The following is a 144,179-nucleotide window of genomic DNA, read 5'->3' on the forward strand; positions in this document are numbered from 1 at the left end:
TTTTAGGGCAATGATCGACCCCAAATATCTTAAATAGACTCCTATGTTTATTTCTCTAGACTTTGTAGTCTAGAGAAATAGACTCCTATGTTTAAGCAAGGGTTGAATCCGACCCAAGTTAAACCCCTAGACTTTGTGGTCTAAGGCTTGAAAGTTAAATTAATAAATGACTTGTTTATGAAGATAAAGAACGCATGCTTTTCTATAATTTTTAAATTTCTTTATACCTTTTAAAATATGTATAGGCTCGCTTCTCATCAGATTTTATCTTCATTAATGAGGTGGCTGGCTGGCTGCTCCGACATGCAACAGAGCATCCGTGAAATGCCTTCTGCATGAACGCTAGCAAATCCCTAGTTATAGACTTTTGTTGGGTCATTAACAGATATCATATTTGCATCCCCTCTTTGCTTTGATGGATACACTCATCAATGAAAGACAGTTTAAAGGAGAGAAAGGGGAGTACTTATCAACAGTTAGGGGTGTAAATTTCATCTCCCCGTTATTCATGGGTAAATTGCTGTAGTGGCCGACCAAGAAGATCAATTAGATAGGGGCTTCATAATATGAGAAAATAAATCCTTGACTTCAGGAGACTCTCCCTCCTCAATTATTGTTGTGAGCCGATCGAAAGTATCAAGTGATGTTCTAAATTTACCTTTTTACCCCTCCAGCCTTATCTTTGAGGAGACAAGCTCATGCACCCATTCAAAGCCATCTTCTGTTCTTCGTACACCCTGAAACTTTACTCTTTTTGAAGGCATCTCTCTCTCTCATTGCATTTGTTAACCAGGACAATCGGGTATGTTGTATGAGTTCATATTTTTGTATTTCAGATTTGTATCTCACTTAATTATCCTTTTCATGTAATGAAGTGTTTGTGTGTTCTCACAATCATGACACTCCAATCTTCATTCTTTCAAGAATAATGGATTCTTATTGTATATTTGTCCTATTGTTCTAACCCAAGAACACCTGGGTGGTTTTTCCCATATATTGAGATTGAATTTAGTCTTTTTATCACCTATAGAAAACTAAGATAAATATTAAATTAGTGATTTTGTTTGGATTCATTTGAGGTAGATTATTGAAAATTATTTCTTTTAAATAGATGAATCTATGTGAAATATGAATACAGTAGAAGAGTTTAAACATGAATAAATCAAATATTTCGAGCAATCTGAATTTTGGATATTAGTAAATTGTAAAGAGGTTCATAGATGAAGGTAAGGCAGTCAAAAAAGACAAATGGATGTTACAGGTAGTGAATAATGAGTATGCAGGAACTGGGCGAAAGTTTCTAACATTAGCGTGGCCTTGGCCAAAGGTTAGCAATGGAGCTTGCCTTTCATGAAATCTGTTTGAAAATATTTTAAAAACAAATATAAAATAGGAGTTTTGCCTTTTGGAAATGAGTCTTTTTAAAAAGTGAGTTCACAAAAGGCTCATAGAGACTACACGTTTAATCCCACATTGTTGAGGAGTTTATAAAGCATCTCTTACTCCTAGCTCTGGCTTTATTTAAAGTGAGTTTTGCATGGTGGCCATAGGACGGTGCAATGCCCAGCAAAAGCAGTTGGTTGTAGGATACTAGAAGTGCACAGCGGCGCTTTTTGTGCATCCTCGCAAACCTCAATTAGGCACTTTAAATTTTTCCGAGTAGATCTGGGCCATTGATAATAATCAGAGTTGATCCTGATCGATTAAAGTAATCATACGATCATATATGGTGTTCGGATGTGATCGTTCATAGATGGCTGCAATATCGACCACAGGATCGTACCCAGATAAGTTTCATCGATCTTTGGTTTCCCAGATGAGTGTCATCGGTCACTAAATGGTTCTCATCGGGTAACTGTCTCCCAGATGACAGTCATTGGCCGGAACTCAAGCGGGTGGGATATGGACCACAAGATCACGATCATATGTTTACCAATGATTAGGACCAACCAGAACCACCATTGGAGATCAATAGCGATCAAATAGTCAAATAACGACTAGATCATGATTGAACGAGTTTTTGATATGGCCAAAGGTTGCTATCTGTAGTCAATGGACCATAGAGTTGCAGTCGGATACAATACTCTAACAATAGCATTGGAACCTACACTGATCAGGAGTCAATCTAAACTATAGTCCACCTTAAGAACGAGTGCCGACTGTTGCACCCTGGCCCCGATGAGGGAAGGAACCGCTGCGGAGAGGGAAGGAGACATGGGCGCGTCAATCTCTATCCACCTCCATGTGTGACCTTTGTTTCTTTTGTGTCGTTTTGGTATATGGCTCTATGTTTTCTTTTGTTTCGTTCTTTCCTGTTGGTTGATCCGAGGGAAAGAGACGGGCATTTCCCTTTTTGAGTATATGCTATTTTGCATGGGAAAGTATGTGGCCTTAATATAACAGACATACCTTCAAGAGGCGTGCTGGGTCCTGTGAGAATGGGAGGCATGTCTCTTTCTTTACAGAGTCGCCACCTAGGCAATAACGGGTTCTAGGTCCTGATATGACACTTTTTGAGCTGCGTTGAGATTCTTAGCAAGGGGCCGGAAGGGGTTAGCATCGGCTCCGCTCGACCGGTGATCGGTCTTTACTGGGAAAATGAGAGCAGGATTCCAATGGATCTTGAAGGAAAAATGGATGCTCAAAAAGGACTGAAATTCGCTCCTTTTATTCCTACAGACGGAGAAAATGAAGCAAGGAGTTGTTTCAAAGGGTGGTCAGCACGAGCCTCATCTTATAAGGATGGGTCCGGCAGGGCCCGGGCCCCCCTTTTCCTAGGTTCGGGCTCACCCATTGCTCTAGGTGGCTCGATTCTTAATTTGAGTGTCCATGCCCGTGAGATGGGGTGCTCCTTTTCCTTTCCTTCTCATCACAATCCCCAAATGTTGAATTAATGCGATATTTTGGGATTAACTTTTATTAGATGAAAAATCGGCTTCTGCTTCTACCAATTGTTTTCGAAGCCCAAAATTATGGGGAACCGTTCTTCCGAAGACCCCAACGTCATAGTGGTAATGAAGGTGAAGGCCTTCGTGGGGACTTGGAGTTCTGAGTGGAATTGATCAAAAGTGGCTGAACCTTACTGAGGACTTTTGTTATGAACCCTCACTGGGCTAGAAATCCTAGGATGCCAGTCCGATCTTATATTCGCTTTTCGATTAATGGTAGATCCAGAGCTGTTAGAAGGGTTTTCACCCCCCGGGCCTTATTAATGGTTTTTAATCATTTTTTTCGATTAATGGTTTTTAATCATTTTTTTAGGAAGCAAAAAAACTAGGGTTGGGTCGGGTTGAACCTTATTGGGTCAGAACACGGGTTGGTTCGTGTTCGGGTTGAGTATATGGCTTCTCATGTTGGGTTCGGGTTGGCCTCAACAAGATCCAACCTGACCCGAGTTGCACCCCTACACAAAGGGGTGAAACACAACTTTTGTTCTTGAAAGACTTCTGATATAGATTAGAAACAAAGGGGAAAACGAAAAACCAATGGAGCGTTTTGTTCGTTTAGTTTTACTCAAGATCTTGAAGTAGAGGATGAAAGTGATGACAGAAATTAAGCGAGTAGTGAGAGAGATGAGTTGCCCGAATTTTCTACTCTAGAGTTTGTGTTTGTAAAATCCCTACAAAAACCCCATCCGTTTTTATCACTTTTACAAATTGGTTTAAAATAATGTTTAGATTCAATGAACCTAAAGTGGAGAGATATGTTGGACGAATTCTCTATGTGAGTTGGACAAATTTTGTCCTACAAAATCTCCACTTTCTTTTAGTTTAAATAAAAAACAAATTCCTATCTAATCTCCATCTCTCTTTATCCCTCTAGCTTCCCTACTTTTTATCAATCTAGATTTTATCTAATTTTTAATTTGAATTTCAAAAATAAAACACAAAAGGTGATGGACGAATTTGAGTGGGGACCACTCCCCTAAATAATCCTCCAAAAACATTTTGCACTAATTAACATCATAGTTTCAAATTTATTAAAATCTCTTTTGCTTACTGTTGAATTTTCTAAAAGAAAAAAGGCGAAAAGCTATTTTTACTTTGCTTTAAAATTGGAGGGAAGATTCAGAATTTGAAGTCTCCCTATTGTTTTCAAAAGCAAGTGTCTTTTGCTTGTTTGGGACTTGAACCTAAAACCTTGGAGTGTGTGTGAGTGGTTCTCATCTAAAGGCTAAGACAAATAGTTCCACATTGCTCATGGGGAAGAAAACTCTCACCTATATAAGGTGGAGAGTTGGAGAAAGGCTTGTGCCTTCAAGGGGCATGGAATTCGTTGGGTGCCTAGCTTTTGTATGAACACAAGTTCATATTCAAAACACACTCGCGCGCACGCCGAGCCGAGCCTGGTCCGAAGTCCGGGTTTAAAATAAAAAGGATATTTTTATTGGAAAAGGTTTTGTTTTTAAAAACCCATACGTTTTGATGATGCCACCCACATTAAGCGTGCATAACTGTTTCAAGTCTCCAACGATCACAAAATACACTATCTCATAAAAAATTTATGACAAAAATAAACTTATTGTAATAGATTCTTATTGTATATTTGTCTATTGTTATAACCCAAGAACACCTGGGTGGTTTTTCCCATATATTGAGATTGAATTTAGTCTTTTTGTCACCTATATAAAACTAAGATAAAGTTTAAATTAGTGATTTTGTTTGGATTCATTTGAGGTAGATTATTGAAAATTATTTGTTTTAAATAGATGAATCTATGTGAAATATGAATACAGCAGAAGAGTTTAAACATGAATAAATCAAATGTTTCGAGCAATCTGAATTTTGGATATTAGTAAATTGTAAAGAGGTTCATAGATGAAGGTAAGGCTAAATCGTTAAGCTTTGGATTTATAATGAGTATGCAAGAACTGAGCGAAAGTTTCTAACATTAGCGTGGGCTTGGCCAAAGATTAGCAATGGAGCTTGCCATTCATGAAATCTGTTTGAAAGTATTTTAAAAACAAATATAAAATAGGAGTTTTGCCTTTTGGAAATGAGTCTTTTTAAAAAGTGAGTTTGCAAAAGGCTCATAGCGACTACACGTTTAATCCCACATTGTTGAGGAGTTTATAAAGCATCTCTTACTCCTAGCTCTGGCTTTATTTAAAGTGAGTTTTGCATGGTGGCCATGGGATGGTGCAATGCCCAGCAAAGGCAGTTGGTTGTAGGATGCTAGAAGTGCATAGTGGCGCTTTTTGTGCTTCGTCGCAAACCGCAATTAGGCGCTTTAATTTTTCCGAGTAGATCTGGGCCATTGATAATAATTAGAGTTGATCCTGATCGATTAAAATAATCATACGTTCATATACGGTGTTCGGATTTGATCATTCATAGATGGCTGCACTATGGACCACAGGATCGTACCCAGATAAGTTTCATCGTTCATTGGTTTCCCAGATGAGTGTCATCGGTCAATAAATGGGTCTCATCGGTTATCTGTCGCCCAGATGACAGTCATTGGCCGGAACTCAAGCGGGTGTGACATGGACCACAAGATCACGATCAGACGTTTACCAATGATTAGGATCAACCAGAACCACCATTGGAGATCGATAGCAATCCAATAATCAAATAATGACTAGATCATGATTGAACGTGTTTTTGATATGGCCAAAGGTTGCTATCTGTAGTCAATGGACCATAGAGTTGCAATCGGATACAATATTCTAACAATAACATTGGAACCTACACTGATCAGGAGTCAATCTAAACCGTAGTCCGCCTTAAGAACGAGTGCCGACTGTTGCACCCCGGCCCCGATGAGGGAAGGAGACGCGGGTGACCTTTGTTTCTTTTCATTCGTTTTGGACCTTTTGGTATATGGCTCTACATTTTCTATTGTTTCGTTCTTTCCTGTCGACTGACCCGAGGGAAAAGGACGGGCATTTCCCCTTCTGAGTATATGTTATTTTGCATGGGAAAGTATGTGGCCTTAATATAACAGACATGCCTTCAAGAGGCGTGCCGAGTCCCGTGAGAATGGGAGGCACCTCTCTTTCTTTAGAGAGTCGCCACCTACGAAATAATGGGTCCTAGGTCCCGATATGACTCTTTTTGAGCTGCGTCGAGATTCTGAGCAAGGGGTCGGAAGGGGTTAGCACCGGCTCCGCTCGACCGGTGATTGGTCTTTACTGGGAAAATGAGAGCAGGATTCCAATGGATCTTGAAGGAAAAATGGATGCTAAAAAAGGACTGAAATTCGCTCCTTTTATTCCTGCAGATGGAGAAAATGAAGCAAGGAGTTGTTTCAAAGGGTGGTTAGCACGGGCCTCATCTTATAAGGATGGGTCCGGCGGGGCCCAGGGCTCACTTTTCCTAGGATCAGGCTCGCCCTTTGAGTGCCCTTGCCAGTGAGATGAGGTGCTCCTTTTCCTTTCCTTCTCATTAGGGGTGTTCATTATTCCGTTATAACTGAATAACATAACTGAACCGAACCGAACCGAATTGGTTTGGTCGATTCGGTTCGGTTTCGGTTATTTTTTTTTGGAAATTCGGTTATCTCAAAAAAAAATTCAGTTAACCGAAATCATGATAAAAACCATTATTTTTTTTATTTTTTTTAAAGTGCTAGATGGGCACTCTGTAGGATGATAAAAACCGTCCATTTGATTGATCACAACTTAATTAGGTTGTGCTCAAAAAATCATTTCAATAGGATGATCCGAGCCCTCCGATCCAAACCAAGATTTCGCTTTTTCCCTCTTTTTCTCCCACTATTCGGTTATTCGGTTATAACACCGAATTCTTAATCGGTTCGGTTTTTGGAAATTTTGGTTCCGTTTCGGTTATCAAAATTTGATAACCAAAATTATTTCGGTTATCAAATATCGGTATATTCGGTTTTGTTATAACCGAACGAACACCCCTACTTCTCATCACATTCCCCAAACGTTGAATTGAAGCAATATTTTGGGATTAACTTTTATTAGATGAAAAATCAGCTTCTGCTTCTACCAGTTGTTTTCGAAGCCCAAAATTTTGGGGAACCATTCTTCCAAAGACTCCAACGCCATAACGGTAATGAGGGTGAAGGCCTTCATGGGAACTTGGAGTTCTGAGTGGAATTGATCAAAAGTAGCTGAACCTTACTAAGGACTTTTGGTATGAACCCTCACTGAGCTAGAAATCCTAGGATGCCAGTCCGATCTCACATTCCCTTTTCGATTAATTGTAGATCTAGAGCTATTGGAAGGGTTTTCACCCCATGGCAAGATCGCTATGAACAACGAAACATAAAATCACATAGATTATTTTTTTTTATCAATCTTGGCTGTTAACCTAGGTTCCTAGGGTCTACATTATCTAATGGTGTTTTAAATATATACATAGAGAAGAGATAATACCTTATTGCTTGATATGGTGTGATTGTATGCTTGATCTACTCCCCAAACGGCTACGATCGTTGTCAATGCCGGAGCCTCGCAAGTTGAACCGATGGATTCCTTTTGATCACGCAAAGGTATGGATGCAACTCGGGTTGAGTTCAACCCAAACCCGTCGGGATCAACCTGGACAAAAAAGTTGGGATGGGTTGGGTTGGGTTCGGGTTCAGGTTGAGGGCTCGGGCAACCCGACCCAAGTGAAACCTGACATTTTTAATCATTTTTTAGGAAGCAAAAAACTCAGGTTGGGTCGGGTTGAACCTTATCGGTTCGGGTTCGGGTCGAGGACATGGTTCCTCATGTCGGGTTCGGGTTGGCCTCAACAAGACCCAACCTAACCTGAGTTGCACCCCTACACAAAGGGGTGAAGAACAACCTTTGTTCTTGAAAGACTTCTGATATAGATCAGAAACAGAGGGGAAAACGAAAAACCAATGGAGCATTTTGGTGTTCTTTTAGTTTTACTCAAGATTTTGAAGTAGAGGATGAAAGAAATGAGACAAATTAAGCAAGTAGTGAGAGAGATGCGTTGCACGAATTTTCTAGGGAGTAATGATTAAAAATTCGTGCACTATATGTATATAGAGTCTAGAGTTTGTGTTTGTAAAATCCCTACAAAATCTCCATCCATTGTTATCACTTTTACAAATTAGTTTAAAAAAATGTCTAGATTCAATGAACCTAAAGTGGACAGATATGTTGGACGAATACTCCATGTGAGTTGGACGAATTTTGTCCTACAAAATCTCCACTTTGCTTTAGTTTAAATCAAAAACAAATTCCTATATAATCTCCATCTCTCTTTATCCCTCTAACTTCCCTACTTTTTATCAATCTAGATTTTATCCAACTTTTAATTTGAATTTCAAAAATAAAATACAAAAGGTGGTGGACAAATTTCAGTGGGGACCACTCCCCTAAATAATCTCCCAAAAATGTTTTGCACTAATTAACATCATATTTTCAAATTTAAATAAAATCTCTTTTGCTTACTATTGAATTTTCTAAAAGACAAAAGTCAAAAAGGTATTTTTACTTTGCTTTAAAATTGGAGGGAAGATTCAAAATTTGAAGTTTCCCTCTTGTTTTCAAACGCAAGTGTCTTTTGCTTGTTTGGGGACTTGAACCTAAAACCCTGGAGTGTGTGTGAGTGGTTCACATCTACAAGGCTAAGACAAATAATCCCACATTACTCATGGAGAAGAAGACTCTCAGTTATATAAGGTAAAGAGTTGGAGAAAGGCTTGGGCCTTCAAGAGGCATGTAATTCGTTGGGTGCCTAGCTTTTGTATGAACACAAGTTCATATTCAAAACACACACGCGCGCACGCCTAGCCGGGCCATAGTCCGAGTTCGGGTTCGAGTTTAAAATAAAAAGGATATTTTTATTGGAAAAATGTTTTGTTTTTTAAAACCCACACGTTTTGATGATGCCACCACCGACATTTAGTGTGCAAAACCGTTTCAAGTCTCCAACGGTCACAAATGTGATTATGGGGAGAGGAAACATTTTCTCCTTAATGGTGGCTCTTCCCAACGGTCACATTCGGATCTATAAAAGGGGAAGAGGCTGGCATTGTTGCATATGGTAGAGACACAACATATTTATAAAGAAAGTTTTTGTTCCCTTCATATTTGAGCACATTTCCGTTGGTGCTTCTAGGCGGACCAGTCAGCGAGTGCACATGGACTCGAGCCGTATTTGGCTGTTTTATCTGGGAGCGTCGATTCGCAGATCCCAGCTGCATCGGTAGGGGGATACAATTCTCAAGGAGAGTGACCAAGTGGCATGACTCAGCCTTCTCCTTTTCAATCTCGTTTACAGACGGGTTTTCTTCAAAAGAGATAAGTACCATTTATTTTTTATATCGTTTTTAGATTTTCCAAAAGAAAGTAATTTTTGCTTCGAGTAACAGTTTTTGGCTTCGAGTTGCATATTTGAATTCGACTAAGTCATAAATCAGATCCCATATTTTTTCCAACACTTACTTTATTTGAATTTTATATGCTAAAAGGAAGTGGACGAATTTTTATGGGTTGGTCGTGTAAGGTCCCCTAAAAATTCTCCCATTTAAGAATTTTCACAGTTCATTTATGTAAAATAAATAAAACTCTTTATTTATTACATCACATCAATACCTCCCATCCAATAGGATTTAAGCTCCATTTTAATAACTTGAATTTCCCTAACGACCCTTTAGTTAACACTTAACTAATTTGGTATTACTTTTATCTCCCATGGTGTCATACCAAAAGACCATGCATATTCTTTCCCCGGTATCCAATACAACGGATCCGATCCGTCCGTGCAATCTAGTAAATGTGGGACCCTGAACATATAAGGATGTGAACGGTCCATACGAGTTATCAGTAGGATTGCTGAAGGGATCCGATGCTCGGTCCTTCAAAACTCAAACTACAATCGCATTGGATCAGTGGCCTCCATCGTAATGTAACCCTGAAGATGACCGCCAGATCATTATACCCCTAACCACATCTAATGTGCAAGTCCTTTATCTAATCCACATCTACTGAGTTGGGTCCTACGGGGGTTGGATATCTACTACCCCCATGGCCCACTCACGATATACCTTCCAGTCAAGCAGTTTTGGGCCGCCTGCAAATGCATTTGCAAAACAATTTCATAAACATTCAAATATTTTTCAAAATAATTCGATAAACCATTTATCAAATTAGCCTGGCCGGGCTATTTTATACGCCTACTGCTCTGACCGAAACTGTAGATGTCATCCCCTACCATTTAGGGTGGAGAATTTCATGTTCGGTATCCCTATTGGACTCAAGGGTTTGTCCTAAGATCCAGTACTACTCGGATGCATTCCAAATAAGAACCACTGTAAGATAGACTAAAATCCTAAAACGGGCCCACAGACTAATATGACCCCGAAGGGCATGTAAAGGGACCTATCGAACAATCTTACTAACTCCTATCCATAGGCTATTTTAATATGATCCTATTCAGTGCATGATTCATTCAATCATCGCACGACACTATTCTTGCTTAGGGTTCACTACCCAAGTGACTAAGATAAGCCACCTCACGACATGTGCATGTAGGCAAGACTGGTGCTGGTTGTATATAGGAAAAGATGTCCAATCTCGATCCAAACCAGAAACTTTTATTGTATGGAATTCCTACGTTGAGTATGGAATTCCTACTTTGCTAACTAGGGACGAATATGTGCCAAAATATAAGCACATCAAATGAGGCGGAAGTCCGTGCTATTCATCAAGGAATCAAAATACTCCTCAATGTTGATTTAAACCATGTAATGATTGAAGGGGATTCTCTCAACGTAATAAGATGGCTAAGAGGTTCACATGTGGCTCCTTGGAGATTTGCTGCTTTCTTTGATGAGATTCAGGATAGATTGGGGTCACCATCGGTCTCTTTCCACCATGTTAGGCGATACGCTAATGGGGAGGCAGACAAACTAGCAAGGGAAGAAGTCTTCAGGGAGAGTTTAGAGTTGTTAGATTCCTTCCCCCGAAGTTCTGATTTTTTTGTTCCTTTTTTTCTCTATTTCTCTCTATTTCCCTTTCATTGTATTTGAGACCATCTTGGTCTCAATTTTAGTAATGAAATCATTTCACGATTCAAAAAAAGAGAGCACATCACACACATTTGAATATATAATACCCATTAAATGTCCTGATATTAAACTTTTATTGATACATAGAACATAAAATATACAAAGTGTACTGGCTTTTAGGGCACTACATCTAACAAGAGTTGTTTGAACAACAAAGGATATATGAGTCAAAGTGGAAAATGTATACCTGGAGGAAGCGAGTTGATTGAGTTGTACTCATCAGAGAATACAACAGTGCAAGAAGTCCTTGTCAGGACATGGATGGGGGCGCAAAACTTCCAATGTTGATTGCCTTGATCTCCTCAGGGTTTCTACTAAGGTTGGATGGGGTCAAAGTTGTGAGTGGTCGGGGGTTGGATTGTGGGTCTATAGCGAGGTTGCTTGTGACTGCAGGAGGGGCGGTGTAGGCGCTAATTTTTCTTTGTTTTAGATTTCCTAACTCTCTCAGTTTTTCTCTCTTCTAGATTTCCTAATTTTGTCCTCTCTATCTCTCTAGTCTCTCTAGGTTTTTTCCACTCCAAGTGGTCCTCTCTTTCCTCTCCTTTTCCCTAGGGGTATATCCTTATTAATAATCGAGTGGGAGGGGTAAAGTTCATCATTTCGGGGGTTTTCGGCAAAATATCCTGCTTTTCTGGCATGGGGGTTAACTTTTATAACAACGATGGTAAACTAATAGCTGCTGCGAGTCTATAAAAGTGAGATTCTGTCGGTGCCGCCCATTGTCAAACGGGTTCGGCTTAATGTCACTATCCATTGGGCAATGGCTGTAGGAACACTCTTAGTTGTTTCCCGAGGGATGAGCATGTGAATTGTGATTGGTCCTGGGAGAGGCATCCGACCGGCCAGTAGGTAGCCACTCGGACGGCTTGGGTTGATATGGTTTGGTGGTTTAGGGAGGTTTTCGAGAATTATTTTTTGACGTTCTATGGGATTAAGTTTCGAGGATGCTTTGGAAATCGAGGTGTATCTTCTTAGAAAGCTCTGGCTCATCATCAGAGTGCAAGAGTGCGTGTGATCGCGAATGCACAAAAGGATTTATCCACATGTGTCCCTCTTTTTCCGAGAATATGAAGCATGTGAAGGCCAAAGCTAGAATCACAGGATTTTGTGTGAGCGAACAGGCGCAATCGGTGTCCATGGCAGGTCATAGACTTGTCTCAACGCAAGTGACTCCTTGCTAAGTCGTTGACCAGAAATCCCTCATCAATGGTACACACTTAAAAGCTTGATCAAGAATGTTCAAGGAAGGGGTTGGTATAGACGCTTCGCACGACTCTTGAGGGGAATGTATGTCTCTCTACTAGGGGTATGGATAGGTTATTTAGAAGCTTCCTTTTGTCAGCCAGAGACGTCAATGTTGGGGATAATTTTCTACTATGAAGTGCCAAATATTGGGTACGGTGTTGTGTGATGTGATGTTGCATGCTAGTGGTATGTGAATCTACTAGGGATTGTGTTGTAGTGGATTGATAAGGGAGGTCCAACAACTCTTAGAAACTTCACTTCTTGCTTTTGGAGTTGGAAGGTTTCATATATCTGGTGGTTTCACAGAAAATTCGTAGCTCATTTCTGTAGGGAAGTGATCAGATACCTGATAATCTTAGGAAATTTTGCTGCTCGTCTCCATGTCAGTAGAGATTGGATTCCTGATGGCCTTGGAGACTTCGTTCCAAGTCCGGAAGGGATTGGATTGACTCGACTATTCCTTTACAAACTTCGCAGCTTGTTGTGTGGTAAAGTGGATCGGATACCTGATAGTCTTAGAGAATTCTCTGGCCATCTCTAAGTCAGGTCAAGATCAAATTCCTGATGATTTTGGAGACTTTGATACAAGTAAGGAAGAGATTCGATTTCCTGAGAGCCCGAGACTTCACTTTGGCTCATGAAGGGATTGCATTTCTGACAGTCCCATGGAGACTTCATTTTATGTTGTGAAGAGATTAGATACCTGACAGTCCCGAGACTTCATTCCAAGTGGAAAGAGATTGGATTCCTAATGGTCCTAGGGAATGCATTCCAGGTGAGGAAGAGATCAGATTTTAAGATGGTCTTGGAGACTGCGTTCCGGGTCGAAGAGATTGGATTTCCGGATATTCCTACAGACTTCACCTCGGGTTAGGAACAGATTGGATTCCTGGTGGTCCTGAAGATTTCATTTTAGATCAGGAAGAGATTGGATTACTCGACGTCCCTTCAAAAACTTCTCATTCGAGAGAGCAGATCGAATACCTGATAGTCGTAGAGACTTCACCGGTCACCTCTAAGTTAGGTAATGATTGGATTCCTGATGGTCTTGTAGACTTCATTCTAGGTCAGGAAGATATTGTATTCCTAATGTTCCTAGAGACTTGATTCCAAGTTAGGAAGATATTGGATAAGAGACTTCATTCCAAGTTAGGAAGATATTAGATAGCTCAACATCCTTTCAGAATCTTTGTAGCTCGTTTATTTAGGAGAGCGGATCGGATACCTGACGGTCCTAGAGACTTCGTTGCCCGCCTCTAAGTCGTGTAAAGATAAGATTCCTGATAGTCATGGAGACTTAGTTCCAGGTTAGGAAGAGATCAGGTTCCCTAATAGCCCTAAATAATTCACTCAGGCACAAGAAGAGATTTGATGGGATTGAGGAAATTGCTTTGGAAATTGGGCTAAAAAGGAGCCAAAATTGTTGAATTAGGTAGCTTTAAGGGATTGATATCAGGGGCGAGGTTGGTAAGGCTTGTTGGAGACGGATTGAAGTGAAGGGGTCTGCTGGGACAGGGTTAAGACCATTCCATTTGCTGGTAATGTCCAGTCGAACAGGCTGTATTCAGTCAGATGAACCCATTGAGTCTGCTCGCGTGATGCGAAGCAGCGCTTCCTTGGCGGTTTTCATGTGGGAGGCTCAAACAGGTACTGTGATGATGGGGGGATAGAAATGAGAAACGCATCGTTTCTCTTCCTCTATTTATTATTAATGTTATTATTATTTTCATTTCTTCTTCTTCTTCTCTTTTTCTTTGTTATCTGGTGAATGGTTTTCTCTTATTTTGTCGGCACCCGTGGAACTCTTTCCGTTCACATTTTTTGCCTTTTCTTCAATGGTGTCTCGGAGACCCTTTATCTCGCGCGGATAAGGGCAGGTGCCCCATGGGGGAAGCCTCCTCGAACAAAGAAGCGGCCTCTTCCGGGATCGAGGATTCCTTCTCGTCGAAAACCAAAGATTGGGAAATGATGGTGGCAATGCCAGTGGAGGATCCATCCACAAACTAGTACTGAGGGTCACACTCGACTCGTGTAGGGGCCCAACTGTCATCCTTGACATGCAAAAGGTGCTGTATGCGGTCTCCTTTCTCTCTTTTGGTTATTGTTCCTTGAAAGGGGGAGGAGATGGTTGATTGAGCTCTGTTGGCATTCGGGTGGGCGAGTGCCTTGTTTGCTCGAATGTAGACAAGAGATGATTTAGTAAGGATGAAAACATTGAGTGAGACTTAGGGGCCGTCTGGGCAAATGGTGGCCTTATCCGGGCGGATGCCTCGTGTATAGAAACTTGATGAGGAGAACGAGAGATCCAAGAGGTGTTCGAGAAGATGCCTCCTGTGACCAGAAACTTTGTAAATGGGGAGGCAAAGACAGGGGGTATCCAAGTAGACAGTGCTCGATTTGTGCGGATGCCCTTGACCAGACAGATACTAGTATGGGAAACAGAAGGTCCATGGGGTGCCGGGCAAACGCCTCCTGTGGAGCAAAAGTTTTGTGAATGGGGAAAGGACTTGTTCCCTTTTCTTTAGTCTTTTCTTATGTGTTAAGAGATCTTGCTTTGTAGGCTACAAAACTTCCTAAGTCCCGATGCTCCATCCATCAATTTAGTGCAGGAGTGGTGGAAGGTGTGGGACCCGATCCGGGAGGATGTCCTTTCCCGACCCATGCGAGGGATGTCTATAGAAGGTCCTTCCTTTGAAGGTCCAGAAGAGGCTTAAGGAGGACGGCTTTGGTCACTTCTTGAACATTTTTTCCAGAGCAATGGAAACGAACATGGTTGTAGCCCTAGCTAAGCGTTGGTGGGATGACACCAACACGATCAATTTTCCTTTCGAGGAGGTGGGACTAACTCCTTTTGCTTTCTTGTCTGTTAACTTACCAACTTCTCCAAAAGCTTAAGCTGTTGGAGAAAGGCGTTATTTATCTTTATACTTTAACACTCCCCCGCACGTGTGGTACACTTTGCAAAAACGTGGCATATGTGGTCCCACTTTGGGCCGACCATCGCATGTGGATTTTTGCTATCTGGGAGGTTTGACCTCGAGACCTTTGGCTCTGATACCATGTTAACTTACCAATTTCCAAAAGCTTAAGCTGTTGGAGAAAGACGTTATTATCTTTTATACTTTAACATTGTCCATCTAGGGTCTGAGGATAGGTGGAATTCCACTGACGCTTGATGATGACATCGGGCCTTTCGACATCCGGACCTTGGTGGCCCTATTGATGCTTCTTTTGCTTCGATCTCCACTGTCCTAGTGGATTGGTTGAGATACAAAGGTACAATGAGTTATACATAGGACCAAAAACACACAAGTGGCAGCAAGGCTTGAAGGACATCCCATAACCATCAACCGATCCAAGCAATTATAAGAACTGACTAATTCAAAATAGTCCTATACACAATTACTGAACTAAAATGAAATTGAACTTTCAGGATTGAGGGCTTTAAGTCTATAGTTAGGTAAGATGATTTTTAAACAGGCTTTAGAATTCATATGCTCAACTGGATCTAACTTTGACATCACGAATTGTGACTTGACGTATATATCCAAATTCTAACATTCTCAATTATGATTTCAGTTGTTGCTTTGTGTGCTCCAATGCATGAAGCCCAAGCTAGACATGAGAATTAATCACATTAGGCATGAGAACTATGACACAGTCACAATAATCAGCACAACTAAGATCCTTATGAACCTATCATTCATGTCTAAAACTTGACAACTACAGAAGGAGGGCAGTTCATATGTCTTGAGCCTAACATTATGGGTAATCATTCTCATATAACATAAGCCTTGCTTGTCACTTAGCTAACAACCAAAAGCAAAGCCGATCAGCACCATTTCCAGGCTAAACCAAGTGCTGGACATATGAATAGTCTTTAATTTCGAATTGCAGTTTCCAATAGCCTTAGGTCTGGACTGAATCTTTCAAGTTCCAATTCGTTCCATATTTCACACTACATGTGTGACTTTTCTCTCTCCCGACCCCTCACTTTCTATTAAATATATGCACCTACCCAGCTCCGCCCTTGCTAATAGGGGTGGTAGAGTCTACTTCATGCGCTACGTCAACATCTCCTGCCCTAATTGAGATGCGGGTAGACAATCGGCGAAAGCCCGATCCACCAATATCACGTGAGTGAAGAAGGGCAATGCCGCTTGTAAAGCTCTTTTGTTGAGTGCGCGATCATGACAACCTTCAAGCCAAGAATTCACTAGTGAAATATCAATTCCCTTAGGAAGTGTTGAAACCACAAAGATTACCTTCAACCAAGGACTTCCAATCAGTTGTATTATTAATTTGTTTTCTTTTGTTGAATAACATGTATTAGGGTAGTTTAGTCATTACATGTCGCTTAGAGGGTATTGTAGTCATTGTACACTGTTGCCCTATTTGGGGCCTATATATACATGTACATCGTATACATGAGGAGCTCCCTAGTGGAGACTCTCCATCCTCTTCACTCATCTTCTTCTTCCTCTCTTCTCTAACCCTAATCTCATTTCTAACATGGTATCAGAGCCAAAGGGCTAATCCTCAAGAAGGAAAGAAGAAGAGTCTATCTCCCTTCACACCATCATAATCTCTCTCTCCCTCTCGTTGTTTGAGCACAACAACTTTCTTTTTTTTGTTTTCGGAAAATCCCCCTAAAATCTCTCCCCATATGTGCAAGTCTTTTGTTTCCTTTTTTGTTTTAGAAAATCCCTACAATCTCTCTCAGATCTCTCTCCTCAAAAATCTCTTTCAAATCCCTATATTATCTCCCTTATCTCGTGTATGGTTTACTGAGAGAGAAATCTCGTGTATGGTTTGCGCAAAACCCATTTGGGTTTCCTTTTTGTATGCCACATAATCTCTCTCTCTCTCTCTCTCTCTCTCTCTCTCTCTCTCTCTCTCTCTCTCTCTCTCTCTCTCTCCTAATCCCTCAAATCTCTTCCCTCTTTGCCGTAAACCCATTTTGGGTTCTACTCCACCTCCTATTCCTTCACTATCCAACATCCGAAAGCCCAAATCTCTTTTCTTTTCTAAATCTATACCCTTGTTGGGTTCTTTCTATTTTCTTAATCTCTTTCTGTATATTTTCAATGGGCAATCCGGGTATGGCGGGCATAGGCGGTGTCCTTCGTGAGGCGAACATATGAATAATCATGTCTTTCTCGGGACCGGCTGGATTCTGTGACAAAAACGATGTAGAGGCAAGAGTCCTCCTATTCGGTCGCAAGTGGTATGCGTCGCATAATTTAGGACCCCTCATCATCAAAGGTGACTCTTCTAACGCGATCTCCTGGGCTTCGAACAAAGATCATGGTCCTTGGAGGCTTGCATATATCTTGGATGAAATTAGGGACCTTGTGCGGGTCATTCATCCCAAATTGATGCAATGAGGAGATCTGTGACTACTGCGGCCGATAAACTTGCAAAGGAAGGGATTCAATTGGAGGGCATCTTCATAGTAGTTGACAATTCACTGGTGGATGTCTAATATCCCGTCATTGTATCTCGCGGTTGTCCTTTTTTTGTACTTGGTTGTTGGCTTTATTGGGAACACCTTGTCCCTAATCACTTGTAATCGACTATCTTGGATTATGGAATAAAATTTTCAGTTTCTCAAAAAAAAAAAAGCACAGATACATCCATTACAGAGATGAAAATACTAGAAGAAATTGAGTAAGAAGCTCGGGATATACCCTACCTGTGAGCAACTACTTGCAATTATGAGATCGTGGACTGCTCTTTAGTTTGAGATACATCCATTACAGAGATGAAAATGCAAGAAGAAATTGAGTAAGAAGATCAAGGATTTACCCTAACTGTGAGCAACTACTTGCAATTATGAGATCTCCGACTGCTCTTTTAGTTTGTTCTTGGAAATTCTTCGCAAAGTACCTTCGACTCTTGCAAGGAGATGCAAGAAGCATAGAACTTCTAAAAATCCTTGCATAAAACAAGGTGTTGAAGATGAAGAAGAAAGAAATATTGCAAATCAAGCGTTATGCTCCTCCTCCATTCATACGAATTCCATCTACAAAAGAGGTTTACAAAAGCAAAATAATTTGTAGGGACACGATGTGGAAAGGCTGGCAAGAGGAATGCATGAACGGTTGATATCTGGTGCCAACTTTAGAAATTCAAACCAGAGGAATGAGTTTTCGGATTCTACTTGATGCCAAGCTTGCGACTAATCAAAAGTTGGGAGAAAGAAGTTAGTCATATGGTAATCATATCTGAAACAACCACTATAGATTAATAACTGCAGTGTTCAAGCCTGTGTAAACACGTATGTGCATGGATCCAAAGAATTTTGTGCATAAAGTTGGTCTTAAATTTCAAACTCCATTACATAGTCCGTAAATAGTCAATTAACATTGAGCTATTGCAAAGTGTTTGAAAACCAAAATATCTTGTTTTACCCAATGCTTATGTTTATGTTTTTGGGGTATGTGTGACGAAACCCATGAATTTATCTCTCTATTTCTTTTTTAATCATTTCTGTTTTTTATTTTCTTTTTGTGTTCCTTTTTTTTGAATGATTCTTTTTGTGTTCTTTCTTAGAGAAATGTAGAGAAATTTCAGTTGCAATGGGGTGGAAACATTAGGCGTTCTTCAATACGTTATTATATGGACATTCTGCATTAGTTCACCATCAACCGTTGTTTACTAAAAATAATAATTAAATTCCACATTTAAAATGGTTATAAGGTCATAATGAAAATAAATGGCTAGCGCTCGCCCAATCAGCTTGATTCTCACTCGCCCCTGTAATCGCACGATGTAATCCATAACTACTCGAAATTTGGAAATGTAAGAAGCCTCTTATAGCAAGTGGATCAAACATGAATGCAAGAAACATTTAAGCATTTCAAAAAAACATTTAAAGGATGCATTTTCATAAGAAGGATTTTTCACAAAATAGAAACATTGGAAATTACCATGTATCATCATGCAACAATGTACATCTCGCCCAATAGCCTATACCACAGTTAGTGCCACAGCCCCACTGACAGGTGTTGGTACCACTAGTACCCAATGATTAGTCTACGTGGTCATGACAAGTGTCACAACCCCACTGGCAAGTGTTGGTACCATACGTACCGGGTGCTATTCCCATTAATACACAAGCACTCAATTGACCGATCTACATGACCACACGCCAGTGCCACAGCCACACTGGCGGGTGCTGGGTACCCTGTTTAGTTCCAGTTTTACAGCCCCAACTGGTAGGTAGGAAAACCCCGAGTTACGTGGCTGACCTTAGGGCATGCATTACTCAATTCAATACACTGCAACCCAACTGGCTCAGTACTCTCTTGTGAGAAGAACTCATTTTACAATAGACATCAACACATGCATGGTGAAAATCAACTTACCACTAACCTAATAGTGTCACCACACTTGCATGGAGAATCTCATGATGCAATAAGAAACATTATATCATTCACGACCATGAACCCAAATGCTTGATCCACAATTTATGCATAAAACATAGTAGGGAACATCATTAGAAAACAATCAAACATATTTACATGTTGTCTAAGCATATTGTAAAACCACTAGCGCATGAGAGTTCCAAAATAGTTTTCCAATAGAATTAAAATTCTTAAAACATAAAAGGTTAACTACATTTAAAAAGAATTGTTATAGGATGACGAGTTACTTACAATCAAGGTTTTAAATTTCGGTTTCGATGCCGGTTTCAGACCCCACAAAAATCAAAATTTCGACCGAAATTTTGAAATTTCGCTCGAAATCCGGCGGCCAAATAAAAGTAATATTTTACTCGTTATCGAATCCCCTGGAATTTAGGTTGAAATTTTGGTAATTTGGGTCGAAATTTTGGGATAATTACAAATTAATTAAAAAGCAGAAAAAGATGGTCGAAATCCCTAAAATTTCGCACGAAATTTCGATCGAAATTTCAGATTTCGGTCAAAATTTAAAACCATGCTTACAATAGGTGATGATCAAAGTTAACCTCCTTGTTTAAATCTCTAAATCACCTCGAATGTCACCTAAATTTACTATTATGTCAAAGGTCAATGCTTTGTATACACAATTCAGTCATTCGGGGCCAAGTTGCGCCCCAAATTCACACCCTGGAGATCAAACCGTAACCCGCCAAAAATGGCCTAGTCAGTTGACCAACCAACCTTCGGTTTACCACCTCCTCGGTCGTCTGACCATTACATTCGGTTGACCGAAACAACAATTCCAAGTTTTTTCCAGAATTCGCAGTGTTCTTCCATTTTATGTAGTTTTCCCCCAAAACTTGAGTTTCAACATAGAATTAATGGAAAAACACCCTAAGATTTTAATCCTTAATTTCCAGAATCCTCCCCTCTCTATTCAGGGTCGTCCAACGCAGATCTAGTCAGAATCCTTGCGATGCGAGGATCCCCACGAGCCAATAACTCGTTGGAATTCAAATAGGGAAATGGCCGATGATGAAAAAGACACTGCTAATCATTTGAATCCCAGTTTTAAACTTTATCAATATGATTTTCTGCCTTGGTTATTGACCAGATCCATTACTTACCTTAAAAATTGGTTCTTCCGCACTGGAAGTCTTCCTCGGCCATTCTTACCATTCAAAAAAAATGTCTTCACCGGCCTTCGCTGATCCCACTTCTAGGTTCTCTTCTAACCTCTCCCTAGGGTTTCTTGTGAAGAAAATACCACCATTAGTGAGACTTTAAGATTATTTATACTAATGGAACCCTAATCAATATAATTTGACGAAAATACCATATTAATCCCCCAAAATTCTAATTGCACCTTCCAGGGTTAATTGACAAAAACCCCCCAAGCCTCAATATGGTCTAGGGTGTTTCAAGTATTGTCATTGTATGTTTGATATAGAGACGAGAAAAAAGGGTGTTCCCAACTATCATATGTTTTAATGAGCCAGAAAGCTCATGTCTCTCATTTTGCTCTCTCTCTCTCTCTCTCTCTCTCTCTCTCTCTCTCTCTCTCTCTCGCCCTCTCTCTCTCGCCCTCTCCGGTCTCCCTCCCTTTTCTCCCGAAGAAAAATAACAAAACTCCCTCCATTCAAATTTGTAGTTTTTTTTCTTCAATATATTTTAGTCATTGTTAATTTTTTCCTAGAATATCTTGTTTTACCCAATGTTTTTATTTATGTTTTTGGGATGTGTGGTTAAACCCATGAATCTATCTCTCCGTCTCTTTTTTAATCAATTCTAATTTTTTATTTCTTTTTGTTTTCTTTCTTAGAGAGATAAAGAGAGGTCGAAACGTTTCCGTTGCGATGGGGCGGAAACATTAGGCATTCTGAAGGCCGAATCTATCTTCAAAATGTTATTATATGGACAAATCTATCATTTCTGTCTCTTACAATGTCAAGCATGTCTACCCTTTTTCCCATTGGCCTCAAAGTGTGCGCACACACAAAATCATGAAGAAAGTGAAAATGCTTACATTATAACTGTCATGTTTGGATTGCAAGAATTTTCTTGAAAAGTTTGAAAAAGAAAATCTTTTCCCATATCTGTTACTTTTTCATAGCAAGGCAGATGGTTTGGCTAGAGATGGGGTAGATAGGCTTGCTTTAGAGTGATTTGATTTTTTGCCCCCAAAATTTGGGCAATTTTTTTCTCTTGTTCCTTTCATTCTTTTCCCCTTGTATCTCTTTGTGTTGACTGTCTTAGTCGCCCATTCATTTTTTCAACATAAGTTCTGCTACCGTTCAAAAAAAGTTGTTACTTTTCCATGGTTTGATTACAAATGAAAAAGAGTAACATCGAACCACAAGGTTTGAAGTTTTATTTTTTGGGAGCTTCAATTTATAATGAAATCACCTTAAATAAACCATAATCATTTCATTTCCCTTTACATTTGGAGACTAAAAAAAAGAGGAGGATTTTGTTTGGGTAATTGTCATAATATAATTGTTTGCAAATTTGCTTGTATTAGATTGTAGCATGTGTCGTATTGTTTTTCATTAATTTGCTCTCCAATTGTTCTATGCCAATATTGATTTTCTTTGAGTATTTGGCTCCAATGTCGAAATGGTTAGTAGCAACAGATACTTGCCGACGTTATTTCCATTTTACCATGATGGTTCTTAATTGTCGTGGCCGTAAATAAAAATATGGCGACGAGTGTTGAGGAAGAGAAGATGCAATCGATGTGGGAAATTATTAACGACGGTATTGCGAAACCGTCGCCAATAAGTGTGATTGATATGTGTGTGTGTGTGTGTGTGTGTGTGTGTGATTGAAAAATATTAAATATATTTTTTTATTTGATACGACGGTAAAGAATTAACCGCCCCCGTAAAAATTATATTAGGGTTGATTTGAAATGTGCAGTCACGGATTCATATTCTTTGGCGACGGTGAATTTTGTTGTCGCCAATGTTATGTTGTAGCAACGGTTAATGGGGGATGGAAAAAAAGTCGTCACTATAGGCCCTTTTTCTTATATTGTCACTAGAATCTTTCTTCATGCATGATGCAGGCGCATCCTTCTCTAAGATTCCATGCCAAAAATTTTAGTGAGAGATATTTTAGGAAACTAACTGATCTTAAGAGATTTTGTTTCCTAATAAGCCTCTTATCTTTAGCTGGCATGTTTAGAAATCATAGATTATATCTTTTGAGTTACTTTTATTAGGAGCTAAAGAAGAAAGTTTATCTTTTATTAATTTTAATTATAATAGTAACAAGAAGTCTTTTCTAGCAAGGAGTTTTAACTTGTAAAAGATATATATTGGACGATTGGAATATGGAAAAGGGGAGCTTTTGGATTTTTTTCCAATATTACGTTTTATCTTCCTGGTGTTACAGTTTCGTGAAAATCGTATATCAAAAGTGGTGAAATTCTATTTGGGTTTTGGCTTGTGCAACACTGATTTGGTAATCAGAGCTCTCGTTGATCCTTGTCATTTGTCGTGAAGAGGCGACTACCATGGTTTGTGGGCGTGATCGAGGTGTTCGTATGGAGGCTCCTCGTCAAGATCACCAAATTGATGAAGTCGCGATGACAATAGTGTCGCCTTGGAGGATTTTAACCTTTTTTTTTTTTATCATCGTGCTCCACAGGGAGAGAATGCAAGTTCATGATCGGATGGGTCCTAATCAGCGCTACCAAGATATTAATATGCCCTTCAAGTGTTTGTGTTTCGGTCATGTAGTGGTAGAGTGCTAAAACCAAAGGCACGTAAATTTGGTCAAAGAATTTGAGGAGTTGGTCGAATCGAAGGTTCTAGTTAAACAACCATATTTATATTTGGGTGAAGTGTTTGACGAGTTGGTTGAATCTAAGGTTCTAAATGAACAACCATGTTTTGATAACTACAATGATGATGAGGGTGACAAGATCACTTGGAATGATCATGGCGAGGCATTGGTTACTCGGCGTACTATGAATAATCTTATCATTGATAGTGGAAGTTACGAGGATGTGGTGACACAAGAGATGGTTGTTGTGTGCTATGAAACCATGAACGAAAGAAAAAGAAATTGGATTTGACGGCATGGAGATCGAAGTGGAGGGTAAATGGCGAAATACTAATTTGATTTCTTCATCATAAATTGAAGCCTACAACAAATGTTTATGAATTTCAGACGATTCAGAATCAAGAAAGATTATCTTTTCGTCCTAGACATTATGTAGAAGAATTTATGCTCTAGAGTTTGAGATGATTAGCATTCTTCGATACTTCAAAACTCGATGACGAGTTTTCTGAATCATGGGAAAATGATGACTACAAAAATTAGTAAGAACATACACTCTTCGAAGATTCATATCTGACGACAGATTTTCTCCAACCTGGGAGACTAATGCAGACACATCCTTTTCTAAGATTCCATGCTAAAATTTCAGTGAGATATTTTAGGAAACTAACTAATCTTAAGAGATCTTGTTTCCTAATAAGCCTCCTTTCTCTCGCTAGCACGTTTAGAAATCCTAGATTTTATCTTGAGTTACTTTTATTGGGAATTAAATAAGGAAGTTTATCTTTTATTAATTTTAATTATATTAGTAACTAGGAGTCTTTTTTGACGGCTCTAGTTTAAGGAATCCGGGTCTGCAGGTATTGGGGGAGTTCTCAGATCTAAGTATGGAGTGGTGCTCTGTGCCTATGATGGGCCTATTGGGATGCCTGCCTCGGGGGCAAAGGTTCGAGCAGTTTACCAAGGTTTGGAGTTGATAAAGAAGAATCACCTTGATAATATAGTGGTTGAAGGAGATTCTTCTAACATCATCAATTGGCTTTAAGGGTCTCATAAACCTCTGTTGTGATTTTATAGGTTATTCGATGAGATGTTTGATTGGGTGAGGCCCTTGGAGGTTGTGTTTAATCATGTTCGGTGATCTGCCAACCAGGTGGTGGACACTTAGATTCTCTAGCACTCTTTGACTCTCTCCCACATGATATGTCTTTCATTGTTCTTTCTTTCTTCACTGTATCTAGTCCATCTCAGTCCTTTTTATTAATATATACAACTACCTCTTTTTTTAAGAAAAAAAACTAGGATCTGTTTTAGCAAGGAGTTAAAGGCTCACAATCGGTTTTCAAAATCCAAAACAAACTTTGATCAGATTGATAAAGCGATTTAAAAAAAAAATAGAGATGAGATTGAGAGAAAGAGGGAGAGGGCATCTCAAAGTCCAAAACAAACTTAGATGAGATTGATAGGGAGAAAATTAAAAAAACGGAGATGAGATTGAGAGAAAGAGAAAGAGAAAGAGAAATTGAGGGAGAGGGCATACCTTTCAACCTTTGGCCAGAGTAAAATTGTTAGAGTTGGAGATCAAGAGACAAGAGAAGCAGGGAGAGACTGAGATGTAGATGGAGACTTCAAAGAGATGAAAAAAAAACCCCAAATCGTTGAAAACGATGAGCCAAAAATTATTGACACCGTAGGGAGCCTAAAAAATATCATGTTTCCAATTCTTGCGAGATTTGGAAACCCACAAACTTCTTTTTTGACATAAAAATGTAAAACAAGTAAAGGAAATTTGCCCCCCCCCCCCCCCCCCCTCACAAAAATTTAAAAATCTAAGTAGATTTTGGATATACAAAATAGCTATAAAAACTTTTTGAGATTTTTTAGGGGCGCAATTGGCCTCCACCCACTAAATCCGTCCCTGACTCTTGCATCAATGTATTTAACCTTTCTGGATTACCAATAGGCCTCACAAGTCTTGTCCTTCACTATTAAGGCATATATGTCTCATATTTTTGTTGACTCTTTCACAAATCTATCATAGTTAGGAGGGACAGCCCCACCCCTAGAAAAGATATAAACATAAGGGCAATGATTATTTTTTCCCATCTTTGAAAAAGATTTAAACATTGTCTTTGCCCTTACAGGTATTCAACATCATACAGCCAGAGCCGATCAAGTAATTGATAGGCTTTCATATCGACCACATCACATACAACTTTATCTTTAAAAAATTTTACAATAGAAAATGAAATTTGATGCCTTTCAACAAACTTGGTTCGTTGACCTTTTCAATCCAGCATATTTTGTATGGAAGGGTGTCTTCCATCTTCAACTATAGTTTATCCACCGTTTCTCTAGAGATAATATTCTCACTATTTCCCTCATCAATAATCAAATTGCAAAATCTTTGATTCATTGTACACTTCTTTTAGAAGATGTTGTGCCACTGTGGATATGCCTCTTGATTAGGAGATTACATTAATCTCCTCACGACAAGGGATAACCCTTGATCTTCATAGGTCAACATTTCTTCACCATCTTCTTGAGAGACTTCTTAGTCCTCCCCTTCAATTTTAAGGTTCTCGTTGCCTGCTCCTTCTAAACTAGTTGCCAAGTTAGGCCCGGACATTGATTGAATTTGTGTTTAGGCTGGCCACATCAATAACACTTGAGCATATAGGGTAGAGAATGCATGTTTTTGTTCCCATCCCTAGTAGTGATCATTTTGGAGCGGATGGGATGGAGAATAAGAGTTCTTGTTTCCATCCCTAATAGTGATCATTGTCTTATTCACTTTCGAAAACTCGGCTCATGGACAGGGATGGTCAGGATCACCGTCAAATAAGAACCTTCCCTCGACTGTGAATCCTGTCCCATGATGATTCAATAGTAGTCGACCCCCCTATTGCCGAGTTCCTACTCGAAGATGATCTAGTTTCACATCTACTCTAGGTTCTAACTAGACACCTCGTTAAGGGTCCAAACGAGTTGTGGCCAGATTCTATCATGGATGGCCATGGGCGATCCACGGGTGAATCTTGCTACTTGCTATGGTTTTGTCATTATAGAATCATTATATAGGGATAAGCAATAAAACACTTTCACATAATTCTTCTCAAATAGGCATCCTTGACAACAATACTGATATTGTTGGAATAACACTTTATCATAATCTATCTGCAAGAATCACGCTCGCAGCAACTACTTCATTCTTTGCCAAATTTGAATTGGTGCCTTCATATGTCTAGGGGTGTAAATGGATATTTGAAAATTCGATTACCGTCCACATCTGAATCCGTTTAAGCGAATATTATCCGAATCCGTTTCAAGCGGTTATTATCCGAATCCGTTTATGAGATATCCGGCTCTTAGCGGATGCGAATCTGGTAAATGGTATACCCGATCCGTTTTACATCCGAATCCGAGAAGTAAATCCTTTTTATTTATTATTAATAATATCATTAATATATATTTTTAGTAATGACACACTATCTTTTGTTTCTATAAGAAAAGTGAATATTCTTTTTAGAAAAATAAAAATAAAAACAAAAATAGCCCAAACCCATTCCATCAAAATAAACCCAAACCCATTCCATCGAAATAAACCCAAACCCATTCCATCATATACAAAAAAAAAAAAAAGGAAAAACCCAAAGACCACTACCAACACTATCATCCATCCCCATCGCCTCCCTCTCTTTCTCTGCCTTTGTTTTAAAAGGAAGAAGAGGATCTCATATATTTTAGGGTTTGAGAGTTAATTTTGTGAAGAGAATGTAGAGGTCTAGTTTTAGGGTTTGGAAAATTCATTCGAGTAAGTATGAGAAAAAAGATAAAGTGCTGAAATAAAATGTTCAAATTTAACGGATAAACGGATACGGATAATATCTGAATTCGAACAATATCCGACGAATACGAATTCGGTAATAGATATTAAATATCCGTCGAATCCGAATCTGAATCTGAATTCGGATAGTGTATACTGTAATCGAATTCGGATATAGCCATATCCGCTCCGAATTCGATCCGTTTACACCCCTACATATGTCATGTACGTGAAAGTTGGAATTTTTTACACTAAGCCGAAGCCCTATCTTTAAGATTTTATGCCACTAACTTCACCCCTTTGCCTTCACGAACCTCCATATAATAAAAAAAAATATAACTACCTCAATAAGCCAATCGAGGAAGTCCTTTAGGGCCCGTTTGGATACCTCCCATTTTGTATTTGGATTTGGAATTGAGTTTTGAATAGAAAATGAATAGATTCGGCAGCTAATGTCGAGGGAGACAGAGAGGGAAAGGGGAACTTCCTAGTGGAGGGGAGAGGTTGAGGAGCAAAGAGGGTGAAAGAAACTGCTGGATGTGCGGATTTCCAATTTCTTATTTCCACAGCAAATTCAGAAATCTGATTTTTTTCACCGTCAGCTGCTGAATTAGAAATCCAAGAATTTGATCCGATCCAAATTACAATGCAAAAAAGGGTTGCAAATGTGAGAAATCCAAATCAAAATCTTCTAGGCATCCAAACGGGCCCTTATTGAAGTTGACAATTGAAGTCTAGAAGATCATTTTTTATTGGGTATTTTTTTTATCATGTCTCGCTCTTCATTTCCCCAATGTTGGAGGATAATCTCTTCAACCTCTTCATCTTTGGATTCATCTTCACTGGGTGGAGGTCGATGATTTACTATGTATAGTGAATCACAAACATGTTGACCACAAGGCCCTTCACAGATCATATGTGGTTCGTTGTCACAGATCTGATTGCACTCGAAGGTGTCTACCAATCAAGAAATCACTACTTGCATCTCGTACATCGATCTCTGATTGTTCCACTGAAAATCCTTGAATGCTACCATTATCATATTGTCATTCCTCATAGCACTGTCTGATGAATTGCTTTAGCCCAATTATTTGTTAGCAACCATAAAAAAGAGGGTAATCTCTGGGCACATTCTGACGTATGAATGAAACTATAGAAAGGAGTAGAAGATGTAGCTTTGATCAAAACCTTGAACCCACAAGGAGATCTAGCAAATAAACTTCTCTAAAAAGAAAATTCTATAGATAATAATCAAAAGTCTCACACAATATGATTATCGAGTCTTAAATAGTCCTAAAGACTCCAAACCAAACTCGCTTTCATATAAGCCATACTTATTAAAAATAATAAATTTTATAAAATAGTAAAAAATATAAAACTTATTAAAACTCAGTACCCTTAATTAGGAGAATTATAATCTAGTAGAAGCCTCAATACCCAAGATGGCTAAAAATGAGCAAGATACAAACTTATTATAAATAGTAGATTTTGACATCATACTGAAATTTGACCCTCTAAATGGCATGTTCTTGAGATGCTTCAAAATAACCAATGAACTTTAATTGATTGGCTTTCATGTAGGTCTCGTCATCCTTTTTCCAACAATGTATATGAATAACGATTCCTATAACTGTAGCCAACCGTAGCCAAATATTACTTGCCCTTTTGACCCTATTTTTCTTATCCAGGTGTCCAAGGTAATCATCTATGATACATTTTACATTAATAATCCAGTTAAATCGTTTATTTTGCTTTTTGCCTTATAAAATTGTCTGCATAACTTTTCTTCCCAATCGAGAAATAGAATATTTTGTATAAAGTTTCTGCGTCCAATTCAATCACAGTAAATTATGATCTGATTTGGATGGAAATCATCATTAACCCTTAACATACATTCACTAATAGAAATATTCATGTCTTCCCAATTCTCTTGTCTTTTAGGAGCAGGGATTTTTATTGTATATTTTTTATCTTTTATCACGAGCATATGAGTGTTGTTTTTGCCCATATACGAAGATGGAATTAGTCATTTCTAATGGATAAAATATTATAATTTAAAAGAATTGTTTTGGATTCCTTTTAGGTGGAATATAAATGATATGTCTATTAAGAAGGTTGAATGCATACTTTTATTTGCCTCTCATCTTTTTCTTATTTTGCAGCCAATATGGAATCACTTGTGGCAGCAATTTCACCGGTATTTGTAATTGTGAAGTGGTTAGGTGATCCTATTATTCGACGCATTAGTTACATCAAAAATCTTGAAAAGAATTTTAAAAATCTCAATGAAAAAGCAAGCCTTCTGTATAGTAGAAGGGACGACATCAAAGGGGAGATAAGTAGGCATGGAAGCAAAGGGACTGCTACGAATGAATGTGAAAACTGGCTTAAAAAGGTGGAAAGGCTACAAGATAAGGTGAATGTGATAGAGAAAGAATTCAAAGTGGAGAAAATTTGTTTGATGGGATGGTGTCCAGATGTTTCATTGCGGCTGAAGCTTGGCAAACGTATTGATGAGTCCACTAATTTGATCATAGATCTCTTGGAGAAATCTCCCTCCTGGGTCGGTGGGGTGGTGGTTGACGCATCGACAAAGATAGCTGAACCCATACCTGCACCAACAATAGAAGGGAACACATCAACTGATCGCACTCTACAAAAAATATTGGGATGCATTAAAGACATTAAAAAAAAAAAGATTGGACTTTGGGGAATGGGTGGAGTTGGAAAGACGACGGTGATGAAAAGTCTGAACAACTCATCAGAAATAACCCAGTTGTTTGAAATTGTCATATGGGTAACCATCTCGAAAGATTGGAGCATGCAAAAGGTGCAGAATGAAATTGCAAAACGATTTTCATTGAATTTAGGAAGTTATGAATCAAATGACAATATGGCAAGAAGAATATATCAGGAATTGGAAAGAAAGAAGTTCATTCTTCTTTTGGATGACATGTGGGAGAAAATAGAGTTGGACAATGTTGGAATCCCTCACATAAACCTAGAGAACGGTTCCAAAATAGTGCTGACGACTAGACGCCTACAAGTTTGTAAGTCGATGGATACTGATGTGGAGATAAAGGTAGATATCTTATCTGAAGAGGAAGCATGGAAACTTTTCCAAAACAAAGTGGGGGACGTTGTTGAAAATCCAAGCATACAATCCTTAGCAAAGGATGTGATTAAGGAGTGCGATGGTCTGCCACTTTCAATCATCGTGGTGGGAGGGAGCTTGAGGAAGGAGGCTAATGTCCATGTGTGGAAAAATGCATTGAATGAGTTACGCTCGCCAACTACATGTGAGATCGAAGATATGGAAGAACAAGTGTTTAAGCGCTTGAAATTCAGTTTCGACAGGTTAAACAATGAAAATACAAAGAATTGCTTTTTGTACGGGGCACTGTATCCGGAAGACCATGAGATACCAATAGATAAATTAATTGAGTATTGGAGGGGGGAAGGTTTTATCCGTGGTGCAGGTGCATATGATAAGGGACATGCTATAGTAAAACATCTCATAGATGCATCTCTCTTTGAAAGTGCCAAGACAGACTCTGTCAAGATGCATGATGTTATAAGGGATCTAGCATTACGAATCACTTCTCCAACTGGAGAAGGGTGTAGATTCTTAGTGAGAGCTGGTGTTAGGATAAGCGAACCCCCAAGGGAAAAGGAATGGGAAAACGTGGAGAGGATCTCCTTGATGCATAATGAATTAAAAAGTCTTCCCCAGTCACCATATTGCCTCAAGCTCTTGACATTGTTGCTTCAACAGAACAGAACATTAACAAAAATTCCTGCATCATTCTTTGATCACATGGCAAGCCTTCGAGTTTTGGACCTAAGTGACACCGGCATAGAGTCGCTACCAGAATCCATTTGCAATTTACTCAGCCTTCGGCTTCTGCATGTGTCTTGTCACGAACTCAGAGTAAGAATATCGAGGCTCTCTCTATTAGAAGACTTGCGTATCAGGGTAGATCCATATGATGGGAGGTGGGATGAGAGCTTTGCAAATTATATGACAGAGGAGATATGCAGCTTGAGGGAACTAACTCATCTCGGATTCTGCTACTTCCCAAATGTGGAGTGCCTTGAACAATTTGTCCAAGGCAGCCTTTCATGGAAAGAGAAACATATTAAAACATTTCAAATTGTGGTTGGTTTCTGTGATCCAAACTTCTGGCTCTATACTAAAGGAGGTCGAGCTTTGGCACTTGGTGGTAAGGTCACAACCCATGCGAATGCGATCGTTGAAGTACTTAGTCGTGCCGATGCTTTATACTTAATCTGTCATGGTGGAGTTAGAGACCTCTTGGAAATGGGCGTGGAAAACTTGAATGAGTTGAAAAAGTGTATAATCAAAAGATGCCAAGAAATGGTGGCTGTAATGGATTGGAACGGGCTACAAGAAGAGACTACTGCTTTACCAAACTTAGAGCTTCTAGATCTTAATTCTCTACCAAATTTGCGGAGCCTTTGGGATGGGTCGATGCCACCTGGAACCCTCTCTAGCCTTACGAAATTGGAATTGACGAATTGTAACAAGTTGAGGAATCTTTTCTCTTGGGGCCGTACTAATCTTCAACAACTCCCTAACTTACAAGAGCTGCGGGTTTGGGGTTGCGATGAATTGGAGGAGATAATTGTAAATGAAGAGGAGAAGGTCGACCAACTCCAACATGATGGCGATGACGATGATGCTCTACCATTACTGCTCCCTAAGTTGAGACAGTTAAATCTTTTTAGCCTCCCTCAATTGGGTAGTATTTGCAAAGGGGTCTCCTTGGCTTTTCCTGAACTTGAAGAGATAGAAGTTAATTGGTGTCCGAATATAAAGAGGCTTCCCGTGGGGATAAAAAAGGCACCCAATCTAAGGAAGATTCGTGGCTACAGAGAATGGTGGGAAGCATTGGAGTGGGAAAACGATGCCATCAAACAACAACTCCAAACTGTTTTTGTTGCCATCAAACGATGGCAACAAAGCTGAAGCCCATCCCAAATCCCAATTACGGTATTTCGCCCCACAGGTTTTTATTTTTATTTTTTCGGTTCAAGTCAATAGATGTATGTTATAATGTTATTTATAAGGGATTTGGTAGGGATAATCGCACAAGGCTAGGCTCCACTTGTCAACAGATTTTTTCTTATTCATGCAACAGCCTCTCTTCAAAATGCTTTCTACGATCGTCCCTACTAAATCCCTATTTATAATGGATGGACGATCCAAATCATTAATTTATGGGTCCAAATAGCAGATGCGTGTCCAAACAAAAAAAAAGTACAGTGGGCCCACTTTATTGGGTGATCTCCTTATAGGATGATCCTAACCCTCTATTTGTGTATGTGTGCCTTCTATTTTATACTATCACACAAACGGAGGGTCATGATCATTTTTGTGCCACAAGCTATATACGCTAGGCCCAACAGACTGACTAATCACTTAGACAACCTAATAATGTGGGTCCACTTGACTATCGCCCAAAGTCTCTCTCCCTCTCTCTCTCTCTCTCTCTCTCTCATCGTCATCATTTCTGGTGTTTGCAGGAAGCTCTCACAAGTGGGTTGCGTCGTGGACTGGTCTCAGAAATATCCGACTGGGCGTATGGAGCCTCCTGATCCAGGCAAAACCCCCTCCCCCAAGGGATTTGAAGGCGAAGAAAGGCCGATTCAAAATACCCCAACTGAAAACTTTCATAACTTCGTGGGCGATCTTCACGAAACCTTTCTGAAGACAAAAGCCCTTCAGAAGGATGGTTCTCCAACCCCTAAAATCTGCAAGGAAGACATCCTCTCTTCCCCTGCTCCCAGATTTTCTGAAAAATCAGATTCTCCCCAAAAGATTCCTTCATCGCATAGGTTCCCTTGGCACTCCTCGACGCCCTTTTCCGCAATATCCGATGGATCCCCCCTTCTCCATAGCCTTAATCTCGAAATCAGTCTCTTGGAACCTATGTCTGAATCCCATGTTCAAAAAGGAACTCGAAATCACAAAATCTTTTCAAAACCTGCCAAACCCGCTAGTGCCGTTTCACCAGCCAAGAAACCCTCTCCCATCAGGAGCAAAACCTATGTTCAGAATGATTCTCTCACCACGGAGGAATTTTCCCCCCCTCCAACTCCCCTTGTTAACCATTTTTTTCCTCTTTCAACTCCTGGGTCAGATCCTTTGCCTAAAAACTCACCCCAAATCATCCCCACCCCCTCAATCCAGCTAGAAAATTTCCCACCCCTTGTCACTGGAATCCAAATTTCTAATTCCCCACCTCAGTCTGCCATTAACATCCCCGCCCCGCCACTCCTCCCCACCCCGCCCTCTGAACCTAACGGAAACCCCTGGAAAAATCTTTTCATCAAAGCAAAGCCTCCATCATCAACCAATCTGAGAAGAGCCTTTCCAAAAGAGCCTGGACTCACCAAGTCCTCCATCGATTTCTCCATGGAAGAAGTCAGCATTGGCAGTAACAAATGGAACCACTGCCTCGTCGGATTCTTCCTGGGAAGAAGGCCATTTGTACAGCATCTTCAAGAAAACCTGCAAAGGAAATGGAACCTTAAGGGTAACATACAGATCTCCACCCTAAGAAATGGCTTCTTTCTCTTCCGGTTTAGCTGCGGGGAAGATTGCGATCAAATTCTCGAAATGGGAGGACACACTTATGCCAGTAGACCCCTCATCCTCCGTCGATGGTCTCCAGGGCTACCTCTCGAACAACCTGAACTATCTACTATTCCTATTTGGGTAAAACTGCCTGGCCTCCCCTTACAGTACTGGAACAATGAAGGTATTAGTAAAATTGGCAGCGTGATTGGAAATCCCCTCTACATGGATTCCAAAACAGCGGATGAAACCAGGTTAAATTTTGCAAGGATTTGCGTAGAAATCGAAGCTGGGGACCCTCTCCCAGATTCTATAGAAATACATTCTCCCTTTGGAGTCTCAACCCAGTCATTTGAATACGAATGGAAACCTCAGTCTTGCAATCTCTGCAAGATTTTCAACCACTCAACTGAAAAATGCCCTGTTTCAGCAAAGACCAATCCCAAACCTGCCCAGGAATGGAGACCCATTTCTCGAAAAGAACCCCCTAAAGCTCCCTCTGCCCCTTCCTCTGACCCTGATCTTAACCAGGATACTTCTACCCCCGCCTCTTCCCCTAAACCCCAATCCCCACCAAGAAATGAGTCTAATCTCTCTATTGTAACAACACAGAACCCATTCGACATCCTCAATTCAGTTGACACTGACGAAAAAAATTCTGAATTCATTTCAGAGGATGAAGATGTTAGTGCCACCTCTGGCCCCTGTGCAATCCTCGGGAACAACAGGTCCTTGGGTCTTGATGGTCCCAGCTCCTCTGACCCTCTTTCATTACCAGGCCCTTTAACTGATCCAATCGAAAATACCCTCCCTCCTTCTGACTCTGAGCTGAAGGACACCCACCCCGAATCCTCTGATCTCCCTTCCTCCCCCCATGTTGATCACACAAGATCAGCCCAAAACTCCCCCCTGCAAAATTCTCATGATTAAGCTTGGGACCTGGAACATAAGAGGGCTTGGTACCAAAAATAAGAGAAAGGACATAAGCGATATTATCCGTAAAGAAAAGCTCCCATTTCTCAGCATCCTTGAAACTCATGCTCCTATCCACAAAATCCATGAATACATGTCAGAAATGTGCAGTGGTTGGAATATTTCAACTAATTATAACAGCTCTGATAGAGGCAGAATTTGGATCATTTGGAACCCAAATTTGGTGCAGGTAAGAATCATCCAAGAAGCAAATCAGTTTATGCACTGTGAGGTTAGATTTCTTCAAACCAATATCACCCTCCTTGTTACCTCTGTCTATGCTCTAAACAGAGGAACTGAAAGGAGAGTTCTGTGGAATCATCTATCTCTCATTGCTAGAAGTGTCTCCCTCCCATGGATCATTATGGGAGACTTCAATATCATAAGATTCGCCTCTGAATTCTTGGGGGGAACTGGTCCCTCGACTCGTGATATGGACGACTTCAACTCCTGGATTGATGAATGCTCCGTCTCTGATCTTCGATCCTTTGGGCAAACTCTTTCTTGGAATAACAAATCGAATGAGAATAATTGGAAGTTTAGACGGCTAGATAGAGTCCTTGTTAACGAAGAATGGCTTTACCAATACCCCTCCTCCTTCGCATCTTACCTTCACCCTGGGCTATCTGATCACACCCCTATTACTATCCAGTTAAACCAATCCCCTCAAATCCCTAAACCTCCTTTCAAATTCTTCTCCATGTGGCTTGAAGACCTCTCTGTGTTTGAAGTCGTGGAGAGAGCATGGAACATAGAGATCGATGGATCGCCTCTATTCATTGTAGTCAAAAAGCTCAAAGAAGTGAAAGAAAGTCTAAAAATCTGGAATCGTGAAAATTTTGGCAGAATAGACATTGAAGCTCCTCGGTTGAGACTGCTCCTTGAATCCATTCAAGAAAAAATTGCATCTTCCCTTTCGGATCCGACGTTGAGAGATGAAGAAGTCCGGATCAAAGATGAATACATTAGGACTGCTCGAAAGGAGGAGGCTTTCTACAGGCAGAAATCTCGATCCCAGTGGCTGAGCCTTGGGGACTCGAACACCGCTTTCTTCCATGCGGCCTTGAAAGCCCGAAAAAACCAAAACTGCATACAAGGCACTTGATTGAAATATTAAATAACCGCAAGTGCACGGATCGTGTAAATACGGGTCGAACTCAAGGAAGAGAAATCTAGTTGTCAATCCTATTCTTGTACCGATTAGAATACTAGCTATGATATACTGTTGCCTGGCAAAATCTCAGGATTTCCGTGGACTTAGACCTCGGAGCCAACACTATATATATAAGCGTGTATTCTATTCAATCTAAGAATCAAATTCAACTACGATCTTTTTGATTTAAAATCCTAATTTAGGCAAAGTGTACCAAATTTTAATGATCTCTATTAACTACTTATCCAATTTAATTAGAAAACTAAATTCTAAGGGCTTAAGTAAATTGGAAAATTGCAAAAGTAATTTGGAATAGTGTAAAAACCTTAATTCAATATAAAAGATTACTTAGGGTTAGAATCCACCATGGGTTTGGAATTATATTATTAATCAAACCAATTTCTGTATTGGATAGTGTATTTGATAAATTTAGTCTATGGGGAATAAGATCTATTGATGTCATTGCCCATGAGTGTTTTATCAAATATACTACTCAATTTAAAGATATTATATAAGAAATTATATTTATTTATCGGCAATCACTTATACGACTGGGGAAAGCCAGTGGCATACGTGATTGGGATCCAACAAATACAAATCCTTACATAAGTTGTTATATAAGCCAATGGTTTTAATTACTTCTCATTCTCCTTCCCCATGGCTTCATCTAAACCCTAAGTATAGTGGGTTTAGCTACTCATGGAGAAGGCTAAAGAAACAAAAATAAAGGGGATAGAGAAGGGAAGAAGTGCCATATAAGAACTTTAAAAAGAAAAATAACACAAGTACTCTCTTTAATATTAAACTTCAAAACAAAAGTACATCGAATTATAACTTGGAATTGAACTTGAAAATAAAGAACACAAGTAAAGTAAACTTAGTCTTTTTCTCCTCCGAACAATGGTTGAATCCTTGATCGCCCTCCTTCAAGCCTTGGTATTGCCTTGGACTAGGATCTCGGACGGTTGGATCGTTCCTTGATTGAGAGAAAGAAAAGAAAAAGAGCAAGAAAAAAATAAGAGAGAGTAGAACATGGGAGAGAGTTGTAGAGAGGACCGAGAGAGAGGAGGAGAGCAAGAGGGATGTAGAGAGAATGGAGAGAGATAGCCGAATTCCACTATGGGAGAAAAAAAATGCCAAAGAAAGTCTTACGAGAATAATCCAGACCTTTTTGTCATCCTTTTATTGCAATATATAGAGGAAATCTCCTTCTATTTTCAGCTCCAAAGAGGTTCACAATCTTGGCATGTGGGTAAAGTTTTTTTGGAAACCCCAACTATCCTTGGCAATTTCAGCAACTTCACCATTTGTTGGTAATTTTAACAACTACTTCTTTTCTTCTTTACCATTTCACCAACTTTATACCTTGCTTTTGTAATTTTCTCTCTTCTTTTTGACTTTTCAACGTGGGAATGAGTGAACTTTTTGAGCAACTTTCTTCTTCACTTTGGTGGTGGGTCCCACTTTTATTGTATAATGTATACAATACAAGCTTTTGAAAAATAATATTTTCTAACCCCAAAGTCGTGGGCTACTGTGAATCAAATAACTTTTCATGAATTTGCACCACCATGTGGGTCCCATGCGCACTATAATAGCCACACTTCAACTTGGAAACTACCGTTTTGAACCAAAAGACGTGGGAGAGCTGCTATGTTTGGAACTTTAAGGTGGGTCCCACAGCTTGCATGCATGCATATAGAAAATACTATTCTTGCTTCATCCCAAAACGTCCAAAACGTGGCTACTAAAAAATTAAATAAAGTAACATGCTGTACCTATTTGGAAAGTTGCCACCATTCACATGCACAATAACACGTGGGTCCCACTTTTAGAATTTAGAAACTGCTATTGTTGGGCCACAACCGTGAGAACCAAAGTGGCAATTTTGGCAAGATGTAAAAATCAGTGAATAGGCAAGAGGTCGGTGGATTGTGGTTTTGGATGTGAGAAATGAATGGGTGAGATCATATGGGCTGCACTTTTGATCACTATAGACACCCAGTGTGAGTGTATCAACGTCAAAAAGGGAATGGAGTGATAGTTACGCACCCTTTTGATCACACTAGAATAGTGGGCCCACACCACTTTCTTAACGTATGAGAGAGAAAGAATCACACAGCATCTTGCATGGCTTTTTGCATGGCTGTAAATCACTACCACGTGCAAGACAATTCCAAATTTGATAGATGCCATTGATAGATGGCCAATTAATCTCACCCTTATGGAAAGTTTTTAGACGGGCAATCCACTTCTTAAGATAATCCAAACCATCCATTTTATGGAATACAAAACAAATGGTCGTGCCTCTTATTCCAGTCCCACAAGTTGATCCAAACCGTTCACTTAATGGGCAACTGCAAAATAAATGGGCCGTGCCGTCAAATCATTTTTATAGAGCAATCCGAACCGTTGAATTGACTAGCCACGACATAATCGGCCATGCTCCTCAACTCATTGCCAAAGGATGATTCGAACTGTCCGAATGGAAGGTACAAAGATGGCATCCCAAATTATCATTCCCATAGGCTGACGTTAGCTCTTCAAGCTACATATGGTGGGGCCTACACTAGGCTTGGTTGATTCCCATTCCAATTCAGCAATTTCTTTCCATTCAACAACTGATTCCAGCACAATTCCAGCAGCTTTTCAGTAACCTGATTCCATTTCAGGAACCTGATTCCAGCAGCATTGAATTCATATAGATCCTTGAATTCTCTTTGCAATTCCATCTCTTAGCCCTATTTTCTATGAAAATCCAGAAAACAACCTGAAACACCAAAAACACACAAAATACCTTAGTAGCACCGATTTAAATGAGATAAATGCGTGCTTTTCCTACCTATAATTCACACATAAAAGTGCTCATCAGATTCCCCCATACTTAAGCTTTGCTTGTCCTCAAGCAAACAAGAAGAAAATAAAGAAAAATAGGAACAAAATAAAATCCTAACTCACTTTCGTAGGAATCACGATTGCACTTAGCAGGTGCAATAAGCCTTTAAACCCCTAGGTTACCCTAGTGGACGAGTTTTGTCTCGTGAGTGTTTGCAGTGAATATACACACAAAATTCTAAAAATAAACTTTTCTTTCCAAATCTCCCTATAGAATAAAGCTAAAAATTTCTAATCCTTTTTATTTGTTTGATAAATTACTCAAAAATAGAAGAACAAGAATACCTATATACTTAAACTTTGCATCCTATCCCAAGTCGGAAAAATTTGAAAAAATATTTTAATCAAGGAATCCTCTTTTGAATTTGTCCTACTTTGCTCCCTTAAACTTGCCTCTGATGTAATCGTACCATAAAAGAAATTTGATTCGGAAACTTCGTAGAAAACTTACAAATTTATATGGTCCACCATACTTTCAACTTTTCCCATAGTTTCTAAGAATAGAACTCATTTTTTTTTTGGTAATCCTCTACTGCTTTTGGCGTGAATGACATGCAGGGCATGCACCAGACACCCAGGCTACTAAGCAGTGTCCGACTAATCTTTGATTTGCATATGTCATAGACATTGATGCATATGAGTCCAAACTTTACCTTTGATTACGTGCAATGCTTTGATTTATTAAGCTTTCTAATTGACCCATGTATGTAGTTTTCAGTCAGTTGCTCTCAAGCCAGTTGGCTTTAAGGAACTAGGCATAAAAACCCTTCAGACTTAATAGCTCATGTCAAAAAGGCTACAAATCAAAACTATAATCAAGAAGCAAACTTTCTAAAAATCATTCTTTCTTTCTTTTGTTTCAACCTTTCTTTCCTTTTTATCCATACCATATAAAAATCAAGTTTCTATTTCTATTTCTTATTCAAATCCTTTTAAAAGAAAGATTCCAAAAGAAAACAAAACTAAGAAAGGAAAGTATTCTTTCTAATTTTTTAAATTCCAAAATTAAAATATCCACAAACTTTCTTTCTTAAAATAGGAAAACAACTTTCTTTTTAAGAATACCATGTTCTTTCTAATTTGCGAAAAATTACCAAAAATAAAAAGAAAGGAAATTTTCTAACTTTAACTATAGAAAAGATTAGAAAAGAAAGTTTCTAAAAGCTACCCCCCCCATACTTGAATCATGCAGTGTCCTCAATGCATGCAAAAATAGAAACAAGGACAATAAAGAGAAGAGAGGGGCGTACCTTTTTCTTTTAAGAGAGATTTGAATAAAGAGGCTCATGAAGATCCATGACCTCTTCTAAATTAGATCTTGGTAACTCAACAAAGGACTTCAATCTGAGTAAATGAAACTTGTCCTTCCAAGTAGAGTCCTTATTTTCTTTTAAAAAATTAATTAACTCTTCTTCTTGGGTCGAGTTTAAGTCCATTTTGATTGTCACAGGAGATGTGCAAGTCTTACCCAAATATGCTTTTCTTAAATTTGAATGCAAAGGCGGCAAATTTAACTGTGGGGCCTTTTTGGGTGGAGGCTTGGGAAGGGGCGGAGATAGGGATGCTCCAAATTCTATTTGTTGGATGCTAAGGTCATCAGAAAAGGAGTCCCCTATATCTCTTGCATTCTCCAAGCCTTCTTCATCCAGAGCTTCTTCAAATCCTGCATTCAAAATATTTTCACAATTAGTCTCAGGAGAGGAGTGCAACATATTAATTTCTTCTTGTAAATTAGGTTGCTTACCTAATCTAAAAACATTAAAGTCCATGGAAGCATTCCCAAAAGTTAATTTCATTAAACCATTTCTACAATCAATTAAGGCGTTGCTCGTAGCAAGGAAAGGCCTACCAAGAATTATAGGAATTTGATCCTTGATATTAGCAACGGGCTCAGTTTCTAGCACAATGAAATCTACAGGAAATAAGAACTCTCCTACTTTAACTAGGACATCCTCAACCATCCCTTTCGGTTTCTTCATTGATCTATCCGCCAACTGAAGAGTGACGGTGGTGGGTTTGAGTTCTCCTAATCCTAATTGTTTAAAAACAGAAAGAGGTAATAAATTCACACTGGCCCCTAAATCTAAAAGAGCATGATTAATATGAGTATTTCCAATAGTGCATGCAATGGTAGGACATCCCGGGTCCTTGTACTTAGCCACCATCTGTTGAGACAAGATGGAACTAATGTTTGCAGCCAAGAATGCCTTCTTGGGTACATTAGACTTGCGCTTTTGTGTGCACAAGTCTTTTAAAACTTTGGCATAAGTCGGGACTTCGGAAATCGCATCTAACAATGGAATATTAATTTGCACTTGTTTAAACATATTTAAAATTTTCTCCTTAGCAGCCACATTTTTATTATTAGCAAGTCTCCTTGGAAAAGGAGCTTTAGGCACATACTCTTTTTCAGGTGGAGAAACTGCCTGCTCTGTACTTACCTGTTCGGGCTCTTCTTCTGAACCAATGGAGGATGACTCTTTACTTACCTTAATTGGAGATTCTTGAGCATCTTTAGAAGGTTCGGATCTGCCCTCCTCCCTTTGATATTCTCTGCCACTCCTTAAAGCAAATACAGCGTTACAGTGATCGGAGGGCTCCTGCTGCGGCAAGTTTGGTTGCATGGGATTCAACTGATTTACCTGTGGTTGTTGATTCCCATTTATGGCCACATTCCTTGGATTAGGAATTGGTTGACTTGGCATCTTCCCCTTTTCCCTTTCATGCAAGGCCATGGCAAGTTGGGAGATTTGCTTCTCCATATTGTGTTGGCTTGTCATGAAAGTGCTAGTGAGAAGTTCTATGCTCTTTTCTAAGGAAGTTATGCGTGCCAACTCCCCTTGTTTTGGAAAACCCGATGGTTGCTGATTTGAAACATTATTTAAAATTGGGTTTTGAAAAGGTGGAGGTGTGGTTAGGGGTGGTCGAACATTCATAGAAGGGAAGGTGGGCCTAGGTTGGCCAAATTGGCCTTGACCTTGGAAATTTGATGGCCCTCCTTGATAATTCCCTTGATTCCAAGAAAAGTTGGGATGATTCCTCCATCCCGGATTATATGTGCTACTATATGGATTATTTAAAACCATGGCACTTGCATTTTCATTAGAATTACCAAATTTAGCAAGAGTTGGGCACTCTTCCATGACATGGTCCGTGGCTTGACACCAATTGCACATAGGAACACTATGTGCAATTTGATGGACCTGTGAAGGTCCTTTGACAACTATTGCTTCTAGCCTTTTGATTAGGCTATCAAGATGGGCCTCCTTAGCCACGGCACCCTCTATTAGAAATCCCTTACCTGTGTTGGCTCTCTCACCTTCTTGAGTGGATTCCCACTCTCTTGTTTTTTCCGCCAAATCAAGTAAGAAGTTCCATGCCGCGGCCTCATCTGTGAAAGATGTAAAACCGTTAGGACACATGGACTCAAGAAGTTGCTTTGTTTGGTAATCTATGCCCTCATAAATAATTTGGCATAAATGCCACACATCAATTCCATGGTGAGGACACTCTTGGAGTAGGTCCTTGAACCTCTCCATAAACTTAGAAAATGACTCTAATGGCTTTTGTTTGAATTGTAAAATATCGTTCCTAAGCTAATTAGTTTTATGTAATGGAAAAAACTTTTTTAGGAAAGCGACGGCGAACTCCTCCCAAGTGGTGATGGAGTTCGGTGGTAAGCCATAGAGCCACTTTTTAGCTCCCTCCTTGAGTGAAAACGTAATAAACCGCAACTTTACCGCATCATCGGTAAGTTGTTGCATCTTAATTAAAGCACATACATCTTCAAACTCACGCAAAAATAAATAAGCATCCTCCGAAGGGAGGCCATGAAAATGAGGAAGCAAAGAAATAAATTGCGATTTTAGCTCAAAATTATTGCCCTGCGCAACCGGCAATCTAATGCAAGAAGGTTGCGCGGTTCGGGCCGGATAGAAGCGATCGCGTAAACTCTTTGGCGGCTCTTGTTCTTCCGCCATGGCTACTTGATTTGGATTTGGTTCGATGTCTTCCTCCGTCTCTAACCGGTTTGCTCTTTCTAGTCGATTGGCCGAGTTCCGCACCCAACCTTCACTCATAAACACAGGAAAACCAAGTAAGAGAGATGGATAGCCAAGAAACCAAAAAATATAACTAAAATAAAAATAACTACTAATCTAACACTTCGAATAATTAAGATTCTAATGCAACTCTCTTCCCCGGCAGCGGCGCCAAAAACTTGATTGAAATATTAAATAACCGCAAGTGCACGGATCGTGTAAATACGGGTCGAACTCAAGGAAGAGAAATCTAGTTGTCAATCCTATTCTTGTACCGATTAGAATACTAGCTATGATATACTGTTGCCTGGCAAAATCTCAGGATTTCCGTGGACTTAGACCTCGGAGCCAACACTATATATATAAGCGTGTATTCTATTCAATCTAAGAATCAAATTCAACTACGATCTTTTTGATTTAAAATCCTAATTTAGGCAAAGTGTACCAAATTTTAATGATCTCTATTAACTACTTATCCAATTTAATTAGAAAACTAAATTCTAAGGGCTTAAGTAAATTGGAAAATTGCAAAAGTAATTTGGAATAGTGTAAAAACCTTAATTCAATATAAAAGATTACTTAGGGTTAGAATCCACCATGGGTTTGGAATTATATTATTAATCAAACCAATTTCTGTATTGGATAGTGTATTTGATAAATTTAGTCTATGTGGAATAAGATCTATTGATGTCATTGCCCATGAGTGTTTTATCAAATATACTACTCAATTTAAAGATATTATATAAGAAATTATATTTATTTATCGGCAATCACTTATACGACTGGGGAAAGCCAGTGGCATACGTGATTGGGATCCAACAAATACAAATCCTTACATAAGTTGTTATATAAGCCAATGGTTTTAATTACTTCTCATTCTCCTTCCCCATGGCTTCATCTAAACCCTAAGTATAGTGGGTTTAGCTACTCATGGAGAAGGCTAAAGAAACAAAAATAAAGGGGATAGAGAAGGGAAGAAGTGCCATATAAGAACTTTAAAAAGAAAAATAACACAAGTACTCTCTTTAATATTAAACTTCAAAACAAAAGTACATCGAATTATAACTTGGAATTGAACTTGAAAATAAAGAACACAAGTAAAGTAAACTTAGTCTTTTTCTCCTCCGAACAATGGTTGAATCCTTGATCGCCCTCCTTCAAGCCTTGGTATTGCCTTGGACTAGGATCTCGGACGGTTGGATCGTTCCTTGATTGAGAGAAAGAAAAGAAAAAGAGCAAGAAAAAAATAAGAGAGAGTAGAACATGGGAGAGAGTTGTAGAGAGGACCGAGAGAGAGGAGGAGAGCAAGAGGGATGTAGAGAGAATGGAGAGAGATAGCCGAATTCCACTATGGGAGAAAAAAAATGCCAAAGAAAGTCTTACGAGAATAATCCAGACCTTTTTGTCATCCTTTTATTGCAATATATAGAGGAAATCTCCTTCTATTTTCAGCTCCAAAGAGGTTCACAATCTTGGCATGTGGGTAAAGTTTTTTTGGAAACCCCAACTATCCTTGGCAATTTCAGCAACTTCACCATTTGTTGGTAATTTTAACAACTACTTCTTTTCTTCTTTACCATTTCACCAACTTTATACCTTGCTTTTGTAATTTTCTCTCTTCTTTTTGACTTTTCAACGTGGGAATGAGTGAGCTTTTTGAGCAACTTTCTTCTTCACTTTGGTGGTGGGTCCCACTTTTATTGTATAATGTATACAATACAAGCTTTTGAAAAATAATATTTTCTAACCCCAAAGTCGTGGGCTACTGTGAATCAAATAACTTTTCATGAATTTGCACCACCATGTGGGTCCCATGCGCACTATAATAGCCACACTTCAACTTGGAAACTACCGTTTTGAACCAAAAGACGTGGGAGAGCTGCTATGTTTGGAACTTTAAGGTGGGTCCCACAGCTTGCATGCATGCATATAGAAAATACTATTCTTGCTTCATCCCAAAACGTCCAAAACGTGGCTACTAAAAAATTAAATAAAGTAACATGCTGTACCTATTTGGAAAGTTGCCACCATTCACATGCACAATAACACGTGGGTCCCACTTTTAGAATTTAGAAACTGCTATTGTTGGGCCACAACCGTGAGAACCAAAGTGGCAATTTTGGCAAGATGTAAAAATCAGTGAATAGGCAAGAGGTCGGTGGATTGTGGTTTTGGATGTGAGAAATGAATGGGTGAGATCATATGGGCTGCACTTTTGATCACTATAGACACCCAGTGTGAGTGTATCAACGTCAAAAAGGGAATGGAGTGATAGTTACGCACCCTTTTGATCACACTAGAATAGTGGGCCCACACCACTTTCTTAACGTATGAGAGAGAAAGAATCACACAGCATCTTGCATGGCTTTTTGCATGGCTGTAAATCACTACCACGTGCAAGACAATTCCAAATTTGATAGATGCCATTGATAGATGGCCAATTAATCTCACCCTTATGGAAAGTTTTTAGACGGGCAATCCACTTCTTAAGATAATCCAAACCATCCATTTTATGGAATACAAAACAAATGGTCGTGCCTCTTATTCCAGTCCCACAAGTTGATCCAAACCGTTCACTTAATGGGCAACTGCAAAATAAATGGGCCGTGCCGTCAAATCATTTTTATAGAGCAATCCGAACCGTTGAATTGACTAGCCACGACATAATCGGCCATGCTCCTCAACTCATTGCCAAAGGATGATTCGAACTGTCCGAATGGAAGGTACAAAGATGGCATCCCAAATTATCATTCCCATAGGCTGACGTTAGCTCTTCAAGCTACATATGGTGGGGCCTACACTAGGCTTGGTTGATTCCCATTCCAATTCAGCAATTTCTTTCCATTCAACAACTGATTCCAGCACAATTCCAGCAGCTTTTCAGTAACCTGATTCCATTTCAGGAACCTGATTCCAGCAGCATTGAATTCATATAGATCCTTGAATTCTCTTTGCAATTCCATCTCTTAGCCCTATTTTCTATGAAAATCCAGAAAACAACCTGAAACACCAAAAACACACAAAATACCTTAGTAGCACCGATTTAAATGAGATAAATGCGTGCTTTTCCTACCTATAATTCACACATAAAAGTGCTCATCAGCACTGTTACTTCTGATGGGTCCATTTCAACTAATCCCGAGAAGATAGCAGCAACTATGGTTGAGTTCTTCTCTTCTCTTCTCAACAAGGAGGAATCATCCCAGCCAGTCCATCCTAGCAGCATCCCCGAACCGACCAGATTTCTTTCGGAAGCTGACTCTCAGTGGCTAACCAGGAAATTTTCTGCTGACGAAATCTGGGATGTCATCCAAAGCTCCGATGGGAACAAGTCTCCTGGCCCTGATGGATTCAATGGGTGCTTCTTCCAAGCTTTCTGGTACTTAATTGGGCCTGACATTGTTAAAGCAATCCAATTCTTCTTCCAAAATGGTAAAATCTTACCTCAACTAAATGCCACCTTTCTAGCTCTCTTGCCCAAAACCCCTGATGCGAGCTCCCCAGAGAAATACAGGCCCATATCTCTCTGCAATTTCTTGTACAAAGTCATCACTAAACTCCTGGCAAATAGACTTAAACCCATTATGGATAGCCTCATTAGCCCTTTCCAGTCAGCATTCATTAAAGGTAGGAGTATCCACGATAACATTCTCCTAGCTCATGATTTATGTCATAATTTCCACAGAAAAAACCCGAAAAAAGCAATGTGTCTTAAATTAGACCTCAAAAAAGCTTTTGATAGTGTCAACAGATCCACCCTGATTTCCTTCATGCGAAAAATGGGCTTCCCAGAAATATGGTGTCGGTGGGTGCATGAATGCATATCTACTCCCTCCTTTTCTGTCCTAGTCAATGGGTCTCCTCGGGGATTCTTTCGGTCTTCAAATGGCCTCAGGCAGGGTGATCCCTTATCCCCCCTGCTCTTCAGTTTTGTAATGGAAATGTTATCCTGTCTTCTATCCTCCTTCCAAGCTCAAGGCCTAATTTCCTCCCCCTTCTCTAAAGGAGACTTATCCATTTGCCACACCCTATTTGCTGATGATGTTATGATCTATGTTGAACCTAACATCACTTCAGCTGCAGGGATCCTAAAATGCTTAGAGTCATTCAAGATTTGCTCGGGCCTTGAATTTAATCCTGGCAAAAGTGAGGTCTTCTTTGCAGGCATCCAAAACAGCAGCAAGAGAGCTATTTGCAACATTCTTAAGATTGGAGAAGGAAAGCTCCCAATAAAATACTTGGGTCTTCCCCTAATCACTTCAAGGCTCACCTCTAGAGATTGCCAACCTATCATGGACAAGATCAAACAAAGGATCTCGTCGTGGTCATTCCGTCACCTTTCTAGAGCTGGCAGAGTGGAGTTGGTTAAATCCGTTCTCAGCACTTATCAAATTTATTGGTCTGCAGCGTTTCATATCCCCAAAGCAACTCTCAATAATATTGAGAAAATCCTTCGAAACTTTATCTGGGCAGGCTCAAATCTTGAGAAATCTCATCACACAGTATCTTGGAACACAATCTGTAGCCCCAAATCTGAAGGAGGCCTCGGGATCAGAAAGGTATCAGATTTGAATCTGGCCGCCCAGATCAAACAACTTTGGCTCATCCTTACCAAGAGAAACTCTCCCTGGGTTACCTGGTTTGATCGGAAATATATCAGAGGAAGAAGTTTATGGACTCTCCCCATGCCTTCATCCCCATCCTGGGCAGCTAGAAGCATTATAAAATCTCGTGACATGGCCAGCAAGCATGTCTGCTTCATTGTCGGATCTCAGTCCCCTCTGCAATTTTGGACAGATCCTTGGCATCCGAATGGTCCCCTCTCTGCCCAGTCTTCCATTACGACATCATTCATTCCCCAGAAAGCTTCTATTGCTGAGGCTAAATTTCAGGGTGGGTGGGATTTGATTCAAGTGCTTCCTCATCTTCAAGAGCTTAAGCAGATCATCAATTCTGGTCTTTTCACTAAAGCTGCTAATTCTATCCCGATTTGGAAGCCGGAATCTGATGGCAATTTCAGGCTACGAAGTGCTTGGAACACCGTTAGATCTCCTAATCTTAAACCTCCTTGGGTATCATCAGTTTGGTTCGCCGGTCACACTCCGAAGTTCAGTATCACAGCTTGGCAAGCTCTTCAGGACAAAATGAGTACCAGAGATAACCTTCATTTCCTCGGCCCCATCCATGATCGCTCCTGCCTTCTCTGCAATTCTGCCTCCGAAAGTGCCAACCACATTTTCTTCAACTGCTCTTACTCGGCATGGATATGGCGAGTGATTCTCCGCCGCATCTCAGAGAGAAGAAAGCAAAAAAAATCCCTATCCGATGAGGAAAACTGGATTCGGAGCAAATTCAAGAAAAAAGGGCAGACCTACACCCTTGTTCGAACTCTTCTCACTGCTTCAATCTACTTGCTCTGGCAGGAAAGAAACTCAAGACTATTTCAAAAAAAAAAACCCATAAAAGGTTCCTTTTAAGTAGAATTATTAGTGCAACTAGGTCTCGCATTTTGGCCCTCAAGCTGGAAGATGAAGACTCTGAAGAAAACCAAAGAATTTCCAACTCCTTTAATCTTCCCCTGTTCAGCAAAGCCACTGACCCAAAATTCTGCCATTGGGAGCCTCCTGCTGCCTATGAGATCAAGTTGAATCCGGACGCCTCCCTGGCTAGTGAAACCGCCTCGATTGGAGGCCTTCTCCGAGACCACAAGGGTACAATCCTATCTCTCTTCTCTGTTAACTGCAATCCTCACCCAATCCAAGAATTAGAAATTGAAGCCATCCATCATGGCATCAAATTAGCCATCAAGCACCAAGTTAAGAGTCTGTGGATAGAATCTGATTCGCTCATCGCTGTTATGGCCGTAAACCTGCTTTGGCCGTGCCCATGGCGGAAAATCCCAACGCTCGAATCAATTAGATCCATGCTCATCTCTTTTGAGAGCTGGAAGCTGACCCACATTTGGCGTGAAGGCAATAGAGCAGCTGACTTCTTATCCAAACCCAACTGTATCTGTAAAGGAGACTCAATTTCTCTTGAATTGGTTCCACAGGAACTTGCAAAAATTATTTCTGATGATGTATCGGGAATGATCTATCCTAGATTGTAGATTGTAAATTTTCCTTTTTCTAATATAGCTGGTTTACCGATCAAAAAAAAAAAAAAAGTGGGTTGCGTCGTTGCCATCCAAAGCCTGTCTCTTATTAGTGGTAATGTTGCTAATGTGGTGAAAGGGGTTTTTCGAACTGGGTTTGTTGCTGTCGATAGTGGGCTTTGTTTTCTGATTGAAGAAATGTGTTCAGATGGGCTTCTTAGATTCTAGGCTTCTTTTTTTTTCCTGCTTTTGTGGCTTGATGGATATGTTGAATTTCCTGTATTTAATATATAAGTTTTGTGTGTTGATGGTTTTTTTTTTTCTTTCTGAATCTTAGTCCTTTCATTAGTCTAATTTGTTGTAACAAAAACTAGAAAATGAAATGATCAATCGAGACCGAGATTGAGAGAGACATGGTTGAGAACAAACATTTGGCGAATCGTATACAAATCCCAATGTAGATTCCAAATCCATAGAGACTACCAACATGTGTGAAATTGCATGTCTTGCGACATGATGTCACTTGGATTTACATATGGAATATCCCAAAAAAGAAGAGATTTCTATGTAAACCTCTCTCTCTCTCTCCTGGTTAACTTGCATACAAACAGAATAAAGCACATGGCATTATATGGCTTTACCGGGGTTGTAATTGAATCAAAATTCCAGCTTCCCTCCAAACCCTAGCTTGCCTAGCAAAAGTTTTAAAAAATAAATGTTTTATTTAACTTTGGAGAAATTAAACTCCCTAAAATTCCTGCTATACACGACCAAGACCTATCTTTCTGCTTTCCTAATGACTATATTTTTTATTTCGAATGATTGATCTAGTAGGTGCCTAGCTGAGTTTTGTGCAATATCTGCACAAACAATAAGCAAGAATACTGATTTGCGTTTTTTGCAATATTCCCTGTTGCACTTTCCATCTTTCTAGGTGATCTTAATTTTTGGTGGAATTACTCAATGATTTGACTTCATGTTAATCATATCAAGTTCAAACCCCATTTTCTAGGTTGGTTTACTTTTAGGCAGAGCTTATTACAGATGTGTACATATCCAATGCCAAAGCTCTCAAGATAGTATACAGGCATCAGAATGTTCCTTTTACTTAGGGGTGTAAACGGATCGAATTCGGAGCGGATATGGCTATATCCGAATTCGATTACAGTATACACTATCCGAATTCGGATTCGGATTCGGATTCGACGGATATTTAATATCTATTATCGAATTCGTATCCGTCGGATATTGTTCGAATTCGGATATTATCCGTATCCGTTTATCCGGTAAATTCGAACATTTTATTGCAGCACTTTATCTTTTTTCTCCTACTTACTCGAATGAATTTTCCAAACCCTAAAACTAGACCTCTACACTCTCTTCACAAAATTAACTCTCAAACCGTAAAATATATGAGATCCTCTTCTTCCTTTTAAAACAAAGGCAGAGAGAGAGAGAGAGGGAGGCGATGGGGATGGATGTTAGTGTTGGTAGTGGTCTTTGGGTTTTTCCTTCTTTTTTTTGTATATGATGGAATGGGTTTGGGTTATTTTGATGGAATGGGTTTGGGCTATTTTTGTTTTTATTTTTATTTTTCTAAAAAGAATATTCACTTTTCTTATAGAAACAAAAGATAGTGTGTCATTACTAAAAATAAATATTAATGATATTATTAATAATAAATAAAAAGGATTTACTTCTCGGATTCGGATGTTAAACGGATCAGATATACCATTTACCAGATTCGCATCCGCTAAGAGCCGGATATCTCATAAACAGATTCGGATAGTATCCGCTTGAAACGGATTCGGATAATATTCGCTTTAAACGGATTCGGATGCAGACGGTAATCGAATTTCCGAATATCCATTTACACCCCTACTTTTACTGCTTTCTCTTAGTTGTATTAACATTTGCATTCACTAGCTTGTTTTGGATTTCGTCTACGATTTTTTTCTTTCCTAGTTATTGATGATTTTCACCATCTTTTTTTCTGAAAGCCACTTGATTTGGTGGGGATAAACACAGTGAATGTGAACCAAACAGAAAACGAATTCCAAAAAATTGATAAATGTCAACCAAAAAGTGAAAAAAATATATTTAAAAAAATAAAAAATAAATAAATTCCAAGAGATTATTACTTTCCATAATTTTCTTTTCCCTAGATCCAAACATGCCTTAAAGAAGTCTTTGATCTAACAATTATATGATCATGTGTATGTCTGTAACCTAGGTCGGGTAGGGAAAGCCTTTTGCCTACCGATTTGTAATTCCGTAGGGATAGGCCACCTTTCTCTACGGAACAATCCATAGGGACATGATTGGACTTTCCCTATGGAAGTTAATAAATACCGTAAAGAAAATGTAATTTTCCATACGAAAATTGAAATTAGTCCGCAAGGAAAATGTGCTTTTCTATACGGAATTTCGAGAAATCCATAGGGAAATTGTGCTTTTTCCTACATAATTTCGAAAAATCATTAGGTAAACAATACTTTTGCCAACGAAATTTCCAAAAAATCCGTCTGTAAAAGCTACTTTTCCCTACAAAATTTCAAACAATTAGTTGGTAAAAGTTTATTTTCCCTACGGAATTTCAAAATAATCCATAGGGAAAAGTTGTTTTCCCCTACAGAAATTCAAAATAAAATCTATAGGGATAGCCTTTTCAATTTTTTTAATCCATTAAATAATAAATTCCTGTGACCTAATGTACTTGTACATTCCACAAACAATCTATATATAACAACAAAAGTTTTGCAATTATAACATCCATTTTTCTACAACATCATATACAAATATCAAAAAAATATATTTAATTGAATATCTTTAAAATCACAATAGATCATTAGCAAATGTCTTCAAATTGTTTCCTAAACAAAATACTGCATCTTTCAACATTCATCATTTACTGATTTACAGATCATTCATCATCCCCTCGATCCTCATCCTCATCTGTGATCTAACAATTTAACCTACAAACACAAAGAATGTATAAATTAATTATAAATCAACATGTGCATAGAAAGTAAATTCATTTCAAGAATTTAACTTGTCGTTTAAAACTAGTTGTACACTTACAGATGCACGAGGCCAAGCAATGCTACTTCTTATGAGGATTGAATAGCCATTAGAATATACTTGGGGTGCCCCGCATTGTTAATGATCACGCCATCAGATAGTATGTATTCACCATCAAAATTCATGTTAGTCTCTCCATCAGAAAATCATGCAAGACAGCAAATTGAGCTTAAGCTCAAACATGCAAGTTTATGAAGAATTTATGATAGCTAAGGACCATCAAGAATGTGATACCAAAATGCTAAAAAAAGACAAGATAGTACGAATGGTCTTTAGAGTAGAAGCAATGGCTGTTAATATGAAAGAAATGACAACAAAAAATTCTGATTTAACTACAGTATTGACATCTGTTAGATGCCATAATGGCAATTCAGTCATTTCACTGTATATATATATAAAACAGGAGAGGGGAGTGTTTTAATTTTTTGCACTCTCCCTCTCACGCCCATCTCTCTCTCTCGTGCTCTCTCTCTCTCTGTGTGTGTGTGTCTCGTGCTCTCTCTCTCTCTCTCACGCATCTCTCTCTCCTCCACCATGTAAATTAACATGGTATCAAAGCTTCAGGTGGAGGAAGAATTTTTTTTTCTCTGTGAAGGCGAAGATACGATTGCTAACCCTAACCTAGTGTGGACCCCGATCCGAGAGAGAGGCGGAGGGAGACGTGCCCCCACGCGCAGTCTCAGGATCATCCACGTGAATGGAGAGCTCTACCAAGGAAGTCTCGAAAGAAGTGCCCCTCACAGCATGAGTGGCGATACAAAGGTGAGATACCTCTCGATTCGGGGACTAGCCCAGATTCGAGGCGTACCTTAAATAAAGAAGAGTCGTCATCCAAGGAAGTGGGCCAAGGATCCCATACTATGCTCTGTTGCAACGGATAACCAGAGATATAAAATAAGGTTCGTGCCTGGTTACGAATTCAGAAGGTCTAAAGAGCACCTCATCCGCCCAAGTGCAAACACCTGGTCTCTTATGCCATTTATTATTGATTTTAAAGAGTTTTGGGCGAAAGTCATATGAAATAGGAACGAATATCTCCGAGAAGACGTCTATCTGATCATGCATGTCTCGGAGATGAAAAATAAGCACACATAAAAATAAATGAAAGAAGTGTCGCCTAAGTATAACTAGATTATGAGTGTCATACCTAATTGATGTCTGAGTTCTGGTGTACAAACACATGCATGCTACAGCTAAAGGTATAGAATCTGTACATGAAAGTAAGAAAACACAGCAAAACACACAACACAATTCAATTATATACATGACTGGACAAAATGAGTCCTAACTCTGATGCGACCTGACTCGGACCAAGATGGCCGTCCATCCCAGCTGCTCTACGTATCCCGGCCTCGGGAAGAATCGGAGTCAACGTAGTTCGATGCCCTATTCTAAACTACTATGCCTAACCATCTAGAACTGCTATCCTAGACTCGATTCCACTGGACTCGAATGATTTTTAAAGCTTTTTTGTACAATTGCTTAAATTCATGTGAGTTGTAATTTTTAGGACTCTATATGCCTTAACTAATGCAAGTTGGTTAGCCTTAAGCTAATGCAGGTGGGCCCTACATCCTATGTGTATCTAGGCTGTGCAACCTAATGAAAACCATGGGCTGACTATATGCTTCCTAGTCTAGCTATCGGTTCGACTAGATGTCTAACCGATCGACTCGAGGCCTCCTAACTCTAGGGACACTCACACGAGGGGACACACCATATCAACAAATCAGGACAGACTCCTAACTCTAAAACACCCTAAATGTCTAGGACAGAATCCTAACTCTAGGGGAAGATCTTTTTTTGAAAAGGTTTTGAAGAGTTTTTATATTTTTTTGAAAGTTTGAAATGTTTATTTTTAAAGGTTTTGGCTGGACTTGGGATATGAATCCCAAGCTGCACTACGTACCCTGTTGAAAGGGATCAAGCCAACGTAGTTCGAAACAGATTTCCTAACTACTCTTAAAAGACTCAGATTTTTGAGGATTTTTAGTTTTTAGATGTTTTTTGAATTTTATAGTGTTTTTGGAATTTTTGAATATTTTTGAGTTTTTTGACACAAGAGGACAAATCCCTATCATCATAAGGGTAGGACAAACTCCTGAATATCCCGCAAAGGTTGGACAACATCCTATGCTTTGCGGGGGAAAATGACAGAATAACAACTCTGCAAGGGTTGGACAGCATCTTATACCTTGCAGGAGCGGATAGAAAAACACATGATTTAATGAGAGGTTGGACACAATCCTAACCCCTATGATGATAGGACAGACTCCTGAAAAAAGGACTGACTCTCTAGCTAAGGACAGACTCATATACGAAAGAACTGACTCCTAGTGTACAACCCTAAGAGGGGAGTGTTAGTGAGACTATGCTAGTCTCCTAAAAGAAGATGAGATACAAAAGGTGATAGTGAGACTAGGCAAGTCTCCTAGACACAGAGGTGGGCTCCAAGTATCCTTATCATTGCCCTGGCAATGAGAGGACAAATTCTAATAGCTTCTAAGGACTGGACAAATCTAAAATAAAGAGGGGATCACAACTTGGACCGTGCAAGTCCCCTAAGGATGGGCTTGGGCTAACGCCTTCATCGCCCTTTGCAATGAATGAAATTCTAAATGCCGAAAGAAAATATTTGAAAGACTTGTAAAGTCTTCTTAAAAAGAAGAAAAAGAATGGGATGCTATGACCAAAGAGGAATATAGTGAGAAGAGACTCTAGTCAAAAGTGTAAAATGAACACCTAATAAACTATCAATACTTACAATACCACAACTTCAAATTAGAACAGGCTTAACTTGCCTTTACAGCAACACAACTTTACCCCTCCCCCCATTTTATGTTCACACACACAGTAATACTATCAAATTTATGATACATTTGTTCGTTCAAACATTTATCTTTTAATGACAAGGTACATGTGTGAACAGTAATTTCAATTACTAAATACAAATAACATCATCGAAATATGATAATATAATTATCATTATACTCCTAATAGCTTTAGGAAAATGACATTAATACCACATTACTAGCAGAGATTAACTTAACTTTCTACTGTTGAAATAATTTCTAAGATTATTAAACTTCCAAATAATTTTAACCAATTAATCAACAGACGGAAGATGAGGTTACTTTGTATGTTTATTCGAGGGCTAGTAATATTAGCATTTACATCTAAACCCAAAATCTAATAAGTAGAACTAAGGAAAACAAATAAATCATACGCACGGAGAATAAATGAATGTAAGATACAAGGCCATCTTTAACTCTCGGTTGGTATAAGCATCAATTCTCATCTATAAAGCTTGAAATGGACCAAGGGATGGGGTTGTCATGACTTGAAAACTAAATAAAAAGCTGAATTATATATGCGGTATTGTAAACTGTGAAGAGGAAAACCGAAATATACAAGTGACAGTATAAACTGTTACGGGAAAAATGAACCATACAAGTAGTGATTCAAACAATGAAAAGGAAAACCCAAATATACAAATGATAGTATAAACTATTATGGGAAAAATGAACCATACAAGTGATGATTTAAACAGTGAAGAAGAAAACCGAAATATACAAGTGACAGTATAAACTGTTATGGGAAAAATGAACCATACAAGTAGTGATTCAAACAGTGAAGAGGAAAACCGAAATATACAAGTGACAGTATAAACTGTTATAGGAAAAATGAACCATACAAGTGGTGATTTAAACAGTGAAGAGAAAAACCAAAATATACAAATGACAGTATAAACTGTTATGGGAAAAATTGAACCATACAAGTGATGATTTAAACAGTGAAGAGGAAAACCGAAATATACAAGTGGCTATGGGCTTTTCATTTTCAAATACTTGAATGCAATGACCAAATCTTATGAAAAAAAAAATGAAATGTAAAACTAGCAACTCATAAACTAATTTAATGGAATTTATGAATTTTGACCATACAATTGGCTCTAGTAAAGAGGAAATATATACCCTGTGCGCTAAAATGTGGCAGCAACAGAGCACTCAAAATTCATTAAGCACACACAAAGGTACAAACATCAACCTTGAATATCAACATATTCATGCTACTTCTTTAGCTCATCAGCCATATTACCATAATGAGAAAAATTACAGATGACACAATAAGAGACCTAACAAGATGAGGGATATCCATATCAAGAAAGAGTAAGGGTTGTTATTATGGCAGGTGTGTGCTTAAAAACAGATATGAATCATGACTGTAAGGTGCACTAATCCTGTAAGCCCAATGGTTTCCACCTTGGCATTCCCATCTTATTTTGATGATTCCAATATACAAGTGATTTACGATCACTAATGTGTTTAATTGTCAAAGTTGTAGATCACATTGGTGCTAAGACAACATTGCTTGGATTGAGGCCAAGAAGATCTCATTGGACCGCTTGTGAAGGCCAAAGACATGGGAGATCCAAGACAAATGAAGACTTGAAGAATCGCATTGAAGATCGAAGTCAATTTAGATTGTATAAAATCCAATCTTTGTTTTAGATTTTAAGAGGCATAATTAAGGAAATAAACACACACCCTAAATTTATATATGATTGTCTTTGTGGTGTTCCAACACCTTGGAACCCTCACAGCAATCCCAACTTGGTGTTAAGTTGGAAGCCCAAAAACATGAAGTGAAAATCTGCTCTTCATAGGCTACTCGGAACTCCGAGAAATATTCTCGGAACTCCGAGAAATGGTCCAGTAGACTTTTTTTCATCTTTTGTTTGTATTCCCGGAACTCCGAGATTTTTTCTCGGAACTCCGAGAACACTATAACTGTCATATTTTGAGCCGTTGGGAATTTGGCTGGAATTACCACAATGCCATTGAACGGTCATATTTTGGTTTTCCTATATATATGGGCATTCTAAACTTCCAAACCACCAATCCTAACACTCTTAAACTTCATTTGAACATCCAAAGAGTGAATCAAACTTGATTATGCCTCTCATCCTCTAAGATTAGGATTTGGATCTTTAGGCCATATTTGTACATCTTCTTCAAAGTTGTAAACCCTTGTGAGGGATTTTTGTTCTTTCTTTCTTATTCAAGAAATTGTATTCGGGCGAGTGTTCGGAGAAGCGTAGCCCACTCTCCATGGTGAAGATTGCCACCAAGGTTAAAGATAATCGGAATTTGTAATCGGCACCGATCTTCGCCGAAGTTAAGAAGATCACTTAGTGAAGCCATCAACGGGTCTTTGTTGGAGGAGTGGAGTAGGCCTCGCGTTTTGAGGACCGAACCACTTTAAATCTCGGGTGCACTCTCTCTTGAACTCTACCTCTTTATTTTGCATTGCACCTCTAGATTTAACTTGTGTAATTGAATTTTATTATTGATCTCTTAATTTCTAAAATTGGGTTTTGAGTTTTCAAAAGAATTAAAACTTGTTAGGAACCTAATTCTTCCCTCCTCATAAGTTGCCGTACTCGGGACCACCCTTGGATTTTCAGTTGGTATCAGAGCAAAGGCTCTTAAAAGATTTTCTTTTCTATAAATCTTTGGAAAAAAATTTTAAAAATTTCAACAAGGGAAAGATCATAAGATCTTTGGCAACTTTCTAATTGTGAAATGGCGGATAGAAATGGAACCGGACTTCCGGAGGGCCATTCCACAACTAGACCTCCCTTCTTTAATGGGTCCAACTATGGACATTGGAAGACAAGGATACGCATCTATCTCCTCTCGATAGATGTGGAACTTTGGCACATTGTTGAAAATGGATACACGTTGCCTTCCAAACCATTTGAAGAATGGAATGTCGTAGAAAAAAGGCATGCAAATTTAAATTACAAAGCTATAAATTCTTTGTTTTGCGCCCTATCTACAGAGGAGTTTAATCGAGTTGCTCTTTTTGATTCCGCCAAGGTTATTTGGGATACACTTGCCGTTACCCATGAGGGAACATCTCAAGTTAAGGATTCCAAAATAAACTTGTTAAAGAGCAAATATGAAATGTTTAGAATGGATCAAAACGAAAGCATTTCTGAAATGTATACCCGTTTTTCTAAAATTTCTAATGAATTAGCAAATCTTGGTAAATCTTATCCTACTGATGAGCTTGTGAGTAAGTTGCTTAGGTCTCTTCCTCCATATTGGGATCCAAAGGTAACCGCCATACAAGAATCAAAGAATCTCAAGACGCTAACCATGGAGGAGCTTGTAGGATCTCTCATCACCCATGAGATGCTCCTCACTAGCCGACAAGAAGAGAAGAAGCCGAAAGAGAAAGAAAAAGAGAGTCGATCTCTAGCTCTAAAAGCCTTCAAAGCAAACTCATCATCCTCTAGCGAGGCGGATAGCGATGAAGAAGAAGCATTGAGAAAATTTAAAAGCTTATGGAGAAAGAAGCATAAAAAGGAGAAAACGAAGAAGAAAGTGAAGTAGAAGGAGGAATAAGGTGCTACAATTGCAAGAAGACCGGACACAAAAGACCAGATTGTCCACTTCTCAAGTCATCTTCCTCAAAATACAAGGGAAAGAAGGAATGGAAGAAACATAAAGCTCTTGCCGCCGGATGGGATGCTACTAGCACCTCGGGAAAGAGTTCAAGTGAAGGGAAAGAAAAGAAAGATGATCTTTGCTTCATGGCACTCATCCATGAAGATGAGGTAGACTCTAACCCCTCAAATTATTCATCTAGTAGTGATAGTGAAAAAATATCATATGATGAATTGTGCTCAACTTTGCACTCTCAAATTTCTAAAAATAAAGTTCAAAAGAAATCCATTTCAAAATTAGAAAATGAACTTAATTTTTTGAAAAATGAATTTTCTTCCAAATCTCAAATACAACTTGAAAATTTTAAACTTGAGATTGAAACCCGTAAGGGTTGTTTGGATGAGAAATCTTGCCAAATTGCAAAACTCCAAGATGTGGCAAGCTCTTTGTGGACCCCGATCCGAGGACGGTGCCGAGGGACGCGAGATCCCTCCTGCAATCCTCTAAGATCTCCACAATCGAAGAGAGCTCTGCCAAGGAACTCTCGAAACGGATGCCACCCTCACAACATAGCATGAGTGGCGATATAAAAAGAAAGAGATACATCCTGATCCGGAGCCAGGGCTCGAAACCAAGATATATCTGAAAAATAACTCAGAGTCGTCATCCATGGATGCGCCATGGAACCAAAACAAATGCTCTGTTTGCAATGGATAACCAGAGATACAAAAGGTCCGTGCCTGATGACGAATGGAGAAGGTCTGAAGAGCGCCCCCAATTCTCCCGAGTGCGAACACTTGGTCTCTTATGCCATTTATTATTAACCTCGAAGAGTTTTTGGGCAAAATCATGTGAAATGGGAACAAAATATCCCCGGGAAGACGTCTACCTAATCATGCATGACCAGGGGATAAAATAATAAGCACACACAAAATAAAGTAAAAGATGTGTCACCTAATGACAGCTAGGTTATGAGTGACATGCCTAACTGGTGTCTAAGTTCTGGTGAACAAGCACATACATGCTACAGCTAAAGGTATAGGTCTGCACAGGAAAGTAAGAAAACACAACAAAATATAAATATACAATATAACACAACAAATCCTAAGACTCTAAACGATTTAGCCCGAGTCTTCGGATGGTCTGGTATTCATCCAAAGAAGCCTACGTATCCCCGCCTCCACGAGAATCAAGGCAACGTAGTTCTTCGCACTTATTCTAAATTATGATGCCTAAGACACCTAGACCTCTATCTTAGACTCGATCTAAAAAACCGGACTAGTTCTTAAAGCTTATTGTACGATTATTTAAATTCCAGTGAATTGTAGATTTTAGGACACCCTATATGCCCTAACTAAATGCAGGTTAGCCCTAACCTAATGCAGGTGATTCCTACAACCTATGTGTAACTAGGCTGTGCATCCTAAGGAAAACAATGGGATCACTAACGCATCTTAGACCTAGTCATCAGTCGGCGATCTGAATCGCCAACTGACCGGACGGAGGCGCTCCTAGCTAGGACAAACTCCTAACTCTAACACAAACACACAACAAGCACACAACAAAAAAAAACAAACTCCTAACTCTAAAACTCTCTATCTATGACAAACTCCTAACTCTAGAGGAAGATCTTGTTGAAAACAAGGTTTTGAAGAAAAAGGGTTAAAGCATTTTTATTTACAAAGTTTGGCTGGACTCAGGATATGTATCCCAAGCTGCACTACGTACCTCGTGGAAGAGGATCAAGCCAACGTAGTTCGAAACGAACTCTCAAACTACGCTTCGAAAAGAAACACTCAACACTTTAGATTTTTTTAAGGTTTTTTATGTTTTTCAAATGTTTTTGATATTTTTAAAGTTTTTAAATGTTTTTGAGTTTTAAATTTCTGATGTTTTTGGATTTTAAAGCTTTTCCAATGCTCTAAACCTTTAAATGTTTTCAATCTTAAAGGGAACACGCAAGTAGTACCACAAACTAGGGCAAAGCCCTAAAGCAAAAGGGGAAACCACGAATAAGCAACTAGCGTCTCAAAGAGACGAACCACAATAAGAAAGATAGCGTCCCAAGAAGAGAGAAAATGATCCAAGATCCCAAGCAAGCAAAGCTCTAATAAGACTGAGTTAGCCTCTAATCAAAGCGAAGTAATCAACAACTCTAAAGGAGAAACTCCGAACTAACAACACTAAAGAGGGGGAACAAATGAGTCAGAGACTCTCTAATAAAACTACCGAGTCAAAGACTCACTCTAAAAGAGGAGGCCACTCTAACATGAGGCTAGGTAAGCCTCCTAAAGGGGAAACTCTCTACATGAGACAAGGCTTGTCTCCGAGACACAAATGACGTAAAAAGGAATAAGAGACCCTGTGCATATTTGGCAAAGGTAAAACACCCAGCCGGGCCGGACAGCTGCCTAGCCCTAGGGTGCAACAAATGTGCAACCTAATACCCATAAGGGTAGGGGTATGCTGCCAAGCCGAGTAGGGTGTTCTCCCAAAACCAAACGACGCACAAAGAGGAGGTTTAGCAAGAGAATGAGACTGGGCAAGTCTCCTATATACAAAGGAGGGGTATGCTACTTGGACTGAGCAAGTCCCCTAAGGATGGGCTTAGGCTAGCGCCTTCATCGCCCTCGCAATGAGAGGGGATTCTAGTATCTAAAGAAATTTAACAGAAATCTATAAGACTGTGTTAGTCTATCAAAGAGAGAAGAAGAAAGCTACCAGATAATCGCAAATTCCATTCTATTCTTATAAAAATAAATCAGGTGCTAAGCAAAGAAGAATTTTCAATAAAAAAAATACACAATCTATAGCAATCATAAAATGATAAACAACATTAATTAGTCCAGACCAGCCGCTGGATAGCCTAATAAAGTAAAAGAAAATAATATCAAACACTTCTATGCCCAACCACAAACACCACCCCAATATGGGGATGAAATCAGATGATGCTAAAGTAATCATCTGATATCATATACACATGATAATATTTCTATATCCCGCCTTGAAATCAGACAGTACTCATGTCGATAATATCGAATAGAGTAGTCATCTGATCTCCTTCTTCCTATTAAACAATTTATTTAAATAAAAAGGAATGAGTATAATAAGCTTTGAGATAATCTCACCTGAACAATCTGTTTATCTTCAGAACCTAACTCAAAACTTAACATAAAAGAAGAATCTTAAATTTTAAACAAATTGTACAAATGCATGCAATGATATTTCTGATTTTATCAAAAGTGACCACAAGCTGAAGCATACAATGATATGTACAGAAAGCTTCTTTCCTAGCAAAACTTTGGTAGTTTTTTATTTTTATTTTGAAGCATTGTGAAAATCTTCAAGATAAAACAGAAACTATCAGATTTTCACAATTTTTACACGATCAACAGAAACCCCAAATACATGAAAGAAACACCATCTATTTTCAGCCATTTCAAAAGAACAAACTCTGTTTACAAATTTCCCTCGAGTCCAAAGTTAAAATCTGTAAATTATTGAACTAAAGGACTCTTTGAGTATACAAAAAAAAGTTTCTGTCACAAAATTCCTAAGAACAAAACATTAATACCAATGCCATTTCATTTTGCAATTCCATTATTAACTCCAATCACAGATCCAAGCCTCCAATTCTCATCATTTTTTCAAACTAAATGATGTAAAGCTAACCAAAATGAAGATGGAAATTATTTCCCTATGACCAGCGAAAGCATAATCATGTGGCTCAAATCTCTAATCTCAAAAATGAAGACAAATGACGGATTTATCAAGAGAATAGCCTACATGAATCTAGAAATATCAACTCAAATGAACCCAGGGCATTCTAGGCGTAACAGAAAATCATGCTATACAATAATTCATATATTCACACCCTCGACATGCGGTACAACAAACAATCAGATGATCAATTCATTTATGCCCACGACATGGAACAAAGTGATAATTTGATTTGCATCTTTCTCTTAATACAAATGGCTTCACAACCCATTCACCACAGATATTAAACATCAGATTATATTCAAGAGTCAAATTGACACCAAATCCATGAATTAGTATCATAATATCTGAAAACAAGGTGAATAGCCATACAAATTTTAGCGATACAAGGGTCAGAGATGTTACCTGAGTTGCCAAAATTACCAAGAAGGAGATGATTGGAGAACTGCTCTTGACCCTGATGAAATCAACGAAGAAGATGACCACGCCTCACTGCAACAGCTTTCGGCTCTATGCCGATTGTAGATAGCTCCGAGCCAAAATGCTTTGGATCTAGGGTTTGATGGTAGAAATGAAGGTGGAAGATGAGAATGGAGAGGGCTGATGGAGGAGGTGGGTGGTGGGTTTCTGAGAGAAAAAATAAAATAAAAAATAAAAGAAGAAGATAAAGGAGATGGTGATCAGCCGGAAAGATGAGGGAGATGGCCGGAGCTCCGGTGGGAAAACGAGCCGAAGGAGTGGGTTTGATGGATTTTGAAGTGGGTTTGATAGAGATGGTGGTGGCTTACGGTGGAGATGGAGGTAGAAGGTGGAAACAATGGCTGAGATTGAGGCAAGTAGAGAGGATGGGAATGGGTTTGGTAATGGGAGAAGGAGGTATTGGGGTTGGGCAAAGAAATGAAATGGGTTTAGGGTAGGAGATGGAGGAGGGTTTGGATAGGAGTTAATGAAGACGATGGTTGTGGAGGTAAGGTGGTACCGGAGAAGGGGATAATCAGATTTAATGGGGGTTAGGTTTGGGGAAATAGATGATAGGGTTAAGAAAATGGGTTTAATAAAGATGGGGGTTATGAGACGAATTAGAGAATGGGGATGTGGCTGTGAAGAAGAAGAGGGTTTCGGATTTTTGGGGTAGAGGTAATGGGGTTTTCTGAGATGGGTTTAATTTGGCAAAAACAGAGAAGATGATGGGGAGAGGAAGAAAGTGGAGGAGATGGTGGTGGGAAATGGGTTTTGGATTAGAGTTGACCGGAATCCATGGGGTTGGTCGGAGATTAGGTGGTGGGTTTGAGAGGGTTTGGATCGGATTTTGGAGGTGGGTTTGAGAGGGTTTGGATCAGATTTTGGAGGTGGGTTTGAGAGGTGGTAGAGGTTGGAGTTGCAGATGGCGGTAGAGGGAGGGAGGTTGTCGGATTCCGGTGAGAATCCGACCGGAGAAGAAAGGTTTGGTTGGAAGGAGTGGCCGGATTTAATGGGTTTTGAAGTGGTTTTTAGTAACAGAGAAGATGCCGAAGGAGGTTGGGTATGAAGATGGTGGCGGTGGCTCGCGGTGGTGGGGCCGATGATCGTAGTGGAAGTGTAATCGGCCGGCGGCTCCCTCTTCCCTTCTACCTCTCTCCCTGCTTCTCTCTTATGCGGCTCTCTTTTTCTCCGAAAATCCCTCTTTTTTCCCCTCTCGAACCCTAATTCGTTTCCCTTAAAAGGGAAACGATATACTCATACACCCCCCTCCATTTCCCTAGGACAGCCACCTCCTAATGCATTTATGACTACTCCTTTGCACAAGGGGGGCGGCCGGGCAAAACAGACCCAAAGGGAAATGATATATTTGACCCCCCTTTCCCTGCTCTGGACAGCCCTCCCTAATCCATTTACAAACATCTTTTTGTACTAGCAGGGGGGTGGTCCCAAGCAGAAAACAGGGGGCAAATATTTCTTTTTCTCCTCTAATCCTAGGCCTCTAATTTGATCTAATGGCCCTCACTCATTGCTTGTAGAGGAAGCAATAGGAATTTCCACGAATGCCCTCTTGTATACGGGAAATGACATATTTCACCTCTGCCCCTCTGAACTTGCACCGCGACACTATCGAGGCTTGCTCACTAGGCGAATCAGCTCAGATCTTGATGAAATTTCACAGGGGCCCCGGTGGGACCCCAAGCTAGCTCGAGAACAAATTTGGGATATTAAGACCCTAGTTTGACAGGATTTCTATCCTAACGACTCTAGTAGGGTTCGGTCAAAATGGGGTGTCTACACTCTTCCAAATCTTATGAAGATGAATTTAATGATTTCTAAATCAAATAACCCATCTTCATAATGAAAATGAAAGGTTAAGATTATGTCTCCATGGATTTTTAAATGGTGACAAAATTATCGACATAATCTTAAAGAAGACTAGTCAAAGACCTAAACATGCATATGATAGGACTAGCGTATCTAACCCTCATGTTAGATGCCATTATTGTGGAATAAATGGTCATTACCAATTCCAATGTGCATCTAAGATTAGGGATAGTGTTGGAACCAAGAAATCTTGGGTTCCCAAAGCCCCCATATGATTTTCATCATATATGCTTAGATTAGAGGCTAATGCTTAAAATTAAATATCTTTTTCAAAGTTAATTAAATATCCCCTCTTATGTTGAATAAAAAGTCTAAATAGGGGGAGTTCTAGGTTTGTCTTTTTCCTTGAAAAAGGGGGAGCTTTAAATTGAATAATTCATCCCTTTGTTTCTCTTTTACCCCAATCTTTTTGATTGATGCCAAAGGGGGAGAGAATTCTAGTGTAAGGAAATATGAATGCTTTTATTGGAAAATCTCTTGTGCTTGTCATCATCAAAAAGGGGGAGATTGTAAGCCCAATGGTTTCCACCTTGGCATTCCCATCTTAGTTTGATGATTCCAATACACAAGTGATTTACGATCACTAATGTGTTTAATTGTCTAAGTTGTAGATCACATTGGTGCTAAGACAACATTGCTTGGATTGAGGCCAAGAAGATCTCATTGGACCGCTTATGAAGGCCAAAGACATCGGAGATCCAAGACAAATGAAGACTTGAAGAATCGCATTGAAGATCGAAGTCAATTTAGATTGTATAAAATCCAATCTTAGTTTTAGATTTTAAGAGGCATAATTAAGGAAACAAACACACACCCTAAATTTATATGTGATTGTCTTTGTGGTGTTCCAAGACCTTGGAACCCTCATAGCAATCCCAACTTGGTGTTAAGTTGGAAGCCCAAAAACATGAAGTGAAAATCTGCTCTTCATAGGCTTCTCGGAACTCCGAGAGAAATTCTCGGAACTCCGAGAATTCTCGGAACTCCGAGAAATGGTCCAGTAGACTTTTTTTCATCTTCTGTTTGTATTCCCGGAACTCCGAGATTTTTTCTCGGAACTCCGAGAACACTATAACGGTCATATTTTGAGCCGTTGGGAATTTTGCTGGAATTACCACAATGCCATTGAACGGTCATATTTTGGTTTTCCTATATATACGGGCATTCTAAACTTCCAAACCACCAATCCTAACACTCTTAAACTTCATTTGAACATCCAAAGAGTGAATCAAACTTGATTATGCCTCTCATCCTCTAAGATTAGGATTTGGATCTTTAGGCCATATTTGTACATCTTCTGCAAAGTTGTAAACCCTTGTGAGGGATTTTTGTTCTTTCTTTCTTATTCAAGAAATTGTATTCGGGCGAGTGTTCGGAGAAGCGTAGCCCACTCTCCGTGGTGAAGATTGCCACCAAGGTTAAAGGTAATCGGAATGTAATCGGCACCGATCTTCGCCGAAGTTAAGAAGATCACTTAGTGAAGCCATCAACGGGTCTTTGTTGGTGGAGTGGAGTAGGCCTCGCGTTTTGAGGACCGAACCACTTTAAATCTCGGGTGCACTCTCTCTTGAACTCTACCTCTTTATTTTGCATTGCACCTCTAGATTTAACTTGTGTGCTTGAATTTCATTTTGATCTCTTAATTTCCAATTTAGGTTTGAGTTTTCAAAAGATTAAAACTTGTTAGAAACCTAATTAATTCTCACTCCTCATAGTTGCCGTACTCGGGACCACCCTTGGATTTTCAAATCCCCAAGGACAGCAGCCCCATGTTTCAAAGTAAAGATGAACTGTTGTATACCATATATGATTACAAGAAGAAATGCATTTCTAGGCTGAAAGGCTAGCAATGTATTAAAACAGTGTTATCACTTTGCTCTTAAAATAGCACTAATATGAATGATATATTACAAATGTCTCAGCTGAAACAAATGATCCCGAAATGGATGCAAAATACCAATAGAAGAGAAACTAATGACATAATATTCTTCAAGGCAAAATCATAATCAAAGGGACTTAAGACTGACAAGATTATAGAATTGTGCTGGCCATAATTATTAATATGGTTGTAATGATATTAAAGACTCGAAATATTAGAGTAGAGGCTTTCCTTAAACAAATCTAAATAGGATATAAGTTTACAAATTAAAAGCCTAATCCTATACCTTAAATCCCATCCAAAATAATTTAATTAAAACTAGAACATTCCCCTGGCCAAAACAGGGCTGTGCAAATAAAAGTTTTACTGAGGCTAATACTACAGGATAGTTCTATCTAAAAAAAAATGATATTGTTATAGCCCTCCCAAAACTGCCCCAACTCAACCTATTTCATGTTTATTCAAAAAATTATCAAGTGGTCTTTCCCATTTCTAGAAGGGATTCTTACAAATTACATTCTAATAAATAGACCTTAGAGGACAAGGTTCAAATAGATTAAAATAAGAAGCTACCACTTAACAGACATGTCTCATTCACTTGTAGTTCCTTGAAATTATTTTAACTTCCGTTACATGGCTGATCCTCATTCAAACAACCTTGAAACTAAATACAATTGGACTACACATAGAACAGACATCATGTTTACATAAGGACTTTAATAGCACCAACAGCGTCCAAGACTATTTGACTTTTATAAGCATTTACACAAAAAAATCAGTCACCAAATGTCTAAACCAACTAGTAAAAACAAAACTGAGGAAGGTTTTCCTTAAATCTGATATTCAAGGGACTTAGTCCTTATTAATATAACACAAATTTACAAAGGATACTTAACTCCAATTGAATTCCTTCATGAAAATGACCAAATGACACCCAGGCCTTCTAAGAATTTTTTTTTAAATAACGACATACCCCTCTGAGATTATTCAATACTACGCAAGTTTTCAAGCTATTCCTTAGGTTTCTCATTAAATAATAATCAATGCTTATTTTCATGACTAAAATCTAAAAGGTATTTAGAAGAAAACTTTTCAAAATAATTATGCATTTGAGAACATCCAGCCACATAATTTATGTTAGGCTTACTTCTAATAATCAGGCTACTCTGTTTATAATATACATTTAAACAAAATAACATCTACCTAAATTGTTGATACAAGGACACTACTGAGCTCACAAATTAATTAAAAATTAGAGATAAGGTGTAATGATACAATTTTCAACTTGACAATATAAGCATCAGAACATAGAACATAAAAATAAAATCAACATTTTTAGTTACTGTATATACTCCAACTGATTTCATCTCTTAATTCTCATCCTAGCCACGATCAATAAAAATCTCATATGATATACTCAAGTAAAACCTGATAATAATTTTAAACGTAGTCTAATTTTTAAAGAACTCAAAATCAAAAGATACAATAGAACCTGAAAATAAATAAAAAATCTTTTATAGAATGATTCTAAGATCAAAATATAAAGAAACAAAGATCCAAAGATTTCACATCTAGAACCTTGTCCTAACAGAACTAAAATTAAAAACTAAATATACTAACTCAGCCATCATATAATCAAAACAGAAATTAAAAATCACTATAAGAACAAGAAAAATAGAGTAACATTTTTTAATTAATGTATTCAACTTACCTTTTCTTCGATTTTCACCAATCTCAGCGCTTTCCGTTCAGATCTATGTCCACGCCTCCAGAATCTGATCAGATTCTTAATTGCCGATGATGATACTTTCTAGGTTAGAGAAAACAAAACTCCGATCTTTAAGATTTGCTTCCTATTTCTCAGATCTGAGGTTTTGATAAACAGTTCTAAGATTTTGAATATGAGAAAACAAAAGGATCTAGAGCTTTATAATGCAGATTTAGGGTTAGAGATCATAGATCTAAGGTTTTAGGACACAGATCTAAGGTTTTAGACTAAAAGAACAGTAGATCTAAAGGTTTTAAGAAAACAAGAGAGGGAGATCTAGGGCTTCAAATGAAAAGAAAGATGATGGATGACGATGATCGTGATGGCATTAGTGTCGGATTCCGAAGGAATTCCGGCGAGGTGGCCGGAGAAGAAGGCCGGAGAAGCTTGATCGGAAAAGAAGAACTTGATCGGAAGAAAAAGGGTTCGGGTTTTTCTCTCGTTCTTTCTCTCAAACGAATTTTCTTTTTCTTTTTTTAACTGAGAAAACCGATATTTATAAGTAAATTAAAATTTTGATAAAGGCGCGCGAAAATTGATGTGGCGCGCCCGCCATTCTTGTCTTATTCGGCTCGGGTACGCCCCATTCAGGATAATCCACCCCCCTTTTGGTTTACACTACGGACACTCTCCTCTCTTGCTCGGTAGGCAAACGAGCTCGGAATTCGACGAAATTTTACGGGGACCTTGGTAGGATCCTACCCTATCTTGGGGTGAAATTTGGGATCCTAAAGCATTGGTTTGATAGGGAATTTGGGAATATGAAAGGATTAGGGCACGGTCAAAATGGGGTGTCTACACCTAGCCATCCGAATCTCCAAACCCAAATCCCCAACCCATAACCACTACTACTAGAAGTGACTATAACCCTAACTGTACCCAAACCCAAATCCCCAAACCCATAACCACTACCGCTAGAAGTGACCATATCAAATTCTAAAGAACCCTAAAAATATTTTGCGCATAACCAAAACCCATAACCTCTACCACTAGAAGTGACCATAACCCTAACTGTACCCAAACCCATAACCACTACCACTAGAAGTGACCATATCAAATTCTCAAGCACCCTAAAAATAGTGTGCATAACCAAAAAACAACCTTAGCCGCACCTTTCAAAACTTTCTTCTTTGATCCAACCCTTCGGATTCATGATCTAAACAGGTATTCTTCACTCTTTATCATCTCGTGGTTGGTTCCGGGCTACTGTTTGTTGATTCTCTCATATTAGTGATGTATGTTTGTGATGTTCTTGCCTCTTTCTATCCCGGAACAGTGTGTTACTGTGTGAGATGGCATCTGTGGGCGTTGTTGTGGGTGATCTGTTTGTGATTTGATGGTGATTGGTTGCGGCTGTGGATTTGTCATTGGATTGGATGATATCGATGGTGGTGGTGTTGTCGTGGTTGGTTGTTGGTGATTGTTTTATAGTTAGTTGATGTGTTGGAGATTTTAGTGACTTGTTTTTTTTCTATTGTGGTTGGTGGGTATTTTTTGTAGTGTTGTGGGTGTTGGAATATTCATAGAGGTGTTATTAGTGTTTTTTGGTGCCTTCACTATGGAATCTGTGGAGCAATCTTCTCAGTCACCTGCCGACAACAAGGTTGTTGAGATTCTTTCTTCATCATACAGTGGCCAGTCTAGTTATTCCCATGTCGAACCTCCCCTTCAGATGAATTCTATAAAGTTAGATGGGACTAATTATCCCCCGTGGAAGATGGCTATCTACACTTACTTACTTAGACGTCGGAAAATCAGTTTTTTAGAGCGCATGCCACCGGCTACTAGTGGTTTGACTTATGATCAGTGGCGTGAGGATAATGCTGTGATCCGTTCTTTTCTATGGGGTTGTATGGAACCCAATATTGCTACTTCTCTGATGTATCTTCAGTCGTCGAAAGAAATTTAGGAGCAGACGGCTACGATGTATTCTGGGGTGGATAATCTTACGAGTATATGTGATCATTTTTCCGAGTGGTTTAGCCTTCAGAGAGGCGACAAGCCGTTGGATAGCCACTACATGGACTATCTAGCACTTTGTTAGGAGCATGATCTATTGATGCCGTTTACTACAGATCATGTCGTACTTAAAAAACGTAAGAAGGAGTAACATGTGGTTAGATTTCTTGCCTCATTGGGGCCTGACTATCTCCAACTCCGACAGCAGATTGTCAGTTCCGGTTCTATTCCCACCCTTGCAGATGTATTTTCTAGGATTCAACGTATGAGAGTAGTTCAGCATAATGACCCTATGGTGGATGGGTCTACTCATGTGACGTATGCTGGGACTGATCGTGGTCATGGTGGTGGCCGATTTAGGCGTGGTCGTGGCCGTGGCCGTGGCAGTAGCCGTGACTCCGGGGGAGGCCGCGATGGAGGAGGCTGTGGTCGTGGGTCCCATTATTGTACTCACTGTCGTATGGAGGGACATACAGTTGATTATTGCTATGATCTACATCCTGAGCTTCGTCCCTTCAGACTTGCAAGTGCTTCTGCTGCAGCTTCTGATAGTCCTTCCCTCTCTGCTGCTCCATCTATGACTCCTGACACCATGGTAATCCCCCGTGTAGAATATGATGATCTGTTACGTCTCCGGAAAAAAGGGAAGCAGCCAACTGTGCACATAAAGGTAGCCCCTCATGTTTTCTTTCTGGTACTTATTCTGGATCATGGCTCATTGATTCAGGAGAATCACACCATATGACTGGTAATCCTATATGCAGAGAGGAGAAAAAGGGAGGAGGAATTACGGTTTTCCATTTCAAGAGGAGGAGAGAAATAGAGAGCTGCTAGCTGCGATTCCCCTCCACCAAGCCACCACCAAACCCTCTTCCACCTCCAACCACCATCCCCATCTCCGGCCTCTTCTTCTTCTTCTTCTATTTTTCACCATCACAAACCCATTTCCATTAATTCCGGCCGGCCACCTCTTCTTCTCCCCCACACCCACATCTCCCCATCAAACCCATCTCCTTCTACCCACCATCTTCATCTGCCATTACCTCTAAACCGCCCACTCCAAACCCTCTTCCACCTCCATCTTCCATTTCCCATCTCCATTTCTACTGAACCCGATCCTACCCCATCAACTCCTCCGGCCGGCCACCAAAACCCCCATTTTCGAAATACTAGAGGTGGATTTCCATAGTCGCTAGAAAAATCGCACAGAGAGAGAGAGAGGTAGGAAGAAAGGAAGGAGGCTTGCAGAGCAGAAGAGGGGGAGATTTTGCAACCATCGCCTCCATCTTCTCCGGTGTGTCACCGGAGCTCCGGATTCCCGAGCTCCATTTCCGCCCATTTTATTTACCCCAAACCCATTTCACTATTCTTCCCTAAGCCCCCATCTCAACCACCACTACAGCAGAATTCGGCCATTGAACCACCACCACCACCCTTCTTCTACCCTTCTTCCACCTCCATTTCCATGGCCACCATCAACTTCCCCTGTTTTTTTTTATCCCTCTTCACATACCACTGTATTGTTACCTCCATCAAACCCAAACCTATTGCCATCACTTCACCCAATATTTAGAGAGAAGGATTTTCCAAGGAAAAATCAGAGAAAGAGCTACAAAAGGGATTAAGGTTTCCAAGAGGAGGGGTCTTTTCATTTTGCTGAAATTACAAAGGGAGAAAGGGGAGTTGCAGAGGGAGAAAGAAATTGCAGAGAAAGGTAGAAGGGAAGAGGGAGCCGCTGGCCAATTACCCTATCACCACCATAGATCTGAACCACCATCTCTATCTTGATCTCTTTCTTATAGCCTCTAAAACCCACCTTCACAAAGGCACAAGAACCCATCAATTTCTCCTCATTTTGTTCATCCACCATATCAGCAAAACCATCAGCTCTACCTTCGCTCTCACCCCCAGCACCCTCACAAACCTACCACCATTTTCACCTTGATTCAGCCTTTCCGCCATTAAAATCGACCTAAAGCTCCCCAATCCTAGTAACCCTGCCAAAATCTGTTCAAACGCCTGCCAATTCCGATCCCCCAAGCTCGGATCAACCTACCTTCATCGTCATCACCTTCGAGGTCTTGTCTGTAACCGCCGTCATTTCTTTCAGACAAATGTGAAGGTCTTCAGGTAACTTCTATCATTTTAATTTCTTAAAATCTTAAGAAGTACCTTGATTATGTTTGAACTTGTATACCCATGATTATAATTCTCTGAGTCTCTATCCTCTTATTCTCTGGTTTGGTCCTCATGATGTTGTTGCTCGAGCTTTGTGACTCGAAAGTGGGTTAAACAATTTTTTTCCATATTCTCACTATGGTTGTTTCAACATGTAACTTTATTATTGAACCTGATTGTGATTTTGCAGTCATCTGATGAGGTGGTATAGAGTGGTTTTGGCATGACTATGATAACAAAATAAAGTCAGTTTTAGCATCTTGAGCTGTGATGGCCTTTTGCAATGGAAGCTTTTGATATTTGCTTATATTCTTAGACGGTTCTGATAGTCTATTAATTTGTAAAAAGAGGGTAGAATTTATTTCATCTGTATTCCCCCCTATGCTTCTAAGAGGTCATTTCTCATCATGGTTTTCCATATGTGTATTTAAAAGAAGGCTATACCAATTTCATTTCTCTCGAGCATAGTCACTTTCCTTCTCTATTTGTTTTCCCTAGTTCGTGTTGTCCGGTTTTCGGTCCCACAACTATGTTGTTTGTGAGTGTAAGACTATCAAGCCATCTCGCTACACCACCACTAGTTTGTGAGTTTATGGTAGTATTGTCCATTGTCTTGGAATGGGTTAAATATGCTGCCTTGCTTAATTTCCATATCATCTCATATCCTACTCATGAGTTTGATTTTCATGTGACTTGCTCCCTTGTTCATAGAATTGGAGCTGTGTTGCCTCCTACTTTGAAAATCTGGGAATACGGATCATTCTCCTGGCGATGATGGAATATTTCTTGAGCCAACCCCTTGCCCTTCTTATCATTTTTCCCATCTTAGGGTCTTCACAGGGTTTGAGGGGTTTCCTTTATTTCCGGGACTATTCTTTGCATGTTCCTCTGGAATCTCTTTGTATTTCAAGATCCCATCGATTTTGGGAACGCATATTGTCGGGTTCGGCAACGATGAAACGTTTCTTGAGCCAGCCTCTTCCCTTCCTGCCTTAGAGTTTTCGCAGGTTAAGAGATTCTCTTCTCTTAAAGTGTTCAGCTAGTTAGGACCGTTCCTAAGTGACTGATCGTTTAGTAGATCTTCTTATAGAGTTTTTGTCTGTCCCCTTTTGATTAGAAGTTTACCCTTTGGGTTAGAAGTTTTTCATCTCTCGTTTATTTAGGGTTTTCCCTCGCAGGTTAGAACTCGTCTCTTTTGGATGCTGGCTAAGCCTCGTCAGCTTTTGATCATCTCTTTGAGATTGTTTACTCGTATCAGAATTTTTAGTTCCCTCATTTGTCTTCTTTCCCCCAAGGCTTTAGGGATCCCGTTTCCCTCTGTAATACTCTACCGCGATATGGTGGGTATAGAGGCTCTTCTATCGGATCCCCTTTAGCCGAAAGGGTGTTAGCACACTTTTAATCGTCAAAAATATAAAAGCACTTCAAAAATATTTGAAAACTTTAAAAATATCAAAAACATTTGAAAACATAAAAAAAAACCTTAAAAGATCTAAAGTGTTGAATGTTTTTAGTAGCGCAGTTAGGAGAGTTCGATATTCAAACTACGTTAGCTTGATCCTCTTTCATGAGGTACGTAGTGCAGCTTGGGATCTTCATCCCAAGTCCAGCCAAACTTTGTAAATAGACTTTGTAAATCTTTCAAAAATTATTCAAACAACTTGTTTTCAAAAAGATCTTCCTCTAGAGTTAGGAGTTTGTCCTAGATAGGGAGTTTTAGAGTTAGGAGTTTGTCTTTTGTTGTGTGCTTGTTGTGTATTTGTATTAGAGTTAGGAGTTTGTCCTAGCTAGGAGCGCCTCCGTCCGGTCAGTTGGCGATTCACATCGCCGACTGATGACTAGGTCTTGGATACGTTAGTAATCCTATTGTTTCCCTTAGGGCATACAGCCTAGTTACACGTAGGTTGTAGGAACCACCTGCATTAGCTTAGGGCTAACCAACATTTAGTTAGGGCATATAGGGTGTCCTACAATTCATTGGAATCTAAATGATCGCTTAAAAAGCTTTAATAACTAGTCCGATCTTTTAGATCGAATCTAGGATAGATTTCTAGGTGTCTTAGGCATCATAGTTTAGATTAGGTGCGAAGAACTACGTTGCCTTGATTCTCGTGGAGGCGGGGATACGTAGGCTTCTTTGGATGAACATCAGACCATCCAAGGACTCGGGCTAAATCGTTTAGAGTCTTAGGATTTGTTGTGTTGTTATTGTGTATTTTGATGTGTTTTCTTACTTTCTTGTACTGATCCTATACCTTTAGTTGTAACTTGCATGTGTATGTCCACCAGAACTTAGACACATATTAGGCATGTCACTCATAACCTAGCTGTGCTTAGGTGACATTTATTTCGGTTCTTTTGTGTGTGCTTATTTTCATCTCCGAGACATGCATGATTAGATAGACGTCTTCTCGGAGATGTGTGTTCCCATTTCACATGATTTTCGCCTAAAACTCTTCAAGGTTAATAATAAATGGCATAAGAGACCAAGTGTTCGAACTCGAGCGAATTGGGGGTGCTCTTCGGACCTTCTCCATTCGTCATCAGGCACGGACCTTCTGTATCTCTGGTTATCCATTGCAAACAGAACATTTGTTTTGGTTCCATGGCGTATCCATGGATGGCGACTCTGAGTTATTTTTAGATATATCTTGGTTTCGAGCCCTGGCTCCGGATCAGGATGTATCTCATTCGTTTTTGTATCGCCACTCATGCTATGCTATGAGGGTGGCACCGTTTCGAGAGTTCCTTGGTAGAGCTCTCCTTCACGTTGTGGAGATCTTAGAGGATTGCAGGAGGGATCTCGCGTCCCTCGGCACGGGTCCTCTCAAGATCGGGGTCCACAGTCGGTAGAGCATCTCAAAGCTCGTCTTGTTGCTAAAGGGTATACTCAGACATTTGGTGTCAACTATCAGGAGAACTTTTCTCTCATCGCCAAAATTCCTTCAGTACGGGTATTGATCTCTCTAGAAGTTAATCGTGGCTGGCCTCTGTATCAGCTTGATGTGAAGAATGCCTTCCTCCACAGTGATCTTTCTGAAGAGGTTTATATGGAGCAACCTCCTGGGTATGTTGCTCAGGGGGAGATCTTCTCAGCAATATGCCGTCTTCAGAAGGCAATTTATGGTCTGAAGCAATCGCCGAGGGCTTGGTTTGGACGGTTCAGTACAGTGGTTTTGCGTTTTGGATTGAAGCAGTGTGCTGTCGATCATTCTGTGTTCAGTTACAAGTCCGCATCTGGATATATCCTTCTGATCGTGTATGTCGATGACATTATAATTACAGGAGATGACATGTCTGGCATACAAAAATTGAAATCCTTTCTCCAAGGAGAATTTTCTACTAAATATTTGGGTCAGCTCAGATATTTCCTTGGTATTGAGGTAGCACGCTCACGTCATGGTCTCTCTTTATCACGGAGAAAATATGTGTTAGATATTTTGGAGGAGAGTGGATCAATGGGTGTGAAACCTGCAGGTTGTCCTATGGATCCAAATGTTAAACTTCTTCCTGATCAGGGGGAGTTGATGAATGATCCTGGTGGTTACAGAAGACTGGTCGATAAGCTAATTTATTTGACTGTCACCCGGCCAGACATATCATTTGCAATGGGTATGGTTGGTCGCTTTATGAGTTCTCCACATACTTCTCATTGGGCGGCTGTTATTCATATTATCAAATATTTGAAGGGTACTCCAGGCAAAGGCTTGTGCTTTAGAAAGTATGGACATGAAAAGGTAGAAGGATACAGTGATGCAGATTGGGCAGGATCTCCTGCAGACAGAAGATCAACTACTGAAAATTACACATTTGTAGGAGGCAATCTAGTGTCATGGAGAAGTAAAAGCAAGACGTCATTTCCAAATCAAGTGCAGAGGCTGAGTATAGGGCTCTGTCTTATACAAGTGGGGAGCTAATCTGGCTTCGCTCCTTCTTATCAGAAATTGGGTTCACATTGACATCTCCAGCTCAATTGTATTGTGATAATAGGGCTACAATTCATATTGCAATGAATCCAGTATTTCACGAGTAGACCAAGCATATTGAAGTAGATTGTCACTTCATTCGTCATCGGATTCAAAGTGGTGAAATTTGCACAGTGTTCACTCGATCTACCAATCAGCTTGCAGATATGTTTACCAAACTGTTGGGGTGTGCAAAATGAAAGGATTCTTGTATCAAGCTTGGAAAGTAAGATATATACCTTCCAGCTTGAGGGGGAGTGTTAGATGCCATAAGGGCAATTCGGTCATTTCACTGTATATATATATAACGGGAGAGGGCAGTGTTTTAATTTTTTGCACTCTCCCTCTCACGCCCATCTCTCTCTCTCTCTCTCTCTCTCTCTCTCTCTCTCTCTCTCTCTCTCTCTCTCTCTCTCTCTCCATCTCTCTGTCTCGTGCTCTCTCTCTCGCTCTCTCATTCTCTCACGCATCTCTCTCTCCTCCACCATGTAGATTAACAACATCGATAAAAGAAGTAATGGTTCGTAAAAAGAGTGAGTTGTCTACTGTTATGTTAGATATGGTGGCCGATGAAGAAGCATTGACTGTTAAATTTAAAGAAATTGATGTCAACGGAGGTGAAGTTAATTGTCAAAAATGCAAAGTTGGCTTTTGAATTAACTGCCATCGAACCAGCAATTGCGACTAAATATCTTAAATTGGCAGCCAAAGATGTAGGCATACTCAGTAATGTGATCGAATTAGAGCCATCTGTCAAAGCCTCACAACAGCTACATTCAATATCACTGCATTCCAAAAGGAGATTGCGGAAATGGAGTAAAAAGCTGTTGTCTACCGGGAGGATCCTGCCAAGACAGATAGTGTAGCTACTAAAATTGGGGTGGAAAAGCTTAAGGAAAGATGGGAGTGCTAGAACGTGGTACCGTAGTTTAATTTACCAGAATGTGTAGTGAAGGTAATGATAAATCAGACATGAAGGAAATGAAACCCAACCAAACTAGAAAGAAAAAAAACCCCAAGGCCACATTATCCTCTAGAAAGAAAAATGAATAACATATCCGTCTAAAAACACCCACATGAATGTGACACTGAGAACAATAATGACATACACACAAACCATTTGTAACACATCAACAGCATGTATCAAAAGCAATTTTCCAGACAATAGATATGTAAGAATGACAATCATGCAAACCTTATGTAGTGGATGAGAAAATAATTCATGCTCAAGTTCCTCAATTTGATTGACTAGCTCAACAAATTCCGGGTCCTCGATGCCCATATCCTGTTAGAAAAAAAGGAAATATTCAAAAAGTTCAAAAAAATAAAATATTCTAAATTAAGTCAAGCAACCAACTTCACTACAGACTCAGTAGGATCTAACAACCTGAAATTAGAAGTCTTGACGGAAAAACTAACATTGGTCACCATTTCCAGATCCTTGTATCCAATCCTTTCAAACAACTTTCTCCTCATATATAGCTCAACCACCTCAATAATCATAGACCTTGCTAATCTATAAAAGACGTGATGAGATGCTTTAAGAGGAACTCTCTACAACGCTAGTCCTCCCAAAATCTAAGCCAATCCCTCACATCAAATTTAAACATGATCCTCTGAGTCTGCCACACAGCTTAATACCACCCGAATTCTCGATGCTAAAAGACCTATAAGCCCTCCATGAATCCAATCCCCCTAATCACCCCTTATATATTTTGCTGCCATTTCTTTCCATAAAAAAAATTCCCTACTGAAGGAGCTCAAGACATTCAATGACATTGGGCACTAAAGTAAATTGGCATATTAGGTAGGGCATATTCAGTAGGACTGATTTAATCATTGCTATCCTCCCCATTCAAGAAGCTACTGAGCTATTTGCGACAGATCGCAGAAATCGGAATGATTTTGAGGTTAGCATGACAAGAGAATGTTGTATCTATATTGTCACGGGTGTGGTTCATGAATTTTTCCATCTCTAGAAAGTGGGCAGCCCCTTTGTCTGTAGACATTTTTTACTGCTTCGGAAACTAAGAAATTCATGGGATTTGAAAAGGAACATAGATTTTTATGTATGGCTGTTTTTAAAGTAACACTGACGTTTCAGTTAGAAGAGCAATAGTTTGAAACCTTCTATTGCTTGTTTCATTGCACTGCATGCCGACGTTTAGGCTACCGATGTTTGTTTTGGATTTTGAGAATTGTTTTTTGGTTCAAAACTGTTTATAATCCAGTTTTTGAGTCAAAATCAATTCTAAACAAACAGGCATGGGTCCCACATGGTGTTTACTCTTTCCTGCTTGGCTTTTATGTGGTGGTTTCTAGCAATTCCAGTTGTCCTTGTGGCCTTGCTGTTGCCCAAAAATTGAGCCATTTTATGTAACCAGTTAAACTTATTGAGCCAAGAAGAGAGGGTGAGAATACAATAAAGGGCACTGAAGAAAGGTGAGTTTGTAGTGACCATGGTTTTAAATTTCGACTGCGGATTTCGGTCAGTTTGTAGTGACCATGGTTTTAAATTTCGACCGCGGATTTCGGTCAGCGCACCGAAACTGAAATGGCCAACAGCCGAAATGGTAACATGATTTCGTCGAAATTTTTGCTTTTTAAATATTTTGTCTGAAATTTAACGAATTTCAACCTAAAAATCTCTAGTTTCTTAATTATATAGTATTTTCCCAAAATTTGGTATTAAAAAAAAATATTGTTTTTAATGGTGTACCGGATTTAGCCGAAATTTCGAAGTCGATGAGGGCCGAAATGCATTCCGAAACCGAAATTTAAAACCATCGTAGTGACACATGCATTGAGGTAAACCTTATGTATGGTTTAGTGAAGGCAGAATTAGAGGTTGAGGATAAGGAGGCATGACATGGGAGAGAAATGGGGTTGCTGCTCAAATCAAGTTGAAATGTAGGTTGTGGATGAGACTTCAGTTTTACTTGTTTATCTAGTAATTTAGAATCATCAGGGAAATGATATTTTCACCCGTTTCCAAGCATTAACTCCATTTGTTTCTGTTTATTTTTTTTTTTAATGGGAAATGATTTCAGCATAGCTATGATTTGATACAAGACGCTCATGTATCTTGTCTTTTAGCATTTAATTGTTAGTAAGTCCTTTTTGGTGACTGTAAAAACCCCTTTACAGCTCTTCAAGTATTAAAGACAAGAAACATGAGCAACTTGTATCAAAACATGTTTGTGTTGAAATCATTTCCTTTTTTTATTTGAAAAAGATGCGTGGGTCTCCGCCACCTTTTGAGATCTTGGGGTTTTGGAAGTTTTTTTTTTTGGGGTTTTTTCTTGCAATTGGGGTTTTTGGAGTATATTTTTGGTGGTTGAATGAATTATTGATGGTTGTGGGTGTATATTTTGGACTATATTCTTGGCAAGTGAACAGGCACAAGAAACCTTTTCTCTGGATTTTTCAGGTTTTCCTGCGCAAGTGAACAGCCGCAGGATTCCTTTTCCAGCACAGTTTATTTTCCTTTCCTTTCCTTTCTGCCACGTCAGATTTCTTTCCTTTCCTTTCCTTTCCTTTCTCGAGAAAACAAGTGAACGGACCCTAACACAATCAGAACTTCTTAGACAAAATCTCCTTTCCTAACACGACCAAAACCACTCTTTCTGCTTTCCTAATGAATTTTTTTTATTTCGAATGATTGATGTAGCAGGTGCCTAGATGAGTTTTGTACAATATCTTATATGTGTACAATAAGCAAGGTGTAAGCACGTGATTTTTTTCCCTCCTGTTTTTTAAGTGGCCACCAAAGGGCCCCTGCTTTTCCCATTCTTATAAGAGCTTTATTATTCGCACTTAGTATTAAAGTCACTTTAAGATTTAGAGCAACTACTTACCCTAGTCACATATTTTGTCTTATACCCATCGCGTAGTTAATTTCTGCTGCACCGTTAACCTTTGCATATCTTGGGATTGATACATTTGAGCTGCTTGGAACTTAAATTTCATTTACTATATAGATCAGTTCACTCATCTCGTCAAATCATTTGCATCTTGAATCTTAATTGCTATACTAACCCAGTTGAACTTGTCAGGTTCTTCATTCTCAAAGCACACTCCGGGGTGTACAATTCGTACATCAGTTTCGCCCTTCATCACAGATTATAAAGCACACTGAGACAGCCCAAGGGAACCTATTCATCGTCACACACCGCTGCAAGCAATTGGGCCAACTTCTCCGCAAGAGGTTAGTAGCCTAAAACTCGCTCGCATTTAAGCAATTTAAGCAAATTGTGAACCTCGCCTATTCTCCGCAAGAGGTTAGTAGCCACATCCTCCCATATCTGTTCCAAAATTTAGGTCCTAATCTTAACCTTTGAAACCATCTCTCACCTAGACCTAAGTTATAATCTTTCACTTGCTTTCAACATTAAAATCCCAAATTTTGTAAAATTCTTCCATTCCTAGCTTCAAAATTTCGAACTTATTTAATCTTTTAAACTTATAAGTTCTCAAAAGGATATTAATTTGTGTTTTTTGCAATATCACCCATTGCACTATCCATCTTTCTGGGGGATTTAAATTTTTGGTGGAATTACTCAATGATTTCACTTCATGTTAACCATATCAAATTCAACTCCATTCTCTAGGTTTGGTTTACTTTTAGCCAGAGCTTATTACAGATTTGTAGATATCCAATGCCAAAGCTCTCAAGTTAGTTTACGGGCAACAGAATCTAGGTTCATGTTACTGCATTCTTTTATCTGTATCGACACGTGCATTCACTAGCTTGTTTTGGATTTCATCTACGGTTTTTTCTTTCCTAAGATTTTCAATACTTCTCAAGATTTAGGGAAAAAAAAAGTAAATGCATGGTGTCTTTAGTAATAGTCCAGCTCTATTCCGCCATAAATTAAGCGAAAACCACAGAATTGTCAGTTCGTTTTTTCTGTCGTTGTGCACAGCAAGGCCTCTGTCGATCGCCGCCGCCCAATGGGTTCTTTTATTTGGTCGTTTAGCAGCCCACAATTGCAATTTAACGGCCCATAGTTGTTAGTTATTGATTGATTTTTCATTGTCTTTTTTCTTGAAAGCCATTTGATTTGGTGGGGATAAACATGATGAACGTGAACCAAATAGAAAAAAGAATTGTAAGCCCAATATCTCAACCCTTGGCAATCCTCTAATCTTGTTTTGATGATTCCAAACACAAGTTGATTCATCATTTTTTACTAATGAATTTTGTGTTTAAGTTAAAAATACAATTCAATCAAGGATCAAAGTCAAGGATGAAGCATGGATCAAGGTTTGCACAAATCATGAAGATCAAGTGAGCCAAAGGAAAGAAGAGGAGATTCATGATGAAGACAGAGACTCGAAGAAGAAGATCAAAATTTAGGATTTGAAGTCAAAGTCTTGAGTTTAGAATGTATAAATCTAATACTTAAAAAAACCCACTAACAACTACTCAAGGGTATACTAAAAAAGGTCCCAAATATGATTAACAAACAAGGGAAATCAAGTAGACCCAAAGCCAAAGTACCAAAGTGAGCTTAAATATGAAAAAACATCAAATTGGCACTTGATAATTGGTCTAGATAAACATCAAATTCTCTTATTTGTAGAGCACAAGAACGTCAAAATCCGATGAGAAACGAGGGATATATGAATTTTACAAAATGACTGCGCAAAACTGGAAAAATCCTGAAATTGTCTTGTGGCTAGTCAGGCTGCCTAGTAGACTGGCATGGCCTACTTCCAGTGGCAAATTGTTTTTTTTTAAAAAAAAAAGCATAACGGCTATGATTTGGCCGACACTCCGAATTTATTGCCGACTCTCCGAATTTATTGCCGACTCACGTGTCCTGCCGTGTCGGACACGACACGCGTGTCCACACGTGTCGACACTCCTTTGGACACTCTTACTTGTATTGCTAGACTTAATGTGGGTGTGTGGACATGTTTTTGTACCGTGTTAAGTGTGACATTCTATTTTTTTAGCCAATATATAACTTGTAAAAGATATATATTGGACAATTGGAATATGAAAAAAGGGAACTTTAAGATGTTTTTTTCAATATTACGTTCGTGAGAAAATCGTATATCAAAAGTGGCGAAATTCTATTTGGGTTTTAGCTTTTGCAATTTCTTCTTCCGCTCGCACTACTGCATTATCAAATGGGTGCTATGATATTGTTGAAATTTTCACAACCGAAACATCGCACTTTATTAGTGGTTTTAGGTGTAGGTCATTTTATAATAGCTCTCACCCTCTCATCTATATGGGTGCCTGTAGAGCCTACCAACTAGGAAAAAAGAAGAAGGTTATTTCATAAAACTATTCTTCTTACCTAACTTGTTTCCTTTGAGTGCAAGAAGTACCTTTCTTATGTGACCAACATGCTCTTCTTTGCTATAATTGTTTATCAGCATAATCTCATGATAAACCACATTGAATTGACCAATAAGGCTTGAGAACTTGGTTCATTAGCCTCATGATGGTGCATGGTGTGTTTGTGAGCCTAGATGACATAATTGGCCCCTCATATAATAGACCCTCCTTGGTCATAAAGGCTTTCTTCCAATCGTCACTTGATCTGATCCTAATCCGGTGACACCCTCTTCTTAAATCTAATTTGGAAAATATTGTCGACCGTTCCAGCATATTGAACATATCATTCGGCTGTGATATAGTAAATCTATACTTCAGACAATAAATTTATTAATGGCCTTACTGTCACTACACATGGTCTAATTTCCATCTTTCTTATTGTCGTCTATGTTGGCACAACACACAAGCTCATTTTTCCCTAACTAGTCCCTTACAAACCATTCTTCCTCTTTAACATTGTAATAATCTGTTCTTCTTTATACTCATATGTCTGCGAACGATTAGGCAAACTCGCACCTAGAATAAGGTCAATATTGTGTTGAATGTTCCCTATAGAGGAATTCCATATGGGAGTTCATTGGGAATAATTTCGTTCAACTCTTGCTAAGGACAGAGTCAAGAAATTGCATCAGGGGCAAATTGGCAAACAAAGGTTGTTGTAGTCTTTAGCGGATTAAGATATTTTCAAATAAGGACAGTTTTTTGCATGCCTAGATACCAAAGTTAGGAAGAAACAAACAAGACTTCAGCCTTGTTGTGCCTTTGTCCCAGTGGACCCAATCAGTTTTCAAAATCCAAAAGAAACATTTAGAGGCTCACAATCTATTCTCAAAATCTAAAAAAAAACTTAGATCAGACTGATAAAGGGAAATTTTTTTAAAAATAGAGATGAGATTGAGAAATAGAGAGAGAGAAATTGAGGGAAGGGCATCTCAAAATCCAAAACAAACTTAAATCAGATTGATAAGGAGAAAAAAAAACAGAGATCAGATTGGGAGAATGAGGGAGAGAAATTGAGGGAGAGGACATGCCTTTCGACCTTTGGCCGGAGTAAAACTCTTAGAGTTGGAGATCAAGAGACAAGAGAAGGAGGGAGAGATTGAGATTTAGATGTAGACCCCAAAATCGTTGAAAACGTAGAGCCAAAAATTATTGAAACCGTAGGGAGCCTAAAAAATATCATGTTTCCGATCCTTGCGAGATTTGGAAACCCACAAACTTCTTTTTTCACATAAAAGGGTAAAACAAATAAAGGAAAATTTCCCCCTTTTTCACTAAAATTGAAAATTTTAAGTGGGGCAAAGAGTAATTTTGGATATACAAAATAGCTATATATATTTTTTTGAGATTTTTCAGGGAGGCAATCCCCACCCTCCCCTCCCTAAACCCGTCCCTGACTCTTGCATCAATGTATTTAACCTTTCTGGATTACCAATAGGCATTACATTACAACATCACCCTTCACTATCAAGGCATATGTCTCTCATATTTTTGTTGACATTCACAAATCTATCATAGTTAAGAGAGACCGCCCCACCACTTGAAAAGAAGTAAACATAGGGGCAATGAGTATTTTTTCCCATCTTTGAAAAAGATATAAACATTGTCTCTGCCCTTACGGGTATTCAACATTATACAGCCATGGCCGATCAAGTAATTGATGGCCGATCAAGTAATTGATAGGCTTTCATATCGACCACATCACATACAACTTTATCTTTAAAAACTTTTACAATAGAAAATGAAATTTGATTCCTTTCAACAAAATTGTTCGTTGACCACCTAACATATTTTGTATGGAAGGGTGTCTTCCATATTCAACTTTATGTTGTCCACCATTGCTCTAGAGAAAATATTCTCGCTATTGCCCGCATCAATGATCAAACTGCAAAATCTCTAATTCATTATACACTTCTTTTAGAAGATGTTGTGCCGAGTCAAATAGCAATGATTTGAAGAACTTCTTTTTACATTATACTATTTCTGAAACCCAAAGACTTGATCGTATGGATATGTAAAATACAGGATTTCCAATCCTAGCAGCAAAAGGAGGGAAACGGATACTCAATTTAAAGTGAGTGAACAGAATTCCATTCGATCTCGTAGATACATATAGAATTCTGTGGAAAGCCGTATTCGATGAAAGTCGTATGTACGGCTTGGAGGGCGATCATTCATATCTTTCGAGATCCACCCTACAATATGGGGTCAAAAAGCCAAAATAAGTGATTTGTTTGCGTCTTGATTAGGAGACTAGATTAATCTCCTCATGATAAGGGACAACCCTTGATCTTCATAGGTCAACATTTCTTCACCATCTTTTGGGAGACTTCTTATTCACTCAAGTTTCTAAAGTATTGAATGTAAATGATGTATGGATCAACTAAATATTTTGCTATAAAACATGTCCAAATCAGTGGCTTTACGAGTTATAAATTGCTATTGTGTTGAATAGACCCAAGTATATTGTTTGTGATGAATCCATGTGTGTATAGTGACTCTTTATGACATATTTGCTTGGCAAGAAATGATTTTTTATTTCTGGTTGCTATGGCAAAATGTTAATGTAAAAGATCATGGATAAGCAAATGTAATTTTGGAATGAAAATAGTTTATCTTTGAGAATCTCTTTACATGGAAAACATAATTACTTAGACTGCAATCCAAATTTACTTCTTAGATCATAAGTAATGGATTGAATAATAATGATTGTGTTAGTCAAATGAATTGCTAACATAATTGGTAGTTTGAGATATTTTCTGAACTTTATATGGAATATACATTAGAATTTGATGTAGACATCCTAGTTGTGCTTGTATACATTGATGAAATACTATTTGTAATATTGTGAAATATCTCAAACATATAATTGTTAAGAGATTCAATATCAGAGATGTCTCGCTATTTTATGAGGAATAAGCGATGTTGTTTAGAATCAGAGGATTCTTGGGTCACTATTAATTATGCCTTATACAATAAATGGGAGTGTGATCTCTTGGAGATCAAAGGAATAAACTAAATTGCTCAATTCGCCGAGGAATTAGAGCATGATGTACTTGCTTATGCATAATATAAAGAGGTAAACTGGTTGAAATGTATATTTTCAATTGATATATTCAATTGAGGAGATGGTGTAAATAACTTAGGCAGTTTGATTTAAATATGAATTGCATGAGATAAAATATAGTAGGAAGATTAAGTAGTTATATCAGTAATCCTAGACATGATCACTGTGAGCACTATTTAAATGTTTAAGTACCTTAAGGGTATTATTATTGTTCTAGTTATCTAACTAATTGAGTTATACTAGAAATACAGTGGTGTTAATTAGTTGTCAGGATTAAATCTAGGAGTGGACTTGCATTCACTCTAGGCTGAGACATGGTCTCTTGAGATTCAACCAGGCAAACTGGCTGAGTGCTTTGTCCCGTCTGTGTGTGGGTGGCCGGCCACGTGGCGCTACGCTGTTGGCCGTTTGATTTTACCCCCAACAATATTGATGGAGCACGTATCAAAATTATCCCCCATTAGATAAATTTAACCCATCAATCTTTATCAATCAGATGGATCGCGAAGTATTAAGAAGCAAGGGTTATAATCATCCAATAAGATCAGATTGTGATCCAGGGCCCATCTATCCCAACTCCCAAATCTAGTATATTGACTTGGGCCCCACCATGATTGGATGATTCTAGACCGTTAACAAAGCAAGATAAGAAAGACATTTCTTAACGTGTGTTTAAGGGGTTGATTTTTTTGTGTACCCCAATCTGACCATTGGGACTTTTGTTTTTAAGGAACAATTACCAATGGGGGACAAACATTAGGTGAAATTATCAACAGGACCCATGCTTTTCAAAAATTATCAACGAGAGACAAAAGAGGTATTGTCGGAAAAAGCTGGACGAAAATGCCCTTTGGCATTTACAACATGTTTTGACCTTGTTTTTTCCTTCTTCCCTCTTCTTTTACTTTTCCATTATCACATTTTTTATTTTTTACCCTACTAGTCATTTTCCTCCTTGTTCAGTCACCATTGTTGTTGGCAAATCTTGAAAACTTGAATGTTGAGTTCTTACCATCTATTTCTTTGTATCTAGGTTTTGTTTTTCTTTTCTGTTTTTTTAGAGTTTTGCACTATTTTTCATTCCTCTGTTTCTGATTTATCTTGTTTAGGGTTTAAGCGGTTTGTATTTTAGGGTGTGTTCTGGAGATAATGCATGGATGGCTTCACTCACTTTTTTGGAAGACAACTGGTTGTATGAGAAAAAGTTAATGTAATACATGAATGGATGGCTACATATTTTTTGATTTACTTAATTTTTTTTTTTTTTTTGTAATATACAAATTGGGATGTAATACAAGAAGCACATTTAATGAAACCAACATCCATTTCTTTTGTTATTTCTATCATGAGCATAATTGTAATGCCATTAGAATAGTTGCTATAGGCAGGGAGTTTTTGTAGCAGAAGGGGTTTATCAACTCACTGGAAGGGGGTTAGTAACTCTCAAAAGTAGGGTTACCAATTTTCGAATGGGCTTATCAAGTGCTTGAAAATTGACCGAGAGTACTAGACTTTTGGAAGGGGGTTTTCAAGTCTCTATGATTGGGGTTATCTAGTATAAAATGGGGTAACCAATTTTTGAATGGGGTGATCAAGTCCCTCAAAATTGGCCAAGGGTACTAGAGGTTTAGAAGGGGGTTTTCAAGTCTCTGGGATTTGGGTTATCTAGTATAAAAAAATGGGGTTACTAATTTCCGAATGGGCTTATCAAGTCCTTGAGAATTGGCCCAGGGCACTGGAGTTTTCGAATTGAGTTTTTAAGTCTCTGGGATTGGGGTTATCAAGTATCAAAATGGGGTTACCAATTTCCGAATGGGCTTATCAAGTCCTAAAAATTGTCCGAGGGTACTAGAGTTTTGGAAGGGGGTTTTCAAGTATTTTGGATTGGGGTTATCTAGTATTAAATGGGGTTACCAATTTACGAATGAGCTTATCAAGTCTCTTAGAATTGATCGAGGGTATTGGAGTTTTGGAAGGGGGTTTTCAAGTCTTTGGGGTTGGGGTTATCCTGTATCAAAATGGGGTTACCAAATTCCGAATGGGCTTATCAAGTCCCTTAGAATTGATCGAGGGTATTGGAGTTTTGGAAAGGGGTTTTCAAGTCTTTGGGGTTGGGGTTATCCTGTATCAAAATAGGGTTACCAAATTCCGAATGGGCTTATCAAGTCCCTTATGAACACGTTTTTTACTTGCTTTTTTTTTTTTCACTCTTTCATATTCACCATTTTTCTCTTTCTACCCTACGATTCATCTTCCTCATCCTCCATTGAAAGGGAGAAAGAGAAATGCAAAACCCTAAAACAAACGAAAAATAAAACCTAGATATAGAGAGATAGATGGGAATGAGCTCACATTTCAAGTTTTCGAGCTTTCCCGCCTCCAATGGTGGCTAAATGATGAAGAAGATGGTAAAAAAAATAAAGATGAAAATGAAAAAGTAAAAAAAAAGAGGGAAAGAAGAGAAGAGGGAAAAGTGGAAAAGCAAAATGTGTTGCTTAAGAAAATGGCATTTTCGTCCAGCTTTTAATGACAAGACATCTTTTGTCCCTCGTTGATAATTTCTGAAAAGCATGGGCCATGTTGATAATTCCGCCTAATTTTTGTCCCCCATTGGTTATTGGTCCATCTTCAAAATACGACCAATATTTCGGTCACTTAAAAAATCCTTGACATCAGGGGACTCTCTCCTCAATTAGTCAATTACTGCTGTGAGCTGCTGCCTCATCAGATCGACGATATAAAGTGATGTTCAAAATTTACATTTTTACCCTCCCCAGCCTTATCTTTGAGGAGTCCGGCCAAGCTCATCCACTCATTCAATTATTGATCTTTCGTTACAACAACTCTTGGATTATCAAAATCACAGAGAAATTCATTCGTGAGGTGTGAAATCGGTTCAATGAAAGATATTACGAGCAGAACGCTTAAAAGAAACCATATTTCCCTTTTTACCTTCTATATTTTGTACACCAGAGCCATATAAAATTTCTCAAAGCCCAAAACGTAGTACGAGTTTAACTAGTAGACCCCTAGCTTATTATATTTTTTCCTCTCCTTGTCCAACTACGTATACCATGCTCCACTCGTAATAACTATCGCAAAGATTCTATTTCAAAAAAAAAAAAACTATCGCAAAGATAACCCCACGTGGAGTAGGAAACAAGACACTGTCCCAACATTTAGGCCATGTGTAGCTCTTGCAGAGGGGTAGGGCGGGTGGGAGAAGGAGAGACTTGAAAGGGCACAATTGAGTGAGGCCTGGATGGTGAGGAGTGGCTAAAAAACCAGAAAAGGTGAATCCCATTTTGACTGGAGTGTTTTTGTTTCCTTGTTTTTTAAGATTTTCTCATCCTCTCGTCACTCAGTCCCTCTCATATCCATCAATCTCCCACACACCCACCCTCATCAAAAGGTATCATATTTTCATCCCCCTTACTTTGATGGATACACCGTCTCTTTATTCCAATAACAATAACTTAGTTTCACAAGCTTATACCACTCCTTAGTCCTTCTCAATGAAAGACGTTTAAAGGAGAGAAAGGGGTGTATTCATTAATAGTTTTCGGGTACAACTTATAATAAATAGGTTACAACTTACAAATCTGATTTATTTCCAGAAATAATATTTCATTTGATAATTTGAACCAATCATTAAATGGACCGACCGTGAAGTATAGAGAAGCAAGGGTTATAATCATATGATAAGATCTGATATTGATCCAGGGCCCATCCATACCAAACTATTTATCAATAGTTAGGCTTCAGGATACTCTGTCTCCTGATCAATTATTGTTGTGAGCTGGTCGACAATATCAAGTGATGTTCTCAATTTACCTTTGTACCCCTTCAGCCTTATCTTAGAGGAGACCGGCCAAGCTCATCCACTCACTCAGAGCTAGCTTCTGTTCTTCGTACACTAAAAAACTTTACTCTTTTTTAAGGCATCTCCCGTCCGTTTCTTGCATAAAAATCATTTGGAAGAAGCAACCTTAAGATGATTGATACTATATTACCATCAATTTAATAAATGAGGAATAAGATTGTGCGCCAAAAACTCATGTGGGCTCACATTGTTAGGATGGCCCAAAGCATTCATTTGTAAGACCCCATCATAAATAGGGTGTGTACAAAAAATCAACTTCATAAGATCATCCTAACCCATCCAAAAGTGGAGGGCAAAATGGACAGACACCGTTTGCCACAAATCTGCCCATTTTTGCCCTCCACTTTTGGAGGGGTTAGGATGATCCAATGAAGCTGATTTTTTGTACACACCCTATCCATGATGGGGCCTTGCAAATGAATGGTTTTGATCACCACAAAAGTGTGGGACCTATGTGTTTAGGCCCTCAACGGCACCTAAGCTTAGGTGCGGTCGACCGCACACTCCTTTTCCTCTTAATAAATATGGACCTTATAGATAGATACAACGACTATTAGCTATTAGGTTTTTAATACTAAGAATTGAAGCCTTCTTGTCAAGTGATTGAGTTTGGCTTCCCTTTGCTAATCTTTTAGCAACTAATCTTCCTTTAAATAAGACCATTGTTTGCCACATTTTTATCTTTTCTTAAACACCCACTTTCCACCCATGTGATAAATCAAAAAACTTCTCATAATAGAGTCAATTTAACAATTATTATTTCCATTCCACAATAGAATCTTGAGTTTTTCTATCTTCTTTAGTTTTTGAAGATAAGACTCTATGCTTAGATTAATTAAGGTGGAAGTTTCAAGAGATTATCTAGTTCCCTATACTAGATAAACTTTAAAATCAGAACTATATTTCATCTCTTCCTTTCCCTTTTGGCTTATTTTAATTTCATTTATTGTCTCCTCTGCATTTTTCTGTGGCTTCAATAAAGATTGCACCCTAAGTCCAATAATTGTTTTGATCTCAAATCGGACATTATGTTCTATAGCTTGAAAACTATACGCTTACTTTAATTTGCATATCTAAGAACATGTATTCAATACCCTACTCTCCTAACTTCCTCTTTTTAAGTTAGGGTACGAGAGTCAATTGCTTTATAATTTTATTCTTTAAGATAACTTAAGTTATTTTAGTCATATAAAATTCATCAGAGTTATTCTATCCAATCTATCACAATCAATTAACAATGCTTCATTCTAAATGCTCTTGATTAACCATGAATTAACCAGCACAACATTTGGTAATTCCTTCAATATCTTATTGATTAGTTTTGCTACATTATGCGTCGCCGCCCTTCATGCGGGCCCTCGGGGATGCCAGAGGGAGAGGGGGCACATCATGGATGACCACAAGGCTGCACTGTCAAAGGTGAAATGAGCGAAGGTACACAGGGAGCAGGCTTGGAAATGTAGTCGAGCACGGGGGCCGCATTGTGTGGCGTTAAGGTGCTAATGTTGTGGTCACCCGCGGGCATGCGTCTTCACCCATTTCTTACGATATTCGAGTTGGATTTGTTCCTTGATCTGATCTTTCACCTGTCTACAGCTTTCAGTGTCGTGTCCATAGCCGTTGTGGAACTAATGATATTTGCTTTTGTCCACCCTCTGCCCTATTAAGCGGAGCCAGATGGCCACTCGACGTGGTTTTCTTGGTCCATCTCCTACATAATGCTTTCTCTGGTGGTGGTCAATAGGGTGTAACTTTTTGGTCGGCCGGAGGCCTCACGCCTCTGGCGCAGGTGGATGCTATGATCAAGATGGATTGTTTTTACATTTCCTTGGTTGGTTAGGAGAAGATCTGGTCCCATTTCCTCCTGTGCGATCTTCCTAGTCGATGTGCTTATCGACTTGCTTGCAGAGACTGCTCATGTCATTGACCGATTTTTTTAGTCAGGAATTGTCGGAGTAAGGACATTGACTCTAGTCCTTCAAAGGCGTGCAAGGCAGTTTCCGGGGTTAGATCCTTTACATTCAGGGATCTGGCGTTGTATCAAGTAACATAGCTTTTCAAGGGTTTGCCCTTTTGCTGTCAGAGGGTCGCTAGAGAGGATAAGGTCAAACTCTGAGCTAGAGATGAAACGATCGACGAATAACACACCCAACTGTTGAAAAGAGCTGATGGAGTCGGGATGAGAGAGGCATACCAAGTGTACGCCACTTCGGGTAGCTTGGTTTCCCTTGTCATGCGTTTGCATGGTAGAGGCCATGATAATGTTAAATCATCAAGAAAGGAGCAAACGAAGGGGGATGAGTGGACCGTCCACAGACTCCTCTAGCACCTAGTGTGTTAATCTTTAAGGCTAGTATCCAACCCTTTCACACTGTAAGTACAATATAGAGGCCCTACGGTGGGGACGACTCTGATGCTACTCAAATTCTGTCGAGCATACAAATGGTCCTGATACACTGGGTCCCGACTTCTATCTGGTCTGGATGGAAGGGAGGTTGCTCCAACCTGTGGCCTGCACTAACAAACTAAAGGAGTAAAGGTTAAGGACCACCCATAGTAGGAACTCCGGGGGAACCGTTTGACACTCAAGTCGGACATAAGCACCCGAATAAGAGCTAAACACAAAAGAGAGGGAGAGTGATAGGTGAGCGGGCGCTAAGCGGCCCGGGTGTATACGTGCATCTGGGTGTGGAGTTCATGTGTTATGCTTTGGTTATGGGAGAGGCCACAAATCCAGAATGTGGAGTGGAGGTTCCCTTTAGGGGTGCAACTCGAGTCGGGTTGGGTCGGGTTGAGGCCAACCCGACACAACCCGAGGAAGCCATTTTTCCAACCCAACCTGATTTGCAATTTCCTCAACCCGACCGAACCCGATTTCCAATTCAGGTTGGGTTGGGTCGGGTTGACCCGATTTGATATGGTACCAATAGTTGACCACCTCAACTCAAGCCGGGTTATTTTGGATTTTGAGAACCAATAGTGAGTCACCAATAATCAGTTTTTGACTCACAATCGGTTCTCAAAATCCAAAACAAACAAGGGCTAACAATTAACAAAGGGAAAGGGAAATGTTATCCGCACTACTATATTTTGATGATCACACTCCTCACTTTATTAAAGTACGGTATGGCCCGCACAATAGGATTATCTAAACCGTCCATTGTCAACTGTGACTATTTCAATGTTTTTTTTGAAAGATAAAACAGTTAAAATGAAACCTCATAGTTAATTAATTTCCAAACTATTGCATATAAATTTAGGTAACTTTTACAATTTTACATGCATGCAAAATTAGGGAAATGATATTTCCACCCCCTTTTATTTCTCTTTATTAGACTATTTCAATGTTGAAAAAGAAAAACACATACAAACTTCTTCAGATGGAACCCAAATCCGGGTTTCGGGTCGGGTCGGATTGCCTGACACCCCAACCCAACCCGATTTCCAATTCGGGTTGATTTTTCCCAACCCAACCAACCCGATTTACGAAAAAACTTAACCCGACCCAACCCAAATTCGGGTTGAACCTGACCCGAGTTGCACCCCTAGTTCCCTTTTATGGGCATAGTTCCCTGTTCATTGGTGTGATATCATGGTGACATGACACTGTGTAGATCACTTGAGATGCAGATCATGCGTGTATGATCCTGAGAGGCGATGTGACAAGTCATGCATGGTGGTGACGTTTGGCAGCCTGGAGATATACGTTCTTCTACGGTGGGCACTGGATCTCGTACCGCAGTCGGTAATGGCAACGTTGAAGAGCGATAAGACATTGCACGATCTCTTAGGCAGGTGGAAATCATTTCAGGAATGGTGACGTTATAGAGGCCATGCCTATGGGTAGACCCTGTGCAATTGCTACTCAGGTGAAGACTTTCACCTCCGAGGGAACTATTTAGTATTTACAGTTGACCGCTCGACGCTCTGTGGCACTTGGCGTAGCAACTCGCCGAGCGGTTCATCCCATCTATGTGAGGGTGGCCATGTGGTGCTACGCGGCTGTGTGCCCGATTTTACCCCTAACACAATTGATGGACCACATATCAAAATTGTCCATCCACTGGATAATTTTAACCCATCATTTTTATCCATTAAAGGGTAAAGTATAAAGAAGCAACGGTTATAACCATCCGATGAGATCAGATTGTGATCCAGGGCTCATGCATACTATATTGACCTGGGTCCCACCGTTATTAGATGATTCTAGACTGTTAATCAAGCATGATAATAAAGACATTCTTTAATATGTGTTTAAGCGGTTTTTTTTTTTTTTTTGCACCCGAACCTTCGTTCTTTAAAAATTACGACTAATACTAAATTTACCTTTTTACCCCTCCCGCCTTATCTTTGAGGGGACTGACCGGCCAAGCTCATCCACTCATTCAATGCTACTTTCTGGTCTTCGTACACTAAAAAACTTTAGAGAAAAGTATGGAATGAATGCCGATGTTTAGTAAAAATACGGTTGACGGGCATCTTTTAAAACAAGAACCAAAAAGGGCTAAACTTCAAAATCGGGTTGTCAAAAGACCTTGATACCCTTCTGACATCAACAGAAACATCATTCAGCGTCCTTTTTTTATTACTGGCGTATTTCACGAGGTTCTTTTGGGTCGTCTGGTATTTGAACCGACAAAACCTTGGTTCGTTTCTATCTTGACCGTCAGTAATACCTAGAGACGGATGGATGCCTGACACGTGTTGAAAAGCTTTTTGGAATGCTAGCGGCTCTATACATAATCGGTTTGGTTTGGATTGAAATTTTTCTGTGAACCCAGAGTCCTTGGGTTCCTTTAAATCTTGGCCTTCGCCAATATGAATAGATAGTCGGATCCACGACACGTGGAAATCAATATGAAACGGTGGCGTCTTCTAATAATACCTCTTTCCGTACGCATTATTCCCCTCTCTGTAACCATTATTTTCATCGGCGTACCCATTAATTCGGCCGGCGTACCCATTATTTCGGCCGGTGTACCCATCATTCCCCTCTCTCTGCGTACCCGTCTCATTATTTCCTCCGGCGTACTCATTTCTTATTCCCCTCTCTGTAACCATTATTTCCATCGGCGTACCCATTATTTCCGCCGTCATACCCATTATTCCCATCGTACCCATTATTCTCTTCTCTGTAACCATTATTTCCACCGACGTGCCCATTTTTTCCGCCGGTGTACCCATTATTCCCCTCTCTGTAACCATTATTTCCGTCGGCGCATTATTCCCCTCTTTGTAACCATTATTTCCATCGACGTACCCATTATTTCCGCCGGCCTACCCATTATTACCCTCTCTGTAACCATTATTTCCATCGGCGTACCCATTATTTCCGCCGGCGCATTATTCCACTCTCTGTAACCATTACTTCCATCAGCGTACCCATTATTTCCGCCGGCGTACCCATTATTCCCCTCTCTGTAACCATTATTTCCATCGGCGTACCCTCACTGTAACAATTATTTCCATTGGCGTACCCATTATTTCCACCTGCGTACCCATTATTTTCCTCTCTGTAACCATTATTTCTATCGGCGTACCCATTATTTCCACCGGCGTACCCATTATGTACGCCAGCGTATCTTATTATTTCCGCCGGCGTACCCAATATCGCCGGAGGGAAAAGATTCTAGGCCAAAAGATAAGTGAGAAAAGATAACGTCTCCCGTTCTAAGCCAAAAGATAACTGAGAAAAGATAACGTCTACCGTCCATCCGTCTCTAGTTATTTCAGACGGCCAAGATAGAAACGAACCCAAGGTTCTCTCGGTTCAAATACACATTTAAATTAACCAAAAGAAACATCGTGAATCGGGCCAATTTAAGAGACAGTAATGAAAAAGGAGGACTCTGTCGATGTCAGAAGGGTATCAGGGTCTTTTGACAACCTGATTTTGAAGTTTAGCCCTTTTTTGGTTCTTGTTTTAAAAAGTGCCCGTCATCCTTATTTTCACTAAACATCAACCCATTCCGTACTTTTTCTCAAAACTTTACTCTTTTTGAATGCAAATATCCCCCTTCCATTTCTTTTATAAAATATTTTTTAATGGAGAATAGATTGGAGTCCTTTTCACTAAAGGTCGGCAACTAAGTATGAACTTAAAAAAGATACACGAAAAATGCCTACCGCGATTGACGCCAGCAAATCCCTAGTTATAGTCATCAAAAGGTATCATGTTTGCATCCCCCTTACTTTGATGGATACACCCGTCTATTGATTCCAATAACAAAAACTTAGTTACACACATGGTTTGAAATTTCGGTTTCGATACCGGTTTCGGACCCATGAAATTTTGAAATTTCGGTCAAAATCCGGTACAACAAATAAATGACTATTTTATTCAATATTAAATTTCGGCCAAAATTTCGGTGAAATATTAAATTGATCTAAAAAAACAGGTATTTTGGGTTAAATTTTGGAAAAAACAAAATTTCACCTGAAATTCGGAAATTTCGACTGACCGAAATTCCCAAATTTTGGCCGAAATAAAATACCATTTCGGATAATGTTGATTTCGGTGTCGGTCAATTCGGATTTCGGTCGAAATTTAAAACCATGGTTACACAAGCTTATACACCCCTTCTCAATGAAAGACGTTAAAAGGAGAGAAAGGGGTGTATTTATCAATAGTCAGGATTCATAATATGAGAAGCATTAGGCTAACCACTTGTTGGGGTATCTTTCCAACAAAAATTATTCGTTATAAATTTTTATTAGCTTGGAGTCTTGTACAACTTCATAAATAGGTTATACATATGATTTATTTCAAGAAATAACATTTGGACTACCTTCATTTGATAATTTTAACCCATCATTAATTTTAATCATCTAATAAGATCAGATTTTAATCATGTCTTGTATATTGACCTGGGTCCCACCATAATTGGATGATTCTAGACCGTTAATCAAGCAAGATAATAAAAGACATTCTTTTTCGGGTACCACAGCTGACCACCGGGAGCCTGGGACCTTCGTTATTCAAAATAAGACCCATATTTAGGTCACATAAATAAATCCTTGACTTCAGGAGACTCTCCCTCCTCAATTATTGCTGTAAGCTGATCGAAAATATCAAGTGATGCTCTGAATTTACCTTTTTAACCCTCCAGCCTTATCTTTGAGGAGACAAGCTCATCCACTCATTCAAACCTATCTTCTGTTCTTCGTACACCCAGAAACTTTACTCTTTTTGAAGGCATCTATCTCCCTTCATTTCTTTTATAAAGATCATTTGAAGAAGCAACCTTAAGATCATTCATATCTCTCTCTCTCTCTCTCTCTTTCTCTCTCATTGCATTTGTTAACCAGGACAATCAGGTATGTTGTTTGAGTTCATATTGTATGTTGTTTGAGTTCATATTGTATGTTGTTTGAATTCTTATTTCTGTATTTCAGATTTGTATCTCACTTAATTATCCTTTTCATGTAATGAAGTGTTTGTGTGTGCTCACAATCATCTAATCTTGATCCTTTCAAGAGTAATGGATTCTTATTGTATATTTGTCTATTGTTCTAACCCAAGAACACCTGGGTGGTTTTTCCCATATAATGAGATTGAATTTAGTCTTTTTATCACCTATAGAAAACTAAGATAAATATAAAATTAGTGATTTTGTTTGGATTCATTTGAGGTAGCTTATTGAAAATAATTTCTTTTAAATTGATAACTCTATGTGAAGGGCGCTGATATCTCCCCCCCCCCCCCCCCCCCCCCCACCCCCCCCTTAACGGTTTCTGTGAGTATGCGGGAACTGGGCGAAAGTTTCCCAGTTGAAAATGAGTGGCCTTGGCCAAAGGTTAGCAATGCATGGTGAGCTTCAATGGAGCTTGCTTTTTAGGAGTTTTACCTTTTGAAAATGGGTCTTTTTAAAAGGTGAGTTTGCAAAAGGCTCGCAGAGACTACACGTTTAATCCCACATTGTAGAGGAATGGGAAGTGATATATCCGCCCCTTTGATCACCAGGAACACCCTCTGTCATTGTGTGTGGCAACCAGCGGGATTGAATTCTTCTGACATAAGTACAACAGCCCCTCCTTAGTCATTGATACACTGATAGGGGGTGTTCCTGGTGATGAAAAGGGGCGGAATATATCACTTCCTAGAGGAATTTATAAAGCATGTCTTACTCCTAGCTCTGGCTTTATTTAAAGTGAGTTTTGCATGGTGGCCATAGGACGGTGCAATGCTGGTCCACATGTGCGCGCAGAGCAAAAGCAGTTGGTTGATGATGCTAGAAGTGCATAGTGTTGGTGCATCGTCTAGGTGGTTTAATTTTTTCCGAGTAGATTTGGGCCATTGATAATAATCAGAGTTGATCTTTATCGATTAAAGTAATCATACGATAACATATGGTGTTCGGATGTGACCGATCACAGATGGTTGCAATATGGACCACGGGATCGTTCCCAGATAAGTTTCTTCGATAATTGGCTGACCCGATGAGTGTCATCAGTCACTAAATGGTTCTCATCGGTTATCTGTCGCCCAGATGACAGTCATTGGCCGGGACTCGAGCAGGTGCGATATGGACCACAAGATCATGATCATACGTTTACCAATGATTAGGATCAACCATGACCACACGGCGATCGATAACGATCTAATCGTCAAATAACAACTAGATCATGATTGAACGGAAATGACCGTTATAGAGTGAACCGGGGTTTTTGATATGGCCAAAGGTTGTTATCTGTAGTCAATGGACCATAGAGTTGCAATCGGATATAATATTCTAACAATAACATTGGAACCTACACTGATCAGGAGTCAATCTAAACCGTAGTCCACCTTAAGAACAAGTGTCGACTGTTGCATCCCAGCCCAGATGAGGGAAGGAACCGCGGCGGAGAGGGAAGGAGACACGGGCGTGTCAATCTCTATCCACCTCCCTGTGTGACCTTCGTTTCTTTTTTGTCGTTTTGGTATATGGCTCTACTTTTTCTTTTGTTTCGTTCTTTCCTGTTGGCTGACCCGAGGGGAAAAGACGGACATTTCCCCTTCTGAGTATATGCTATTTTGCATGGGAAAGTAGGTGGCCTTAATATAACAGACATACCTTCAAGAGGCGTGCCGAGTCCCGTGAGAATGGGAGGCACGTCTCTTTCTTTTCATAGTCGCCACCTAGGAAATAACAGGTCCTAGATCCCGATATGACACTTTTTTGATCTGCATCAAGATTCTGAGCTAGGGGCCGGAAGAGGTTAGCAGGGTTGCAACTCGGGTCGGGTCGGGTTGGGTTTTTTTTCCGGAAGACCCACGATTCCCAAACCCTGCCCTACCCATTACAATTCGCAGGTTGGGTCGGGTTTCTTCACGTTGGCGCATTGTTTCATATTATCTAACTTCAACTCACTGAGATTAAATGCAGAGAGAAACAAACTTAGTGGCATGGGATGACATAAAGGTATATATAGGTGTATGAGTGCTTAGATGGTTGCATTTAATCTTTTTTTATACAAAACACTGGTTCATGCTTATTAAGCAAGGACTAACTAGCAAGAAAAGGCAAACATGCATCTGGTTTGCAGAGGATGGTAGTTCTATAATTTTTGACAATGTTTGAAACTCCACTTGTAATTGTACAACAAACCTAAGAGTAAACTTCATATAACCACATAAACAATTAATTTAAACATACAAAAATAATAGTGTTGATGTTAAATTCAATGATATTTACTAACGTGTGCATTAGTTGGGTCGGGTTTTAGGTTGTTGGTTTTTCAACCTGAAACCCTACCCTATCCGAAATTGAGTCGGGTTTTTCAACTTGAAACCCAACCCTACTCAAGACCCATGATTTAAGAACCCGACCCAAGTTATTTTCAGATTGGGTCAATGCGGGTCGGGTAAAACCCGACCCAAGTTGCACCCCCTAGGGGTTTGCACCGGCTCCGCTAGATCGGTGATCGGTCTTTACGGGAAAAATGAGAGCAGGATTCCAATGACTCTTGAAGGAAAAATGGATACTAAAAAAGTACTGAAATCCGCTCCTTTAATTCCCACTAATGGAGAAAGTGAAGCAAGGAGTTGTTTCAGAGGGTGGTCTGCACAAGCCTCATCTTATAAGGATGGATCTGGCTGGATCCGGGGCTGACTTTTCATGGGATCCGGCTCACCCATTGCTCTAGGTGGCTCGATTCCTAATTGAGTGTCCTTGCTCCTCACAATCCCCAAAAGTTGAATTGATGCGATATTTTGGGATTAACTTTTATTAGTTGAAAAATCGGCTTCTGCTTCTACCAGGTTTTTTCGAAGAACCGTTCTTCCAAATACCCCAACGCCCTAGCGGTATTGAGGGTGAATGCCTTCGTGGGCAACTTGGAGTTCCGAGTGGAACTGACCGAAAGTGGTTGAACCTTACAGGAGGACTTTTTGTGTGAATGGGCTAGAAACCCTAGGGTGCGAATCCGATCTAACATTCTCTTTTTGATTAATGGTAGATCCAGAGCTGTTAGAGGGGTTTTCACCCCCAGGCAAGATTGCTATGCGCAACGAAACATAAAATCACATAGATTAATTTTTTTTATCAATCTTGCCCGTTAACCTAGGATCCTAGGGTCTAGATGATCTGATGGCGATTTAAATAAATGCCTAGAGAAGAGATAATACCTTTACTTACTGCTGGATATGGTGTGATCCTCTGCTTGATCTACTCCCCGAACGGCTACGATCAGTCTTAACACCGCTACCTGACAAGTTGGACCAATGGATTCCTTTTGATCGCACAAAGGTAAGGGTGCAAGTGGGGTTGGGTTCAACCCAGAAAAAAGTTGGGTCGGGTTGGGTTGGGTTGAGTTCGAGTCGGGTTCGGGTTGAGCGGTTGGGCAACCCGTCCCAAGTGAAACCCGACCCTAGTGAAACCTGAACCCGACTCGAACTCAACCCAAACCGAGTGAAACCCGACATTTTTTATCATTGTTTTAGGAAGCTAAAAAACTAGGGTTGAACTCGGGTCGGGTCGGGTTCGGGTTGGAGAAAAGGGTTCCTCGGGTTGGGTCGGGTTGAACCTCATCGTGTTGGAACTCGGGTTGAGTACATGTTCCTCAGGTCAAGTTCGGGTCGGCCTCAACAAGACCCAACCCGACCTGCGTTGCACCCCTACACAAAGGGATGACGAACAACTTTTGTTCTTTAAAGATTTCTAATATAGATCAGAAACGAAGGGAAAAACGAAAAAACAATGGAGCTTTTTGGTGTTCTTTTAGTTTTACTCAAGATCTTGAAGTAGAGGATGAAAGAGATGAGAGAAATCAAGGGAGTAGTGAGAGAAATGAGTTGCACGAATTTTCTCAGGGGTAATGATGAAAAATTCGTGCACTATATGTATATATAGAATCTAGAGTTTTGGTTTTTAAAATCCCTACAAAAACTTCATTCATTTTTATCACTTTTACAAATTGGTTTAAAAAATGTCTAGATTCAATGAACCTAAAGTGGAGAGATATGTTGGACGAATTCTCCATGTGAGTTGAATGAATTTTGTCCTACAAAATCTCCACTTTGTTTTAGTTTAAATCAAAAACAAATTCCTATCTAATCTCCATCTCTCTTTATCTTTCTAACTTCCCTACTTTTCTCAATCTAGATTGTATCTAACTTTTAATTTGAATTTCAAAAATAAAATACAAAAGGTGGTGGACGAATTTGAGTGGGGATCACTCCCCTAAATAATCTGCCAAAAACATTTTGCACTAATTAACATCAAATTTTCAAATTTAAATAAAAGCTCTTTTGTTTACTTTATTTGAATTTTATAAGCTAAAAGGAAGTGGACGAATTTTTAATGTGAATGGGTTGGTTGTGTAAGACCACCTCATCCCCTAAAAATTCTCCCATTTAAGAATCTTCATGATTCATTTATTTAAAATAAATAGAACTCTTTTTACTTATTACATCACATCAATACTTCTCATCAATACCTCTGATCCAATGGGCTTTCAGCTCTATTTTAATAACTTGAATTTCCCCTAATACCCTTTAGTTAACACTTAACTAATTTGTTATTACTTTTATGTCCTTTGCTGTCCCAAAAGACCATGTATATTTGTTCTCTGGTGTCCAATACAACGGATCCGATCTACCCTGCAATCTAGTAAATGTGGTACCTTGATCCTAGAAGGATGTAAACGGGCCATACGAGTTATGAGAGCGATCGTTGCAGGAATCCGACGGTCGATCCTGCAGAACCCAAAGATGGCCCCCACCGCGATCTCGCTCCATAGTCAAACTACAATCGCATCAGATTAGTGGCCTCCGTCGAGACATAACCTTGAAGATGACCGTCAGATCACCATACTCCTAACCACATCTAACGTGTAAGTCCTTTATCCGATCTACATCTACTTAGTTGGGGTCCTACGGAGTGTGGACATCTACTACCCCCTGCTCCCACTCACAGTATACCTTCTAGTTAAGCAGTTTGGGCCCGGAAATGTATTTGCAAAATAATTTCAAAAGCATACAAGTGTTTTTCGAAAATAATTTGATAAATCATTTATCAAATTTGTCTGGCCAAGCTATTTTATAGGCCTACTGTGCTGACCGAGACTGTAGATGTCATCCCTCATAATTTTGGCGTGTGGAGAATTCCATGTTGGGTATCCCTATTGAACTCAAGGGTTTGTCCTAAGATCCAGTACTACTCGTTCCAAATAAGAATCATTGTAAGATAGACTAAAACCCTAGAATGGGCCCGCAGACTAATATGACCCCTCCGGTCAAAGGACATGTAAATGGTCCTTTCTGGGTAGAACAACCTTACTAACTCCTATCCACAGGCTATTCTAATATGATCTTGTTCAGTGCGTGATCCAGTACTACCTATTCCAAATAAGAATCGCTGTAAGGTAGACTAAAACCCTAGAATGGGCCCACAGACTAATATGACCCCTCCGGTCAAAGGTCATGTAAAAGGTTCTGTCTGGGTAGAACAACCTTACTAAATCCTGTCCACAGGCTATTCTAATATGATCTTGTTCAATGCGTGATCCAATCATTGCACCCGCACCCACACTTCTTGCTTAGGGTCCACTACCCAAGTGACTAAGATAAGCCATCTCACAACATGTGCTTGTAGGCAATACCGGTGTTGGTTGTATACAGGAAGAGATGTCCAATCTTGATCCCAACCAGGAACTTTTAAGGTCTGCAAAGAATCGGGATACCATATCTCCCTACACCCAAAGATCTGTGAATCCTTGAGCATGGTATTCCTACTTTACTACAGAGGGACGAATATGTGTCAAAATGTAAGCACATCACACACATTCGAATATAATACCCATTAAATGTCATGATATTTATTAATACATAAAACATAGCATATACAAAATGTACTGGCTTTTAGGGCACTAAATCTAACCAGAGCTCCTTGAACAACATAAGGAAATACGAGTTAAAGTGGAAAATGTATACATGCAAGAAGCTAGTTGATTGAGTTGCACTCATGAGAGAATACAACCGTGCAAGAGGTCCTTGCCAGGACATAGATGGGGGCGCAAATCTTCCAATGTTGATTGCCTTGATCTCCTCAGGGTCTCTACTAGGGTTGGACGGAGTTAAGGTTGTGAGTGGTGGGGGTTGCATTGTGGGTATATAGTGAGGTTGTGTGTGATTGCAGGAGGGCGGGGTAGGCGACGATTCTTCGCTCTTCTAGATTTCCTAACTCTCTCAGTTTTTCTCTCTTCTAGATTTCCTAACTTGGTCCTCCTTTTTCTCTCTCCGGTCTCTCTGGGGTTTTTCCACTCCCAGAGGTCCTCTCTCTCCTCTCCTTTCCCTAGGGGTATGTCCTTATTTATAGCCGAGTGAGAGGGGTAAAGTTCATAATTTTGGGGGCTACCGGTCGGACATCCCGTTTTTCTAGCGTGGGGGTTAGCTTTACTAACAACGATGGTAAACTAATTGCCGCCGGCAGTCTAGAAAAGTGAGGTTCTGTCGGTGCCGCCCATTGTCGAAGTGGTTCAGCTTAATTTCATCGTCCATTGGGCGGAGGCTGTACATACAATCTTAGTTGTGTCATGAGGCCTTTGCAGGTGAATTGTGATTGGTCCTAGGAGAGGCATTTGACTGGGTAGTAGGTAGCCACTTGGACGCCTTGGGTTGATATTGTTTGGTGGTTTGTGGAGGTTTTCGAGAATTATATTTTTAGATTTTATGGGGTAAAGTTTCGAGGATGCTTTGGAAATCGAGGTGTATCTTCTTGGAAAGCTCTAGCTCATCATCAGAGTGCTAGAATGTGTGCCGTCACGAATGCACAAAAGGATTTATCTACATGTGTCCCTCTTTATCCGAGAATACGAGTATGCGGAGGACAAAGCTAGAATCATAGGATTTTTTGTGTGCGAACGGGCGCAATCGGAGTCCTTGGCAGGTCCTAGCCTGGTCTCATCGCAATTGACTCCTTGTTGAGTCGTCGTGCAGAAATCCCTCATCAACGGTAAACATTTAAAAGCTTGAAAGATCAAGAATGTTCAAGGAAGGGGATGGAATAGATGCTTTGATCTCGCCATATGACTCTGAGGGTCTATCTCTCAACTAGGGTTATGGATAGGTTATTTAGAAGCTTCCTTTTGTCTGCTAGAGATGTCAATGTTGGGGTAGTTTTCTACAATGCAGTGCAAAATAATGGTACAGTGTTGTGTGATGTGATGTTGCATGCTAGTGGTATGTGAATCTACGGGATGGTGTTGTAGTGGAGTGATAAGGGGGGTCTAACAGCTCTTGGAAACTTCACTTCTTGCTTTTGGACTTGGGAAGGTGATGGGGCCCATCGTAGTGCCATATTTTATTTTTTGTATATTTTAGGTGTCTTTTAAGTTCTAGTAGGGGTATTAAAGTCTTTTTACATCAAAATAACTTAAGTTCTTTGAGTTATTTATGTTTTAAATAGGCCCCACATGTGTATTACGGGATTTTTAAGTGGGAAGCAAACAAGAGGGTATTTTTCTCTAAAAGTGTTGGTTTTTTCTTCAGGGTTTTAAAACTTTCTAGTGCTCTTCTTTCTTCTTATATATTGTAAGCCTTAGGGCCCTTTCGAAGAATGTTATGTTTTGTTAGGTTGAATGAAAATATTTGAAGTTTCTTCTCTTTTGTGGATGTGATGTCTACTTGATGGGGACCGTCGTCGGGCCATATTTTAATTTTTAAGTGTGTTTTAGGTGTCTTTTAGGTCCTTTATGTTATGGTAGGGGTATTAGAGTCTTTTTACATCAAAATAACTTAAGTTGTTTGAGTTATGTATGTTTAAATTGGCCCCACATGTGTATTACGGGATTTTTAAGTAGGAAGCAAGAGAGGGTATTTTGGTCCAAAATTGTTAGGTTTTCATTTAGGGTTTATAACTTTCTAGTTCTCTTCTTTCTTCTTATATATTGTAAGCATTGGGGCACTTTTGAAAAGAATGCTATGTTATTTATGATGAATGAAAAAGATTTGAAAGTTTGTTCTCTTTTGTGGATGTGATGTCTACTCCTTGCAAAGGTGTGATGCCTTGATCTTCCGTATGGTGCGATGCCTAGGAACCCTTTGGTGTGATGCCTTAGCTTTTGGTTGGTGAGATTCTGATCTTCCTTTCTATCTCTCGATCATGTTTCTCCCCCCCCCCCCCCCCCACCCTAAATCAGCCGTTTGTTAATCAATTTACGTAGATCAACCCCAATCGGACCATCCAACATTCTGATCAAGGCCAAACTTTGGGGTTTGTTACTTCTTATAGGTTGTTCTCACAAATCCAAAAACTCGGAGTAATCTAACGTTTGGATCTGATCTCGAAACTAGATCTGGACCGTCGATTTACGAAAATTACAGATTCTATTTTTTCACATAGATTTACGGTCGGATGGTCGGATTTGAGCTAAAATTGGATATATTCATTCCCATAATATCCCTTGCCACATATCCAAGAATCAAGTCAATCCAACAGTCGGATTGTTCCGTACGACCCTTTTTCCGATCTGTTGTTAGACTTTTTGCAGAAAATTAGATCCCCCTAATTGCAATTATTCCTTCATCATTCTCCCACAGATCCGTCCTGCGTCAATTTTGGTATCAAAGCAACTATCATTTCAACGTTTAATCGTCCTGCATCAATTTGGTATCAATGCTCAAGGTGGAAACATGTCATCTAGATGCACTGAAGATCAAATAGTTGAACTGTTGGAAGGCTTGAACGCCAAATTTGACGGGGTTGCTATCCCTCTTGGATTGCGTGGGTCATATTTACCAAGGTTGTCATGCTCATCCTCTAGCCAACTATCATTTCAACGTTCGATCGTCCTGCATCAATTTTGTATCAGTGCTCAAGGTGGAAACATGTCATCTAGATGCACTGAAGATCGAATAGTTGAATTTTTGGAAGGCTTGAACGCCAAATTTGACGGTTTGCTATCCCACTTGGATTGCGTGGGTCATATTTACCAAGGTTGTCATGCTCGTCCTCTAGCCATAGAGACTTCACAGATTGCACAGAGTCAGGAGATCGTGTCGGAACAACCTTTGTTGATACCTTCTTTGGAGAACACGGAATTAGAACGGAGAAGAGCCATAATCGTTGTACAAAGTTGGTTCCGACAGAAGTTAGTTCGTGAACATTATAAGAGAATCAAGAGAGCAACAACTATCATACAACACCCCTGAAAGAGGAAAGTCGCTCGACATAGTCAAAAGGAGCTTCAGATTACACCAAAATAGTCTTTGATCGTAATGTTTGGACCCTTGCCAAATTTTTACTACTTGGTCGAGGATACAGAAGTAGAAGCCTACGGACTTAAGGAAGCAGAAGAACCAAGTTTCACTTTCCCTAAGCTGACACGTCATTAGGAACAAATCGAAAGCGCACATGGTTATTACACTACTTCAAACCATCGACATGATTGCCCAAAGCTACTTGTGTGTTGGAAGTACTTAGTTCATTGGAAAGGACAACCGTATGCGACACGTGCGAGGATTCCAGTTGAAGAACTTTTACTCATCATGCCAATCATTCTATTCGACGTGGTCGAAGCTTTTCAAGTAGGAGAGAATAATGGGGACCATCGTAGGGCTATATTTTAATTTTTAAGTGTGTTTTAGGTGACTTTTAAGTCCTTTATGTTATAGTATGGGTATTAGAGTCTTTTTACATCAAAATAACTTAAATTCTTTCACTTATGTATGTTTTAAATAGGCCCCACTTTTGAAAAGAATGCTATGTTATGTTATGATGAATGAAAAAGATTTGAATGTTTCTTCTCTTTTGTGGACGTCATGTCTACTCCTTGCAAAGGTGCGATGCCTTGATCATCCCTATGGTGCGATGCCTAGGAACCCCTTAGTGTAATGCCTTGATTTATTTATTTTTTTGGAAGTTGACATATTTCATTAATACTCTCATAGCATTTGGGACTAGAAGTCCCAGCCTGCAATACAAAATATTAAGTTGCATTGGCACGGGCATACCCGAGACCAATTCAAAAATTAAGCAAAATAAGCCAAAGTAAAAGCATAAAATACCCCTTTCTGCTAATCAATAGCATGCCTTCTTTACAAACTTCCATAGCATTCTTTCAAAACTTTCATCTGTACCCTTCTAAAACTGCAAATAATTCTGGTTCCCCTAACAAGTACCTCTAAAACTACGGATAAACCGATTCTCCTGAAAATACCAAACTTGCATTCTAAACTCTAAAACTCTAGATCTAATCGTAAAATTCCAAGAAGATTTAGCAAAGCTAGAGTATCCACACAGGAAGCCTAAGCGAAAGAACGAGTCTCTCAAGCAATGGCTACTGAAGATTGAGTGCTTCTAGATATTGACAGGGAATTCACAGTGCTATTTAAACGATAGCTATCTTGGATGATCATCAAGAGTATTTATCATCTAACAACTTACAACCCAAATCCTAAAACTTAAATGAAAACCACCAGACTAATTGAGAAAAATACCGCCACCATCATGCACAAGATTGAGGAAGGAGTCAACCTTAAACACGAGATACTGAGGATTCTCAAGCCTAGGGGAATCAACTTCCCACCAAAGAAGACACTTTCAATGAAACAACCCCAAAACACCTATCTTCTAATATATAACCCATTCTTCAATTTTCTTCTTTCGTATATTTTTTCTTCGTCCTTCTCCTCTTTATCTGAAAAGTCTTTTTTTTTTCCTTTTTACTTCCTCTATTTTTTTCCAACTATCGGGGCCTAAAGGCTTTTCATTTAGGGTTACAACCCTCAGCCCCCTTCTCTCCACTATCCTTCTCCAAACAGACCTCCCTTCTTTCATTCAAATCTCTGATTGCCATAGACAAAAACAGATTCTTAATGGCTTCAAGATCATCATCAAAACCTATCCCAAAGACATCCCCTATAGCCAACAACTCGTCCATTTCCTCAGAAGGAAGAGCTTTTCTTTCTTTTGACTTCAAAAGATCCACCGACCTTAAACCCTCTTCTTGATCTTCCACCTCCAACCCCATCCGAACCCGAACCTCCATACTAACTTCCCGGTCTAGGGAATCCCTTGACTACTGGGTTTCCTCTACTGAGGTAGCCACCAATTTTTTCAGTCTCTCAATCTCCGCTGCCTTACCTCCTCCCAACGCTGACGGCGGGCTCTTCGCTCCTCTTCCAGAGCTTCCTTAAAAAATGGAAGTTTATAGATTTCGACAAAAGCCTCCTTAGGGTTAGTCTTTCCTGAGACTTTTAGAAGACGATCCTTGTTAGCCATAACGTCCCTCTTGAATTGTTTCCATTACCTCTTCCATATTCCCATGGAGATTTCCCTTGGTGCAGGACACTTTTCTGCCGCCATTTTTTCATCGAATTCCAGGTCTTTAAGGAACCGAAGGTCGTCTACCTCAAAAGAAATCGCCTTCCTCTTCCTAGAGGAGGGACCAGAATCAGACAACATGATAGAGGAGAAAAGTTTATCAAAGTCCTTCAGGAGGAGGCTAAACTTGGAGGCTAAGTAACTCGGGTTTTCTTTCCTCCGGAAACCCAAGAGATTTCTTTTAAAGAGAGATAGGCCCCCTTTCATGGTTAATAAATGATTTTCGAGACGCATGCCTCGCCCTTTCTGTCCTGCTTTTTCTCTCTGAATCGATGTGCCTTTTCTAGAGGAGCTGACACGAAGCCCTCTGATATGACTGATGCTGTCTTTCAAAACTCTTGAACTTCCCTTATTCTTTTTATTTCTAAAAAAGTGATTTTTTAATTTTTACCGCTTTTTCAACTGACACTGGTTGTAGATTAAGACAGTCAGAGATATCTTTTCTGAAAGCTTTTCCGGAGCTGATACAAGATTTAGCTTTTAATGTCTGCTGACACGCCCCTTTCCCAAGATTTCCCTTTCAATGTTGAGTCTAACCTTTATGATTTATCTGAGGGTTTTTCCGCTCCCGAAGTAGAGGATAATTCAAATGTTGGGGCAGATCTGTCCAAAGGCTCTTTTACCATGGATATGACAGATTTGCCCCAAGGGACTACTATGAAAGGCCCATCCACAGGGGGTCAACCGCCGACGAAGGGTCAACAGAGGCTTCAAAGACAGGGGGCCAAAGGGGAGGAATCCCCCTCCGCTGAACGATCCTTAAAGGACATTAATGCCTCATCCACCATCTTAACTCCAACTGGATAGACAGTAGAATCTACCATAAGGTTTATAAAAGATGGTAGACAATTCCACATCGAAGTTAATACCTTAAGAGATGCAAATTCTAGACAATGGTCATGACTACCAGACATCTGTGATTCCAAAACTTGCCCAAAATGCTAACTCAAAACCTCCGCCGTGGAGAGAGACCAGGCATGAAGTGGAATATTGAAGAACCTAAGCCTCACTATTTTTGCACCAGTATTTAGAGCAGGAGACCACGGTTGAAGGGAAACAAGATATCCTCCCAAAGCGTCACCACCCTGCCGTAGAATGGATGTAGCCTGACTCTGAGACTCAAAACAGAAAAGCACCATTGAAGGGCTAATAGAAAATGGTTTGCTAAGAAGCGGAAGGGCCCATTGTCTCCTCACCCAAGTTCAAACTTCTTCAGCAGGGACCTGTTTCTCATAGTGCCTATCAAGCAGCTTTTTAGGGTCTTCTTCCTGTCATTAATCAAGTTGATTGGGATAGTGAACAAAGGGGTTTCTCATTCACTCTAAGAGTGAGATTCTCCTTGGGGGTTGCCTTAGGAACCCATGTTTTAACGACCTCTTCCTTCTTGTTATTCTTCGGCCCCAAACATCTTCTGCAGATACTACGAGAGCCAAAATTGTTGTAGTTACACTTCAAACACTTCCAGTCGCTTTCATTTTGGTTTGAAACGTTCCTCCTTTCCCGAGCAATAACATTTATGAACTCTAGCCTCCTTGTCATCATGTCCAAGTCCTCCTGGCTTCCTAGTGACCGAGGAAAAGATCTGGGGGGAACCATGATGATCTCCCTCTACTCCCCCTTTGGCGTATCAGGATCAAAGATCTCCGGTAACAACTTTTAAAGATTCCTAGCGTATAGAAAGCTTCCTGAGCTGAATCAAAATCAAAACCAGCCTTGGTTTTGATTTGGGAGGGGGGAACCGTGATGCCTTGGTTTTTGTGAGATTCCGACCTTCCTTTCTATCTCTCGTTCATGTTTCTTTTTTCTGTCCACCCCTCCCAAATCAAAATTAGCCATTTCTTAATCAATTTACGTAAATCAACCCCAATCGGACCATCCGAGTGTTCGATCGAGGCCAAACTTTGGGGTTTGTTAATTCTTATAGGCTTTTCTCACATACAAAACCCGGAGTAATCCAACGTTTGGATCTGATCCCGTAATTAGATCTGCTCCGTCGATTTACAAAAATTACAGATTCTGTATTTTCACCCAGATTTACTATCGGATTTGCACCAAAATTGGTTATATTCATTCCCATAATATCCTCTACTACATATTCAAGAATCAAGTCAATCCAATGATCGAATTGTTCTGTACGGCCCTGTTAGGAATTAACAACGCAACAGAATAATGATGCAAAGATAAAACGAAATATCACACACAGAACACATAGATTTACGTGGTTCACACAACCAGTTTGGTATGGGCTACGTCCACGGCAGTGCGACAAGCCAACGATTCCACTTCTGAAGAAAAGATTACAAAAACCCTCACACCTCTCTTAGGCGTCTCCTGATAACACATCCCTTTTATATAGCGTTCTAAGACGCGTTACAATAAAGAGAAAAAACCCTAATTCATGAAAGTACGGGACCGCCGCAGTCGAGGTAGAGTGTACAGTACTTTCAAGATTAGACTGAGATCAAGCTTCACCAATAACAGACCCTTTTTCCGATCTGCTGTTAGACTTTTTGCAGAAATTTAGATCCCCCTATTTCAATTATTCCTTCATCCTCCTCACACAGATCTGCCCTGAGTTAATTTTGGTATCAAAGCCAAATATCATTTAAATGTTCGGTCGTCATGCATCACTACTCCTTGCAAAGGTATGATGCCTTGATCTTCCCTATGGTGTGATGCGTAGGAATCCCTTGGTGCGATGTCTTGGATTTTTAGTTTTTGAGATTCCAACCCTTGTATCTATCTCTTTCATGTATTTTTTTTAGTTTTTTACCATAAACTACCTTCTCAAGAACCCAAAACCTCCATTAATCTCACCTTGCATTATTTTTTCACCAATCTTCCACCCGAATTCCCTAAAATATCCATTGAAAAAATTCTCAACCGTAGAAACATCATTGAAATCCACATCCTTATCCTACGTATCTCTCGTTCTATCCCAAAACTCATTTTACTCCCTCTGGTCAAAACTCGGGTCGGGTTTGGGTTTGAAAAAGGCAACCCGATTTGATTTCAAGTTGGGTTCAGGTTGAAGAACGGAAAACCCGACCCGACCCGAAACCTGAAGCTTTCTTGCTTAGAAGGTTAAATTTTTTGAAAATGAGATCAAATTTTATGGGGCCATCTTTTTTCTTTCAAAAGTTACTTTTCAAATTTGTCTCGACAGTTATCAGTCAGTAGTACTCAGTACCTCAGGCCCATCACCATCAGACCTCTTTTCTTCCATTATTGTATTACTTTTACATTTCTTACTATACCAACTATTTTACACTTATATTGTAAACCGCCTCAGCCATTTTCCTTCTTCCTTTTTGCTTGAACTCGGTAACACTAACCCACTCATCCCACATGCTTTGTTGTTGGTACCTCACCACAACACAGTCACCTTCCTCACCACAACGCTCTCATTTTCACCATCATTTTCCACACAATGAAACTGCTAATTTCAAGGAGCATCTCATCAAGCCCATCTTCCCTGAGAAGATGATGTTCCACCTCAACTCATCAGGCCAATAATCATTTGATGGGCACGATTTTGCTATCACCCACGATTCTCAGGTGGAAGAAGCACCCAGATACCTTCTTTTCTAGTTTTATTTTTTTGCTTTTTTTTATTTCTATTTTTCTTCTACAACTCGGGTCGGGTTCAGAAATTTTTAATTCGGGTTGGGTCGGGTTGACACTTTCGGGTTGAGACTCGGGTCAGGTTGGGTTCGGGTTGGCCTCAACCCGACCCAAGTTGCACCCCTAGTTATGTTGTAGCAACGGTTAATGGGCAATGGGAAAAAGTCATCGCTATAGGCCCTTTTTCTTGTAGTGTCAGTAGAATATTTCTTCATGCATTATGTGATGGGCGCTATGATAGTGTTGAAATTTTCACAAACCGGTGAGAGAAGGCTCCTTATCTTCATTAGTGGTTTTAGGTGTAGGTCATTCCATAATAGCTCTTACCTTCTCATCTATATGGGTCCCTTTAGAGCCTACCAGATAGAAAACAATAGAAGGCTGTTTCATAAAATTACACTTCTTACCTAACTTGTTTCCTTTGAGGGCAAGAAGTACCTTTCTTATGCTACCAACATGCTCTTCTTCACTACAATTGTATATTAGTATAATTTCAAAATAGACCACATCGAATTGACCAAGATAAGGCTTGAGAACTTGGTTCATTAGTGCTCATAAAAAAGAAACTTGGTTCATTTGCCTCTGAAGGTGCTTGGTGCGTTTGTGAGCCCAAATGACATTACTGGACCCTCATATAATAGACCCTCCTTGGTCATAAAGGCTTTTATCCATTCGTCACTTGATCTGATCCTAATCCGGTGATACCCTCTTCTTAAATCTAATCTGGAAAACATTGTCAACCATTCTAGCATATCCAACATATCATTCGGCAGTGATATAGGAAATCTATACTTTAGAAAATAATTTTATTAATGGCCCTACTATCAAACACATGCTCTAATTTCCATATTTCTTATTGTCGTCTATGTTGGCACGATACACAAGCTCATACTTTCCCTAACTAGTCCCTTATGAACCAATTCTTCTACTTAACCTTGTAATAATTTGTTCTTCTTTGGACTCGTATGACTACGAACGATTAGGCAAACTAGTGCCCAGAATAAGGTCAATATTGTGTTGAATATCACATATAGAGGAATTCCATTTGGGAGTTCATTGGGAATAATTTCGTTCAACTCTTGTATCAATTTATTTAGCCTTTTTGGATTACCGATAGGCCTCACAAGTCACAACATCACCCTTCACTATCAAGGCATATATCTCTCATATTTTTGTAGACTCTTTCACAAATCTATCAGAGCTAGGAGGGACCGCCCCACCACTATTAAAGTTCTAGGTTGATTCTTCCTTCTCATAGAGGCAATGATTATTTTTCCATCTTTGAAAAAGATATAAACATTGTCTCTGCCCTTATGGGTACTCAACATCATACAACTATGGCCGATCAAGTAATTGATAGGCTTTCCTATCGACCAAATCACACACAACTCTATCTTTAAAAAAAAATTACAATAGAAAATGAAATTTGATGCCTCTCAACAAACAATTTTAATTGACCTTTTTGATCCAACATATTTTGTATGGAAGGGTGTCTTCCATCTTCAACTATAGTTCGTACACCATTTCTATAGAGATAATATTCTCGCTATTGCTCTCATCAATAATCAAATTGCAAAATCTCTGATTCATTGTATACTTCTTTTAAAAGATGTTGTGTCACTGTGGATATGCCTCTTGATTAGGAGACTACATTAATCTCCTCACGACAAGGGACAACATTTGATCTTCATAGGCCAACATTTCTTCACTACCTTCTTGGGGAACTTCATATTCTTTCCCTTCAATTTTGAGATTCCCGTTTCCTGCCCTTTCTAAACTAGTTACAAAGTTAGATACTTGACACTGGGGACATTGATTGAATTTTTGTTTAGGCTGGCCATGGTTGAATGTATTTACCGAATAACCCAATCCTTTTTTTAGTAGGACCCGCATATAAATATGCCATTGAAGTCGGTAAAGCTATCAATAACACTTGAGCAGATGGGGTGGAGAATACAGGTTTTCTGGTTCCCATTCCTAATAGTGATCATTTTATCTTATTCACTGTCGAAAACTCGGCTCATGGATAGGGGTGGTCAGGATCACCCTCAAATAAGACCCCTCCATTGGCTGTGAATCATGTGCCATGGTGATTCAATAGTAGTCGACCCCCCTACTGCCGAGTTCCTACTCGAAGCTGATCTAGTTTCGCATCTACTCTAGGTTCTAACTTGACACCTCGTTAAGGGTCTAAACGAGTTGTGTCCATATTCTATCATGGATGGCCATGGGCAATCCACCTGTGAATCTTGCTACTTGCTATGATTCTGTCTCTGTCAAATCATTACATGGGGATAAGCAATGAAACACATTCACATAATCCTTCTCAAATAGGCATCCTTGACTTCAATTCTGATATTGTTGGAATAACACTTGATCATAATCTATTTACACGAATCATGCTCGCAGCAACCGCTTCATTCTTTGCCAAATTTGAATCGGTTCCTTCATCTGCCATGTCTGTAAAAGTTGGAATTGTTTACACTAGGCCGAAGTCCCACTTTTAAGCTTTTATGCCACTAACTTCACCTCTTTGCCTTCGCAAACCTCCATATAATACAAAAATATAACTACCTCAATAAGCCAATCGGGAAGCCTTAGATTGAAATTGACAATTGAAGTCTAGAAGATCATTTTTGATTGGTTTTTTTTATCATGTCTCGCTCTTCAACCTCTTTATTGTTGGATTCACTTACACTGTGTGGAGGTCCATGATTTAGTATGTATAGTGAATCACAAACATGTTGACCGCAAGCTCCTTCACCGATCATGTCTGGTTCGTTCTCACAGATCTGATTGCTCTCTAAGGTGTCTATCAATTAAGAAATCACTACTTGCATCTCCTGCATTGATCTTTGAATTGTTCCAGTGAAAAGCCTCGAATGCCATCACTATAATATCGTCATTCCTGGCGAATTGTTTTAGCCCATTCCGTTGTTATCAGCCATCGGAAAGGGGTTAATCTATGGTCACACCCTGACGCATGAATGAAACTATAGAAAGGAGGGAGAAGATGTACCTTTGATCAAATCCTTGAATCCATAGGAGATCTAGAGAATAAACTTCTCTAAAAAGAAACTTCTATAGATAATAATCAAAAGTCTCACATTGAGTCTTAAATGGTCCTAAAGACTCCAAACAAAACTCGCTTTCCTATAAGCTGTACTTATTAAAAACATTAAATTTTATAAAATAGTAAAAAATATTATACTTATTTAAACTCATTACCCTTAATTAGGAGAATTATAATCTAGTAGAACTCTCAATACGATAGACGGCTAAAAATGAGCAAGATAAAAACACATTATAAATAGTAGATTTTGATATCAAACTGAAATTTGACCCTCTAAATGGCCTCTTCTTGAGATGCTTCGGAACAGCCTATGAACTTTAGTTGATTGGCTTTCCTGTAGGTATGATGATCCTTTTTTCAACAATGTACATTAATACCGATTCCTATAACTGTAGCCAACCGTAGCCAAATATCACTTGCCCTTTTGGCCCATTTTTTCTATTCCAGGTGCCCAAGGTAATCATCTATGATACGTTCTACATTAGTAACCCACTTGAGTCGTCCGTTTGTTTTTTGCCTTATGAAATTATCTACGTAACTTTTCTTCCCAATCGAGATATAGAATAATTTGTATGAAGTTTCTACGTTCAATTCAATCACAGTAAATTATGATCTGATTTGGATGGAAATCATCCATTAACCCTCAACATACATTCACTAATAGAAATATTCATGTCTTCCCAATTCTCTGTCTTTTAGGAGCAGGGATTTTTATTGTATACCTTTTATCTTTTATCACGAGCATATGAGTGTTGTTTTTGCCCATATATGAAGATTGAATTAGTCATTTTTAATGAATAAAATATTATAAATTAAAAGAAGGGAAATGATTTTAGCATTCCAATGTTTTGATATGTCGAGCAAGATTCTTGTCTTTTAGTGTTCAAAGGGCTGTCAAAAGGTTATTTACAGTTCCCAAAAAGCTCTGACAATGCCAATTAAAAATAAAAAGACAAGGTACTCTTGCGACATATCAAAACAGCGGAGTGCTAAAATCATTTCCCTAAAAGAATATATATTTTTATTTGGATTCCTTTGAGGTGGATTATATATGAAATGTCTATTCATAAGATTGAATGCACACTTTTATTTGCCTCTCATTCTTTTCTTATTTTGCAGTCAATATGGAGTCCCTTGCGGCACCGGTATTTGAAATTGTGAAGTGGTTAGGTGATCCTATTATTCGACGCATTAGTTACATCAAAAATCTTGAAAAGAATTTTCAAAATCTCAATGTAAAAGCAAACGTTCTGTATAGCAGAAGGGACGACATCAAAAGGGAGATAAGTAGGCCTGGAAGCAAAGGGACTGCTACAAATGAATGTGAAAATTGGCTTAAAGAGGTGGAAAGGCTACAAGATAAGGTGAATGTGATAGAGAAAGAATACCATGAGGAGAAAAAATGTTTGATGGGATGGTGTCCAGATGTTTCATTGCGGCTGAAGCTTGGCAAACGTGTTGTTGAGTCCACTAATTCGATCATAGATCTCTTGGAGAAATCTGCCTCTTGGGTCGGTGGGGTGGTGGTTGACGCACCGACAAAGATAGCTGAAGCCGTACCTGCACAACCAATAGAAGGGAACACATCAACTGGTCGCACTCTGCAAAAAATATTGGGATGCATCAAAGACATTAAAAAACAAAAGATTGGAATTTGGGGAATGGGTGGAGTTGGAAAGACGACGGTGATGAAAAGTCTGAATAACTCAGCAGAAATAACCCAGTTGTTTGAAATTGTCATATGGGTAACCGTCTCAAAAGATTGGAGCTTGCGAAATGTGCAGAATGTAATTGCAAAACGATTGTCATTGAATTTCGGTAGTGATGAATCAAATGACAATATGGCAACAAGAATATATCAGGAATTGGAAAGACAGAAGTTCATTCTTCTTTTGGATGACATGTGGGAGAAAATAGAGTTGGACAATGTTGGAATCCCTCGCATAAACCTAGAGAACGGTTCCAAAATAGTGCTGACGACTAGACGCCTACAAGTTTGTAAGTCGATGGATACTGATGTGGAGATAAGGGTAGATATCTTATCTGAAGAGGAAGCATGGAAACTTTTCCAAAACAAAGTGGGGGACGTTGTTGAAAATCCAAGCATACAATCCTTAGCAAAGGATGTGGTTAAGGAGTGCCATGGTTTGCCGCTTGCAATCATAGTGGTGGGAGGGAGCTTGAGGAAGGAGGAGGATGTCCATGTGTGGAAAAATGTATTGGATGAGTTACGCTCGCCAACTATATGTGAGATCGAAGATATGGAAGAACAAGTGTTTAAGCGCTTGAAATTCAGTTTCGACAGGTTAAACAATGACAATACAAAGAATTGCTTTTTGTACGGGGCACTGTATCCGGAAGACCATGAGATACCAATAGATGAATTATTTGAGTATTGGAGGGGGGAAGGTTTTATCAATGGTGCAAATAAGGGGCATACTATTGTAAAAGATCTCATAGGTGCATCTCTTTTTGAAAGTGCTGAGACAGACTCTGTCAAGATGCATGATGTTATAAGGGATCTAGCATTACGAATCACTTCTCCAACTGGAGAAGGGTGTAGATTCTTAGTGAGAGCTGGTGTTAGGATAAGCGAACCCCCAAGGGAAAAGGGATGGGAAAACGTGGAGAGGATCTCCTTGATGCATAACGAATTAAAAAGTCTTCCCCAGTCACCATATTGCCTCAAGCTCTTGACATTGTTGCTTCAAGGGAACGGCACATTAACAAAAATTCCTGCATCATTCTTTGATCACATGGCAAGCCTTCGAGTTTTGGACCTAAGTTACACCAGCATAGAGTCGCTACCAGAATCCATTTGCAATTTACTCAGCCTTCGAGCTCTATTTCTAAATAGTTGTCGGAATTTGAAGACGCTCACGTCTCAAGTTGGGGCACTAAAGGAACTTGATGTGCTTGCTATTGGAGACGGGACGAAGATTGATTGTTTACCTATTGAGATTGAGGAGCTAACTAAACTTAGGCTTCTGCATGTGTCTTGTCACGAACTCAAAGTAAGAATATCGAGGCTCTCTCTATTAGAAGACTTGCGTATCAAGGTAGATCCATATGATGGGAGGTGGGATGAGAGCTTTGCAAATTGTATGACAGAGGAGATATGCAGCTTGAGGGAACTAACTCATCTCGGATTCTACTACTTCCCAAATGTGGAGTGCCTTGAACAATTTGTCCACGGCAGCCTTTCGTGGAAAGAGAAACATATTAAAACATTTCAAATTGTGGTTGGTTCCACCAAGGCAGGCTACGGTGTCTGTAAAGTAGATCGAGGTTTGGTACTTATTGGTGAGGTCACAACCCATGCGAATGCGATCGTTGAAGTACTAAGTCGTGCCGATGCATTAAATTTAATCGGTCATGGTGGAGTTAGAGACCTCTTGGAAATGGGCGTGGAAAACTTGAATGAGTTGAAAAAGTGTGGAATCGAACGCTGCAAAGAAATGGTGACTGTAATGGATTGGAACGGGCTACAAGAAGAGACTACTGCTTTACCAAACTTAGAGCTTCTAGATCTTAGTTCTCTACCTAATTTGCGGAGCCTTTGGGAGGGGTCGATGCCACCTGGAACCCTCTCTAGCCTTACGGAATTGAATTTGTCGGGTTGTGAGAAGTTGAGGAAGCTTTTTTCTTGGCGCCGAATTAATCTTCAACAACTCCCTAATTTACAAGAGCTGTATGTTTGGTATTGCAGTGAATTGGAGGACATAATTGTAAATGAAGAGGAGAAGGTCGACCAACTCCAATATGATGACGACGACGATGATGCTCTGCCATTACTGCTCCCTAAGTTGAGATTCTTAAATCTTTATGACCTACCTCAATTGGGTAGTATTTGCAAAGGGGTCTCCTTGGCTTTTCCTGCACTTGAAGTGATATATCTTGAAAGGTGTCCGAATATAAAGAGGCTTCCCGTAGGGATAAAAAAGGCACCCAATCTATGGAAGATTCGTGGCGAGAGAGAATGGTGGGAAGCATTGGAGTGGGAAAACGATGCCATCAAACAACAACTCCAACCTTTCTTCCACGCTTTCTATAGCTGAAGCCCATCCCAAATCCCAATTACGGTATTTCGCCCCACAGGTTTTTATTTTTATTTTTTCGGTTCAAGTCAATAGATGTATGTTATAATGTTATTTATAAGGGATTTGGTAGGGACAATCGCACAAGGCTAGGCTCCACTTGTCAACACATTTTTTCTTATTCTTTCATGCGACACCCTCTCTTCAAAATGCTTTCTACGATCGTCCCTACCAAATCCCTATTTATAATGGAGGGTCATGATCATCTTATCTATGGAGAAGATTTTTGTGGCAGCACAACCTATATACGCTGGGCCCAACAGACTAATCACTTGGACCACTCAATAATGTGGGCCCCACTTGACTATCACAACCTATATACGATTAGATTACTCTATTCCAAAGTCTCTCTCTCACCCACCACCATTTCTGGTGTTTGCAGGAAGCTCTCACACGTGTACTGTATCGTAGCCATCCAAATTAGCCTATCTCTTATTAGTGGTATTGATGCTGATGTGCTGAACTGATTCGGAAATCCAACCATTCTTTTACTGAAAGGGGTTTTACGAACTGGGTTTGTATTTGTAGCTCTCGATGTTGTGCTCTTTGTTTTGTTTACTGCTCTTGTGGCTTGATGGATATGTTGAATTTCCTGTATTTGACATATAAGTTTGTGTGTTGATGGTTTTTTTTTTTTTTTTTCCTATTCTATCTTAGTCCTTTCATTTGTCCTTCTGTATTCCTCAACTATTCTGTTTTCAGAGAAGATAATCTTGTGCTTTGTTAATTGAGGAGATTTGATTTTTATTTTTTTTTAAACTCTCAATCTCGGTGCCAGTTGGGCATTTCATTTTCTAATTTGTTGTAACAAAAATTAGAAAAAGAAATGATCAATCGAGACCGAGATTGAGAGTTAGAAAGCCAATTAAATATCTCAAGGATGGTAGAGACATGGTTGAGAACACACACATTGGCGAATGGTATACAAGAATGGAAATGGCCGTCGGAGAGTCATCAATGATCAGGCTTATAAGGCAAGAAGAGACTGCTGAGAGGATCTAAGTCTTTTTGTTTCTAATTTCTACCTAATTTGCGGGGACTTTGGGAGGGGGTCGATGCCACTTGGTGGAACCCTTGCTACCTATGTTTGGATGCCTAAGCATTCTTTAGGGAAGTAAAGTCTATATGATAGAAGGCAAGATTTTGGATGTCGTGTAAACCTCAGATTTTTTTGAATTTCGTGGGGATACGAGCTCACTTCCTTGTCTTTTGCCCATGTCTCACAGCATTGGATTTTCTCTTTATCTCCCAAACGAAATCCCGGTTTTGCTAGCAGTCCTCTATATTAATTATGGACCTTATAAACCATTCATTTATTGGTCAAGCTTGCAGATGTTTGTTAAAAAAAAAAAAACATTGGGCCCGCTCTATTGGCTGATAAAAAATATTCATTTGTTGGCCCCGGCATATATAGACAGTGTCTTAAAAATCTCATGGGATGATCCTAACCATTCGATTTGTAGATGCTTACAGGCTTGGCTTCCATTTAGAACCTACCTATTATGGGCCCAACAGACTAATCACTTAGATCACCCAATATCGTGGGCTCAACTTGACTACCACATTCGGCCTAGCTGCACTTATACCCAAGGTTTCGGGTTCCCATATCATTTTCCTAAAAAAGCATTAAGAGGGACAACCAAGGTTAAAAACCTAGGGAGCATTTATCATCAACCTAAAGTAAAGTTAGGGGCAACTGATATTAAAAGAAAAGGGAATGTTTCAGTAGGATGCCAACTTAATTGTAATACAATGAGGGGTGCTCACTAGAGCATAGATCCTACATTTGAATGATCTAAGCCACTCATTCAACAAGTTTAGCTTTGGATCTCCTACTGCCTAGAAGTCATGCTAAACACGCCTGCCCCCGCATCCAACAATATATATTTAGGCTTTGTTTGATTGGCTCCACTTGGTGGAAGGAAAGCTAAAAACCGCATGATTGAATGGTCATAATCAAAAGGATCTGTCCTTTTTCACTTTCATTTCCATGGATAGTAGGAAACCAAATGGAGCCTGAATATGAATTGTCAAAAGCTACATCGAGGCAACGGAATATTTTCATCAAAAACAAATGTTGCATTGTGAGTTGGCTTACGTCCATGTTGACTACTTATGCTAACTTTCGAAACTTTTCTGGTAAAGAATCCTTCAAGGCATGTTTGCATCTTAGTCGTTTTGTTTTCTCATAAAAAACTTTCTCTGTAATATTCGTGTTCGGAAACTATTCTTTTACAGATTTTCTCCATTTTAGGGGTGGAGAATGACGAAAGCCAAAAAAATCACAAAAATCTTATTCGGCTACGTGACCCGCTAAGGTCCGTTTCCAAAATTTCTGCTACTTTTTCGACTGAAAAATAGGATTCCGGGAAGCGATAAATAACCATTTCGAAAGTTTCTCATCACTCCGTTTCCGCCCGAATTTTTAGGCGAGAATGAGAAGTGTTGCCGAACATGCCTTTTTGATGGTTTGGCTCTCTCATTTAATTGGAAACTTTCTTTTCATAGATAAAAACATTTTCAATAAATTGGGAAATAAAAAAAACCTCCTAAGAGCCTTATTTAACGAGGAATGATAAATTAAAAGGCATCCTTCCAAAAAACTATCTACATGGGCACCCATAAAAAAACGTTGGCCTGGGTGGGCGCTAAGACCCAGATTGAAGGTTGGTCGCGTGATCTGAGGCTTGTATGCCAACAATGCCCCAAGACACCGCGATGATGCTGCTTAATAAATGTAATGGTTGTGCCTTTTCCATCAAAAAATGATTTTGGGATACTTGGTAGCATCACGAACCTACTTGTGGTATCAGAGCGAGGTCGAGTACACGAATTCCCTGGGATCATTGTTGGGGGGGTTGTTGGCTTGAGTGGGTGCTAGGACCTAGATTGGAGGTTGGCCGCATGGCCCTAGGCTTGTCTGCCAGCAATGCCCCATGATGCTACTTAATAAAGATAATGGTTGCGCATTTCCCATCACCAATTGGTTTTGGGATAGTTGGTAGTGTCAAGATCCTACAAAAAAGCTAAATTAACTTTCCATCAGAAAGCATAATTAACTTGTTTAATTTATCAGTGGCGTTTGCCAAACCCTAGCTTTCCTACCACAAATAAAAAAATGCTTTATTTAACATTCTGAGAAAGTAAACTTCCTAAAAATCGTGCTATCATCTACATTCTGCATCAAAACCAAAGGATGGATATGGTTCATCTTGTTTCGAATTTTGACTACGATTTTTGCTTTCGTAATGACTTTTTTTATTATTTCCAATGATGTATTGGATTTTTAGAACTTGAGAAGTGGTGAATTTCCCAGACAAAATTTTCTCTCCTAATTCAATTAGAACTTCTCAGACAAAATCTGCTTTCCTAACACAATCAGAACTTCTTAGACAAAATCTGCTTTCCTAACATGACCAAAACCACTCTTTCTGCTTTCCTAATGAATTTTTTTATATTTCGAATGATTGATCTAGCAGGTGCCTAGATGAGTTTTAAGCAATATCTGCACAGACAATCAGCAAGGATATTGATTTGTGTTTTTTGCAATATCACCCATTGCACTTTCCATCTGTCTGGGGGATTTAAATTTTTGGTGGAATTACTCAATGATTTCACTTCATGTTAACCATATCAAATTCAACTCCCTTCTCTAGGTTTGGTTTACTTATAGCCAGAGCTTATTACAGATTTGTAGATATCCAATGCCAAAGCTCTCAAGATAGTTTACGGGCAACAGAATCTAGGTTCATGTTACTGCTTTCTCTTAGCTGTATCGACATTTGCATTGACTAGCTTCTTTTGGATTTCATCTACCATTTTTTCTTTAATTGTCCAGCTATGTTCCACCAGACATTAAGCGAAAACCACATCATTGGTGTCAGTTCGTTTTTTTTATGTCGCTGTGCACGGCAGGGCCTCTGCCTATCGCCGCCGCCCAATGGGTTCTTTTATTTGGTCGTTTTGCAGTCCACAATTGCTATTTAACAGCCCATAGTTGTTAGTTATTGATTGATTTTTCATCTGTCTTTTTTTCTTGAAAGCCATTTGATTTGGTGGGGATAAACATGATGAAGGTGAACCAAATAGAAAAAGAATTGTAAGCCCAATGGCTCAACCCTTGGCAATCCTCTAATCTTATTTTGATGATTCCAAACACAAGTTGATTCATCATGTTTTTACTAATGAATTTTGTGTTTTAGTTAAAGAAACAATTCAATCAAGGATCAAAGTCAAGGATGAATCATGGATTAAGGTTTGCACAAATCATGAAGATAAAGTGAGCCAAAGGAAAGAAGAGGAGATTCATAATGAAGAGAAGGACATGAAGAAGAAGATCAAAATTGAAGATTTGAAATCAGAGTCATGAGTTTAGAATGTATAAATCTAATCCTTAAAGAAACCCACTAAGAACTACTCAAGGGTATCCTAAAAAAGCCCCAAATATGATTAACAAACAAGGGAAATCAAGTAGACGAAGCCCTTATGGATAATTGTTGTAGATAATTTTCAATTTTTTTATTATCAAAAGGATCTGTCCTTTTTCACTTTCATTTCCATGGATGGCAGGCAACCACATGGAGCCTGTATGGATAGTCAAAAGTAGAGCTGGCAACGGGGCGGGGGCGGGCTGGATGTTGCATTCCCCGTCCCCGCCCCGCATCGGGGAAAATTCCCCGTCCTCGCCCCGCGGGGAAAATCTAATCCCCATCCCCGCCGGGGAAAAAATCCCCTTACAATTCCCACCCAATGAAATAAGAAATGTGAGAACTACTTACATATAGAATATAAGACAAACTTAAATCATAAGCATATTTTTATGAAAAATGATATTTGCACAACCTCAGTTGTCTTTTCTTCATTAATTTGCTCGTGAAAGCCTTTGGGAAATGAATAGATCATTTGATAGATCTTCAAATTTTAAATAAGTTATTTTTTATGATGCAAGGTATTAGTAATGAATTGGGGCGGGGCGGGGCCAAAGTCCTCCCCATCCCCGCCCCGGGGAATTTTAAAATCCCTGTCCCGCCCCGTCCCTGTGCTAGATCAGGGAATCCCCGCCCCGAACGGGGTGGGTCGAGGCGGATCCCCGGTTTTCCAGGTTAAATTGCCAGCCCTAGTCAAAAGCTACATCGAGGCAAGGGTTCACATTCAACAAAAATAAATGTCACATTGTGGGTTGGCTTACGCCGATATTGAGTACTTATGCCAACTTTCAAAACTTTTCTGGTAAAGAATCCTTCAAGGCATGTTTGGATCTATTCATTTTGTTTTCTCATAAAAAACTTTCTCTGTAATATTAGTTTTCCATGGTTTGGCTCTCTCATTTAAGTGGGATTTTTATTTTCGTACATAATGCATTCTTCAATAAATGGGTAAAGAAAAACAAAAAACCCTCAAAATAGCCTTATTTAACGAGGAATTATAAACTGAAAGGCGGATGCCCACAAAACAGCATAATTAACTTGTTTAATGTATAGCGGTGTTTGCCAAACCTGAGCTTGCCTAGAAAGAAAAACTTTATTTAACTTTCAGAGAAAGTAAACTCCCTAAAAATCGTGCTATACACGACCAAAACTAGTCTTTCTGCTTTCCTAATGAATCTATTTTTTATTTCTAATGATTGATTTAGTTTTCTGCAATATCAGCACAAAAAATCAACGAGAATAATGATTTGCGTTTTTGCAATATTGCCCATTGCACTTTCCATCTTTATAGGTGATCTAAATTTTTGGTGGAATTACTCAATGATTTCAATTCATGTTAACCATATCAAGTTCAACACCATTTTCTAGGTTTGGTTTACTTTTAGGAAGAGATTATTACAGATGTGTAGATATCCAATGCCAAAGCTCTCAAGATAGTATACAGGCTGTTACTGCTTTCTTTTATCGGTATAAACATTTGCATTCACTAGCTTGTTTTGGATTTCGTCTACGGTTTTTTCTTTCCTAGTTAGTGATTGATTTTTCACCATTTTTTTCCTGAAAGCCACTTGATTTGGTGGGGATAAACACAGTGAACGTGAACCAAACAGAAAAAGAATTCAAAAATTGATAAATGTCAACCAAAAAGTGAAAAAAATAAAATCAGGAAAAAAAAGCTTCAAAAGAGATTATTACTTTCCATAATTTTATTTTCCCTAGATCCAAACATGCCTTAAGGAACTCTTTGATCTAACGATCATATGATCGAATAATACTGTTGTGTATGTCCATTGAATGCAATCCATTGCTTACTACAGCAAAATTAGATTTTCCTTATGAATAAATCCGTAGTGAAAAGTACCAAAATCCATAGGTAATGGTTTTTCCCTACAGATTTCAAGGTGCACAACTTTCGTAAGCTAGGTGCAGTTGTAATTCCGTACTGATAATCCACCTTTCCCTACGGAATAATCGGTAGGGACAGGCCTACGGAATAATCGGTAGGGACAGGATTGGACTTTCCCTATGGAAGTTAATAAATACCGTAGAGAAAATGTACTTTTACCTATGAAAATTCAAATTAATTCGCGGAATTTCTAAAAATCCATGGGAAAAAATGTGCTTTTCCCTATATAATTTCAAAAAATCATTATGTAAATACTACTTTTGTTTACGGGATTTCAAAAAAACAATCCGTAGGGAAAAAGATATTTCTTCTTGATTAGGCGGATAATGGAGAGATTTAATGAAAATAAAAAAAGACCTTCATATGGTTTTCATTGATTTGAGAAAGCGTATAATAGGGTTCCTAGGAGTGTTATGTGGTGGGTCTTTGAAAGGAAAAAAATGCCAACTAAATATGTTGATATGATTAAGAATATGTACAATGGAGCAGTAACTAGTGTCATAATTATGGATGGCACGTCTAGTGAGTTTCTAATTACAATAGGACTACACTAACGATCGGCTCTAAGCCCTTATCTCTAGTTATGGATGAACTTACGGAGGGTATCCAAGATAAGGTGCAGTAGTGTATGTTATTTGCAGATGGCATAATATTAATTAATGAAACCAAAGCATGAGTTAATGCTAAGTTAGAGTTATGGAGAACTACTTTGGAATCTAAATATTTTAGACTGAGCAGGACTAGGACAGAGTATATGGAGTGCAACTTTAGTAATGTAAGGAGGCGGGGCGAGGATGTAGTAAATATGACTAGACCAGAGGTACTTAAGAGGGATATCTTTCGCTATCTTGGTTCAATCCTACGTAAAGAATGAGAGATTGAAGAGGATGTTAACCACATAATAAGAGCGGGCTGGTTGAACTGGAAGCATGCTTCAAGAGTTCTGTGCGACCGTAAAATAACTACCAAGTTGAAGAAAAGGTTTTATAAGACAGCTGTGAGGCCAGCCATGTTGTACGGCTCAAAAATATTAGGCCACCAAGAAGCAGCATGTGCATAAGATGAGTGTAGCGGAGATGCGAATGCTTAGATGGATGTGTGGCCACACAAGGTTAGATCGAATTAAAAATGAAGACATCAGTAAAAAGGTAGTGGTGGCAAGCAACATTAAGTCCTCTTTCTTTTTCTTCATTAGCATCCCTTGAATTGCAAGGATTTTTCATTTAAACATCATAGCCGAATACTCTCTGGAGAGCTTTGCTGAAGTTAGTCCTAATATCAGAAGGCAAAAAAACCCCTTTTCTTCTCTCCGGCTTGGGATCAGTTGGGTCCCTTCCAATTCTATGGCTGAATTTATTCAGAGTTGGGAATGGGCTCCTTGGAAAAGGAAAGGCAGAATTCTGTGGAAGATGTGTCTCTTAGCCTCATGGTGGTTTTTGTGGAAAGAGAGGAATGCGCGTGTCTTTGAAGGGAAGGCTAGTTCTCCATATTGGATTTATATTCAGGTGATAGCTGCGGTCATCTCCTGGGCCCGTATACTTTCTCTTTTTCGTTTTGTTTCAGCTTTTGACCTCTGGGAAGGATGGTCAATCATCTGTATGGAATTGGCTACCAAAGTGACAACCCGCCCCTCCTGGTCTCCTCCTCCGCCGGGGTCCCTGAAGCTTAACTTTGATGGCTCCTCTATCGGCAACCCAGGAGCGGCAGGAGTAGGGGGGTTATGTAGAAACCACAAAGGGGAAGTCCTCTGGGCCTACTCGGGGCCTATTGGATTGGCAGACTCGAATGAGGCAGAGGTTAGAGCCGTGCACAGCGGGCTTCACTCCATGCCTCGCCTGGAGTGCGACAGAATTATAGTCGAAGGGGATTCCTTAAATGTTATTCGCTGGCTTTCGGGCGCCGCTTCTCCCCCATGGCGATTTTTCCCTCTCTTAGAGGAGATAGAGGATAGATCTAAGGGCTCCTCCATAGTTTTTCGCCATGTTAGGAGATTAGCCAATGCGGATGCCGACTCCCTGGCCAAGAAAGGCGTTTTTCGGGCCGAGTTTGAGTGCTTTGACTATCTCCCTCCTTGACTTATTGTATTGCTATCTTTCTATTCTCTTTGTTCCTTCAGGATCATCTCGATTCTGTTTATATATATATATATATATATATATATATATATATATATATATATATATATATATATATATATATATTTTGTTGCCCTCTTCAAAAAAAAAAAAAAAAGGTAGTGGTGGCACCAATTAAAGAGAAAATGAGAAAGCACCGATTAAGATGGTTTGGGCAAATCCAATGTAGGCCTTTGCATGCTCCAATGAGAAGAAGTGACTCGTGCTAAGTTGATGGAGTAAAAAGAGGTAGGGTCAGACCAAAAACAATTTAGGTAGAAACATTGAGGAAAGACTTGAGGGCTAGGAACATAACAGAGAACATGACCTTGGATAGGAGAGAATGGAAGAAATTGATCCATCTAGACGAACCCAACTAGTGTTAGGATTAGACTTAATCAATTTGAGCCGGGTAAATCCTTTGACCTTCTTCATGAAATTTTTTTTATAGGATTCATTAGCTGACCCCAACTAGTTTGGGACAAAGGCTTAGTTGAGTTGAGTTGATTATAACATTTTAACATTTTAGGTTCCGAGGCTAGTCGTGACGGGCGATCCACCCAGTGCTTACGGGATTTTCTGTACTAGGACTATATGTGAGCTTTTGCTTTTGTTGTTTTGGGGAAGTATTTAATTTAGATATAGTTAAACTAGTACGGTATGTATGGTTTTGATTCCTGAGGCTTACGTGTATAGCCAGATGTGAGCTGGGTATTACATTCTTCCCCCTTATAAAAATTTCATCATCGGAATTTAACCTAAACAAGCTACTTCTACCTGAACCAACCAGAAGATGAAGATATTTCTATCTACATTTCTCTATGATTATTTGTTCTATCATATTGATACTTGTGCTACATATTCCATCTTTAGAAATTTGCCGGAGCCGACAAGGGAGTACTTCTGATGAAGTTGGGATTTATTTCCACTGAAAATTCAAGGTTTGAGGTTTGAGGTGGTTGGGATATTAGAGGAAAGATGTAGAACTCGGTATTTTGAGGTTGAAAACCATAAACGAGTACAATCTAGGGTTCTCTGACTCGTATATAGGTTTTAAGAATAATGGCAAAACTGTAAATTGTAACAACTTTAAGACCTCTTATTAATGACCACAATAAAATAATAATAAAAACCAACACTCATGGGGTTTCGTTGCTTTTCTTGAGGTTTCCTGAGGCTTACGTGTATAGGCAGATGTGAGCTGGGTGTTACACATGAAATGAATGCCACCGCTTAAAACAAATCTATGGGAGGTTTGGTTCAGTGGGAAATAATTTTATGTACAAACAATGTTGACAAAATATTAACAATCGGAGAAACAAAGAATTAAAAAGAAAATGTAAAAGCCGTAATAGGGATTGAACTGCTAAGCATTTACAATTGGGTTCCGATGACCGTGTCACTCTTTTTTTTCCTGTATCAAGGCAAACCACAACATAGAATTTCTGTACAAAGAATGTTGACGAAAATATAACAATTGGAGAAAAGAAAATGTAAGATCCACAATTGGGATTGAACTGCTACCCATCTACAATTGGGTTCCGATGACTCTATCACTCTTTTCTTTCATGTATCAAGGCGAACCGCAACAAAGAGTTTCTGGGACCAATGCACCAGAATAATCTGTAGGGACAGGATTGAACTTTCCCTTTGGAAGTTAATAAATACCCTAGAGAAAATTTACTTTTCCCTATGAAAATTCAAATTAATTTGTAAGGAAAATGTGCTTTTCCGTACGAAATTTCTAAAAATCCATAGGAAAAATGTGCCTTTCCCTACATAATTTCAAAAATCTACTTTTGCCTACGGGATTTCAAAAAAACAATTCGTAGTGAAAAAGGTGTTTCTTCTTAATTAGGCGGTTAACAGAGAGATTTAGAGAAAATAAAAAAGAACTTCATATGGTTTTCATTGATTTAGAAAAAAAAGTACAGTTGGCCCACTTTATTGGGTCATCTCCTCATAGGATGATCCTAACCCTCTATTTGTGGATGTTTTCATACTGTGCCTTCTGTTTTATACTATCACACAAATGGAGGGTCATGATCATCTTATCTATGGAGTAGATTTTTGTGCCACAACCTATATACTCTGGGCCCGACAGACTAATCACTTGGACCCCACTTGACTATCAAATTAGGCCTCGCTTCGATTAGATCACCCTATTCCAAAGTCTCTCTCTCTCTCTCCCGGTTAACTTGCATCCGATTAGAATAAAGCACATGGCATTATATGGCTTTACCGGAATAAAAAATCGAGCCGCCCTCCATAGACTTTACTTCCCTAAAGAATGCTTAAGCATCCAAGCAGAGCCCGACAATGGATTCAACAACTCCTTAACTTACAAGAGTTGAATGTTTCAACTTGTGGTGAATTGGAGGAGGTACTTGTAAATTCAGTGGAGAAGGGTGAGATTTTTAGAACTAGTACACTTACCTAAATTGGGAAGTACTTGCAAAGGGGTCTCCTTGGCTTTTCGTGCACTTGAAATGATTGACGTTTATAGGTGCCCGAATCTGAAGAGGCTTTCCTTGGGGATCCAAAGGAGACCTAATCTAAGGTATGATCAGGGCGAGAGAGAACGGTAGGAAGCATTGGAGTGGGAAAATGATGCCATCAAACAACAACTTCAACCACTCTTTGCCGCACAGCATGAATACTGAAGTACATCCAAATACTGGTATTTTTCTCCCAATGTTAATTTTTTCAGTTCAAGAGACCAATGGGGGCGCCCTTTCATATGATATTTGGAAGGGAGCCCTATAGACTTCCTCATATTATTTATTAATGGAAAACACTTCCAAAATGGGATTTTGTTTGGAAAATAAAGACGAAAGTGGAATTGATGGATGGTTTGGTCTATTCCTCATATTTTTTTTGAATTCCGTAGGGATTGTGAGTTGAAATTAAGTAGACCCAAAGCCAAAGTACCAAAGTGAGCTTAAATATGAAAAAAACATCAAATTGGCACTTGATAATTGGTCTAGATAATTTTCAAATATTTGTAATAGATAGTACTTGTTGAGAGGAGAAGAGATTAGAGAGAAAAGGAAGAAGTTAGGGTTTACTCCCCCTTACTTTAGTATTTATATATAAAGAGAACATACAAAGACCACTATGCCCTTAGGCTATGCAATACACCTTCTAACACTCCCCCTCAAGCTTGAATGTATATATTGTACATTCCAAGCTTGTTACATATGTCACTCAATTTTGTATAGCTTAAGGGCTTTGTAAACACATCTGCTAACTGATCAGCAGATCTCGTGAAAGAAACATGAATCTCGCCTCTTTGTATCCTTTGGCGAATGAAGTGGCAATCAACCTCTATATGCTTGGTTCTCTCATGAAAGACTGGATTGGTAGCTATATGAATTGCAGCTTGATTGTCACAATACAGCTGAGCTGGAGCAGATGAAGAGAAACCAATCTCTGAAAGGAAAGAATGTAACCAAATAAGCTCCCCGCTGGTATGAGACATAGCACGATACTCTGATTCGGCACTCGACTTGGAGACTATGTCCTGCTTCTTACTTTTCCACGACACTAGATTGCCACCAACAAAGGTGCAATATCCAGTGGTAGATCTTCTATCTGCTGAAGATCCTGCCCAGTCTGCATCACAGAAGCCTTCTACTCGGGTATGACCTAGCTTCTTGAATAGGAGTCCTTTCCCTGGTGCTTCTTTCAAGTAGCGAAGAATCTGAATCACTGCTGCCCAGTGAGAAGTACGGGGTGAGCTCATATGTTGGCTGACTGAGCCAACAGCAAATGATATATCTGGACGAGTGACTGTAAGGTATATGAGCTTACCCACTAGCCTCCTATATCTGCCAGGGTCATCTAATAAATTTCCTTCTTCTGGAAGAAGTTTCCCATTTGGGTCCATGGGAGCAGATGCAGGTTTCACTCCAAGGTGACCTGTCTCCTCAAGAAGATCTAGTACATATTTTCTCTGTGAGAGGGAGAGACCTCTAGTAGAATATGCAACCTCAATGCCTAGAAAGTATCTGAGACGACCCAAATCTTTGGTTGAAAACTCGTTCTGCAAGAAGGTTTTCAACCTGCGTATCCCCTCTGAATCACTGCCTGTAATGATGATGTCATCGACATATACTATCAATAGCACACAACCAGTAGTGGAATGAGAACTGAAGACGGAGTGATCAACTGCACATTGCTTCATGCCATAGTGCATGATAGCATCACTGAATCGTCCAAACCAGGCTCTAGGAGACTGCTTGAGACCGTATATAGACTTCCGCAACCGACATACTGAGGAGGACATCGCCCCCTGAGCAACATACCCAGGAGGTTGCTCCATATACACCTCCTCAGTAAGCTCACCATGTAAAAAGGCATTTTTGACATTTAACTGATGCAGAGGCCAGTCATGTGTAACTGCAAGAAATAGAAGAACACGAACAGACGGAATCTTAGCGATTGGCGAAAAAATCTCTAAATAATCAACACCAAAGGTCTGAGTATAGCCTTTTGCCACCAACTGCGCCTTAAGGCGCTCAATAGTACCGTCAGGTAAGTGTTTGACGGCATAAACCCAGCGACAACCAACTGGTCGAGCCCCAGGAGGAAGAGGAACTAACTCCCATGTCTTATTGGCCTGGAGGGCCTCCATCTCAAGATCCATGGCCGCACGCCATCCCAAATGATCAAGTGCAGCTGGTAAAGACTGTGGCAAAGAAACAGAGGACAAAGAGGAAACAAAACTCCAAAACATCGGGGTGAGAGAATCATATGAAATAACAGAGGAAATCGGGTGAGCAGTACTGTGAGAACGAGTACGAGAAGCAATGGGAGAATCTGAAGTAGGAGTAGGAGAGATAGGTACCTGAGATGCGGGGGGTGTGATCTCCGGCTGCAAGGACGATGGCGCAGGCGGAGGAGGATGAGCTGTAGATCTCGGTCGACGAGGATGAGCTGTAGATCTCGGCCGACGAGGATATGTCTGCGGAGGAGCGGGAGGAGGAGCCTCAGTAGCCTCAGGAGCCTGTAGTGAAGAGGAGGGATCACAAACAGGAATAGTCTCAGGAACTAATACAGGAGGGGAGAGGAGAGGAGCCTGAAGGGTGGGGAGGGGAAGAGGAAGGTCCGAGTCAGGACCTGTGGAAGGAGTCTCATGAGAAGATACAAAGTAGGACTCAGACTCGAAGAATGTGACATCGGCAGACACAAAGGACCGACGCAGGCGAGGACTGTAACAGTGATAACCTTTCTGGGTACGGGAGTACCCAAGAAAGATGCATCGTCCAGCCCGAGGGTCCAGCTTATCAAAGCCAGGACCAAGGTGGTGAACAAAACACACACACCCAAAGACCCTAGGGGTGATAGGAAAGGGGTCATGACCAGGGTATAACACATCAAAGGGGGAAGAGCCACCAAGAACCGAAGATGGAAGCCGGTTGGCAAGGTGGCATGCAGTAAGAACAGCATCACCCCAATAGCTCTTGGGAACTCGCATCTGAATAAGAAGAGAGCGAGCCCCATCAAGTAAAGAGCGCATCTTCCTTTCAGCCACACCATTCTGCTGAGAGGTGTGAGCACAGGAAGACTGGTGGAGAATACCCCGACTGGAAAGAAAATCCTGGAACCCATAGGTAGTGGAGAAATATTCTCTAGCATTATCTGTGCGCAAGCATTTGAGGGTACAATCAAACTGATTTGTAACCTCAGAATGAAAAGTACGAAAAGCAGAGAAAACCTCAGAACGATCGTGAAGCAAATACAGCCAAGTCATGCGAGAATAGTCATCAATGAAAACAACAAAATATCTATATCCAAAAATAGAAGGAGTTCTCAGGGGACCCCATACATCAGAGTGCACTAAAGCAAAAGGGTGCGAGGCCCGACTAACAAGCCTAGAGGGAAAAGACACACGGTGGTGTTTTCCAAGTTCACAGGCCTCGCACTGAAAAGACTGAATAGGAACAGAAACTATAGAGGTGCGCCGTAAGCGCTCAATGCATGGATGACCAAGGCGGCACTGCCACTAGTAGGCGTCGACAGAACTGTGTAAAATAGTACGGGGGGGACCTTCATCCAGACGATACAACCCAGCTACCTCACGTCCTTTACCAATCGTCCTCCCAGTCGCAAGATCCTGTAATAAGCAATAAGATGGATAAAATGAGACATAGCAGTTAAGATATTTAGTGAGCTGACTGACTGAAAGTAAGTTAAAGGGAGACTGGGGAACACAAAGCACAGAGGAGAGGGTAAGACCAGGGTAGGGAGAGGTACTCCCTGTACCAGAAATGGGAGTAGTACGACCATCAGCGAGGGTCATAGACTGAGAGGAAAGAGGGTGAAAAGACCTGAGTGATGATAGAGTACCTGTCACATGGTTCGAGGCTCCCGAATCAATGATCCAGGAGCTCGAGCTACTGAGAAGAGAGGCAGGAGTGCTACCTAGCTGTGCAAAGCCAGCACTGGGAGGATGGGCGGCCAAGCGTAGGTGCTGGAGCTCATCATAGTCGGCCTGAGTGAAAGACGGTACAGCTGGGCTGGAGCCAGAGGAAAATGCTCGAGGATCAGAGTCGTCCAGAGTAGAAAGGTGCGCTGATCGCCCGAACTGAGATGGCGGCGGGGGACGACGCTCAGGATGTAGCACAGAACAGGTCTCATCACGGTGGCCCTCGCGCCGGCAATGTGTACAATATGGACGAGGTAGGCCACCATATCCCCTGCCACTAGATAAATCCGTACCCATGGTACGTCCGCCACGACTAGAGTCACGGCCACGGCCTCGGCCAAACATCCCACCACCACGAGCAGGACGATCTCCTACTGCATATGCCGCGGTAGCATGACCATCAAAAATAGCAGGAATAAGAGAGGCTCCACCTAGACACTGTTGTGCCCGCTGATAGACCTCCTCGAGGGAAGGCATAGTGCCAGAACTATAAATCTGCTGGCGAAAAAACATAAACTCGGGGCCCAAGGTCTCGAGAAACTGAACAACGCGAAGCTGATCCCGCTGCCGAGCGGCGACGGCTAAGTCTGTCGTCAAGGGCAGAAAAATGTCAAGCTGCTGACAGTGAGAGACGAACTGACCATAATATGTAGAAAGAGGGGTGTCACCACGCCGAAGATGCATCCACGCAGAATATGTGGCACTAATACGGGAGAGGTTACCAACGCCTGAAAACATAACCGCAGTATGATCCCAAATCCTCTTTGCAGTCAGAAGTTGCATCATAGTCCCTGAAATCTGTGGGATCATACTCTGCCAGAGTAAACTACGGATATGAGCATCATCCGTTTCCCACTGCTCATAAGTGGGATCCAAAGCCGCAGGAGGGTCACGACGTATGGTGTAGACCTTCCTTTTGGCAATGAGATAAACTTCCACCGCCACTTTCCAATTCATGTAATTGGAACCATCAAGCTTGACCGTGGTCATCGGGAGGAAGGAGGCATCACCCGATGAATGGGAAATAGGGGTAGAAGAAGAAGAGGTTTGCCCGAGAGAGGGATTGTCTACAATAGGAGGATCCATAGAAGGAACGAAGGCAAAATAGACAACACACGACGTCAAAGTAAGGGACAAGAGAAATAAGAAGGCCTCTAGGGCATAAAGAGACCACTATGTGTGGTGAGAGAATGTGGCGCGACTCCGACGAAGGAGAGGAGAAAAAAAAGACATAATAGGGCCTCTAGGGCATAAATGGAGAAGATGAAACGTCGGAGTCGCGGAGCGAAGAAGAAAAGAGGGGCGGAAGAAATTTAGACCATAGAGAGAAAGAGGGTTAGAACTTAGGGTGGGAGGGTTAGGGATTTAAGGTTTCATGAGGGATAGGAAATGGGATTAGTAGGGAAAAATGAGGGTTTTAATGAGGGAAATGAAGGGAAGGGTGAAAATGGGAAGAAAGAGGAAGAGATTGGGGTGGAAGAGAGAGAGAGAGCGAGGGAGGAGCAGGAGCAGGAGCAGGGGCGGGGAAAAAAAAAAATTTGGCTGGGGCGAGTGGGAAGGGTGGGCGAGAAGAAGGAGAAAAAGGAGGAGCGTGATGGAGGGAGGGAGGAGAGAAGAAGGAGAAGGGGAGCTCCTCCAATGGTCCCTAGGGCACAAAAACCCCTAGGGCTCTGATACCATGTTGAGAGGAGAAGAGATTAGAGAGAAAAGGAAGAAGTTAGGGTTTACTCCCCCTTACTTTAGTATTTATATATAAAGAGAACATACAAAGACCACTATGCCCTTAGGCTATGCAATACACCTTCTAGCAATACTCTCTCTTCTCTTATCTGTAAAGCACAAGAACGTGATAGAGTAAAGAAAGACTACCAAATTGTGTAAACCACCCCATTGCAATCATCTGAAACAATGCTTAGTCAACCTGGAGGAATAGGGAGAGAGAAATGCTAGATTTTTCCAAAAAAAAAAATGTACTCTTGGAAAGAAAATCTGAAAATATACTTTGATCTTTCCGAGGGCAATAGAACTTGATAATGATGACCAGGGAAACATAACTTGCTATTGATGATCTTTATCGCCAGCAATGATTCAGGTTTTCTCCAGATCTTTTGAATATTAAGATTAGATGTGTATTGGAGGCCCATGTGAATAGCTTTTAGTTTTGGCTCATAAAGACTAATGTTCGACGTGGGAACTCCATCAGAAGATGCAGAAATGAATTCTCCTTTTCCATTCCTCAAAATACTCCCAATGTGCCTATTTCCATCTTCCAAAGAAGCATCTGCCTGACGGTATCATCTTGCCAACTGCAGAACTAAGCATCTTTAACAGTAGGGTTAATGGAATGCACTTCAAGAAGGGAATCTGGGATTGGAATGTTAGCAAGAATGCATTGCAATACAACATGCATATGGGAGGTTTTATTGTCATCAGTGTGAAAATTTCTTTTGTTCAATGAAATATGAAAGAGGCAAAAGCAACCAAAGGGGGCATGGGATATCGATGGACTGATTCCATTAAGTGATGCGGTTCTCTGTGTCGAGTCTGCCTTGACTGGATTGCGTAGCTTTGAAGGATTGAGGAGCGACATCCCCCTTACACAATTTTTCACTCTTTGGAAAAAAAAGATCTAAATGACTTGATCTTCAAGAAATACTACAAAGTACGCTATGAGTTCCAGATTCCTTTTTTTGGATTTGTTGAGTAGCTGATTTAGTGAGGAGAAACAGTTAGTAGTGAATTGTTATAGAGAAAGAGTTAAAAAAATTTGGGGGTTATGAGCTGACAATATTGTATTTGGGTTTTCAATGATCATTGAAAAAAAATCATCTTATAGAGAAAGGAAGAACTATTTTTTTTAGAGTTTTATGTTTTCGCCTATGCCTGATTCCATTGAAATTTGAGATCATGGAATAAAAAACCCCTAATCTACTATTAGCCCTCCTTCCTGTTGAGAAATTGATAGCGAGATATTACAGTTTTATGTTTTCTCTCTCCTATATCTGATTCCGTTGAAATTTGAGATCAGGGAATAAAAAACCCTAATCTACTATTGGCCCTCCTTCCTACTAAGAAATCCATAGGAAGTTATTATAGTTTCATGGTTTCTCTCTCTCCATTCTGTTCAAATGTGAGATGAGAGAATAAAAAAACCTTAATATACTATTAGCCCCCCTTCCTACTAAGAAATCAATAGCAACTTAAATTAAATGATTTAGTCAACTAAATACTAGATGAGATTTTGAGAATTATATGGACTATCTCTGTTTTACTGAAAGAAACAAGACCAAGCTGAAAATAAAATTTATGGTTTCTTATTATTAGTTAATGAACATAACAATTTTCATTTTAAATTAGTGGTCCGAGAAGCAAGAGCACTTGGAAAAGATGGGAGTTTCTTTCACTAAGCATTTAAAAAAATAATCTGGGTTGAAAATGACTGGTAGTCAAAAGTCTGATACTCAATGAACTAATAAATCTGTAAGCAAATTGTTTGAATCTTCTAAAAAACCTCTTGCAAAGGTGGCAGAGGTATTGTTGCTAACTACTCAAGCATCTTGCATGCTTCTCCCAACATTTTCATACTGTAAATTTGACTAATCAATCTATTTTTTGCCTCTTTCTCAGTTTTGTGCAGAGTGATAGTAATGCAAAGGCTGAAGTTGATATATGAATATCTATGCTAGCAAGCTATAACATTTGTAAGGATTCCACTGAATGTAAAGAAGTTGAAAAAATCTAAGGAAGCTTTTCCTTTGAAGCAAGAAATTGGTTCAGGTAACTGTGAATAAATAGTTATTTTCAATGGTAAAGCTTTGTGAATAAATAGTTTTGTGTCTATGTTTTGTGGAAATTGTTATGCTTTTTTTTTGTTTGTGAATGCTAACTATATATATTAAACTCCTACTGATTGCCAGGCCTAGGTTGCAAATTTTGCCACTCAAACAGAAAAACTCAATCCTAAAGCCTTTCGTTGTTTCGATCGGCTACTATAAATATTTTAAATTTACTCATGTTCAATGTCAAAAAGAGAAATTTTTACTGCTTTTTATCAGCCTATTGATAGAATTTTGTGATTTGCCTCTGCCATTAAATTCGTTTTGGTGGTTATGATATTAAGACAAACCTTTTCAGAATCTGTAGAATTTCTAGGAGGATTATAGTGTTTAATGCTGATTGATTTATTTTGTCCAATTGAAGTAACTAATTTATGGGAATTTATTCTTGATTGAGCAGGATTTTTGTTGGGATAGCAGAATGGGACACCATTGTTAGATGTACTGTCGAACCTCTTACGCCCTTTAATTCTTATACAAGCTATAGTATGCAAGAAACACTGATTGATTAATCTGTGATGCACGTATGCATGTGAATAGAGATATCATGTAAGTATCCATCTCTCTTTATTTTTCTTCATGCTGCTGAAATCCTGAATTAATGTGAAACGTCATTTCCCTTTTTTGGCTTCATTCATTTATATTTTCAGGGGACAAACTATTTTTCAGAGTGGAATTGGTTTTATTCTTATGGAGAAAAATAATTCCATTTTAGGAAAAGACATCCAAAATGAGGTGGAAAATTCATTTTCTCAGAGTTGTAAGAACCTTGCTTTGCTAATGAGAAATGATATTTCCACTGCCACTATTTCTGACCCCTTTAGTTAGTCTTTTTTGGAAAAATGATTATATTTTCAGGAAACCATAAACAAAAGACAGGATGAGGAAAATGCAGTCACTTTTTAGGTCCTTCTGTTTTGGATTTTGATAACCAATTGTGAGTCCAAAACTGATTTTTTGATTCAAAGTGGAGCCATTGGTATAGTGACTGTTGGGGACCTAGGCATGTTTCCAAAGCCTTTGTATGTAGGAAAGAGGCCCCATTTTGTGTCCCATTAAAAAAAGTGTTTATGTGTCATATCCTCTTCATTTTACCAAAATTTTCTTCTTGAGTTTCTAACAATTAGAACTTCTATTTCTTCTACAAAACAGAGGGTTTTGGAGTCATTCAAGGAGGTAGCTCAAGTGATAAAAAACTGAAAAAGAAATAAGCTTAATTCGTAAACCCTATTTTTTTTTTGCATGTTGCTCGTTATCCTTTGGTCTGTTATCCATTCAGCATAAGTACTCTTCCATCAATTTTAAAGCTCAAACTTTCATTTACGTAGCTAATTAGATTCCCAACTCTCTGTTTTCATTTTGTGCTTGCATATTTCAGATGCATAAAGCTTGTACATATTCAGTATCAAGGTACTTGGATATATCAATAGTTTGGGAATCCAATTGTGTTCAGTGTAACTTCAAGTTGGAGAATCATTACAATTTTTGTTGTAGATCTTGATTACAATGACCCAATAATGAGCTAATACTATCCTCCATTTTTGTAGGCACTTGACTTCATTCCTAAAGAATGCAATTCTGAGCGGGCTCCCATATTCCTCGGCAGCTATGATGACATTTCCCAACAGGTTAGAATGGATCAATGGGTGGTCTGCATGACTTGACATGAGTTGGTAAAGCCTGTTCCTTCATCTTGTTGTACCTTTCTCATTGTTCTGTCTGGTTGGCTTTTTGGAACGCTATAGGAGGTTCTAGATGATGAAAAAGAACTCCTGAAGTTCTTGAATATTAGCATCGTTGAGACTATTATGTGCGGCAGGTTGTGGATCCAACAAAAGAGCTACAAAGTTTGAGGGGATGTATTTGTTGCAGCTCTTCTAAGAAGCGAGGTCTCCATTGTATCCTGGTTATGTTACCTGGTATGTTATATTTTCATTTCATACTCACAGGAAACATGAAGTCAAGGTGTCAAGGTATCAGAACTAATTGGGTTGGGTAGTTTTCATTTTTTTGAAAACATTTCAAATGATGGACAAGCTTAATGTTATTTTGTCTTTTTACTGGCTGCAAATCGGTTACCAAACTCATCTAATTCCAAAACCCTTCAATGTGGGAGTCCTGCCTGCAAATCGGTTATCAAACACATCTAATTCGAAAATCTACCAAACACATCTAATTCCAAAACCCTTCAACATGTGGGAGTCCTGCTTGCAAATCGGTTATCAAACACATCTAATTCCAAAATCTACCAAACACATGTCATTCCAAAACCCTTCAATGTGGGAGTCCAAATGTTATCATGTTCTTTGGTTTTCTTTTACTGAATACTTGTTTATAATGTGTCATTTTAATTGCTCTGTTGCTACCAAAGTTTGTACTTGTTTATCTCTAAGCTGCAACTACCAACATACTTTCTAGATGCTCCAAACCTCAAAATACGTACTTGCGTTATAATCATAGTTATAAATTCCATTCCGTTCCGCACGGAATGAACCGGAATTCCGGTTCCGGTCCGGAATTCAGAACGGAATGGCCATTTATGCTGTTCCGGTCGGAATTCTGGTCCATTCCGGTTGTTCCGGCAGGAATTCCACCGGAATCTGGAATTTTGGACGAAATAGCAGGAATGTGCTGTTTCGTCCGGAATTCCCCAAATCCTGTTTTCTCCTTGTTTCTGCTTCCTGCTTCCTACTGTTTCTGCGTCCTGGACGAAATAGCCGGAATGTGCTGTTCCGTTCGGCATTCCTGTTTCTGCTTCCTGCTTCCTGCTGTTTCTTCTTCCTGCTTCCTGGTATTTACAGCTACTTCTTGGACGAAACAGCCGGAATGTGCCGTTTCGTCCGGAATTCCTGTTTCTGCTTCTTGATGTTTCTTCTTCTAGATTCCTGGTATTTACATGTAAAGTCATTTAAGTGAATGTCATTCACTTAAATGACTTTACATGTAAATAAGGGAATACCCCCCATTTGGATCTATTAAAAATAGTTTCAGGACCCAAATCTAAAAGGATAAAAGTCAACTTTCCAGTTCTAGTACAAAATGCGAAAAAATGGGTCGGGTCAAAATCCTAACTTCCAAGCGATGGGGTATTTTTCTAATTTTAAAAATTCATAAAATCTATCATTTTCAAACATTATTAAAACCCAAAAGTCCGGTAAAAAAGTTTCATAATTTGGTCTCTAAAATTTTTTCATCTTGTCAGGCACTGGTCAATGCACTGTTCAACACATTGGCCCCACCGAAATTTCATTTCGGTGGCCAAAACGGAATGGCCACCGAAACGGAATTTACAACTATGGTTATAATAGTTCTAGCTGGGGCTATTTCTTATGTTTATCATATTTTGTTCTTGACTTTGTTCTTGCCGAAGGGATTTAAAGTCTTACTTTAAATGCTATGCTGCTACCAAAGTATGTTTATCCCTAATAAGTTGCAACCACCAACAAATTAAACTCTAAGCCCTACCAATCATTCTGTGAGATGCTTTTCCTTCTCTTTAACTGGATGTTTACAACCCAAAAATGGTCTCCTAGCAAACTATTCGACAGTCCGATTGGATCTGCATATATTCTTTTTTCAGGTTGATTTTGCTGTGATTTTGTCAATGGTTCCTCTTCCTCTTGTTCTAGGTGTTTTGCTAGCCCTTCTCCAGCTGCTAGCCTGTGATCTTGGCAACGATACATCGCATAAACTGGAGCGGATGATAGATTATAAACATCCCCACCAGATATTGGACCACCAACCACTTCATGCACATCATCCTTTTGGTATTGTTGGTTTGCCTCATTTGTGCAGAATCATATGGTATTATTGATAATTGTAGGAAAATGCTTTGTATAGAAAACAAAGATATTATGCCTTCCCAAAAAGTTCACCGCCTGGAGTTCTATGTTGATTAATGAAAATTAGCCAACTTGGAATACATGTTATAAATGATCTTGGCTAGCAAAATGTATTGAAACTTTCTACAAATGCAGGTTTTGTGCGCAATTCTTGAAATAAACAAATTGTAAAATACCTTAGTGGCACATGTGTAGTCTTGAAATAAACAAATTGTAAAATCCCTTAGTGGCACATGCACGTGCATTTTTTACTAGTAGGAAAAAAACTATCCAATCTAAAACAAAGCGCGGTGCCTACAGAAGTTCATTTTTTCATGGAGATCTCATGCAGGCTTGGATTCTTTGATTTGAGTGAGGGAACCTTTCTGGGCAAAAAACTAGTAGTAAACAATTGATCTCTATCCTATCAAGGGGACTAAGAGGGGCACATGAATTGATTTCCTTTATTCAATCTAGATTTCCCTTGCAATTGATCTGTGCGAGATCGAGTATGCTAAAGGCTTGCAAGGCTCTCAAACGGTTTAACCGTCGTAACGGTCGTGGGGGAAATCGCACAACCCCCAATCAGGATCCGAAAGCAATCCAGACCCCAGAAGCAGAGATGGAGCATCTTTTGGAAAGAGCTCAAAAACCATAACAATAAAAGTAGCCAGGGTATAGACATATTTCATTATTATTATTATTATTATTATTATTATTATGATGATGAGAATCAATCCTACTAATTCTGGTCCTGGGGTTTCCACACTTGAAGAAAAAAACCTGGGGTGTATTGCCTAAATCATTGGTCCGGTACTGGATGTAGTTTTTTTCCCAGGCAAGATGCCTAATATTTACAACGCTTTGGTAGTTAAGGGTCGGGATATTGTCGGTCAACAAATTAATGTGACTTGTGAGGTACAACAATTATTAGGTAATAATCGAGTTAGAGCTGTAGCTATGAGTGCTACAGATGGTCTAATGAGAGGAATGGAAGTGATTGACACGGGAACCCCTCTAAGTGTTCCAGTCGGTGGGGCTACACTCGGACGAATTTTCAATGTTCTTAGAGAACCTGTTGATAATTTAGGTCCTGTAGATACTCGCACAACATCTCCTATTCATAGGTCTGCTCCTACTTTTATCTAGTTAGATACAAGATTATCTATCTTTGAAACAGGGATTAAAGTGGTGGATCTTTTAGCTCCTTATCGCCGTGGGTCTTCCCTAATCTTCCCTAACGTTCAGAGTTGTTCTGTTTCCCTTAGTGGCACGTGCGGTGCATGTGCATTTTTTACTAGTAGAAAAAAACTAATTCCATTCCAAAAATTAATCGGGTTTTTCAATTTGGAACCCAACACAAGCCAAGACCCATGATTTCGAACCCGACCTATGGTATGTTTTTTTGGTAGACATGGGCTGGGTAGATCAATTGATATTTTTGGGTCGAGTAGACATGGTCAACCAAAGTTACAAGTCAAAACCCTACTTCCAACCATCCAATTGATATATATGTTCAATTGAGGCCAAAGCCTAACAAATACATGATGTGGATCATTATACAAGTCCTCATGTACTCCTATTTGGTCAGATTTTTCCTTAGAAAAATGTGTGCGTGCAGTATCTAACAACCATGCGATGAATATATTGCTTCATCAGGATGCGAACTCATTATAATACAATCACCAACTTACAAGTGTGCAATTGGCCTCATCTTTGATTGATCTGGAACATCCATTTGATAGATTAAAGTCTGCTGTACATTTTCAAGGCTAAACAATTAGTCATTTAGAAAAAAATCTAATATGGGATTTGCTAGGAACCATCGCAAAAGCCTTTTTGAAGACCGGCTATTGCATGAGAGCAGCCATCTCAGATAATAAGACAAAATCTTTTGAAAAGTGACCCTATGTGGCTGCTCTCTCGTACAACAGCCGGTCTTCAAAATGCCTTCTGCGATGGTCCCTAGCAAATCCCTTCTTGATACGTATTTGTGTTTTTTATTGTCCACAATGAACAACTAACGATAAGATGTATTGGATATGCAATTCGTGTGCTTGTTGGGCGGTTGGAGATCCAACCCATGATTTACCAAATGGACGGTCCGGATCAAAAGGAGTATATAGTGGCAGTGCCTCATGATGGGAGAGAGAGAGAGAGAGAGAGAGAGAGAGAGAGAGAGAGAGAGAGAGGTGCTTTACTGTTTTTACTACCTAAATTAAGAAAAATACAATTAGCTGGGATGAGTGGAAATATTTGTCGAACCGATACCAAAAGCTTAACAAATCAACGAAGGAGCTAAAGGAGAGGGCAATGGAAATTGTAATTGAGATCTGTAACGAGTTATATGTTGCAAGGCTAATAGTTGAAGGA

At 39.5% G+C, this 144,179-nt stretch overlaps 4 protein-coding genes and 2 long non-coding RNA genes across 17 annotated transcripts; all 6 read left to right on the forward strand.

The window, feature by feature from the left end:
* The first annotated feature begins 359 nt into the window (after positions 1-359).
* On the forward strand, positions 360-32,899 carry LOC143865502 (disease resistance protein RFL1-like). 3 transcript variants are annotated; one of them, XM_077375833.1, is made up of 3 exons: positions 360-802; positions 29,427-32,278; positions 32,812-32,899. In XM_077375833.1, the coding sequence occupies exon 2, from the start codon at positions 29,432-29,434 to the stop codon at positions 32,252-32,254; it is 2,823 nt and encodes a 940-aa protein (XP_077231948.1). In that variant the 5' UTR covers positions 360-802; positions 29,427-29,431; the 3' UTR covers positions 32,255-32,278; positions 32,812-32,899. The 3 variants fall into 3 exon arrangements, with proteins under 3 accessions (XP_077231948.1, XP_077231947.1, XP_077231946.1); XM_077375832.1 differs by having other exon boundaries at positions 361-802; positions 29,427-32,294; positions 32,812-32,837; XM_077375831.1 differs by lacking the exon at positions 32,812-32,899 and having other exon boundaries at positions 361-802; positions 29,427-32,417.
* Positions 32,870-34,795, forward strand: LOC143865497 (uncharacterized). The gene has a single exon (XM_077375827.1). It carries the CDS (start codon positions 32,870-32,872, stop codon positions 34,793-34,795), a length of 1,926 nt encoding a protein of 641 aa, XP_077231942.1.
* Positions 34,796-34,931: 136 nt separating this feature from the next.
* Positions 34,932-35,942, forward strand: LOC143865498 (uncharacterized). The gene has a single exon (XM_077375828.1). It carries the CDS (start codon positions 34,932-34,934, stop codon positions 35,940-35,942), a length of 1,011 nt encoding a protein of 336 aa, XP_077231943.1.
* A 35,673-nt stretch (positions 35,943-71,615) lies between these two features.
* LOC143865504 (uncharacterized) lies at positions 71,616-86,976 on the forward strand. 3 transcript variants are annotated; one of them, XR_013241907.1, is made up of 3 exons: positions 71,616-72,357; positions 80,426-80,577; positions 86,899-86,976. It is a non-coding gene; the product is annotated as an uncharacterized LOC143865504 (long non-coding RNA). The 3 variants fall into 3 exon arrangements; XR_013241908.1 differs by having other exon boundaries at positions 86,922-86,976; XR_013241906.1 differs by lacking the exon at positions 86,899-86,976 and adding an exon at positions 84,748-86,892.
* A 9,855-nt stretch (positions 86,977-96,831) lies between these two features.
* On the forward strand, positions 96,832-119,999 carry LOC143865499 (disease resistance protein At4g27190-like). 2 transcript variants are annotated; one of them, XM_077375830.1, is made up of 3 exons: positions 96,832-96,989; positions 116,295-119,273; positions 119,655-119,999. In XM_077375830.1, the coding sequence occupies exon 2, from the start codon at positions 116,300-116,302 to the stop codon at positions 119,231-119,233; it is 2,934 nt and encodes a 977-aa protein (XP_077231945.1). In that variant the 5' UTR covers positions 96,832-96,989; positions 116,295-116,299; the 3' UTR covers positions 119,234-119,273; positions 119,655-119,999. The 2 variants fall into 2 exon arrangements, with proteins under 2 accessions (XP_077231945.1, XP_077231944.1); XM_077375829.1 differs by having other exon boundaries at positions 116,295-119,257.
* Positions 120,000-137,659: 17,660 nt separating this feature from the next.
* LOC143865500 (uncharacterized) lies at positions 137,660-141,864 on the forward strand. 7 transcript variants are annotated; one of them, XR_013241898.1, is made up of 5 exons: positions 137,660-138,534; positions 138,636-138,720; positions 139,533-139,613; positions 139,731-139,904; positions 141,615-141,864. It is a non-coding gene; the product is annotated as an uncharacterized LOC143865500 (long non-coding RNA). The 7 variants fall into 7 exon arrangements; XR_013241896.1 differs by having other exon boundaries at positions 137,667-138,534; positions 141,566-141,864; XR_013241897.1 differs by lacking the exon at positions 141,615-141,864 and having other exon boundaries at positions 137,662-138,534; positions 139,731-140,045.
* Positions 141,865-144,179: the final 2,315 nt, after the last annotated feature.

The sequence above is a fragment of the Tasmannia lanceolata genome, unplaced genomic scaffold, assembly GCF_043159265.1.
Source record: "Tasmannia lanceolata isolate RefF3 unplaced genomic scaffold, GAP_Taslan_0.1 ptg000081l, whole genome shotgun sequence".
Lineage (NCBI taxonomy): Eukaryota > Viridiplantae > Streptophyta > Magnoliopsida > Canellales > Winteraceae > Tasmannia > Tasmannia lanceolata.

Coding starts and splice junctions, on each gene's coding strand:
- LOC143865502 (XM_077375833.1), top strand. CDS start 29,432: ATGGAATCACTTGTGGCAGCAATTTCACCGGTATTTGTAATTGTGAAG.
- LOC143865497 (XM_077375827.1), top strand. CDS start 32,870: ATGGAGCCTCCTGATCCAGGCAAAACCCCCTCCCCCAAGGGATTTGAA.
- LOC143865498 (XM_077375828.1), top strand. CDS start 34,932: ATGTCAGAAATGTGCAGTGGTTGGAATATTTCAACTAATTATAACAGC.
- LOC143865499 (XM_077375830.1), top strand. CDS start 116,300: ATGGAGTCCCTTGCGGCACCGGTATTTGAAATTGTGAAGTGGTTAGGT.